General features: G+C 34.5%; 1 protein-coding gene across 1 annotated transcript; it reads right to left on the bottom strand.

Annotated features, from left to right (window-relative positions):
* Positions 1-17799: 17799 nt before the first annotated feature.
* Positions 17800-79007, bottom strand: LOC124635977 (helicostatins). The gene is made up of 4 exons (XM_047171937.1): positions 78919-79007; positions 19723-19968; positions 18925-19058; positions 17800-18759 (listed from the first exon to the last, which is right to left on the bottom strand). The coding sequence occupies exons 2-4, from the start codon at positions 19965-19967 to the stop codon at positions 18452-18454; spliced, it is 687 nt and encodes a 228-aa protein (XP_047027893.1). The 5' UTR covers position 19968; positions 78919-79007; the 3' UTR covers positions 17800-18451.
* Between the last annotated feature and the right edge of the window lie 28606 nt (positions 79008-107613).

Here is a 107613-nt window from a genome sequence, read left to right as displayed (position 1 = left end):
GCGGCGCCCGCGTTACTCACACGCCCGAGGATCGCGCACGCCTAATGTGGGGGAGGCCTAAGCCGGGACTCCACCGAAATGTTTGCATTAGTTCACGAATAGGCAAAATGTACGTATCTGTGACAGTCCACTTCATGTGTTCGTACTTGAAACCTGCAGTTTTGCCAAGATTTTCAGAATGTACGCTCGCAATTTGTCATTTCTTGGTGGAGCCAGCAAATCAAAAGAAACATAAATGTTGTATACTGTGCGTCACTACCGCACACCGGGAAAATTTCGCTCTTGCGGAGGACGTTTATATACCATATTTTGTGTCACACGTAAACAGGACGACAGTAAGTATCCACCGAAACACTTTCAAAGATCTGATGAACGAACAAATCAGACCTGACTTGGTCACCTGGGGCCAATCAGAGCTCTATGAAGCGATCATACGCTTTGGCTCCTACTGTTATTGTGGTTTCTGAAAATTTATTCACCTCATTCAACGATGAATGTAATTCTGATGGTACTATTAAGAACACTTGCTTAGCGCAGAAGCTGACGTTGGCAGGCCGACTCTTTTGACTTCTCGAATAGGATACCATTGGTTTTTGTGCAATGCACACCTGCAATGCATGCTGGATTAGGATAGGATATAGGTGGATAGGATTTGCAACAGAGAACAATTCTGCTTTTGTGATTGAATGACATCAAACGTAGTTTTATATAAAAGGTGTTTTTTTAGACTTGGCTCGGGTCTTACTGAGACTGTTCGTAATCGTGAACAGTGTATTTGCGATCAGAAGTTGAAAGTAAGCATGTCTCTGGTATGCGGCGCGTAATTTGTACGTTTTCAGATGCATAAAGCATTTCTTATCTGCACTTTGTATCTGGGCTTGTTTTTAAAGCTACAGAATCCTACATTACCTTCCTCACGCTTAGCAGCGCTTGCTAGAGATAGATCCTCATTTCTTCTAGGATTAAGTTTACATATTTTGCATCAGAAAAAATAATTAAGGTCTACTTAATACTACTCACTCAAAGTAATTTGTTTTAAGGCCACCACATTAGTGGAAGATAAGCTAAACTATGTTTATGAAAAAATCCTGATATGAACCCCATCTGTAACTTTAAATGATAATTAATTGTTCCACTAAAGTCATCATTTTTGACATAATGTTCAAAAAATAATTTAGATGGCACCGTTTTAAATTTGGCTGAGAACTATTAATTTTCTTTTCATCAAGGTAATAATTATAGTTGGATTTTGATGTGGCACGGCAAACTGACAAACACTATTGAAATGTCTATCGAAAAATTACACTACGTGTTAAAATATGGTGAATTACGGAAAATACACAACTCCATCTGTTGAAATAATAATCCTCTATAAAGAATGTATGGTAATATTGTCATTTACCACCTCGCTCCTTTGACAAAGTTGATGATTTTATTTACCATAGATGGAGCTACTTTAACCTTGGCTAAACATCATAACAATTTGTCATATTTTTTTTTCTTCCGAAGTTACTTATAAAGGTGTGATTTTCTGTGTTAAGATTAATAATAGGCCGATCAACTAATATAAGTACAACATTCAAATGTACAGTTTTGACAAATAGATTGCGTGTCGTAATATTTTACATCTTGAATTCACAAAATTAATCATATCTTTTGATAGAGTGAATCGATTTCGATGAAACAAAATCTAAGTAATACCCCAAGTTACGTAGATTTTTTGTATATAAGCATTGTCTGCATTTAATTCGTAGATTTTACGTGAATCCCGAACAAACAAACAGATAAACAGACAAACAGACAAAAATGACAAAAATGATGGAAATGGGTTCTGTTAGTTATCCTTTAACATGCTGGCTATTTTTTTTGTCAATTTCTTCAATGTACAAAAATTACTTTTCTACAGATTTATTATATGTATAGATTAAGAGGACGAATTGGAATTTTTGGCGCCAAGGATCTCATTTTTTCTCAGTAAATACAAAACGGGTCGAAATACAACTTGGTTACCCGGAAGTTCATGATATAAACCTTATTTTGTTAGACGTAGAAACATGATTAAGTAACTTTTATAACAGAGAAAAATATATCAAACATACCTCTTTTTAAAAAGAGATTCACATATTATGGGCAAACGGGACCGATTTAAGCCTCTTAACTTTTTTAGTAGTTGAGTATGTACATACTCTTTAAAATTGTAGAAGGAATTTTTATCAAATTATCATTTCTAAATAATAAAATTACAAAACCATTTTGTCGCTTACGACTTTTACTTATAAGCTAGCGCGCGTATTGTTATCCTCGCCCCGCTCAGACGCTCCGACCCCTTTTGGCGCCTTAGATGCGCGTGCCGGTTATGGAATTATTGTTGACCAATTCGTCGCCTTAAAATGCGAGTTTTATTGGTGATCATTTACTATTTTTGTCTGCTATTAGTTACTATATCTGCTGATCAGTTAAACATAAGCCAAAAAAATCTACTCAGTTATAAAAACGGCAAAAACCTAAGTTTTTATAACTAAGTAGCAACTTTTTTAATTTACGTATCGGTCACCAACAATAATTTATCTCAATACTAAAGGTCATTCTACACTATACGTTCACTAGACGTCCATCTGACTTCTGCAGTATAAGGTTGTCACAATATAAATTATAATCTATATGTATGAGTTTCCACGTGCGTTCGGGTTGAAGATTCGGCTTAAATATGTATATGTACATAGATGTTCAGTGTGAACGCAGCGTTATACAGATAAGGTGAATTACAATGAAAGCGTTACTATGGTTTTACTGGTTACCGATAAAGTGCCAGATATACGAGACCTGTGAAACAAAAAGTTTTAGTTTATCTGTCAGATAAGTTCGTGATAGGACTTCAGACGTTCAGAGACTTACCAGTAACCGTTGAAGCTGGCCATTATAGTCTTGTAGTGATCTTGTCATGACGAGTAACTCAGTATTCGGAGCGGCCGTCATTTGAACAACTTTGGCAGTCGTTATGGATGGTCAGAAGATGGTCAGAAGGCAGAAAGACTGGCAACCAGTCTAAGCAACCCGGGTCGGGTTAGAGGGTCATTCTCAAAACAAAGCGTGTCCGAAAACTAATTGGTCACCTAGTAACACTTTCTTAAAAAACGCACTCTAATTGCAACAAAATCTTTCAAAGAAAACTACTTCAAAACTAAAAACTGTTCGCAATAAAATAGTGTCACAGATGCAACAATTAGATGCACTTACCTGCAGCGTCCGAGGCTAATGCAATTTACTCTCGGGTTCCAGAACTAAGTCGTTTTACTGCACTTTAACAGCACCACTTGTTTCATAAAGAGTCTTATTTAGCTAGTCGAAATTAATGTTTTCTTCATTAAAATGGCTATTTTTAATTCGCTCTAGTTCAAACTATCTTGAGATTTAGGAAAGCTAAAAGTCATTTAGAATTTAATTACAATTTTGGGAAGTAAGATCTAATCATTATTTTATTTATTTTATTTTATTTTAAATTTTTGTACACACACATAATAAAGAAAGAAGACAGGCAAGAAAGAATTTACAAAGGTAGGCGGTAATGCTTATTTCTAAAGAAATCTCTTCCAGCATACCTGCGAAAGAAAAATGAAAGAAAAGAGACGTAGACAGTGTGTAAAGAGCAATGGAATACTGAAATATTATCTTTCCTCTAAGCTATCTATGTATCAAACATTTAAATCGGCTTAGTAGTTTTGGAGTGCTGGACGGACAGACAGAGCAACCTATTTATTGTACCGACATCACTATTAAACCAGAGATTATAAGGATTAAACCAGAAAGTGTAATACAATATTTCGATGTTTATTCAGACAAACCGTTGCTCCGTGTAAGCACTCAGGTAGGTATATTTATTCCTCTATTCTCAACTTCATCGAAATAAGCCCTGTAGGTTTTCTGATAATTCCTTTTTACCAGCAGAAAGAAAAGACGTAGGCGTAGGTATAATCTATACATATAATAAATCTGTAGAAAAGTAATTTTTGTACATTGAAGAAATTGACAAAAAAAATAGCCAGCATGTTAAAGGATAACTAACAGAACCCATTTCCATCATTTTTGTCATTTTTGTCTGTTTGTCTGTTTATCTGTTTGTTTGTTCGGGATTCACGTAAAATCTACGAATTAAATGCAGACAATGCTTATATACAAAAAATCTACGTAACTTGGGGTATTACTTAGATTTTGTTTCATCGAAATCGATTCACTCTATCAAAAGATATGATTAATTTTGTGAATTCAAGATGTAAAATATTACGACACGCAATCTATTTGTCAAAACTGTACATTTGAATGTTGTACTTATATTAGTTGATCGGCCTATTATTAATCTTAACACAGAAAATCACACCTTTATAAGTAACTTCGGAAGAAAAAAAAATATGACAAATTGTTATGATGTTTAGCCAAGGTTAAAGTAGCTCCATCTATGGTAAATAAAATCATCAACTTTGTCAAAGGAGCGAGGTGGTAAATGACAATATTACCATACATTCTTTATAGAGGATTATTATTTCAACAGATGGAGTTGTGTATTTTCCGTAATTCACCATATTTTAACACGTAGTGTAATTTTTCGATAGACATTTCAATAGTGTTTGTCAGTTTGCCGTGCCACATCAAAATCCAACTATAATTATTACCTTGATGAAAAGAAAATTAATAGTTCTCAGCCAAATTTAAAACGGTGCCATCTAAATTATTTTTTGAACATTATGTCAAAAATGATGACTTTAGTGGAACAATTAATTATCATTTAAAGTTACAGATGGGGTTCATATCAGGATTTTTTCATAAACATAGTTTAGCTTATCTTCCACTAATGTGGTGGCCTTAAAACAAATTACTTTGAGTGAGTAGTATTAAGTAGACCTTAATTATTTTTTCTGATGCAAAATATGTAAACTTAATCCTAGAAGAAATGAGGATCTATCTCTAGCAAGCGCTGCTAAGCGTGAGGAAGGTAATGTAGGATTCTGTAGCTTTAAAAACAAGCCCAGATACAAAGTGCAGATAAGAAATGCTTTATGCATCTGAAAACGTACAAATTACGCGCCGCATACCAGAGACATGCTTACTTTCAACTTCTGATCGCAAATACACTGTTCACGATTACGAACAGTCTCAGTAAGACCCGAGCCAAGTCTAAAAAAACACCTTTTATATAAAACTACGTTTGATGTCATTCAATCACAAAAGCAGAATTGTTCTCTGTTGCAAATCCTATCCACCTATATCCTATCCTAATCCAGCATGCATTGCAGGTGTGCATTGCACAAAAACCAATGGTATCCTATTCGAGAAGTCAAAAGAGTCGGCCTGCCAACGTCAGCTTCTGCGCTAAGCAAGTGTTCTTAATAGTACCATCAGAATTACATTCATCGTTGAATGAGGTGAATAAATTTTCAGAAACCACAATAACAGTAGGAGCCAAAGCGTATGATCGCTTCATAGAGCTCTGATTGGCCCCAGGTGACCAAGTCAGGTCTGATTTGTTCGTTCATCAGATCTTTGAAAGTGTTTCGGTGGATACTTACTGTCGTCCTGTTTACGTGTGACACAAAATATGGTATATAAACGTCCTCCGCAAGAGCGAAATTTTCCCGGTGTGCGGTAGTGACGCACAGTATACAACATTTATGTTTCTTTTGATTTGCTGGCTCCACCAAGAAATGACAAATTGCGAGCGTACATTCTGAAAATCTTGGCAAAACTGCAGGTTTCAAGTACGAACACATGAAGTGGACTGTCACAGATACGTACATTTTGCCTATTCGTGAACTAATGCAAACATTTCGGTGGAGTCCCGGCTTAGGCCTCCCCCACATTAGGCGTGCGCGATCCTCGGGCGTGTGAGTAACGCGGGCGCCGCACGTGCGTCGCGAGCGCGTTGCGTGAGCGTCACGTTTTGCTGCCCTGCGGCGGCGGCGCTGGCAGCGCGCTCGCGGCGCGCACGCGCCGCTCTCCTTGACGTTTAACTGCTAAGGCGTTTAGCGGGCGGCGGGGATAGCGGGCGAAGGGGTAAGAACGCAACTCGAGCGCCGCGTGCTCGCCGCGAGCGCGTCGCTTGCACTTTTCACACATGCCGCTGAGCAGCAAAACGCGACGTTCACGCAGCGCGCTCGCGACGCCCGCGCTACTCACACGCCCGAGGATCACGCACGCCTAATGTGGGGTCAGCCTTACCATGAGTAAGTGAAACTATCCTACCCTATGCGCCTGCTGATGATGATGACTCATTTTATCATCCATCCAGCTATTCCCCAACTATGTTGGTGTTGGCTTCCAGTCACCGAATCTGTTTGAGTACCAATATTTTGCTTGGAGCGACTACCTATCTACAATCCAGTCAACTACACAAGACGATATCCATATTATGGTAAGACTGACAGACTTTCTGGCTTCTGATTAGTCGCAGCAGCTGCAGAAAATGTACAAATGACAGCTTTGTCAGACTCAAAGCATGTAGACATAGATTATAGCTGTTTCCTGTGAAAATTACTTACGCACCATACGTAATAATTTTCCAAATTGGCTGAACAACGACACAAACTTTACTTCTTTTGTTTAGATAAATGGTCACATCCACAACACAACCTTGATCAATGAATCTATGCGACTGCTAAGTGCTAATCCTAATTATACTGTCACGTGAAAGAATGCACCTACGGGATAAGTAGTATTTTGACGATTCTATATTGCCCACGCAGACGAAGTTGCGGGCAACAGCTAGTATCGAATAAGAACAATACGAATTTATCAGTGTATTTTAAATTATTGTCGGAATATGAAATTGGTCCTTACACAATAAAATCTTGCTGAGACATAATGAAGTCTACTTAGTATGCAGGACCGAGGCCTTGTTTATTGCAAGTGTACATAACGTTTTAACATTTCAATAAGGAAAATATACCAGAGAAAAAATATGATTTATTTCGGTACAGGATTTAAAATTCTTACTAGTAACTCTGTGTCTGAAAAAGAAACACGGTCTATGGAAATTGCTGATGTTCTAATAGCAGATTATCAGTTACGGCGGCTGTTCTTATGTAAGGAGATTAACCAACTGTGCAGGACATATTATAGTGCACAAGCATTTGCGCAGACACAGGTGCACTCACTATTCCTTCGCTCTCATAACCCGATGAGACGGTAATCTGACACGACCGGTGAGGGATCTATCAAAATAAGGATGAAATGTTTATTCAGTACAATCAAATGAAATCTTAAAGTAAAATTTTGCTTTAAAAAATCTCAACAGTCCTTTTATTAAACCAATCAAAAATAAAGTTTAATTGAACACCAAACCTACACTAAACTAAACCGAACTCCTCCCGAATCATGTTTTTCAATCTCTTAAATGTTCGTTCAGTAAAATCTTGTTCGTTAAAGAGCTGTCCGATCTCCATACTGTAATTAAGTAGGTACATAGTCCTTTGACACGGCGGATGTACGGACCGGAGCCGGACCGGACCGACAACGGTACGAAACGCCCCTTTGTATCAAAGGATTAACGAGGTACTTTTCTTGATGACTGGTCTTTTGTGGCATTTTGAGTCATTATTGCAATGATTGGGAATTTCAAACCCGTTTTTCTGCAGTAATTGATGGAATGAGGGTATCATTGATATAATGGGAAAACAGATTAACGAATTTAAGCCATCCCTAAAAACAAAATGAAAGAAACGTAAGGCATACAAAAGTAAATCAGCGGCGTTCAAAACGGAGCTTTAAACGTCATAGAATCATATTTAAATCATAGATTGCAATGCGTAGACATCAACGGTGTCAAATCTTCAGGCCTACCAGTTCAATTAGGCGTGCCGCAGGGTTCTATTCTAGGTCCTTTCTTATTCTTAGTGTATATAAATGATTTACCATTCCATTTGAAAAATATATGTGATGTAGTATTATTTGCAGATGATACATCTCTCATTTTCAAAGTTGATAGGAATAGACAGCAATTTGATGACGTGAACAATGCACTCTCCTTAGTTACGCACTGGTTTACAGCAAATAATTTAGTTCTTAATGCTAAAAAAACCAAATGTGTTAAGTTCACCTTGCCTAATGTAAAACACTTAGGACCTAAGATTATCCTAAATAATGAAGTTCTTGAAACTGTGAAGTCAACAGTGTTTCTGGGAATAACAGTTGATGCAAAGCTACAGTGGGGCTCACATATATCTAGCCTCGCGGGTAGACTTAGTTCTGCTGCCTACGCCGTCAGAAAAGTAAGACAATTCACTGACGTAGACACAGCTCGACTAGTCTATTTTAGTTATTTTCATTGCGTTATGTCCTACGGTATTCTACTGTGGGGCAAAGCTGCAGATATAGAAAACATTTTCGTATTACAGAAACGAGCTGTTCGTGCAATATATAAGTTAGGTAGCAAGCATTCCTTAAGGGAACTTTTTAAAGAAATAGGTATCCTTACTGTGGCATCGCAATTCATCCTTGCTAACATATTATACATTAGGCAGAATATTCATCACTACACCAAGAAAAGTGATGTCCACAGTATCAACACTAGGAACAAGCATAAACTGTGCGTACCCATTCACAGGCTTCACAAGGTACATGGAACATTTATGGGGCTTGGTATTCGATTTTATAATAAACTTCCTCAGTCGTTTTTAGAATTGCCTTTTGATAAATTTAAAGTGCAGATCAAATCTATCCTGTCGAAGAAAGCTTATTATACAGTTAATGACTACATAAACGATAAAAATAGTTGGTCCTCATGTTAAACACTGGACAGCTTCAAAAGTTATCATTATGAGTTGATGTGATTTATATTATTTTATACGTGACATTTTTTTATTTTATGTATACTGACTAATTACCATCATCGTTCTGTTTTTACGATGAGTTGTTCCTTAATTTTGTAAATGGTCTACTAGCGACTGCGAATCTATTAGTATTAACTGTTTTCTTGTAGTGTAGCTGCAAGTCGTCATGCTCCCTTTGACGGTATTGCTTGCGGTAGCGTCGGTGGTCGGGTTGCCTCCCTCCCTCAAAAATGTGCGAGGGGGGCGATGGCTGATCCTCGCGTTATGCTCGTGAACGGGTGCTGCTTGTGGTACCAGGTCGTCTTGCTGACTACATATTTGTACACCCGTAATATACCTAATGTATATGATTTTGGTTTGAACGGTAGTCCTAGTTCACCGTTTTCATTGTTTATGTTGTTATTTTATTTTTTCATAAAAACTCTTTGACATGTCGGTGGGTGCACTCTAAACTATATCTATCTTCACTGAATGGAGGCTTTATATTTTTTTATATTTTTCACTCTTTTTTTAATAGATTTATTTTGTAACTGCTTGAGTAATAGGTATGGGTAAGGTGTGTACTAGCCAACATGATTAACTATTTGAATTGATTTTATATACAAATTTATGTACACAATGTTGTATAGTGATATTTAAATATTTGTATACGGTTCTTCAAACCATACAGACAGAATTGTGTTGCTGGGGAGTTTGTTCCACCACTTCTTCTTCCCAGCAAAAACACATAGGAAGTGGTGAAGGGCGGGCGTTTTGGGGGCTGTCTTTTGTATTGACGTTCGAAAAGTGCTGATTTTCAGCCTACTTTGAATAAATGACTTTTGATTTTGATTTTGATTTTGAAACGGTGTCTAAAATAAAATAAACATTAAAAATACAAACATCCAAATTGAGAACCTTCTTTTTGGGAAGGCGATGAAAACTTTCGGGATATCTTAATTCCACTAGTTACTTAGGGCTAATGCATATTCTACCTAAATTTTAACAATGCTGTTTTTGGCATCAAAATTAGGAAGCCGCCGTAAACACGAAAATAAAAACACCTCCGCAGCTAAAGCCTAACAAAAGACATAAAAAACAAGTAAAAAAACTAATTAAAAGTCAAGTTGCTCTGAAATTCAATTGAATCAGACTTTTATTTTTTATTTTCATTTGATTTGAAGTCGCCGTCTAATTGCTGGGTGTTCTGTACGTCTTCTACAGCCACAACTTTCATTATTAAATGCTAATTAATTAAAATAAAGAAGGAAATGTTTGCCTCATGGTGGGCCGTGGTACTATTTTGAAATAAGGTTGCAGTAAGGTCAAGATGTTGTGCTCTGAACTCTGAAAGCAAGAAATATTGTGAAATACCAGACCCCCACAAATATCGACAGATAAAAATGAAGATCGATTTAGTGCTATTACCGTCATAATTAGTATTTCTAGGAACAATGAAGTTGTTAAAATACGCCCAAGCGTCATATAAACCCATCTAAGTATGCCTAACCAGCCACTGAAACTGTTAGTTACGAAAATACGAAACTTACATCGGTCAATATTCATTTCCAGTACAACAATCGTAACTATGAAGTTTATATTCTGCATATTCCGGCACGAGTTCAAACATTATGAAAGTTATTCTTCTATAGAATAATTAAGTGCAAGAGTTTCTTTGTAGTCGTCATGTTATCCGCTGTTAGTTAACTCAGCTTATTTTAACATAGATTTTCTTACAACAACTACTTTTGCTGACTTATTTTTAGATAGTTCTGTAGTTCTATTGTTAGAATGTTGTAGTTTTAATTAGGTTAAGACCAACTATTCTGTAATATCTTTTCATAAGATTTTTCACTAATAGGTTGATTGTTACATCCTTTTAGGTAATAGTGACAGATGTTTTAAAATTAGCTTTGCCTTCCTTCGAAAAACTCATACTATGCTAACATACATAACATAACCATTCGTTTTCACAGCCTAGCAATATTGGTTTAACGTAAAAAAGACATAAAAATCTAGTGTTCCGATGTTCTCAATAGAGTTTGGTCTAAAATTTAATCTGTGCCAAAAATATCTGCCATGTAGGGTAAGGCCGTTTGTCACTGCTCTATGGCTCGAAATTTGAAAATAGAACGCGCCACGCATGTCAATTGCGTCAAAACTTAGGGTTCCGTAGGCGGCCGAGGTGTAAATATATTCAAATGCAGGTTCGTAGCTTGTCGGTGACATTTGAACATACGCTAATCTTGTTACTCAACAGTACTGAAACTCTAGTCGCAATTTAAGTTTCTTTGCGCCAATATTCTGTATTGTAAGCTTGGTTCTACTATAAGAAAAAACTTGTAACACTTATTTATGTATTTTTTTCACTTGTCAGTATTTATTTGGTCAGATGAACATACCAGGTTTACTATGAATATTTTTTTATTACATATTTTACTACTCAGCCTTAAGGGTATTGTGATCATAGACCACACCACAGTATAAAGTATCTACCTATATTTAAATAAAATGTATAACATGTTATGTAAATATGATAACGCCAAAACGCGTCACAATTTTGTCTCGTTAACGAGAGTGGAGGTGGCCACGATTAAATTAGAGTACTTTTTTACCCGTCCAAATAAACGCTGGCTATTTAATTTACCTTACACAAATTGACAGAAGTCAAATTCAATTTTTGTATGTACCCATGTGTGGGTGGTCACGATTTCAGTTAATTTTATGAGGAACACCCTTTTTTAGTAACTAAGTATTTTAGAATGCGGCTAAATTGATATGACATTTTGTAATATTGACGTTAAATAGCGCTAATCCAATTAGCCTACTTCAGTAAACAGTTTTGACTTTAACTTAACATACGCATTTGAGAAACTTCTTGTTAGGTATTTTTCCTGAGTATTTAGGCACTCACGAAAGAAAAACTGCGATCTACTTGTGATGATACATTTATTCCTTAACCCTATGACAAAATTAACTTATTATAACGTAAAGTCCCTATATTTATATGCTGTCTGTACTTAAAAATGTTTTGAACTCGGGATTTTTGTTAAGCAATTCTATTTTTCCCTTTGGTGTCGTCGGGAAGGGATTTGTGGAGCAAGTGAGAATAAGCCATTTATACAAATATACGGAACAATACTTAATAATTAAACCTATCCTTGCAGTTTGACATTCGCGTCATTTATGCAACAATGTTCGTTTGATTCGGGGGTCCTTTGTTTGATTCCCGAGTGAGACAACAAGTCGACCCTACACTATGAAATTAATGAATACTACAAGAAACTTGGCCAAACACTGCGAAGGCATTTTGATTTTGAAATTTAATTTTAAACAACTTTGACTTTGGTCTTGTTTAGAAACTAGATAACAATTAAGATGATTGTTTTGAAAGTTGGTCAATGAGAGATATTCTATTGTGCCAATTATTATTCCAATAGTTAAGTTTTAAGACTTCGTACTAAATAATTTACAGCAATAACAAAAATATTGTGTGGATCACATTCACTTTCAGAGTTACCGAAGTATGTAGTAAATAGGTAACACAAGCGATTACCTGACATTTAAGTTTTTTGAGCTTTCTGTACAATTTCACAATATTTTGGGGTTTTCAAGATCAATATTTTGGTAGATTTCAAAATCTTAAAACGGTTTGAACTTACAACTCAATAAGGTATTATTTCTAACTTGTAAGATAAAGTCAACAATAACTCCCACGCGTATATTTCTAAAATTATCTCAATTAAAACTGAACAAAGATTATTAAAAGTAAGTATATTTTATCAATTTGAATCGGAACATCGTTTTCATTTTATTGTTCATTTAACTTTTAATTGTATCCACAATCCTTTGACCCGAAGTGTCCGGAAACTTATTGAAAGGTCTATTCCGAACGGATTCTGGGTTTTTTCGATCAAGGATTAATTCTAAAACCCAAAGGAATGGTAGGTACCGTCTGATCGGTATAGTTTGTGGTTTATTGACAATGAATAAAGCCTAAACTGGCTTCAGGCAATAAAAGTTGTGTGGTCCCTTAATCGTATCACTGTAAATACCTCGTATACCTCAGATTTCTATAACGTATCTATTTATTTATTTATTGCAAAATATATACTGTTACAGACATGCATCCTTATTTAACTTGAAACTAGATAATTGACTAAATAATTATATATATGTTACAGCCGAAGTAAATCTGGATATTATATTCGCTTCAATCCCCTTCCTTCGCTCCGCTATCCCCCGCTTACCCATTGATATCTTAAATATACATTTCCGATTACTATTTAGGAAATGTGTCTAATGTAATATATTTCACACATTTCCGGGCAGTTTTAGGAATGACATAGATTTCCTAGGAATTGCATACAATGACGGATTACATACATTTCCGTACACATATATATTATTTATCCGTTGTAATGCGATTAAAGATTGCTGAATAACATGGCTCCATATACATTATGTCTTTGAATCTTAAATGGCAAAACGAAAAGATAGTTTATAGAATTCCACATAAAGACAACTATAGTAAAATAAATACATTTATTTTACCTAGATTTTACCGCTACTGTATTGTCTAGATTTTCTCAGAGCTAAACGTTAAAAGCATCCGTTCTAGCAAACATAAAAATAGTGTTTTCTAGTTACGCGGCAAGTCTTGTCACTACTCGCTGTGTCTGTATGTAATATTTACTAAGCTCAACAGTTGGTTTGTTTGTTGAGTGTCTTAAAAATAAAAAATTTGAATATTTTTTTTATTAGGGTGCGTCTACACGGTGCATGTAGCTGGAGCAAGTTAACACGCGCAAGTGACAAGAGCACGCGGGTGGGTATTTTGCTTTGGTACATGCGCGAGACGCTGGGCCCGCCCGTTTTTTTTAAATGCATGTACCTAACCTGCGCGTGTGCCTCAACATGCACAAGCTACTTGCTTGCACTGTGTAGATGCACCCTAAAATATAAAAACATGCGAATTGAGAACCTCGTTTTGAGAAGTCGGTAAAAAAAAACAATCAAAGCTCTTTAATCTGACTGCTTAAACGTTCAGAGACGTAACACAAGAGGATAGGAACTACAGGCAAGTGAAACAGCGAGAAAAATCTAGTGTTATAATGTACAGCAAAAGAAATATATTATTCAAAACGTAATGTGATAATCCCGGATTACTTCTTATACAGGGGGCGGCTAAGTAATCATACCAGGTGGAAACGTCAAAAATGTAAGCACTCATATTTTTGTATGTGCTCTCAAATATAATGAAACCGTGATTATGTAGTATTCGTATTAAAAAATGAGGTGAAAATCTCTTTTGGAGAGTGATAATTAAATATTTGAAAGGCTTCTAAGTTGCTAAGATTTCTTTGCCAAATTAATTTGTGTTATTACATTTCAGAATTTGGGTGTTTTTAACACCACTGTGTAAGTAGGTAAAGTTTGAACGAGTAGTACTATATTTAGTAAATTCTTTTATTTGGAATTCCTCAGAAGTACTTCAGAGCTTAGATTTGTACAGTGACGGCTGTAGTGAAAAAATAACTAGAAAAATAAAATTCTGCTTCAGCGGAAAGCGCACTTTTTCATTCAAGGAAAACTGTCGGAACTAAAATAAACTATTATTTTTTATAGTAAATGCTTTGTAAAACAAATAATACTCGTTTATGGTAATATGGCACAAAAAATGTGATATTTTAAGGAAGTGCCTCTCTTTGCACTTAGTGTACCCGTACACTGCAGACTAAACAGTCGGCCGATAGTTGAACCATCATCATCTCCCGAGCCTTTTTCCAACTATGTTGGGGTCGGCTTCCAGTCTAACCGGACGCAGCTGAGTACCAGTGTTTTACAAGGAGCGACTGCCTATCTGACCTCCTCAATCCGGGCGAACCCGGGCGACGGTTGAACCAAGGGTCGAGTATTTTTATTTAAACAAAAGCTTCATTCCAATACACCGATATTCCGATACAGCTAAATACCTGATAATTGTAATGTGCATAATAACATCCATCTGCATACTGATTTATGAGCCCAAACAAACTATCGGCCGACTAAAAGTTTGCAGTAAGTCTTTTACAGTAATGCCGCAAAAAATCGTAATATTTTAAGACAGTACTACTCTTTGCACTTAACCCGACAAAGTGCATGGTACTTTCAGGAAGGGCAAGAAATGTTTTTGCATTCACTATGATAAATGATACCCTTTTATTAGTGACAGGTTGTACCCTGTACATATTGTAAGTTAACATTGTGTGTAGGTAAGTTTTTTGCCGACATAAAAAATCCTCAAGGAAGTTTTCGAAAAATATTTTCAGTGCTATATTCAGGTTATTTATGCAACTGAATAAAACTATGTTCGGTAATTAAGTTTCGCCTAAAGTCCACCGTCATCGCACTTGCTATAGCTTAACTTTTGCATTTGTAATATTTAAAGGATAAATATGATGGACCCTATCCATTATATCTATTACTCTGCATTTAAATAAAACGTCCCCAATTAATAACAATTACCGTAATATACTGTTTTACATAATATCTTAATATCTGCCTGAAAACGAGCTTTCGAGTTATTTGCTGACCCTTTCTATTTTAAGCTACCTTAATATTCACCTTATTTAGAGTAATTATTTCCAAAAAGCCCAAAAAATAACGTTTGCGGTCCTCATACATATTTGCCTCCTTGGTCTAGTAAGCCTTGGGTTCGATTCCCGGGTCGGGCCGAAATCGCTTTGGTTTGAAACTTACACAAAGCGGTCTGGAATTTGGTGATTGATACGCCCGTGCATCGGAGAGCACGTTTTTGGTCCTGTACCTGATCTCTCTCCGGTCATGTCGGATTTCCGTCGGGCTATGAGAGTGAAGGAATAGAGTCCACTATAAGTTCTGCGCAGCTGGCTGATTTCTATAGAGAGAATATCCACAGTGGCTAACAGAGAAACTCACTTTTGTCTGACTGTAAGCCAGTTAATGTCGTTTACTGTTCATAAAAAATAAAATAAAAAACAACAATATTTATTTAAACCCACACATACGCAAATGAAAAGTTAAATACAAAGTGACCATTCGTTTTATATGGGCAATAATTCTTTATCAGTAGCGAACAGACCTCTCAGTTAAATAACTGCTTCACATATAGTTAAACCTTGAATATATCAAGTTAATTATGTAAAGGATTAACAGCTAAGCACTGAAATAATTAGTGTGTTTACTTGTTGGGGGTAATTTTATGAAATAATGTGCAATCTTTATAGATACATTCGCGGTTTATCGTAGTTTTATCCTTTTTATATGCTCTTATGTATTAAAACTGACATTATGTCCTTTTTTTCAGGTAAAGGTTATATTTCATCATATTAGTTCCACCATTTCTTATTTAGTGAAAGCGTTAAACATAAATGCACATTATCCTTACATAATTCAAATTGCGAAATAAACTGGCTGTATTTGACGCCAAAACTGCTAAATAGATCTGAATGTTTGGTACACAGAAAGTCTAGCACCTGATAAAGGATATACTTACCTACGCTACTTTTTATTCGGGCGGAGAAAGAAGCTTCTTCGCGTGGCGTGTGGAACCGCGGAGCACACCTAGCAAAGTGTAATCTTTATAGAGTTATAAGTCGTTTTATCGACGTTATGATCCAGAACTATTTGATGCACCCTGTTATGGATAAGAACTGTCATATTAAGACCTTCTCCAAAGTTAAATCGATCTAGTGATTCCTGAGATTAGCGCATTCAAACAAACAAACTCTTCAGCTTTTATAGAATAGATTGGACATCAATGTCTATTTATAGTTAAGTATGGAGTTTGTAGCTCGTTATTTCGCAAAGCAATGCAAAATCGTTTTGGAATGAGCAAATAAGTACCTACTAAGACATCAAACTTCAAATAATTGGCACGCTTTGACAATATTCAAATTCCATCCAAATTGTCTATTAAATTGTAAGAAATTCTTTGAATTGTAACGAATAACAATTGTAAATATTATTTCGATTTAGAATATTATTTGGTAAAGCTAATGCTATCCTAGCGATTGTTTAGATAAATATCAATTCATTGATTAGTTTAATTTTATACCTTCAATTTTTTAAGATATCTATTTTAGTTATAAGTATCTTCTTGAGTAGGTACTAGAAGGTAGAAATACCACTGTACCTATGCTTGGCCTATGTCTACGTTATTTGCTATGCCCTTACGATGATCTGTTTCATTTTATTCAGCCACAATATACTTATCAAGGTACTTATTAAGTACTTGCAGCAGCCGCTGTGTCGGATAGACGGATTCAAAAACTTTCTAGATATGTGGGCTATACCTAGTACTGAAAAAAAATCGAATGGCTCATTTGAGATTAGCGCATTCAAAAAACAAACAGCTTGCCTTTTAATATTAGTGTAGATTTTCCTTTTCATATTCAAATCTGCATACTCGTTTTTCGGTAGGCAATGAAATGAGAGCCAGGTTTCGAACCGGGTACTTTGGTTATTTTTGTGATAGAGGGTAAAATAAATAAACAATCGCAGATGCAATTTCTCTATTATTTGTATAATTTGATTTTAATTTGTATAATCCTTTATGGTTATATTCAAAACAACATTATGAAGTCTTACAATAATGTTTAATTACTTAATTTAATTAGTTTTATTTCTAACTGTAGAGCTACGATGCAAAAAGTAATAAAATTTGAATGATAATTATTTATTGACTAAATAGAAGTCTAAAAAAGTAATCTTAACTCAAAAGTTTTACAAAAAATATACATTTGGCAATCAGGAGAAAATTAGGACTAAATACGAAAGTAGAAAGATTTTTGCGAGACTAAATCATGAATATGTAAAATATATATTTACATATTAATGTGTTACTTTAGTAATTCCGTTTTACGCGTAAATAGGAATATTTTTCGGATGAATTACAGCAAAATTGTTCGTAAATAATTTCGAAAAATATACAAATTAAATAATTATGATTCAAAGGTCGTTCTCGAGGAAATTAAAACACTTTTAAGACTTCATTATTTATTTAACAACATAGATGCGAGTTTAAGCTTATACTATGTCTTACTTCGCGATCGTAACTCCACACTCTCTATAACATACAAAGAAAATAATGTTTTACACAAATTGCTATACTATACATATTATTCATAACAATAATAATTTACAAAAGAATAAGTAAATAAAAATAGTCTATAAACCAATATAAATGAATAAAACATCAATTAATACATAATTTTTTAAAAATAATTGAACTGTCCAAAAACATCATAAAAATACATTCTCTTTTCGAATCACACTTTCTAATACATTTTTATAATATTCGAAATGTCTAAATTATTTGAAGTATGCAGTCAAAAATCTTATTATTATTAATTAACTGTTTTTGTATGAAAATTTACGTGGAAATGTACAAATAAAGTTTAAAAGAGAAAAACCCACATAATAAAGTAAAAACATAACATCTTTGAGATTTCCTTGTGAAAACTGGCTGGATTTTTCACATGAAAATCTGCGAAAAGGTGAGGTAGTATTAATAACAATTATAAAATATTTATCTAGAGTCTAAAGAATAAATTAATCTTTGGTACAAGAAACATTGCTCCCACGCAAATTCCCAATAGCGATATCACTTAACCATAAAATAACAAAATTATTTAAACGTCAAAATAATTGTCGCTATCGTCGGCCGAAACGTCATCTCCCGACCGCTTGCCCAGGCCGAAACTGAAACGATGCATATCCCTCTCCCTCTTGCCCAGGCCGAAGTTGAATTTGCTGTATCGCTTGCCCAAGCCAAAGTTGTAGCTCCTAGCCCGCTTGCCCAGTCCGAAGTTGTACATGGGTAGTCGTTTTCCTAGGCCGAAGTCGTATGCCCGAGCTCGCTTCTCTTCGGAGGTTTCGTCGTCAGCGAAGCGTTTGCCGAGGCCGAAACTGTAGGGGCGTGCGCGCTTCTCTGGGTATGCTGTGAACAAAATGAATGGTATTAATATTTGGATAATTTCTTTAAATGTTTTGCACTTTCTATATGACCAAATTTCGTTCTTGTATCCTTTCTGATTCAAATCTTAATTCTTTGTCTCAAAAGTATATTTTATTGAATCATATATTATAAGTGTCCAAGTATTACCTGCGTCATCATACTGGTCGAACAGCTCAGCTAAGGCAGCCTGGTCGAGGTCGCTGGTGGTGAGTTGCTGTTCATCATTAGACTGGTCTTCGTCTACAGAGCGCTTGCCCAGGCCGAAGGAGTAGGGCCTAGACCTGTGGGAAGGATGAAAGGATAGACGGTTAGAAAAGGCGTTCCTGTTTTTAAATTTGCATGAAGTCAGAAACAGTAAAGATTGCAGTTGAGATGCAGTGTTTTATAAAAAGTAAATAATGTCGAAAAATGAAAAAAAAAAATTGAATTACATATTTAAGATATCGAGAACTGTTACAGCCTTTTTATCGTTCCACTGTTGGGCACAGGCGTTAAAAAAGTCGTGGTGGCCTAGTGGGCAAAGAACCAACCTCTCGAGTATGAGGGCGCGGGTTCGATTCCAGGTCAGGCAAGTACCAATGCAACTTTTCTAAGTTTGTATGTACTTTCTAAGTATATCTTAGACACCAATGACTGTGTTTCGGATGGCACGTTAAACTGTAGGTCCCGGCTGTCATTGAACATCCTTGGCAGTCGTTACGGGTAGTCAGAAGCTAGTAAGTCTGACACCAGTCTAACCAAGGGGTATCGAGTTGCCCGGGTAACTGGGTTGAGGAGGTCAGATAGGCAGTCGCTTCGTGTAAAGCACTGGTACTCAGCTGAATCCGGTTAGACTGGAAGCCGACCCCAACATAGTTTGGGAAAAGGCTCGGAGGATGATGATGATGTTGGGCACAGGCCTCTTCTCACACATATCAAGAACATAGTGTCAAAAACAAAGCTTACCTCTTGCCCAATCCGAAGTTATAAACCGGGAGTCGTTTGTACTCCGACACGTAGCTATAAGCGCGCTTGCCCAGCCCGAAGTCGTAGTGGGGTGATCTCTTCGCCAGGGGGGCTACGTGGTCACTGTGGGGCTCAGCCTCGTGGGGCTGCAGGTCGTGGGGTTCAGCCTCGTTTTGCATCCGCTCGGGGGCGCAGAGAGCCGCACCGAGCACGAGGAAGCAGACGGGTAGTGAGGAGTACAGCATTCTGTAACAAGGAGATTTTTTTTTTGAGAAATTGCTTGATGGTGGGGCATATTTTGTGCGTTAAGTGGGAATTTAGATCTAAGTAAAAGTTGTAATTAGGGATGGTAATGATGCTTATTATACTAGCACTTTTTAGCTACTTAGTTTTATGCCTAAAAAAGAAGTAGTGATAAGTAAATTGCCGAAGCAGTAATTAAACAGTAGAAAACTTCTTGCAAAAGAAAATACTTTAAAATTCACATTGATATTTTGTTTTCATGAAGTAAATCCGCATTAGGTATATAGTTCACACTGATATTTTGTTTAATTCGGCAATTAGTAAATCCACATTTTATAGTTTCGACAATCGGTTAACACTAGTCAAGAAAAAAAAAAACAGATTTATTAGTAAGTCATACTCAAGTTAGGCATACGGATTCTCAGAAAAAGGTTTTGCAAGTTCTATCAACTTTGCTTAAAACAACAAACTAATGATTGAGTTCAGTAAAAACTTGTGCTAAGTTTATTGCTAAACCATGTTCGGTAACAGAAGTAATTTATGACGTAACTTTCTTTAGTGCTTTTTGTATTGTGGCCAAGTTCAAAATAGCTAAGATTACCTGGTTTTATAAGAACAGTAGGCATGTGTTGGAGATAATTTAAAGTATAGAGGTAAATATACAAAATCTAAAATAAAGTATTTTTCTTGTTGTGTTAACGCTACTAAAATCTGTACTAATATTACAAAGCAGTATTTTTTTTGTTAGTTTGAACACGTTAATCTTAGAAACTGCTGTTTCAATTTGAAAAACTCTTTTGGTGTTAGCCCCTCGAGATTATCGAGGACGGCTATACCTACTATAGGGTACTTATAGGGATTACCCAAATGCGCGAAGTAGTTCCTTGAAGACGCGGGTGAAACCGCGAGTGGAAGCTAATTTGTGAATATATACGTACTTTTCTTACTAATTCCATCAAATTCCCGGTATCCATTTCCCAATCTTCTAACTTACAATGAACTCACTTAGTGACATACAACGGTAACTCTTGGACCAAAGTAAAAAGTGTAAGTCAATTGGTTAACTACAAACTTGTCTCGACGTTTACTGCAGAACATGCGAGAACTCTAATCTCTGACACGATACAAAATAATTGCAGAACTCTAACTGATAATATAGAAGATACTTGAATGCATGTTCATAATTTTTTGCTAAAAGTTCGCCTGTTCGAACTAAACAACCATCAAGGACGAGAAGAGCGAGGGAAACAGTTCAGGATCTGTAGCTTTACACTACCTGTTGGATTATGTAGATGACCGGTCAATTCATCATTTTATTTGTATTTGGCAGATACATGCGATAACATGACATAAGTGTTAAGCTGCTGTTGGCAAATAAAGTGTAGAATTTTTATTTGTAATCAAATAAAAATCATCAATATTTACCTAATGGGAAAGAAATCATGGATTAAGTTTTCCTTTAAACCCTAAGTAGAAATATTAAATTGGTTAAGATTATGAATCTATATACCTCATTTTTAATTGAATGTGAAGATTTTTTTTTGTTTGTATGTTTGTACCCTAAAGGCTCCGAAAGCACTGAACCTATTTGAATAATTTTGTTACTGTCAGAAAGCTTCACTCTTCCAGACTAACTGATCTGATTCTGATACATTTTATCCCGGTGCAGGCAGACTGTCGTCATGCTTTACTCTTCCCATAGGCTATATTTTATCCCAGTGCAGACAGTAGTTCTCACGGGACGTGAGAATTGGCGTAAGAGTTTCTAATTTGGTTGAAATTGCTAAATTCAGGAACTACTCGACCAATTTGCCAAAAAAAAAAAATATCGAGTAAGGCTATGAGTTGTTTTTTTAGGTTTTTAATCGGGCGAACCCACGGGCTGTATTAAGTTAGAAGTAAATGTAAAATTCTCTGAAAATTATTTTATCTTATAGAAGAAAACCTCTAAAGTCTGAAACCCAAGTTTACTGTCGCTTAATTTCATAGAACCGCAATAATTTAAACGTGTATTGAATGGAAAACTTTTAAGTGACTGACTCTTCGCGTTCTTTGTGATTTTAATTCAATTGTAGATATGTTTCTGAGAATATAATACACTAAATGTCAATGACTTAGGTTAAGTAGAAAACTGTGAAGAAACCCCTAGCTTAGGGTGAAGAAAAGGTGGTTTCTGAACCTTCGTGATTTGTACCTACATATAATTTTGTAAATAATAATCGGAACTTAACGCGATACTGTATATAGGCTGGCTTAGGATTGCTCGAAAGAGCTAGCCCTGGTACATAGAGAGAGGGCTTTAGAAGAAAGTAGATGGGCTTAAAAAAAAGTACATAAATTAAAAAAAAACACAAAAAAAAAATAATTCTTCTGTTTTCCTTGTACCTACAGGAAACTTGATAATTGAACTAAAGAAGACTGCACTAAGTGGAATATACCGGGCTTTCCTTCCTCGTTTGATCACTTTCTTTCTTTCCTTTTTTGCTCTTTTAATTCTATTTATAGGAAACCCCTGATAGTTTATTTGTAATGACACTTTTGGAGTAACTTATCGATTTATCGGCACGTAAACATGTTTTTATCGGTGAAAGCTTTTTGGGGAAATGGTTAAGTATGTATTTTCTGAGAATAAACACTTTAGATACTAAGTTATATGGTCTTACTACAAAAAAGTAAAACAGGCGTTCGTCCCGTGTTTAAGGAAAATCTCCATACTTTCCAACACGACACGAAGGCTTGTTTAACTTTTTTGTAGTAAGATCGATAATGTTTAGTTAAAAATCAGAATCAAAATACGTTTATTCTCAGGCTGCATTGTCCCATAGATAAATACCTTACAAACTAACATACATTATATTATAACTGCGTTAAAATATGTGTAAAATTGCCTCAGTGAAGAACTAAATATAGGTTTAGAGTATTTATATAAGTAGGTATGACAACAACCGAACCATTTTCAGTTGTCAAATCGCTGATTTGATCAAAAGGCGGCAATTTCACGGCTGATTATGTTTTGAATTTTACCCTTTACATTAAATCGTAGATGACAAAAGAGTCTTTAAAAAATACCATTGTATGTAATCCTAATTAAAACAGAGCAGAAACACACGAAATTTTCAAAATGACTAAAACCCGCACCCAAAGGGTCACTCCATTTTCCCTCCACATCGACATATGCAAATTATTTTTCTAATTAAAACAATCCGAACATGCAATGGTAAAGTGTTTCCGAAATTATGTATAAAAGTTATAGGTACAGAAATATTAAATAGGTCCGGTTTTGTCCTGAAAAAGGAACCTTCTGTGTATTGGAAGTATGTAACTTTTTATCCAAAATTTTGAAAAGGTAAACAAAATATTATCTTATCTTAATAGAAATGTATTTTCTGCTAGTTGATATTAGTGGGAGGGTCAATTAATTTTGGAAAGCTCGACATATTTATAGAAACCTAACTCTTAAAGGAATGCTAGAAAGTACTTATGGAATTTCAGATAGTAAACAATTATTTAAAAAATGTTATGATCATATTTATGGTCTTTGGGCAGCAATATACAATTATTTGATATTTATATAATTCCATAAGATTCCGGTGGTGTCGGATTGCCGTCCCGTCGGGCTATGAGAGTGAAGGAATAGTGAGTGCACCTGTGTCTGCGCAAATGCTTGTGAACTATAATATGTCCTGCGCAGTTGGATAATCTCCTTGCATGAGAACAGCCGTAGCGTAGCCGATAATCGATTCCTTAAAAGGCTATTACAAAGATTCGTAAAATTCAAATTCGAAACCGCATAATAATGAGAAGTTCTGTTTCTAAGTTTGGTTTGGTACCAGAAACATGCCTAAAAGCGATGAGGCATTTATTTGCAGAGGGTCAATAAAAAAGGTTTCAAGCTATTCCTTTTTTTTTTTTTTGACAGAAAAATCTTTTCATCACCTCCAAAATTGCAATTCCTTTTGTAACTTAGCAGAGACAATTATAAAACTTTCCCAAACAACAGTTAACAGGAGTCGTGTAACAGTAATCGTCAAGTTCAATTACTCAGTTAACACGCCATTTAATTGGGACAGTTTCAGTTAGTTTTAAACAGTTAACCTTTTAGCCTGTGCGCAGTTAAGGAATAGACTTAATTGGTTAATGTTAAATGTGTGACATAAATGTTTAAATAGTAGTAAAAGTCACCGGTAAGTAAACTGTTATCACTGACCTGAAGTAGACTGTACATATCTGTTGTTTATACACTACTGATTTTATAGCAACAATCACAGGCCTCGCAATTTCACAGATATATTGTTGTCGGCTTCTAGACCAACTTGATGCAACTGAGTACCGGTGTTTTATTACACGGAGCGACTGCCTATCGGACTTCCCCAACCCAGTTACCCGGGCAACCCGAAACTCTTAGTAAGACCGACTCATAATGGCCGTGGGTATGAATTTATGTCTAATTGTTTTCAATAGACTTTCTTTTCAAATGCCTATGATATGTTTCTGTCTCCACTTTGTAGAAAATAATTGTGATGGTATATTAAATGTTTATGTAAATAGTTGAAATACAACTAATACTATAAATCAATGTTGAACTCCTTACGGCCGAACATTCGCGGGATGCTAACTTCATAATCACTTACAGAGGCGAGGTCTTACGTCAAGCGGAGCGGAGAAGGACATAACATTTTATCAATATTTTAAGAGGCTTTATGGTTGGCTGTAAGAGAAACCCAATTCTGGGTTAAGCTCGCCGATGAACATCAACTGTCTTCTGTGTATATTAATTGTTAAGTGTGCAATAAAGAATAATAAAGATTTGATAACACAGTCAGAGAGAGAGAGTGAGAGAGAAATAAAATTCGAATATTATATGAACTATAAGTAAAACAATATTAAGAAATCTTTATAGAGCAATATACTACATGACGTCTCCTATCTCAATTAAAATATCCAATAGACAAGCCACAGTGTAACCATGAGACTTATTTAAAGCGTCAAAAGATTTTACTTCAAACCGACCTGCCAAAAAGTGGATGCCATGGACAAGAACCAGCATAAAACTCCATACTTAATACCCGCATTATTTCAAATCCGCTCCGCTCATGCCTCATCTCCGCTTCGCTTATAGTCGCGGCTGAGCTCAGCAGCCTTTGTCCAGTACAATTCAACAAGTTCAATGACGTATGGGATCCTCCTTTGGGGAAACTGTGCAGATGTTGAGACTATATTTATTTTACAGAAAAGAGCTGTTCGAGCCATTTATAATCTGGGTCCAAAAGTTTCTCTCAGAGAGAAATTCAAAGAAATAAATATTCTGACTGTTGCCTCTCAATATATTTTTGAAAATTTAATGTACGTTCGTAAAAACATTTCTAACTTTGTTCAAATGTCTGATGTTCATAGCATAAATACTAGGAATAAACATAATCTTGCTGTACATGCTACTCGCCTCCACAGAGTAAGCAACTCGTTCATGGGTCAATGTATACGCTTTTACAATAAACTTCCCAAAGCGGTTCGTGATTTACCTATTAAGAAATTTAAAAATCATATAAAATCCAAACTTTTGAAAAAAGGATATTACAAAATATCTGATTATTTAAATGATAAAGAAGCTTGGGAATGAGCTGCTCGCTTAGTGAGTGATATCTTTTCAAATGCCTGTGTATTGTTCTTTTGACATTTAAATATTATTATCATCAGATAACATTTTATTAATGACATTTTTTTTTGACATTTATATATTATAATTGTATTTATTTTTATTATTTATTATTATTGTGAATGTGAGTATCGTGTATGCGAGCAACATTATATATTCTTATAACATAAATACTGTCTGGCGGGTTTGAGTATTTTTGAATGGCCTACGCAAATTTTCTGCAGATCTGGTATCGTCGTGTGACAGGTCGTTGAGCTCCCTAAGATATGGTTGAGCTACACGACGACTGATACATGCGTGCCGTCTGTTGGGACTGGTCAGCTCCAGCCTGATGTGGCTCTTTCCTCAAAAGGCCATTCCAGACCGCGTACATGGTGACACTCACACCTAATATTATTTGATTTATAACATGTTTGGACTTTAAAAGAGACTATGACCCTTGAGTTTGTTTCGGCATTTCTTCTCAGGGATCAGTCATTAGGAAATGCCGACCTCAGCGTTCTTAAAAATGACGTGTAAAAGTGATTTTATGTCCAACTTGCAAAATAAACGATTTCATTTCATTTCATTTCATTTCATTTACAATTGAGTTCCAATTAGTTTGCCGACTTCCAAACTCGATTAGTATGTATTAAGTTCATGAATCAGACTGCGGTCAACTGAAGCTTATTTCGGTATGGGTTGTATTATTTACTAACTTCTGTCAGCGGTTTTACCCGTATCTCGTAAGTATCTGCTGTACGCAACCGGATGGATGACTTATAGGCTTCCTCAATAAATGAGCTATCTAACACTGAACTAATTTTGCAAAATGGTCCAGTGATTTCTAAGATAATCGGTTCAGTATTTTCAAAGATATAGAGAGAACTTCTCAAAATAACACATAATTAGGTGATACAATATATAATCTCCCGAAGCCCAGTAGAGTAATTACAATATCTTATACAGTCTGTCAGGTCTAGTGCTACATTTTTTCTTTTAGTTCAGTTTTATATATAGTAAAACCTAACCTACGCAATATAGACAAATATTGTGGAAACGTCGAAAACACCTGCAGAAATCCAACCTTTGGCTAGCCGATGTTAACGACAGACACTCGAAGGTACAACTATTTGTCTTGTCAAATCAAGTACAGAAGAAATAGGCCCACTATTTAAGAAAGCTCACACATACTTGGCCAGTCTTCAAAAGAAAATTCGTTGAATATTTTTTAAAAGGTACACAGGATATTCGACGGTTTCTGAAAATAGCTATTTAAGGTGCACAAGGTTTTGCGGGAAAAAAATATTTTTATATTTTATCCTTTTACGGGAATTGATCATTTAAGAAGAACTGGTTTTATGACTGCGACAACTGCTACAAAATTCATTATAATCTGTTAAGACAATTTACCAAGTCACTACATCGTAACAAAACGACAGTTTCGTATTTGGATGTAAGACATGCCAGAAAAGTTTCTGTGAAATAAGCTTTCCAACTCTTGACTAAAAATATTGAAAATACACAGAATAGTATATCTATAAAACCAATCCTGGCTTTAGAAAAAATAATCCTAACTAATATTATAAATGAGAAAGTAACTCTGTCTGTCTGTCTGTCTGTCTGTCTGTCTTTTCTTCACGCCTAAACTACTGAATCGATTTGTGTGAAATTTGGTACAGATATAGTTTGAAACTTGAGAAAGGACATAGGATAGTTTTTATTACAAAAAAATATAAAAATAAAATTTATTCCGGACATATAGCGCCACCTATTGGTCAAACCAAAAATCTACCGGAAGTTACTATTCCACGCGAAAGAAATCGCGGGCAAAAGCTAGTTTCTCTATAAAAATCAAGCCTCCTACATTCTTTTCACATACATATATATAAAAATGTAATTACATATATCCAAAAATAAACGAACCACATAAATTTTCAGACACACAATAGTCTGACCAGTTATCCAAAATGATCGTGTCTAGCCGGGAGAAAAATAATGAAACAGATAATATCTGTTAATAGGAACAATATATTTATTTGTCAGTATGCGAACAGTACAATTATTTTCACGCCACTCAAGCCTCAAGTAATTATGAGGATTTATTTCTGTATTTATTTACCTTTTCATATGTGTATTTTAAGGTAACTATCTACTAGGTTGTAACGGCCGAATGCACGCACTCACTCCACGGATTTTCCACTTTGTCAAATTCTTCATTAACTTTTTCAGAACGTGTAGAAGGAATGGAGTTCTTGTAAATGGACTTTGAATTAGTCGTATAAACAACTCCTTTTGACTAGATACCTAAAATGAGATGATTAAGACTGCGAATCTAGATGGATGTCACTTTCTGTAAACATTGGATTGGACCACCACTTTGAACCAAATCAAAGCAGTAAACGATATTAATGTTGTTACTGTTACGCTTTAGTCAATTCTCACCTTTACTCTAGCACTTGTACAAATATAATTTTGTGTATTAGGTAATAGTCTGGGTAATGATTTAGTATTCATTTTCATTGCTTGAATAGGCTAATATTAGGAACTGCTGATAACCTTTTATAAAATTCTTTCAGTGTTAGACCATCTATCGAGAAAGGTTATAGGCTATTTCTTGAACGAAGGTGCAACCTCTGGCGAAAGTCAGAATAAATATGCGTATTAACAAATAAATATGAGTTGTGTATGAGGCAAGAAAGTTAATAATTATTATTATGTACAATAAAAAAAAAAACTACTACTATACGTCGACAAAAGTTCATAAATAAGACAAAAAAAAATGCAAACATTATTAAAAATTAAAAATCCAACTTGCAGGAGTAAATCACAAAATTCTTCGGTGAAAATGCTGCAGATCCCATTAGAGAAATTAAATATTCCTTTTACGAGCTTAAAGAAACATCAAGTTAGTACCGAACGGCTTAAATACAAAATCACTTAATTCTTAATAGTCCCACTTATCTATACATATAGACCACCTACCTTTTGCCTTTGGTGTTAACCACCCAAATCTGAACTCTTTATAACCCTTTACTGCCAAGCTATAGAGTCTATTTTCCTTCAGCAGTTTTCACGCAGTTCTTTGGCGTATGGTTCAAAAGGAATGCAGCGCTCATTTAAAATTCAATCGTATCGTACGGGTAAGCACACAAACCGAGCTATTCTAAGAACTTATATTGGAATACTGTCTATGAAAAGTTTTGTAATACGATGTGATTTTTGAATTTTTATTTCCTTGTTTTTGTTTACACTTTGCAAAGGAAATTAACTTTTCCATGTGAAATGCAATTTTCAGTGTTGATCTTATTCACATTCGTAGTACTTAGATAGTTATTTTATGTCCACCCAACGAGGTTTCGAAAGAGCTTTCATAGGCTTATTTGAAATAAAAAAATTGCATTTATTTAGTTGACTTGAGATTTTCGGTCTTATTTTCAGTCTAGACGATTGACTGAATTTCTTTCTCTTTTGTGTGTTTTATAAAAAGCAAAATCTGACAATCAAAGTATTTTTTTACAACCTGCTTTACTTCCCAGCAAAAAATCCGAAAATCCCTAAAATGATTTCAGACCGATCCGGGAAAAGAACCTGAGATTCATAAGGCATTCAGCAGGTACGTTTGTCATAGATAATCACTTATAATACCACAAGAGCTTCAAAATTATAGGAAATGCCAGATAATTATGAAGCTCGTGTGGTATTCGGGAGATTATTTTTCCGTCCCAAATGTCGGCCACAACCTGTCAGTTTGACGTAGCAACGACCAGAGAAAATATTCAAAAAATTTTCAGTATAATACCATGTAGGTTGTACCACGTGACGTCGAATGGTGCAATTCTATTGGTCGATATTTGGGTCGGAAAAATAATCATAGGTTTTCAGGTATCTAAAATAGTTGTACTAATGTTAAAACTTTTTTTTTTTTTATAATACCTAAATATTTTTATTTACAAATAACTTTTTACAATAACTTAATAATAAATATATATACAACATACAACTAACTTATTACCTAATATATACACTTACTATTAATAAAAATATTTAAAAAATTGCATCAAAAAACTCCTCCTCATCGCTGCCCACCGGGAGTGTACCCAAGAGGCTGGCAGCATTGCCACGTTGGATGGCAATGCTTACTTTTTGGCCAAAATAAAAACCAGCCCTTGGGTCACCTGAAGTGTCAGCAAGTCGCTTAGCGATATCCTTATATAGGAGATGAGCACTTGGACCCCACGGCCCGAGGGTTTCAACCCCAAACGGCTCAAAGGTATAGTTACCCACCAGGGTACTATATGGTACTATATTTGCGCCGTTTGAGGTCCTCTGCAGCCGCAGCAGCGGAACCAGCACATCGCGCCGAGCTAGGAAGGTGAGATGGTGCAAGAGTATCGACACAGGTCGCGTCCCATACTAAAGACCTACCCATCTTCCACGGGAACAACGACATACCGTCTGGTCTCTTGCCATCATGTTAAAACTAAAAGATCAAAGTGTGTATTATTGAAGTGCGTTCATAAATCGCTCAAACAACTTCTAAAGATTAATCGCCTATTAACTTTATTGAAATGAAAACCGGGATTTATCGAGCGTTAGCGATTTCTAATTTTATTGAATACCGATCAAGTTTTATTCATACTTCGGCTAATGTGAATTTATGATATTATCGAGTGGTTTGAAGTTTAGTGCTAAATAGTTTGTGGAAAAATTAATCGATTATTTCCAACTCGGATGATAGCGCTGAATAAGGTTTAATCCATTTTAGATAAAAGTTTTATAAATATTTTTTTAAGAATAGTGAAGCCGTTTGGAAAAGTTCTGGGTAATTTACGTTTTCACCCGGTTTTATCTGCGTCCCGTCCCGTCCTGTACCCGGATAAAATGTATCCTATGTTGTCCCATGATGTTTTAGCTTCCGCTTGGCTTAACGACAGTTTAGGCTACAATGCGTAAACTAAATAAAGAGTTGAGCATATAATATTGCACTAAAATTATTTTGTATAATTTATTAATACATTTTTAGCTCAATTTGGATTGTATAACATTCTCAGGACTAGATAGAAAACTGTATGAAATACTTATGTGATTAATTTTATTTTCTTTTAAAAAGAGTGTCCATGGAGTGTCTTGCCGGTTCTTCTCCATGAGACCAACTCTTTGGAACCGTGCACCTAACTTTGACGTTTCGAAAGAGCTTTAATAGGCCTATTTGAAATAAAAAAAAAATGAATTTGAGTTTAATACCTAACAGAAAAAAAGTCTATATTGAATGAAAAGTTCTAGAAAAATCCATCGTCACTGTTTGGAAGCAAAGCTGACACTAGCGCGTCCCACTTCAGAGCAAAACGTTCCTTCACACGCAGACACAACTTGCTCCGTGAAACAATAGCCTGTATGTATTGTAACCAGTTTGTATGTTCGTCTGTTTACTATTGAGAACTTATCGAGATACGAAGTTCTGTAGGAATTTATTTAATAACTGGAAGAAATGTAGCGAAACAATGTAAGTGTTGTTGACTGTGAAAAGAAAGGATATGTGGTATTTGGACTTAAAAAAAGACATATGAAACGAAGATAGATCGCAAAACCCTGGGGAAAAAAGTTGAGTCATTTGTCCCGGGTAAAGCACCGGGTAGGTAATTCGGGAAGTTGATACAAGTTTTTTAGGTTCTAGAGTGAGACAAATAAATATACTACATGCACTCAGGAAATATAACTCTAGTTTTTTAGGGCAGTTGAGTAATCCATAGTCTACTTTTTAACCAAGTTCTTCCAGGTTCTTCTGGGATGCGAGTGAAACCACTAGTAGTAGCTAATAATGCGTAATAGTAATAATTTACTTCAAAATAATTGAGAGGGAAATGTTTTATCAATTGAATTTTTTGTATATTTCGGTAATAAAAGAAATCATGAAAAACAGAGTGCAATTTTATTAGTTAACTATCATGGATACCTAATATTTGGATGTAAATCAAAATGTTTTTTTACAGAGCATATTCAATATCAAGCTATAAGGAGGACGTAAGTAATAGGACTACCTACCTGTATCAGACAGAAATATATACGAGGCATGTTTGTTTGTTTCACCTATTTAAATGTTATGATTTTTTTTTGTTTTATGAATATACTTAGATACACCTATTTGTTTTATGAGTGCACTAGTAATTATATAGTAATTTCAGCCTGTTCTACGTATTTTTAGAAATGTATGATAGAACAATGAGTTTGAAGTTAATAGAAATAAGCCCTAATTATGTTTGGCTGTAATTTCCGTTGTGCTAGTTAAAAACAAAATTAAAAGTTAATGAATCATTAAGTATAATTAATGACGATGAAATCACTAAGTAGGTTTTATTATCAGCTGCGTTTTTGTTACTTAAACATGCTAAGCTGACAAATAGGTATAATCAAACGAACCTACTTAATATTTTATTAAGGTATTCGAATACTATTTCCCAAACCAAATTACTATTTTACAGGTCAGTTCTGTGAAAACGACTATCAACACATAGGGTCGGTCTGCCTAGTGCTACTTAGGGCCTCAGGTCACACTAAAGTGGGTATTCAAGGCAGAGAAGGGATAGGATAGGGGCAGAGGGGGGGGGGGATTTATTATGTATTTGTAGATACCTTTTTCTTACCAATGCGGTAAACTAAATAAAAGATGACGTATTTGAAACAGTATTTGTATGAGTAACGCTGCGTTCAAACCAAACTGACTGTCAGCCGCCGAAGGAAGCGTCTATGCATATTATGCATAACTTATCTTCGGTTAGATGTGAACGAAAAAGTGGCTATGTATGGAAATACAATAAACTGCGAAACTTTTGCTCATTTTCGGCGGCTGACAGTCAGTTCGAATTTTCATTATTTTTACAGTAGGTCTGATGCCAACTAAATATCTGATGGTTTCAATGTACCTATGTACATTACCATCCATGTCCATACTGGGTTATAAGACCGATAAAATTATGTACCGACTAAAGTTTCACAGTACTCTAAATGTTCTGTGCGTGTGATAGGTACAAGTAGTTTGCACCCAATATGTAGCATGTAGAATGTATGAATTAGTAAATGCGTACCACCAACCTAACACACACAATTTTCTCAGCCCTCTAAAAACACATAATTAGCTGCTCCTAATAAAATCTTCTATAATAACAAAACTCAGCGACAATCGCTTTAAATCACTTGAAGCGGACATCACGGTACTGACTTCGGTCATTTAATCTGAAATATACTTGCGCTAACCGCTCGTTATTATATTTTAGCTGCTAATAGAAAATTGACTGTCATGGCGGCCGTCAGACGAAATTGTAATTTTTTTATCTCGATATAAAATTGTTGGCTTTTGTTAAGTCTGTTTGGTTGGGATTTTTAATTAAAATGCAAGCGACAATACGAGGTGAAAGAGACTTTTTTTTGTATTGTTTGGAGAAAATGATGTTGATTTTTTTCGTTAATTGAGGCTGCACTGATACATATATTATTTCAATGATGGCTTTGTTCTAAATCTAGTCTGTGAATACATACTTCAGAAAGTGTAACAAAGTGACGGACATAGATTGTTTATTATTAATTTAAAACGTTATATAGAATCTGCTACGCGCATCCAGACAGACGTATTTTTTTAATCGGTTCCTAGAAATAAACATACAAAGAAACTCTTGATCAGCTATGTAAGTGCACCTTAAATATACGGCACTATCAACATACTTAATTTATAAAGCAAAAATCAATTCCCACAACAAGAGTAAAGTCGGCAAAATGGGAACAGCAGAGTTAAACAAACACTACATATTTTAAAGGGTAGATCGTATCTCTTAAGTTTAAAATAATTTTAAACTTTAAAATAGCTTCGCAACCGTTTGTTGTGTCAACAATGTAGAATTGAAATTTAAATTAATGCGAACTACACAATGGGGGAAGTCCCGGTTTGCATATTATGCTCGGTAATGAAATGTTACCAGTTTTTGTACGAGTAAGTACTTTGTTTAATATCAAGTTTATGTTGGTGTATTTTTATTTTATTTTGTTGGATAAAAGGGCTGGTTAAACAGTAGTTAGCTGTTTGAAGTTATAGAGTTTACGAACTAAAATTAAAAATATCAAATAACCTCAGTAACAATTGCATGCTTATTATTTTAAAGGTACTATGTACTAGTAGTTCTATGAAGCCCAACATAAAGGCAGTTATTTTTACAAACTTTACTAATATTATAAATGTAGCTCTGTATGTTTGTCATGCTTTCACGCAAATACTATTGAACCGATATAGTACCTACACATAAAGACTCGACATTCTAGACTATCAATATTTCTAGAGCCAAGGAAATGACGTGGGCCCTTTTTTATCTGAGTGCACGAAATAATTCCCTCAAGACGTGGGTAGATTCACCAGGCAACAGCAAGTTTAAAATATCGTCACGAAAAATATAACTTTAAAATTAATTTCAAAAATATTAAGTCTATAACAAGTTAAGTCCACAATTGGGTGTATCAGTAAGATCTGCCTGAAACATGCCTTATCTACGATCTTCAAGCGTCGAGACCAGGTGAAACGCCACTGAATTGGAAAATGGCGGCTTGTAAGAAAAGCGTAGCTTATTATTTTGTAATCAGATAATTAGTATAGCAAGGGAGAATTTAAAATGTCTATTTTAAAGTAAAATCTTTAATATTTTTTAAATTAATACCTAATAACGTTTTATATTGCCCTGTCTAATATTTTTGACGTAATGAAAGGTGCTCAGCCAAATTCTTGGTATGCAAAATATAATGTTTTCTTTTTCCTTTTTGGGTAAGTTGAAAATACTTTGCAAAAGGAAAGTTCTAAACAAAATATTAATCTCCGACACGAGAAAGCGCAGTATTTTTAATATTTTTGATGTTTGAAGGTCGTTGAACTTTGAAATACTGTTTTCAGTATTTATACTTTTGTGTTGATGTTATAATTATTATCAAAAAGTAAATAATTAATAGTTAACATTAAAGTTTAATTTTTAAATCATCCAATGTTCCAAAGAAGTACAAACAAAAACCAATATGAAACATTAACAACATAATATGAAAATGTATACTCATCATAACTTACAACGAAACCAAAAAGTCTAAACAGAACAAAAATCAGAAACATAAATGTATTCCAAAAATAAAAACATAGGACTGTTATTTGAAACAATTTCGCCCTACAAAGGACAGTCACGAACACAAGTTTCGATAGAATAACAAAGCGGTATAAAAATAACAGAAGTTAGAAGTATTTTGTTTTTAGACATCTGTGGATATGCGCCATCGGGATATATAATAATAATAATGGCGTCCAAGGCTGATTTCGGTCACGGCGGCTGTTCTCATATAAGGAGATCAGCCAGCTGCGCAGCACATATTATAGTGCTCAAGCATTTGCTTGGACACAGGTGCACTCACTATTCCTTCACTCTCATAACCCGATGGGACGGCAATCCGACACGACCGGAGAGAGACCAGGCGCAGGACATTTACGTGCTCTTCAATGCACGGGTGTATCAATCACCAACTTCCAGACTACAGGCTGCAACAAGTTTCTAAAACCCCACGATTTCGGCCCGCTCCGGGAATCGAATTGGAGACCTCGTGCATAGCAGTTTTGCCTGCGACCACTAAACCAACGAGTAGTTTTCCTTTAGTTTCTTATATTGTCTGTGTTAAATGAGCTAGTAACTTTTGGCTATTCTTCGAAATTATTTTTCTCGATGAAGAATTTTAATTTGATAAATATATTTGAATAAGATTAATGAATTGAAATAATCTTTTTACAAAATTATATTAAAATCACTGGACAGTAAATACAGTAAACAATAGATTAGTTAGACATTTAAAAAGTTTAAACGTGAAAGCCGGATTAATTTTAATTTAACTGTTCAATTCGATTTTAAGTTGTTTTGAAATCAATTAATTCTTAGTCAATACAGTTTGAAATTACGTGAAAGTTGTAAAAATAGCTTTTGGTTTCTGTATCTTTGGAGGATTACGTAAAATGAAACATTTGTGGTTGAAATTCACTCGCCTATCATGTGTAAAAAGTCAATTCTATTTAAAAACATGAAATATAAATCTTTTTGAGAATTAAACACTAAAATCCTCCTTTAAATATTTGTCGTATGACAGTGTGATAATATAAATCGATTTAAAAAACTCTTTACAAAAAAATTAAACAGACTTCACTGATATAAGTATTTAAAACCTCTTACGTTAACAAATACTACCTACGCTGAAAACAGCGTCAAAATTGGTTAAGCCAAACGTGAGATAATCACGCACAAACATACATACCTACATACATAGGTTCATTATAGGTAAAACTGTGAATTTCCTTTTTTTGAAAGTCGGTTAAAAAGTCAGTCTTCCTTTCTTCCTGCCTTTCCTTTCAATATCTAAGTTCAGTCAATAAATTCTAGCTTAACTAATTTCCTCTGTATGTTCAGTGCAACATTTCTATTAAGAGGTCCAATAGAAAGCAGACGGCGAGTGGCATCTTGCTCATGTCTCAGTAATTACTGCTGCGTGACTTATCTCAGGGCTGCAGAACAATCTAATACAAATCGTATGGTTTACGGAATTAACTGCGAACGAGTAAATATGTATCTCATTTCCTGGAATGAGAGCTTCTTTTGTTAAGAGCCAAGTTATAATTAAATAACTGGTTGTGTGCTAAAACATTGTGGACTTGATAAAAAATCACATGTAAATTAAAAAACTTGCCAAGTGCGAGTAGGAATCGCATGAAGGGTTCCATACCATTATTTCAAAAAAATCACGTTTGTTGTATGGGAACCCCCCAAAATATGTATTCTGGTTTTCAGTATTTGTTATTATAGCGGAAACAGAGATACATTATCTGTGAAAATTTCAACTCTCTAACTATTACGGTTCATGAGATACAGCCTGGTGACAGACGGACGGACGGACGGACAGAGGAGCGAAAAAAATAGGGTCCCGTTTTACCCTTTGGGTACGGAACCCTAAAAATGACATGTAAATTAAAAAAAAATACGCGGTAAGTGGCAAAATTTAATTACTTCTCCGGCTTCGCTTTTTATCTATTGTCGAAATATATTTCATGGTATCACATAAATAATAATAATATATTTTCATTCAATACGGTAAATTAATTTCACGTTTCTATGACGTATACGAACATATACAAATTAGAAAGTCTTTCTCAGAAATTGCGTGATATGTCTATTGTTAGGTTGTAAACGGATGAAACCACCCACTTTTTTTACACTTAAAGAGCAAAGGAATAACGTTAAAAGTATTTTTGAAATACTATTTACTGTAGGTATTCAATCTTTTATTTTTCAAGCTCCAAAATTTGGATAGTTGTAACTTAAAGAACTATCTTTAAATAGCAAATAAATAATACATATTTGCAACCGAAATCATAAATACTTTTTAAAAGCGATTCATGTAAGACGATATATATTTTTTATTTAATTGAGTATGTGATCCATTTTTGCCCGTCTCATCCAATTGTGACGTCAACGTTACCGATTAACATGCAAATGTCCTGTCTAAGACCAATCAGATGTCTGTGGGAAATTATGTTTAGGAGACTAAAGTTAACCATATTTATATGTGTGTCGGGTAGGCTTGTATTTGTTTTTCATGAACAAGAAAAAAAATATTTTGGTTTGAGAATTCACTACACAAAAGAAGAAAAATTGTTTGAGTAAATTACGAATAAATGGAACAAAATGGTTTAATAATAATTGGACCAGATTTTTTTTGTAGAAAAACATTTAACTTCTTAAATCATTCTTCTGCTTGATTCTTCTTTCTTATCTGAAACAGCTGAACTGATCCTTATATGTAAGTCTTTAATACTATCATAAGTAGTTTATTTTATTTAAATAGGAAGACTTACAACATTAACACCAACTTATTTTAGTCATCCAAAGTGGTACTCATAAAAATGTTTGTTGTAATTATATTTTCAAGGTTGGCAAAACCTTCGATTCACGCTTGTGTAGGTATATGTAATTATGTATATTAACCTATTGAACTTGAAAGGTCAAAGCTGTTGATAAAATTGTCATAATTAGCTAAAAACACTTTAAGTATTCACAGACAAATAAATAAAATTGAATATCTGTTTGGGGTTCAAGAATTAAGTCAATGTCACATAATATATTCGATTATATATGTATTGAAATAATTTTGTGTCTGTCTGTACGAAATAAAGTTGGGTTAAAATGTTTCGAAAATCACTTCGGCTGATCCTACCTAAGCTGTTATTTATTAAAATTGGAACGAAATGTCATTTCCACGAAAATTGTTTGTCAAACAAAATTTAAAGAAAATATCGAAAAAAACGTACAAAAATATTTTCACTATACGTAGTATTTCTATTTCGGTATTCAAGCATGGAGTGCATACTAATATTTAAGTTTTGGCTAAAAAATGCTTCATTCTTGTTTTATATGGGGTCGTTGCAGCATGTTCCTACTTCCAAAATCGTCTTAATCTTCATTTACGTGATAAAAAAACATAAAAATAATGAGCAAAATCGCAGACACAGCTTGTAGCTTTGAGCTGATAATGAATTAACAGCAATAAAACTTAGTATTCGGTTCACTCCTACAGGGAATATTAAAATGGCCGATACAATAAATGTAGACGACTTTTTTAATCAATTACAAGGACCTTGTGAAGTAAAGTGATAATATTTCTTTGTTTTGCTCTTTTATCTTTAAAGTACCTGTTACTGTTACTGTTACAGTCTTTTTATCGTCCCACTGCTGGGCACAGGCCTCCTCTCAACCACGCTTGCTCAATGCGGGTTGGTGATTTCAGACTATGTAGTCCAGGTTTCCTCAAGATGTTTTCCTTCACCTTTTTATCAGCCACAAACTTAGAAAAGTTGCATTGGTACTTGCTTGACCACATACATGCCATGTACACAATACATTCATACTCGAAATCCTTGAAATTTTTGTTGGTCATGTCAAACTATCGGCCCGGCTTAAAGTTTGCAGACCTGATACTGTCTTTCTGTACTTATCACAGGTGAAAAAAAAATCTCATAAGACATGAATATTTGTTCAGCTATTGTTTTGCTAAGGGACATTTAAGCACATTCTAAAATTCATGTTTGCGTGTTAGGTATGAACATGTTCTAAAAACGAGACCAATTAATAACAAAACAATAAACCAACAAAACAAAACGATATTTCTATTCAATTTTCAAAATAAATTACCCACGTGTTGTATATAATGCACTTTTCAAACAAACTAAATAACCTTTTAGTAATAAGCTAATGTATTTTTAATTAGTAAAACTTTTAGTTATTCCCGAATGTATTGCGACTGAACTTCGGTCACGTTTTATTTTAGTACTTTAGTTCTGTTGTTATTATATTAAGTTCAAATCTTCTTTTTATCATGCGACCCTAGTACTCACAGACCATTTATCATAGGTACGTGTTTTAAACAAAATAATTTATCAAGTCATTATTTACCCGTAAGAAATAAAACCCATTTTTATAAGTTTGTTCTAAATTGTATTAGTATCTTCTTCTCCCGATTTCACTCAAGAATGACATACCTAATGTACTCGGATTAAAACAACTCTATAACCTTTCCTAGAGGTTAGACTTTTTAATCAAACTATTCTCATATATACGTAAATGCTGATTCCCGGTGTAGTAATTAGTTGATCCTCCGAGCCTTTTTCCCAATCATGTTGGGGTCGGCTTCCAGTCTAACCGGATTCAGCTGAGTACCAGTGCTTTTCAAGAAGCGACTGCCTATCTGACCTCCTCAACCCAGTTACCCGAGCAACCCGATACCCCTTGGTTGGACTGGCGTCAGACTTACTGGCTTCCGACTACCCATAACGACTGCCAAGGATGTTCAATGACAGCTGGGACCTACAGTTTAACGTGCCATCCGAAATCCGTGTGGGAATTAGTTACTTCCCTCTAAAAGCGAGTGAAAACATTACGTATCAAAATAACCTTCAAGTTTAACAGTTCAACTAAAAATTTACTTTATCTAACAAAGACGAATCTTTACTATGCCTTTTCGAATTTATTATCGTCTTCGTTCACTCATTCGTCCACTTCATGTATTACACGTCGGTCATCACTTACAAAGTCACATCTGTTGGATTCTCTTTATTACACGTCAATACTATTTAGAGAGTGTCCTCAATTTCTAAGAAACTAGAATTTTGTTTAGATATTTATGAAATTGAAGCTGTTTCCCTGTTAGACTTGTCCTAAGGGATCTAATCTTACCCGGAATAAGCAATAGCTAGACACTATCGTTATAGCTAGCATGTTTAGAAAAAAAGCGCGTATTTATAATTATTTTTATTGTTTAACAGCCGAAGTCTATGAAGTAGGTACATTTTTCACAGAGTTAAGCTTTTTTTTTAAACATATTGTAATATTTTCTTGTCGGATCTTCCCAAAAAACATTTTAAAATTTCCTGTCAGTTCTTCTCACTAAGACTCCGTCCTTGGAATCGTGCATTGTCATGTTTTAAGGTATAAAGTCTTGCAATTTATCATTTGGAAACTTGTTTTTTTTCTTATTTCATACTATCTATATGTGCAAGTACCATAACTTATGACGTCAGTCATGATGTTTTCCGTATCCTTGTTCTCAATGCATGACCCTTTTTCAATTTTCCCTTCAAAGGCGAGGGAAACCAATAAAAATTATATTCATGGACACAAATATCCAGTATCAAATACTACACGATAATTTGAATATGAAATTGTTTCTTGCATTGAAAAGTTACCGGTCGTACCTAGACAGAGTGTTGGCTGTATTTTTGTCTACTTAGTAACATTTCTCTTGAGACTTTAAGACTAATCAAAAAGAAACTAAACTGAATACGACACAATTACTTTCATTAAAATAAATTAATAGTTTTTACTTTCTACTGAAACTTTTATTAAAACTATAAACTTTATGTAAGTCGTGGTGGCTTGGTGGGTAAAGAACCAACCTCTCGAGTATGAGGGCGCAGGTTCGATTCCAGTACAGACAAGTACCAATGCAACTTTTATAAGTTTGTATGTACTTTCTAAGTGTATCTTAGACACCAATGGCTGATAAAAAGGTGAAGGAAAACATCTTGAGGAAACCTGGACTAGGTATACATATAGTCTGCAATCACCAACCCGCATTGAGCAAGCGTAGTGATCAATGCTCAATCCTTCTCCGTGTGAGAGGAGGCCTGTGCCCAGCAGTGGGACGATAAAAAGGCTGTAACAGTAACAGTAAATTCTGTCAAACTAAATATACAAACTCACATTCGTATTTGGAAAATAACTTTTTCATACATTGGATTTTCAAACGGGACAACGCTTGGTTCGTACGGGCCGTGTCCCGCGGTTTTCCGTTCTCAGAATCCGAAAATGTGAAAAGGTTGTTACATAGAATTACTTATTATACGGAACCAACAGTAGATTATGTAAAGCCACACCAACCTATCTAAAAATACCAAAAAAATACTGTGACATATTATATACATAGGTAACCTACATGAAAGTATAATAATGTTTGACTGTTACTAATTAATAATAATTAAGGTAATTCCTACCTGAAAGGTATAGAGAGATAAAGCCTAGGTAAAGTTCGCACCTTCATATACTAGGCTATACAATCTTGGATACGCGACAATCTTGATATAGTTCCCGGCACGTAACTTGACAAGAATCATTAGCCGAAAAGGTCCTATTTTTTCCCCAGCAGACATAATTTCTTAAGTATTACAATCCTTTCACACTTAGCGCGAAAACGTTTACGTTTTGATTTATGTTCTTAATGAGCAAAAGGATAAGTAGCTAATGAAACGAATATATTACTTACTCTCTAAGTAGTTTGTTTGTTTTCTTGTTCATATCTGAAGTTATTCACTACTTTATTGTTAGGGCGTGACGGTCAACGACCTCTGTTGTAGTTAGTTTAACTATTCCATTAATTGAAGGGTTAACATAACTGTTATACTAACAGAAGGTGAGTTTATTTGAACTGAACAGAATGGGATGAAATCTTTCATGGAGATGTGGTAGGCTTTTTATTCGATACAGTCCGAAAAGTCAAATCAAATCAAAAAGCGTTTATTCAAAATAGCACTTTTAGAATGTCAGAAAACAAAAGACAGTCCCCAAAACGCCCACCCTTCACCACTTCCTATGTGTTATTACTGGGAAGAAGATGTGGCGCAACAAACTCCCCAGAAGTAATTCTAGTTAATACGGGTGTAACCGCGGGACTTAGTTTGTTTTATGAATATCAGTATTTTCTGGTTTGTCGTACAAAATGTAGTGGCAATCTATTCCCAATATCGCTTTACGTCAACTTCAGGCTCATTCAAATAAAATTTCGTACAAATGACGTTAAGTGTCTACTCGAATACCATTTTGTGACATTTATGACAGTAATGTGATATCAGAACTGAATTTCTGAATAGTTTTATTGGACTACTAGCTTTTGCCTCCGGTTTTACTCGCGTTCTGGGGAACTACTTCCGGTAAATGGATAAAAAGTAGCTTATATCCTTTCTCAGGCTTTAGACAAAAAGTGTAGCAAATGCTATTGAAATCAGTTCAGTAGTTTTTGGCGTGAAAGTACGACAGACAGACAGGATTACTTTCGCATTTACAATACTTGTAAGATATTCCTATATTTACATCGGAAAAAAACTTGAAAGAGATAAAAATTCCTTCGCATTTTAGTTCAACGAATACACGTTAGTGTGGTCTTAAAAAAGAACTTGTTCGCTTAAAAATTTGCATCCTTAACTCCGCTCTTATTTTCCTTTTAAAAGGGGAGAATTAATAAATTTCCTTTTCCATAACAATAAGGAAACACGACTCCAGAAACTTGTTAAATATCGTGACAAGCTTAAGATCGGGTTACTTTAAAATATTCTTAACTTCACCAGGCAGGCATAAAGCAGAAAAAATATGAGCGCCGAGGGGTGAAATTAAGGGTAAGGAGGTATATAAAACTTATTAAGATATCGGTTTCAGGCCATTGTTTTTCAGTATTTTTAGAGCTTTGTGAACTTTTCTTACATTGATGTAAAATTGGAGTTTTTCATTTTTGTAAAATTTTTGTTCCTACAACATTGTCCGGTGTCGAAGCAGCCATTTTATCGGTTTGTACTTCTAAACTAATGAAGAAGAATGCGGGTGAAATTGCGGGAAAACAGCAAATCTATACATATAATAAATCTGTAGAAAAGTAATTTTTGTACATTGAAGAAATTGACAAAAAAAATAGCCAGCATGTTAAAGGATAACTAACAGAACCCATTTCCATCATTTTTGTCATTTTTGTCTGTTTGTCTGTTTATCTGTTTGTTTGTTCGGGATTCACGTAAAATCTACGAATTAAATGCAGACAATGCTTATATACAAAAAATCTACGTAACTTGGGGTATTACTTAGTTTTTGTTTCATCGAAATCGATTCACTCTATCAAAAGGTATGATTAATTTTGTGAATTCAAGATGTAAAATATTACGACACGCAATCTATTTGTCAAAACTGTACATTTGAATGTTGTACTTATATTAGTTGATCGGCCTATTATTAATCTTAACACAGAAAATCACACCTTTATAAGTAACTTCGGAAGAAAAAAAAATATGACAAATTGTTATGATGTTTAGCCAAGGTTAAAGTAGCTCCATCTATGGTAAATAAAATACATCAACTTTGTCAAAGGAGCGAGGTGGTAAATGACAATATTACCATACATTCTTTATAGAGGATTATTATTTCAACAGATGGAGTTGTGTATTTTCCGTAATTCACCATATTTTAACACGTAGTGTAATTTTTCGATAGACATTTCAATAGTGTTTGTCAGTTTGCCGTGCCACATCAAAATCCAACTATAATTATTACCTTGATGAAAAGAAAATTAATAGTTCTCAGCCAAATTTAAAACGGTGCCATCTAAATTATTTTTTGAACATTATGTCAAAAATGATGACTATAGTGGAACAATTAATTATCATTTAAAGTTACAGATGGAGTTCATATCAGGATTTTTTCATAAACATAGTTTAGCTTATCTTCCACTAATGTGGTGGCCTTAAAACAAATTACTTTGAGTGAGTAGTATTAAGTAGACCTTAATTATTTTTTCTGATGCAAAATATGTAAACTTAATCCTAGAAGAAATGAGGATCTATCTCTAGCAAGCGCTGCTAAGCGTGAGGAAGGTAATGTAGGATTCTGTAGCTTTAAAAACAAGCCCAGATACAAAGTGCAGATAAGAAATGGGAGCTCTCTCTATTTAATACCATACACACGTAAAATGCTTTATGCATCTGAAAACGTACAAATTACGCGCCGCATACCAGAGACATGCTTACTTTCAACTTCTGATCGCAAATACACTGTTCACGATTACGAACAGTCTCAGTAAGACCCGAGCCAAGTCTAAAAAAACACCTTTTATATAAAACTACGTTTGATGTCATTCAATCACAAAGGCAGAATTGTTCTCTGTTGCAAATCCTATCCACCTATATCCTATCCTAATCCAGCATGCATTGCAGGTGTGCATTGCACAAAAACCAATGGTATCCTATTCGAGAAGTCAAAAGAGTCGGCCTGCCAACGTCAGCTTCTGCGCTAAGCAAGTGTTCTTAATAGTACCATCAGAATTACATTCATCGTTGAATGAGGTGAATAAATTTTCAGAAACCACAATAACAGTAGGAGCCAAAGCGTATGATCGCTTCATAGAGCTCTGATTGGCCCCAGGTGACCAAGTCAGGTCTGATTTGTTCGTTCATCAGATCTTTGAAAGTGTTTCGGTGGATACTTACTGTCGTCCTGTTTACGTGTGACACAAAATATGGTATATAAACGTCCTCCGCATGAGCGAAATTTTCCCGGTGTGCGGTAGTGACGCACAGTATACAACATTTATGTTTCTTTTGATTTGCTGGCTCCACCAAGAAATGACAAATTGCGAGCGTACATTCTGAAAATCTTGGCAAAACTGCAGGTTTCAAGTACGAACACATGAAGTGGACTGTCACAGATACGTACATTTTGCCTATTCGTGAACTAATGCAAACATTTCGGTGGAGTCCCGGCTTAGGCCTCCCCCACATTAGGCGTGCGCGATCCTCGGGCGTGTGAGTAGCGCGGGCGCCGCACGTGCGTCGCGAGCGCGTTGCGTGAGCGTCACGTTTTGCTGCCCTGCGGCGGCGGCGCTGGCAGCGCGCTCGCGGCGCGCACGCGCCGCTCTCCTTGACGTTTAACTGCTAAGGCGTTTAGCGGGCGGCGGGGATAGCGGGCGAAGGGGTAAGAACGCAACTCGAGCGCCGCGTGCTCGCAGCGAGCGCGTCGCTTGCACTTTTCACACATGCCGCAGAGCAGCAAAACGCGACGTTCACGCAGCGCGCTCGCGACGCCCGCGCTACTCACACGCCGAGGATCACGCACGCCTAATGTGGGGTCAGCCTTACCATGAGTAAGTGAAACTATCCTACCCTATGCGCCTGCTGATGATGATGACTCATTTTATCATCCATCCAGCTATTCCCCAACTATGTTGGTGTTGGCTTCCAGTCACCGAATCTGTTTGAGTACCAATATTTTGCTTGGAGCGACTACCTATCTACAATCCAGTCAACTACACAAGACGATATCCATATTATGGTAAGACTGACAGACTTTCTGGCTTCTGATTAGTCGCAGCAGCTGCAGAAAATGTACAAATGACAGCTTTGTCAGACTCAAAGCATGTAGACATAGATTATAGCTGTTTCCTGTGAAAATTACTTAAGTACGCACCATACGTAATAATTTTCCAAATTGGCTGAACAACGACACAAACTTTACTTCTTTTGTTTAGATAAATGGTCACATCCACAACACAACCTTGATCAATGAATCTATGCGACTGCTAAGTGCTAATCCTAATTATACTGTCACGTGAAAGAATGCACCTACGGGATAAGTAGTAGGTATTTTGACGATTCTATATTGCCCACGCAGACGAAGTTGCGGGCAACAGCTAGTGGAAAATAAAGACAAAAAACATGCAAGATACTTATGTAGAATTAACATTAAATTGTTATATTTTTGGTACCTATTTAAATATCCCGTTATATATAGCTATACTTTATGTAAAACCGGTTTCAATTTCACCCCTCCGCTAATTTATCCGTTTACACGATTTATAGAGATTATCCGTTATTTGTGTATCATCATTTATAACAGCTCTGATGACGTCACCCTGCAATTATAAATAACATTTAATTATTTAATGATTAATTCGAAGAAATTTCGGGTTTATTTCGTTTACAATGCATTGCAATTTTAACTTACTGCAAAGAAGAGCTCATGGCTATGTCAAAGCCCCGCTAATCGAACATAAAGTTAAACAGCACTTGACGCGGTCGGTACGTGGATGGGTAATCTGGTCATGACGGGTTCTTCCGTGTTTCGGAAGGAATAATAAACTGAGTTGTCCGGCAGTCGTTAGGGTAGTCAGAAAGTCTGACAATTAGTCTTACTAAGGGGTATTGGGTTGCCCAGGTAACTGGGTTGAGGAGGTCAGATAGGCAGTCGCTTCATGTAAAACACTGGTACTCAGGACTGGAAGCCGACGCCAACATAGTTGGGAAAAGGCTAGTCAGATGACGACGAAACAAAGAACGGTTATAATATTATTTTCATCAGAAAGTATTCCATACCACTCATAGTTTCTCTTTATGAGGAATTTTTCATATATCGCGAATCTGTTAATAAATGTACATTGTTAATTATTTTGTTATGGTTCAAAGACCGCAACCCGAATAGTTCGTTATTTGTTCCCTTACTCGTTTCTATAGTTATTTTATAATTGTTCATCGCTGTTTTACCCACATACCGAGATAACTTTTATCCGTAATAGGATAAAAGGTAGCTTATGTATTTTTTCAAGCTCCTAAATATAAGTGAACCTTCTCGGTTGAATAGTTTTGATGAGTCCTTACATAATTTCATAAAAAGGTACAGGCAGAAATATCATAGAAATATAATCTGTGCTTTTTCCCAACTATGTTAGGGTCGGCTTCCAGTCTAACCGGATGTAGCTGAGTACCAGTGCTTTACAAGGAGCGACTGCCCTATCTGACCTCCTCAACCCAGTTACCCGGGCAACCCAATACCCTTTTGGTTAGACTGGCGTCAGACTTACTGGCTTCTGGGACATATAAATTATTTTTAGAAGTATAAGTAGATACATGTATATTATTGCATTGTATGTTATCTATTGGATACAACTGACATTTTATTTATTTTTTGTATTAGTTTAGTTTTTATGGTTAATTAGGTATTAAGTTGTGTAAATGTTAAAATTTTGTTAGAGTTAGAAATCCTAACTAATATTATAAATGTGAAAGTAACTCTGTCTGTCTGTCTGTCTGTCTGTCTGTCTTTTCTTCACGCCTAAACTACTGAACCGATTTGTGTGAAATTTGGTACAGACATAGTTTGGAACTTGAGAAAGGACATAGAATAGTTTTTATTTAAAAAAAATATATATAAAAATAAAAAATAAAATTTATTCCGGACATATAGCGCCATCTATTGGTCAAACCAAAAATATGCAGGAAGTCACTATTGCATGCGAACGAAGTCGCGGGCAAAAGCTAGTAAGTAAATATAGAAGTAACTACGCTATTGTATTGAGTGGCACCTGTAAAAATAGTGTATGTTTGGTGGTGAAATAAATAAATAAAATCTTTTTATTAAATTGTGTAAGCACTGACATAAAAAAAAATACAAAAGTAGCTCGCAAGCTTACAGTTACAGCGATTTTATTGAATAGTGTTTAACGTTGAAGTTCTAAGTTACTGAGTCTATATTCGCGCCGGATAAAAATGGAGCGGCAAGCAGATTGTAGTTAGGAAAGTGCCGTCAATATCGACTTTTTATTAGAGCGTTTGAATGGGCTGGACTATTAACTAGTGTGGCTTTTTAATGTGGTCATTCTAGAATTTTACTCAATACTCAATTCTTTATTAACATTCCATATGTAATACAAGTGGTATATTTTATAGTTTAGAAACAATATGGACCCTATAAGGAACAGCTTACAGAAGTTGGAGAGTTTAACAGTAACTTGTTGCAAAATTTTAATTATATTTAACTACACGTAGTATAAGAACATCATATCTCTATAATTTCTATTAAAACTTGCATACGTTAAGACACAAAAATTCATTAGGCAGCTGCTAAAATATTCTACTACACAGAAAGTAACAAAAATTGTAAACAAAGATTGAAATGGTTCACGTATTCATCTTTGCAGTAATATTTGCAACAAGTAACAACTAGGTAACAACTGACATTCGTTACAAGATTAAATCGTAAAATTTTATGAGCTGCCGACATTTGCAGATCACCATACTGAAACGCCTTGAAAAATTAACAGTAATGGACATTTCGTTTCAAATGGCGGGTTTTTGGGAATATTTTTTTGAATATTTTAGTTTTATTGTGGTCTCTAGACGGTTGTTTGTTTTGAATAGTTTTATTTAATGTATATGTTACAGCCAAAGTAATAAATCTGCAAATTATATATATTTTCTAGCCATTATTTATAATGTCTTCTGAATTTAGATAAAGTGATAATTTACAGATAATTAATCACATTAACTAGCAATTTTATATAATATCTTCAAATACTTGGATAATGCAATAAAACAAGTAGGTAAAGATTATAATTTCATGCTAACTAAAAAGTCTGGTAGCCGACCTTAACATAATTCGAAAAAAGCTAGTTAGCTCAGTGCAGGGCACGCCACAACAGTGGCGAAGACCCCTCTTTGAGGTGTGGCTCCGGCCACTGTACGGACGGCCCGGAAGACACGGTGAACAACCACACAGTCCAGGTGTGCCCTGCCTGGAAAGGGCACCGCCGTGTCTTCGTGGAGGCAATCGGCAGCGGCGACTTCTCGTGCTCGGCCCTGGTTCAAGCCATGGTCCGGAGCGAGAGGTAATGGAATGCCGTCATCTCCTTTTGCGAAGCACACATGCTCGAGAAGTTCACACCTCTCATCCCAGCTGCTGCCATGGACGCAGAAGACGCCGGGTGTCGAGAGACGACTCTCAGCCACCGTTGGCGTGGGCCTGTGGGCGGTGAGTTACGGGTGGCTCATCGTCCTTCCGTCTCTTAGAAATCACGGGCCCGTCTCGGCAGCGCCTCCCTCACGCTGCTAATCCACAGCGGAAGGAGTCATTTGATGATTTATCATAAAAAAAGTCGGTAATAACTTTATGAATTAGTCAATTAGTCAGTAGTAAGTTGGTTATACCATATTTATTACTTTGGCTAACTTTGACTAGCTATGATGAATAATATCCAGATAAAGTGATTAATTTATCATATTGTCTAGTCAATTTGGGTATTATACGTAATGACTGGTCATTATACATAATATATATTTAATCACTATGGCTGTACCATATACGTTGATGATTTATTTATTAAGCTTCTGAGTATTTTATCTTTTCAGGTAAGCAGTTAGTAGACCGGTAGGTACTCAAAAAGTTTTTTTTTGAAAACCGTGAAAAGCGTTCCAAACAAAACCTTGACTCTGATTTAAACCACTAATGGGTTATTTGTATTGATTAAATTTTGGTTAAGATTATTCAGTCAATTAGTCCTAGTCCCAATACAAAATAAAAAAAATATGTAAGCATAAGGGATCGAACATGAACTAAACGGGTTGAAGCAATTTAAATTAAGTTAGTCTTCGTTATGAACTAAGTAAACTTTTTTATTTGAACTTACTTCTTTCAACGTCTGATTTTTGTCTCATTTTTCAGAATTTTTACGTGACAACAATTTATTTCAGTTTTATTATTTTAGACTTGATTTAGCACTAGACAAAGATTTTTTTATCTATTCTATTCTATTTTGTGAAGAGTAAAGTTCATTAACTTCTATTGACGAAGGTTTTTATCTATAAATGAAAGTACAAAAGCGTCATTTTACTGCCCACTAATTACTATAAATACAAGACTATCTATATCCCTGAGGTACCGTAATTTTTAACGATAAAAGTTTTTATTGGACATAATTATTTATGTTTACATGTGTACCGAATTTCATTAAAATCTAAAATCATGAATTTTATTATCAGTCTTTTTTTGTTACTGCTGGGCACAGGCCTCTTCTCATACAGAGAAGGAATGAGCGTTAATCACCACGCTTGCTCAATGCGAGTTGGTGATTTCGAGACTTAAAGGTCCAAGTTTCCTCAAGATGTTTTCCTTCAACTTTTGCTCAGTCATTGGTGTCCAAGATATATGTATTTAGAAATGTAACATTTATGAAAATTAAAATTACTTAATTTTCTTTGGTCAAAGGCTCTGCCATCCAATGTGAACGCTTGATTGCAAAGCTAACTGTATATTCAGCTCTCTGCAGGTTGACAAGAGACAAAAATATAATAACCCAAACTAATATTATAAATGCGAAAGTAACTCTGTCTGTCTGTCTGTCTGTCTGTCTTTTCTTCACGCCTAAACTACTGAACCGATTTGTGTGAAATTTGGTACAGACATAGTTTAAAACTTGAGAAAGGACATAGGATAGTTTTTATTACAAAAAAAAAAATTATTCCGGACATATAGCGCCATCTATTGGTCAAATCAAAAATCTGCTGGTAGTCACTATTCCACGCGAACGAAGTTGCGGGCAAAAGCTAGTATTTTAGGGCCTTACTACAAAAACTTTAAACCCTGTTTTACACTTGTCTAATAAAATTTTGGCTGCAAAATGAACCATATGTCAACGTCATAATTTGACATATTTTTAGACAAGGCATAAACTGACATTTAAAAGTTTTTGTGGTAAGACGGTTATAGTTTACCTTAACTTGTGTCGGTAAAAACACAATAAAGTACAACATTTTTTTACTGTTATGCTGTTTTTTTTTGGTGCAACAAGATATTGGATTTAATTTTATGCCATGGAACCACCAAAGGACTTACGATCGACTACTGTCTTATATATGTACATGCAATATAATTACGAAACTAACTTGTTACATTTTTTCCCGACTTCAAGAAAGGAGGCGTTTGTATTCATACTTTAAAGTTACTAAGCAGAGTATAATCTTTTCTATCAAGTCTTAAAATGAGTACAAGATAGCTCGTATCACCAAGTTTTATATGTAAACTTTCAATCTTCAATCTAGGACCATCTTTGAAAGTATAATGCGGTGTCTTATGAAGAATGTACCAAGTTCCTAAGGGGAGATTGAGTTTGTTGCATTTACCCGTAATCTTGTGAATGCGGTTATGAGTTAAACTGTAGTTTAAATCTCGAGTAAATATTAGTACAATATAGTTATTTTGTAGTAATGGTGAAAGATGCTAGAAATTTCGCGGTCGTTTAAGAAATGTTTGCAAGCAATTTGTTACTGTTTTACTAGAGTATGTAGACCACTTTTTAGTAACAAGTTGTAACGACTTCCCGCACTCGGATAAAAAGTGGCGTATGTCCTTTCTTGGGTCCTTGACTATCTATGCTACTTTAATTTTAGTTGACTTAGTACTTTTGAGATGGAAGTGCTTCAGACAGACAAAGAAACAGAGTTACTTTCATATTTTCAATATTAGTAAAATTTTACCCGATTCACGCAATAAAATATTAAGAGTAGATTTTATCGAATCGCCTGAGGTACCGAATATAAGACGTATCAATAGCAAAAGCACAAACAGACAGACGTTGTGCTGCATACAATGTCCCGATATTGCAATATATGTAGGGTGACCAGCGGTTTTGGAATAAGCCAGGACATAACGGCAATAATAAATGACTAGGAATTTACATCACATGAATTTAATTGTTGGATAAAATAAGATAAATATTGTAAAAAAATGACGATGGCAAAAATCCTATAAAAATACAAAAAAAACACGTTCGATATAGTCAAAAAATCGCATGACTAAATTACTATTACATTGGCAGAATGACGGACGGAAATAAGTCAGAAAAAAATATAGTATCTCACAATTGCGAAACATGGTCACCCTAACATGGTGATACCGTATGAAAAACTGTCTATTTACATCAAGTATGTCACTCAGAACTGAAAGGAATGTATATAAACATTCCTTTGATGACGCGTCTCCATATATCTTCAGAAATATTTGTGTCAAAAAGGCCTTTTGTATGAAAATTGATCGTTCACGATTTCCCTGTTTCTATCTTGACGTGATTATAATGAGTATTGCGTGCCAAACATTTGATCAAATGTTGGACAATATTTTTTAATGAATATTTTTATTTCACCATGTTGGGGTATGAAATAGAGTGGTTCTATTTCATACGCCAAAATAAGCAAAATGATTCGCGACTTATCTAGTTCTTTGTAAAGTCTATGCATAACTCAGCGTAGCCGCTACGAAAGTAGCTCGTAGCGATTACTACGCTTTTCGTAGTCTTAGCACTGTCAAAAGAAAATAGCTTTTTTATAGAGTACTAACTGTTTTCCCGCAGTTTCACGCGAATCCCGTCGTAATTAATACCCGTACCGGAATAAAATATACCCTATGTTACTCGGGAAGAGTGTACCTTTCCAACAGTGAAATAATTTTTCAATTTTTGTACCCTGAAGACTCCGAAACTACTGAACCATAGTTTCGGAGTCTTCGGGTACAAAAATATAAAACAAAAAAAATGATTCCTCTTTATTACACGTATAGAAGAATATGTCGTGTATAGCTTTGAACTGATTTAAAAATACACTTCCGCCTAACATGTCCAAAGCCACGTTTAATAGCACGTTAAACTATTAAATAATAGTTTCGCACAACATAATAGACAGGGTACCAACACAACATTGTTTAAAACTGTCAAACGCACACACAAAATTGATGCACGTTTAAAATCGTTCGACAGTTTCTATAATTTTGTTGATTACGTAGGTGCTGCTCATTTCAGAGGATTTGCATGTTTGACGGGCAGAATTCGATTTCAGGTAAATCGTGTTTGGACTGTATTTCATTATTTCTTGCGGCTTGCAATATTTGACCTTATTAATTTTGAGAAGTTTTAATGAGAGTGCAACTATAGGTAGCTATATGCACCTTGACTTTTTAAGCACCGGTAATAGGTCTGTATGAAACCGAAACCTTTGACTTTATAGGTAGGAATGGTTAGTAACAAAAGTCATTTGTAGAATGAAAATGACGAAATAACTGGATCCTAAAATCTCAGAAAGTTGTCAGAGAATAAAGGTCGCTTAATACGGCTGTTTAGTTAGAGTTTTTAATGTTAATGTTTTTTTAAATAAGCGTGTTACTGAATTTCGTCGCTGATTGTATACGAACTAGAAACAATAATCACCATAAAAATATCTGACCTTGGATTTTAAACTACTTTATCATACTTAGGGCCAAGTTCAATGACAACATACAGGTAAGTTTTCTTAAAACAACATTTAACTATGATTTTTTACTCTCACGTTTCAAAATTAAGAATGGTTTTAAGGAAAACGGAAGTTTAAATTATCAGTACAAGCCTTAGTAGCGGTACTTACTATCACTAACCTTGGGTAAAGATGAAACAATACACATGTATTGTATATTAATATTAATTTCTAGGCTATTGAGTTACGGATGATTGGAGTTTACGATTCACTTTATAGCTAAACGTTAGAATGATGGCGACGATATGGCGGTGTATACTCAAATACTATTAGAATTCACTTATATTGTAAATCTTATTGTAACTATATGTTTGTTTATTTGTTAGTATGGAAAAATAAATACTTAATTTCAGCAATCACAATCATAAACTTGAAAAGAGTTGTAGATGGCTGGACAAGTCAATATTTTTACTCTTTCAAGCTAAATCTACTCAAAGAATTTTGACGAAACGTGGCAGTAATATACAACATGTAACTTAATTAACGCACATCCTGAAATTAGTTTGTTCAGAATCGTTTACTGAATTGATTTATATCATTTTTAATATAGGTAATTTTTTATCCCAAAAATAATTAAAACTACGGAAATTATTGTCATACTAGCTGTTGCCCGCAACTTCGTCTGCGTGGGCAATATAGAATAGTCAAAATACTACTTATCCCGTAGGTGCATTCTTTCACGTGACAGTATAATTAGGATTAGCACTTAGCAGTCGCATAGATTCATTGATCAAGGTTGTGTTGTGGATGTGACCATTTATCTAAACAAAAGAAGTAAAGTTTGTGACGTTGTGAATATCTCTGGATCTAGTCAGCCAATTTGGAAAATTATTACGTATGGTGCTTAAGTAATTTTCAGGAAACAGTTATAATCTATGTCTATATGCTTTGAGTCTGACAAATCTGTCATTTGTACATTTTCTGCAGCTGCTGCGACTAATCAGAAGCCAGAAAGTCTGTCAGTTTCACCATGGATATCGTCTTGTGTAGTGAGACTGGATTGAAGATAGGTAGATAGGTAGTCGCTCCAAGCAAAATATTGGTACTCAAACAGATTCGGTGACTGGAAGGCAACACCAACATAGTTGGGGAATAGCTGGATGGATGATAAAATGAGTCATCATCATCAGCAGGCGCATAGGGTAGGATAGTTTCACTACTGGGGAGAAACACTTGTATGACGGGGATTTTTTGTGCACTTACTCACTATGGTAAGGCTGACCCCACATTAGACGTGCGCGATCTTCGGGCGTGTGAGTAGCGCGGGCGTCGCGAGCACGCTGCATGAACGTCGCGTTTTGCTGCCCTGCGGCATGTGTGAAGAGTCCAAGCGACGCGCTCGCAGCGAGCACGCGGCGCTCGAGTTGCGTTCTTACCCCTTCGCCCGCTATCCCCGCCGCCCGCTAAACGCCTTAGCAGTTAAACGTCAAGGAGAGCGGCGCGTGCGCGCCGCGAGCGCGCTGTAGGTAAATGCCGCAGGGCAGCAAAACGCGACGCTCACGCAGCGCGCTCGCGACGCACGCGCGGCGCCCGCGCTACTCACACGCCCGAGGATCGCGCACGCCTAATGTGGGGGAGGCCTAAGCCGGGACTCCACCGAAATGTTTGCATTAGTTCACGAATAGGCAAAATGTACGTATCTGTGAGAGTCCACTTCATGTGTTCGTACTTGAAACCTGCAGTTTTGCCAAGATTTTCAAAATGTACGCTTGCAATTTGTCATTTCTTGGTGGAGCCAGCAAATCGAAAGAAACATAAGTGTTATATTCTGTGCGTCACTACCGCACACCGGGAAAATTTCGCTCTTGCGGAGGACGTTTATATACCATATTTTGTGTCACACAGGACGACAGTAAGTATCCACCGAAACACTTTCAAAGATCTGATGAACGAACAAATCAGACCTGACTTGGTCACCTGGGGCCAATCAGAGCTCTATGAAGCGATCATATGCTTTGGCTCCTACTGTTATTGTGGTTTCTGAAAATTTATTCACCTCATTCAACGATGAATGTAATTCTGATGGTACTATTAAGAACACTTGCTTAGCGCAGAAGCTGACGTTGGCCGGTTGACTCTTTTGACTTCTCGAATAGGATACCATTGGTTTTTGTGCAATGCACACCTGCAATGCATGCTGGATTAGGATAGGATACAGGTGGATAGGATTTGCAACAGAAAACAATTCTGTCTTTGTGATTGAATGACATCAAACGTAGTTTTATATAAAAGGTGTTTTTTTAGACTTGGCTCGGGTCTTACTGAGACTGTTTGTAATCGTGACCAGTGTATTTGCGATCAGAAGTTGAAAGTAAGCATGTCTCTGGTATGCGACGCGCAATTTGTACGTTTTCAGACGCATAAAGCATTTTACGTGTGTATGGTATTAAATCGAGAAAGCTCCCATTTCTTATCTGCACTTTGTATCTGGGCTTGTTCTTAAAGCTACAGAATCCTACATTACCTACCTACCTCACGCTTAGCAGCGCTTGCGAGAGACAGATCCTCCTTTCTTCTAGGATTAAGTTTACATATTTTGCACATACAATGTTCAAAAACATTGACATAATGTTCAAAAAATAATTTAGATGGCACCGTTTTAAATTTGGCTGAGAACTATTAATTTTCCTTTCATCAAGGTAATAATTATAATTGGATTTTGATGTGGCTCGGCAAACTGACAAACACTATTGAAATGTCTATCGAAAAATTACACTACGTGTTAAAATATGGTGAATTACGGAAAATACACAACTCCATCTGTTGGAATAATAATCCTCTATAAAGAATGTATGGTAATTTATTGTCATTTACCACCTCGCTCCTTTGGCAAATTTTATGTATTTTATTTAACACAGATTACCACAGATGGAGCTACTTTAACCTTGGCTAAACAAAATTTTCATTTTTTTTTTCTTCCGAAGTTACTTATGAAGGTGTGATTTTCTGTGTAAAGGTTAATAATAGGCCGATCAACTAATATAAGTACAACATTCAAATGTACAGTTTTGACAAACAGATTGCGTGTCGTAATATTTTACGTCTTGAATTCACAAAATTAATCATATCTTTTGATAGAGTGAATCGATTTCGATAAAACAAAAACTAAGTAATACCCCAAGTTACGTAGAATTTTTGTATATAAGCATTGTCTGCATTGAATTCGTAGATTTTACGTGAATCCCGAACAAACAAACAGATAAACAGACAAACAGACAAACAGACAAACAGACAAAAATGACAAAAATGATGGAAATGGGTTCTGTTAGTTATCCTTTAACATGCTGGCTATTTTTTTTGTCAATTTCTTCAATGTACAAAAATTACTTTTCTACAGATTTATTATATGTATAGATTAACCCTGTACAGTCAAAACAAATTCAAATAGACCGTAACTCAAAGTAATAAGACTTCGTGTATTGTCGGCTTTTTCCGTAGTTTCGTTATGTTGTGTCGAGTCGAGCGGCGCGCGGCGCGATATTTGCGTGCGTAGTAGTATGACCAAAAAGTTCTCCAAGAATTATTATAATTAATTTAGTAAATAACAATGCATATACATGTTAAATTAAAAATTCAGTGTATGTATTATGATTACAACATAATATTCTAATTGGGGTGTTTGAGGGTGTGCGTTAATTACGTTACATGTTGTATACATACCCATATAGCTTGTACATTAGGATTATAATATTGGTTACTTATTTTTTTATTTATTTATTTATTTATTTTTATTTAGTTACTCCATACATATCTAAGCATGGGAAGTACTTCCTACAGGACGAGTTAACAATGTTTTTTTGTTGATTGAAAAAAAAATGAATATGTGTGATGCGACATGAGGTATTGGATACACATACGGAATATTTAAAAAATATAGTTTACAATTCAGCATAATCCACAGAGGGGTCGGAGATTAAAACCGTTAATCCAAATTATGCAACATTTTTTTTTGCCTGATCTTGTACATAAGTGGCTTAAATATCAAAATCTAGTATCTGGAAACCAAATCAACGGATAAATAGTTTATTAAAATCAGCAACTAACCAACAAATTCTAAACAAAAAACTTGACGACCTCTGTGGCGCAAAAGTCACCAAGCCGGACTGCCGAATTTGAGGTCCCGGGTTCGATTCCCGGTTCGGTCGACATTTGTGTGATGAGCATGCTTGTTGGCCGTGGTTTGGGTGTTATGATATGTATTTATAAATATGTATATATGTAGTTTATCAGTTGTGTTAGCACCCATAACACAAGTTAAAAAATAACTTACCATGGGGCTAACCGACCGTGTGTGAAAAGGTGTCCCGCAAAAAAAAAAAAAAAAAAAAGGTATCTACTGTTCAAAGGTTTTAAAAATAAACCCATTATCATTAATTCCATTGTCTAAAAACCCGCACACTGCAAACTTTTAATCGGCCTATACTTTGTTTGGGCTCATAGATAAGTATGAAGACGACTGGTGCACGGTAAAGATATGGCACATTAAAAAGATCAGGCATAGATCTGTAGTCGCTTACAGAAGCTACGAATTTAGTTAAGTATGTGTAGTTTATTCATTTGTGTTATTTTATTTTAGTTAGAAATAATAAGAACCTATCTGCTGCATTAGGCACGTCCTGTAATGGTAGATGTAAGGTTGTGTGCGTAAATAAATAATATCAAGTCAAGGTACTTAACTGGTATTAGGTGGACTGCAAACTTTGATTGGAATCAAGATTTTCTTTAAAAAAAAAAAAAACTGCCAGCCATCGTGTCAACTCTCGGCCGACTGTTTATTCTGTAGTGAGCTCTTACCTTTTGACTTCGAAAACGGTCAGTCCTAGTTAGCACGAATACTTCGTTCCAATGGAGTTAATTCTAGCGAATTTTTCCTATCGTAAAAGAACAAATGAATGTTGTTCCTTTTATAACGGGGAATTTAGACGTCCATTGTTTACAGGCTTGTAAATAATAATAAAGCTTTCAGTTTCAGTGTTCGTAGAAACGTTTTTATATGAGCTTGTGTTGTTTCTTTTTTGTGTATTTTTTTTTTGGTAGTTTAATCTGAATTTGTACAAGCATGTAATAATCAACTATATAAAACAAAACGAATAAAATATGTATTTTTAAGTTAACATATATGGCTCACATTAGTAATGTTTTTTTTTGCAATGCTTTACATGAATATTAAAAAATGGTCTGTTATGCATACATTCATAACAAAGAAAATTTTACTTTATGCAATAGGTAACCAGTTAGCTTTCAAATAAAATAAATCAAAACAAAAATCGGTAACGCGAAAAGTAAATCTGGGTGTTTTTAAGCCAATAAGGTAATACTTTCCGGTCGTTCCCATCAGAAGCAAATCTCATTGGCTCCAATATTAATACCCGTATATTTTGCCTAATAATGCAATTTCACATATAAGACTTTTGTAATATACCAGGTGGGTGTTAGAAAATCTAATGATACCGTAAAAGTTAATGTGGAGAAAAGAATGAAATCTTTCTTTTCTCATTTTTGTAATCTGATGTGAAAAAAACCTTATTTGCTTGAATATAGAAAATTCCAGATTTTTGACACGTTTTTAAAGGACGTGGGTTCGTTTCGGGGAAATGGAGATAATTGATTTGATTAACTGTTTTCCGCAGGTATTGATATTTTTTTTGCGGGATTGGCTACAGTTCCTGTTTTCATAGATGTTAACGTTTTTTATTGTCTTGAAAACACGGTTTCTAAAACATACAACTTATCATTAACTGATAATAAATCGCAAGCTCTTTACATTTTTTAGTCCATTAATTGAACAGCAATTATCACAAATAAATATGAATAAACACGAAAACTACAAACTTCAATAACAAAATTCGCAAAGCTATCTCGATGGACTAAGTCTAATAATCGAATCCCCAAATCGACCGCGGTATCACTAACTGAAAATCAGAGCCGTCACGACCAATTGAAGGAGCACGCAATTGGATTCCGAAACCAAAATCAAATGACACAGTACACATAATTTGTGCCAAAGGAGAATAACCCATACTTAATCATCTGCCTAAATTTTTTCCAACAATATTGCAATATTGGGATCGGCTGCCAGTCTAACCGGATGGAGCTACCAGAGCGACTGCCTATCTGACCTCCTCAACCCGTCCTCAGTCCCGGCTGTCATTAAACATCCTTGGCAGTCGTTACGGGTAGTCAGAAGCCAGTAAGTCTGACGCCAGTTTAACCAAGGGGTATTAGGTTGCCCGGGTAACTGGGTTGAGGAGGTCAGATAGGGCAGTCGCTCCTTGTAAAACACTGGTACTCAGCTACATCCGGTTAGACTGGAAGCCGACCCCAATATTGCAATATTGTTGGAAAAAAATTAATATTGGAAAAAATAGGCTCGTAGGATGATGATGAAATTATGTCTTTCAATGGGTTATTGTAATCTGCAGTTAGCCATGGCTTATCATCTATCCAATAACCCATTTAAATTAATATTCGATTAATACGAATACCGTTCATCAATAGATTGAATTAAAACAATATGTAAAGTATGATTTGTATTAAATCGAAGCGGATTGTTTTCTTTTTATTTGCGGGAAATTGAATTTGAATTTGATTGATGGCCTGAACTTTGTGATTCACTGAAAAGGTTGAGTTTGTGTTAGATAAATTAATAAATATTAAAAGTGATGATGTACTTATCACTGAATCGATGGCAGATTAAATTATGGAATCAGACGGTACTTTGTGGAAATCCATGACATTGAATATTTTGTTTTAATTTTAATTTTGTCATGTCATTTGAAGTTAATTAAAAGTTCCTAGTAAGTAGTTCTCTTGTTACTTTGCAAGCATGACGGAATTAGGACATCATATCTTCAAAGAGGCCGAAATGATTACGACAGTCAGGATATCATTGGATTCCTTTAAATTACCCAAACGTTCAATCAACATGGTAATGAAGACACGCCTTCAAAGCATTTTTCTTTGTTTTCTGCTATACTAGTATTTAATAAAAACTTCGCTAATACATGTATCGTGAACTTTCAACTTACGTCGGAACTCCGCTACGTACAAGAGGTTGTTCAGAAGTAAAAGGGCGTATGTTGATTGCCACCGAAGAGAGGCCTATTACACCCTCAACCTCTTTCTACCCTCGGGTTTTATGTACTCCCATTGTGATCAACCCTTCAGTTGGTTTTATTTACTTTTAAACCGATCTCGTGTCGCTTATTTGTAAGTGAAATGAGGTGATCCTGGTCATTGGAGGTCGAAATGTTATTTTTTGGAATCGATTTTAACTGATGTAGCTTAACTTTCAAATAAGTTGCACTTGACTGAATTTATTATTATTTTTTATAACATTTGATTGTAAACTTTGTTTGATTGATGTACAAGTTACATTTTACAGTACCTAACTACACAATTTTTGGCAAAGTACATAACTAAGAGATTTCTTATGAAATAAGCTGCGTCTTAGTATTATTTTTGTTCAATTTTTTCTTCGTTTCTGTGTTCTGTGTACATAAACTATTAAATACATAAATGTGAAAATCATGACCGATCCTTCAAGCATTCATTTAAAATTGAAGCATTCGGAGCAACAAGGGCGTTCTGTACCCAAAGCCCGTTTTCATGTTATCACATCAAAACATGCATAGCACCATCTAGTTTCGAATCCCAAAAACTCGTTTCGATCAACCGCTTCTAGATCGCGGTAAAATAATTAATATCGAAGGTGGCGTTACGCCCTTGTTGCATAGATAACAAAAGTGCGTTTAAATTCAAACACGTAACGACCTATCTGCGGTTAAAAAATACTTTTTAATGTAAAAAATGACTGAAACGAGTGATTCAAGTGACTATAGATTAGATGTTAACCAGAGTGAACTAGACTTTAGTCCTGAAGGAGTGATAACGACCTCAAGATTTTATGCATCTCCGGATCTAAATTTTACATTTAAAAAGAATGTTTTGCCAGTAAACAAACATGATTTGAATTTGCGGCAGGTGGAAAAACCTGGAGTAAAAGACGTAAAGATTAAAGACGTTTTATCCTTGACACCATTCATGAAACCTGAAAAGTTGAAACACTGACTTTCCAGTCAGGACCTGTTTCAACCACTCTGCATTTTGTCTGTCTGGAAAGACAGGCCAGGAAGATCAGGCTGGACCGTCCAGAAGGCCAGTTGCTGCTGATTCAGAAGATTCCCTTGAGTCTAGTGAATATTTTGATGAATCTGATTAAAAACACGAATATAAAAAAATATATATTAAGAAAGTTGAATATTTGAACGGTGATTGTAATAAATACACATGTTTAACTTACATTTTAATTAAAAGTAATTACACAAGTATTCAGATTGTTATTTATTTTCCTTTAAATTCAATAGTAAAATTAACGTCCTGTCTGTTTTACCAGTTGGATGCAACAAGGGCGGATAACACAAGTTAAAAAATATATATTTTACGGTGTTTCTGATTTCTTAAAAATAGTTGCAATGTCTTATTATTTTTGCTAAATCATGGCACTAATAAAGTAAATGTAAGTCAAGTAATAAGTATTAAGATAATATAAGACATTAAAACTTTCATTGTAATTTTTCTCGAAACTCCATTTTACAACATACGCCCTTGTTGCACCCAACGCTTCAATTGGTTCTATAACAAAAAGAAATCTACATCTACATAAAAAAAATAGAAGGCAAATGCAGTGGGTAGAATTGTAAGCGGATATCGGAATCTCGGAGGAACGTCTAAAGGAAGCGACGCAAGCATCCTGGGTGCTCGTCGTGGCCTTGGCAAACTGTTGCACGTGGGCGTTGCTCTGTGTTCACTGTCAGGCTGGGGTTCATTATTAAAATCAAAGTAGACTTTTGACGCATTCTAGAGTTAAGCTAGTTTTTAGGTGGTTTTCAGCTTAATTATTAAGTAATTAGTGTATTGAAAGTAGGCCAATTAAATTAGCACTTTTTCACATACCTACATAATTACAAATAGACAGCACCTCCAAAGCTTTTCACCCCTTTCACCCCTTCTTAGAATCATGGTTAGTGAAATACTCATAGTTACTCCGTTTTAATGTAACAAGTTGTCTAAAACCAACTGTGTTATTTTGTTTTGAATTTTGAAACCCCTGAAAAGATGTCCAAAATTACGTAATTGTTGCATTAAATTGTTTTCAAGAATGTTCCTTATACCTACCTAATATTGAAATCACTCAAAATTTTAATTGTGATTTTCATAAGAAAGACTGAGATTTGTATTTCAAATAAAACGTATTACAGGTTGTCACAGTTCAAAATCTCTTGGAGAATGACCGCCAAGAAACTCCATGGTCAAGGTAACACTTCAAATATTCTGCTAGTGAAACCTGATCATGAACCTCTGGTCGCTCTTACCGGAGTCACAATACAAACTATTCTATACAAACAAATAGTTAAACTGATATATTTCGGAACTCACATAGTTGTGTACTCTTGTAACCGACCCGACTCTAAGCTTTCAAGTTAACTTAATCAAGGAGTTAGACACATTTTCCGATACCCATTGTCTTGTAGTTAAGGTAGTATCAATTTACAGCCACTTAAAATAGCGTGGTATGGTATGTTCCTAATATATTTGGACGTTTTCCTCTTGTAAGGGCAAAATATCTCAATTAAGACAAGATCTTCATTATTATTAAGCTGTTAATTTTAATTAATTATGCCGGTGGGACTTATATAACTATTTTGGATTATATTCAATGAATAGTTACTATATAAGACGATTCTAGAAATACCTACAATGTGCTATGCAGATTATTTTCCAATGATCATAAAAAAATATTTTTGGTATTTCAATCATACCTACAAACTATTGTTCTAAAAATCACGTTCACACTTTGCCTATGCCATGCCATGAATCATGTGTGACAAATGGTGATTGCTTGACTTATAGTTTTTGCATCGCGGCCATAGAATCGTTTAAGCTGTTAACCCCAGCTGTTGTGTAGGTTTTTGACAGTCGTTATAGGTCAAAAAAAAGTAGGGGCAAAATTTAACCGCCGTGCATTCTATTGATACTATCTATTTTTCACCCCTAAGGAAATATTTCCCGTGCCTGGGTAAAATATTGCATTCATTAAAAATGTGTTAAATTAAATATTCTTTATTGTCTGGTAATTAAAAACTAATAGAAACATCATGACTTAAACTATGATAAACTTTGAAAATAAATAAAATAACAATAATAAAAAACTTAACCTAAATGGAACTAAAAATTCTAGAAGTCTTTCATATCTCTTTTAAGAAGGATGTTATGATTAATTAGGGATATGGTTGCAATCCAATAGCGAGATTTTCCTGAATCGGTTCAGTAGTTTTTGACTTTATTCGTCACCCAAACATACACATTTTCTCTTTATAATAATAGTGTAGAATGGCACTATAATTTTAAGGAAAAACTTGGTAGAATTGAATAATAGTGTAGAATGTCACTATAATATTAAGAAAAAACCTGGTAGAATTCACCTTTGAGTCCAAACCACTTGAACGCATTATCTCATACTTATAGTTTTTTTTTTATTTCTTACGTGTTACGTATTACCTTTACAAATAACGCTTTTAGTGAGCACAAACGTAAACGTAAAAACCTTTTTACGTAACGTTTTTACAAGTTTGTCGACGTGATTCTATATCCGTGGTTTGAGAGATGTTTTTTTAAAAGTACCTATGTTTTTTTTCTTTCGTGAATTCAATTGAGTGGGACGTGAGGGCTGAGTGTCATAAGTGTACCTTGTTCGTGTTGCCTGTATAAAAAATAAATGAATTTAATTTTTAAAATGGGTTTATGAGTTTTTTTTTCAATGGTGTGTGTAGGAGGTAACTGTATGTCAATGTGTGAGTATTAAGGGAGGTCTGATATGTTCGATTCCCGGCTTGATAAATTGTTAATGAATTTTAGAAGTTCATAAATTGAAAACACGGTATAAGGTACAAGTATGAGTATAAGATCTGGTCTTTTCTTATTTTCGACGGGTATTTATAAACATTAATACGTATTAATTAACATGTGTATATGCCTAGGTATGTAACTTCATACTAGTGACAACTAGTAAGTAACTGGTGACTCAAATGTTTTTTTCTGATTTAAGAACTCGCTTTAGCAAACTAACAAAATGCGTGCGAACTTTTTTGAAAATAATGTCCGCGATATTGAATGTATGAATGAACAAAAATATCAATACAAATATGTGTATGTAAATTACTTCACGTCATCAAAAAATAAAAGAAAAATACAAATAAATATTTTAGTTTTTCGGGGCAGATTGCTCTGAAACTGACAATATCTAAATATAGCAACAACTATTCCGGCATATGTACATTCAAAATTGAAATAAATAAATAAAACTACCGTACATACGTAGAATTGTTTAGCCATCACAAAGTGGTTATAGCAAACACAATGTATGGCAAAATGGACGAACAAAGCGATATTTTTCGACGCAATCTGCATATAGACGCCGTTACAATTTGTTACTATTGTTTAGATTCAGTTTAACTAATGTACCGTGCAAATGCCCACACGTTGCGTGGTTGTATAGGTACTTAGGGTGCGTCTCCACGGTTCATGTAGCTGGAGCAAGTTAACAAGCGCGAGTGACAAGAGCACCCGGGTGGGTATCTTGCTATGGTACATGCGCGAGTCGCTGAACCCGCACGTTTTTAAAATGCATATAACTTGCGCATGTACCTCAGTATGCGCAAACTACTTGCACCGTGTAGACGCACCTTTACTTATGTTATGACGTCACATAACCTATGTACATAATTGAACAATAGCATCATCGGACGATATAGTGACCAATTGACGTATCCCATGGGGAACTGCTTCGCGCACCCGGTTAAAAACCCTACTCAGTACCCTTTCAAATCGGCCCAGCAGTTCCTGAGGTACGTAACCAAACCTTATGCTTTATGATATAATTACCTTCCACTTCAGTGGAAAATACTTCACGGACAAGAATAGGTACATAGATAGGTAAGTAGCCTATAGCCTCCCTCAATAAATAGGTAGGCTATCTAACATTGAAAATTTTTTTTTTTCAAATCCGACCAGTACTTCCTGAGATTAGCGTATTCAAGCAAACAAACAACCTCGTCAGCTAAATTCTAATATAGTATAAGAAAAACGTCTGCTTATCGTTTTTGTAATAACACTATTAATGTTCAAACATTTATATCCTAATGCTCAAGTCCTGTTTATGTAGATCAAAGCTTCAGGGTGTTGTAATTAAATACACTTTGGGAAGTTAACGCTAATTATTTCACACAATTGAATACAATTATATGGTGTTGGAGTTTCATATGATAATTGAACATGCTGTATGTTAGGGATTTGGAATAATATTTGTGAAGGCAAGTCTAACTAAAGGATTGTTTTATGTGGGGGCTCCAGTTTGATTCTCGAGACGGGTAAAGTGTAATGTGGTTTTCTAAGAAAACTTTACGCTTATTACTGCGCGTTGATTTAGATAATCGAAGTGGTTTGGACCTTACACATACAAATTATGGTTAAAAATATCAACTAAATGATAAACTTATAATAGGTCGGGAGGCACCTTCATAGAAACATTGAGCTCTTTACCTAAGCCAGAAGGCAGTTCAGGACAGTTCTCTATCTTCTTTTTAGTCTAGGTACTTACATTTCGTAGTCTAGGTTTTAAATCCTAGACGCATACCTTCACATTTTAGCTCTATACCTATACTTAATGACCTGATTATTATGATTCAGTACCTAACTACTGACATGGTAAATAATATTAACGGCTTAATAATACGTCTGTGTAAACAAATCATTATAATATTTTATCGATAATGACATCACTCAGGTTATGCCTACGTATGAAACCAACAAATAACAAATACAAAACTATGATAATAAGCTACAGGATTTTAGTTGTCATATTCTAATGTATTCATATTTTTTACTTCAGTTGTACTAACTGAAGTAAAAAACCTGGGTAACCTGATGTCAGACTTTCTGGCTTCTGACTACCCATATCCACCAATTTAACTTGCCTTCCAAAACTCTGAGGATCTTGTTATAACTTAGATGAACACCATGACCACCCATCCACGGAGCGACCGCACCAAACGTTGCTTAAACTTATATGATCAATTGACACGTGCTGTTGTAACAGCCACGAGCATTTTGAAAATCATTCAAATTCTAATCCTTTATTTCAGACTTATTTTGCCCATATTTTGTTATACCTAATATCTAGCATTATACTTAATACAAAGTTAGTAAAAGTTATTGCATCTTTCACCAATAATTCTGCAATAATCAGAGTCCAAAAAATTGCCACCCATCCTAAAACTAACCCAGTCAAGCTTATCTCAAAGATTATTCGATTAACCTAACGCCCCTCTATTAAGGTTAACTACCATTTCAGCTAGTTGTCAATTAACCAAGTGTAAACAAAGGAAGTTAATGAGAAAGCCTTTTAAGGTAAACACATAATGAGCTTAAAACTATGAGGGTGTCTCTTAAAAGACAGCCCGTCTGTCCATATGGGACATATATTTTGCAATTTTAGGAGACCCGTGGGGTGTGTGAAGTATTTTTATTGCTTGTCTAGTTAATTAAAATGGAGTCGAAAATTAGTAACTTTTTACTACCTGATTTGTTGATAGATGGAATCTGTCTAACTTAAGTTATGTCGACAGTTAAGTAAAATGCTTACTTAGGTAAGTTGAAGTACCTACTTGAAAAAACCTATCTAAGTTTTAGGTAAGTACATACTTTTTATGTGTGGTTGTTTCCAAAAACTACTACTTAGATGAATTTGCATCTTATATACTCAGATATACCTTATATACTTACATACCTATAAACATATTATTTAAAAATTATATAGCACATAATTCTATTCATGTTCAATTACCAATTCAGGCAACTTTTTATCTAAAATCACGCTGATCTTCCCGTAACATAACATAAAACCGCGAGAAGCAGTATAGCTCTTATCCAATGTGTTACCGGATATTTGTTTATCACAATAATATTTCTTATTTACTCTAAACAATAACACAAACCAGTAATATCTTCTTCTTACATAAGTTCTCACATCACGTACACTATCCTAAGAGGTCACATCTGTTTAATATGAACTGGCAGCGCCACATTTCGTCAATTACTATGTAAAACGTAATCCCATGTGATATTGGGCGGATTTATTGTTATCTCTCACGTATGGCTCTAGACTAAGACAAGAGAAAATATCTATTTCAAAAATATATGTAGTTACTTATATTACAACTTCCATCAGCGGTTCAACCAGCTTCCCGAGCGAAATAGATATTTTTTTTTCAATTGTATAAAAAAAGTATATTATTCTGATATGTGTAAGCTAAGTTTCATCATCATCCAGTAGTTTTAGGATTACAATAGTTTTACGCTGAATTTCAACAACCGATCTATACATTTAACACACAGCTCCATATAAAATCAATCTCTAATCGCAAAACAAAAAAAAATCCACTGTTAATTGTTTAGCCAGTAGTGGACATGAAAACCAAGCTAAAAAAATAAATAAAAAATATACCTATGTCCGCATTTTGTAACCACAAGGCAAGAACTAATCTTCCATGAACAAGTAATATAAAGTACTGCCTACACAGCATGATGTAAAGTTCACCAAAAAGAGAGCCCAGGTATTAACTTCACTTCCCGACCTCATATTGTGCAGATGAAATGTTAAGGTAGTGCTACACTGCCGGTTACAAACGCTGCGACCAACGTACCAAGTAGCTAACTGTGGTTGGTTGTGAATGAATGATGGTCAAGTATGTATGTATCTTCATAAAGGAAATAAATGTCAAACAATGTATTCTAACGTTCACATTTGAAGTGACTTCAACTCAAAAACTTGCTCAAAAAAGTGTCTTCAACTCCAAAAAATTGCTGTGATGCCATTACACAGCTGCAAAATTATTTTAAACAAAAAATCTTTACTTCAGTACACCAAAAACTGTGCTTTGAAATAAGTTCATCTCTTCGCGATTACGCATTCAAGCAACACAACACAAGATTAAAATTGGCATTCTGAACAAATTGCACAAAGAACGCAGCGTTGGAAATATGATTGTGTGAAGAGCCTTTACAGCGTCCGCGTAATGAGACCGCCCGTATCGCGCGTATTAAGTTCTGCACAAATAATAACCAAAGTTACAAAGAAAATAACTTTCCTTCATTAGTTGAGCTAATATTTTAAGTTTTAACACTACACTAGTTGTTTTCCGCGGTTATTTCTGGTTTCTGAGACTGACTATGGATTAACAGTGACTTTACAATTACTGTCACTGTCACTTTTTTTATTAGCCTATGCTGTCACACTACTGGGCAAATGCCTGCCCCATAGCCTTCCACTTTTCTCTATCCATCGCTGTTCCATAGGCCAGTCCGAGAGGAAGCTGTCCAAGTCTTCTCTCCAGCGTTTCCTTGGTCTCTCTCTCGGTCGCCTTTCATCGTCACTCTCACTCTACTCTATGTTATTTTTAAAATGTGTGAAAAATTGCAATGTTTACTATAAACAATTGAAAGCACTCTTAATTAATTTACAAATGAACAAAACTTACGTATGCTGTTTGTCAAGTACTCAAAAACTGCTTAAAAAACCGGATTACAAAAAAATATATATAAAATAAACCCTGTTTCAAATAAGCTAGATTTAATTCGGGTACGGGAAGTACGGGTACTTGGGATAGCTCATACCATAATATTTATTAAACTAACCAATTTAAGATCATCAATATTAATAGCACATCTTTAAGGTACAAATTTTTAAATTGACGAATTATCTGCCCTATAACGTTTCATCTAAATTGGTGACATTAAAATATTTAACTTTCATCTTTGGAAAGCCTCTTTAAGCGTTGAAGCCAATTTGAAGTAAAAACATTCAAACAAATTGAGCGGAAAGTAAATGTGTCCAACTTAAGTGAAAATGCCATTTAAGTATAAGGATTTTTTGACTTTATTATTGATACTTGAGATATAGATGACCTTTGCTATTTATAAAACTTCATCCACCTTTTTATAGTACTGGTCTTAAAGAAGTACCAGCTCAAGTACTAGATTTAAACTACCATTCCGAACAAAATTAATAGACTAAACCTAGTACCATAGCCGGTACTTTTTACAACCATGTTTTCAAATAAAATGGCGTGTGTTTTTTAGAAGTATACGTTTTTTTTTTCAGTGAGTATTGACTATGTTTTTTTTTTCATAATATCATGAAAAAAAAAACCGAGTCATGCAATGATTTCCGTGAAATTCGGAAAATCGTTATTTCATATTAAAACTGGCATATCCACATTATTCATCTAGTTCGTCTATCAAACAAATCCATGTTTGTCTATCATGATACACGAAAGCACAATTATTTTTACACCAATTGACATAAATACGCTAAGTGTAAACGGTTGTCGTTTTTTTTTTCGATTACCTAGAATTAGTTGTATTATCATTTCAAGTGGACACACCATAGCACTTCGTAGTTATCAAGTGTTCCCGAAATAGTTGCCAATCATAGTGGCATAGTAACGATTAAAAACTATTGAGAATTAATTCCGTGCTCGGATAAAAAGTAGCCTATATGTTGTTCGGATAATAAGCTATACTTCTGCCAAGTTTTATTAAAATTAGGTAGTTTTCGCATGAATAAGGAACAAACATTTCAGGCATACAGCATACAAACAAGCTTTTGCGTTCATATTTTCAGTAAGTTTTTTTTTATTTTACAATTTCATCATTTTTACCCGGAAAAAATGCATTTTTTAAACATTTGCTCTTGTATACCACTTTACATTTGAAACCCGAAGGTGTATAAAATTCAAAGAAAATGTAAAAAAAAAATTACAAACAGCGTATTTTGCTTCGTTTTAGGGGACATTTTACCCTAAAATAAAAAACAGGTGATACTTTTTTATTTTCAGATTTAGAATAAAAAATTTCAAAGGGTGTCATGTTGTTACACGGAACTGGGGTTGACGAGAAAATTCTACGTAAAAAAATGGTCCTTTACTGCATTCGGTTATTCTGAAAGCTGATTCTAACATACTTGGGAAGAGGCTAACCAGATGTTTATAGACTTAATAGTGTAAAACCCATAAAATGAGTAATTTTTCCTTCCTTTTTGAAGTTAAAAAGTACCTATCAATACTTTACGCATTACAAATTATTCGGTGTAAATTACATACGGAATTTGTGGTCAGTTTTAATGAATATGTTTTAAACTAAAATGTGTAAATCACAGATTAAAAGCAGGTGACGTTAATCTAGTTAATTCAGCATTCATGGCTAATTAGCAGATTAACATATTTATCTTTAGTACTGTAACTATCATTGTAAATATGTGGTTCGTGTCGGTTGAATTCATTGAACTGTGTGAACTTCTTAAGCTGTGCCGTGCTGTGTTATAGGGTCCATATTGTCACTAATCGTAATGTGCCTCCTGTATAACATGTGGAATGCTAATAAAGAATTGAGTATTGTAGATTTTTTTTTTGTAATTTAAAAGATACCTAGAGTCTACGGTAGTTCTGCAATTAGTGGAAATATAATTCACGAACTTACCATCCTTAAGCCATTGGGCTATTTATTACCAGAGAGAAATTATTAGAAGATAAAACATATGCTGATGATCTCAATTTGTAGGTATTTGTTCACATTATTTATTTTATTTATTTGTTTACATGGCTACGGAACTTATAGCACCTCAAAAATTAAAAATATCTTTGTATATTTTAGAAGCGATTTTTTCTTTATATCCCCGACTATGAAAGAGTTAAAAATACCTCTAGTGTGCGTTACAAAAAGTGTCAAAGTTTGGCCGTTAGAAGCCTTTGTAACTTAATAGTTTTAAAAAGTGATAAAAGATAAAACTTGTCTAGTTCGGATAGTGATACCTTTACTTTATACTAGCATTCATTCGCAGTTTTGCCTGCGTCCCATGGCTCACACACACAACACCCCGTAAACCTGGATAAAAAACCTTCCCCTTTAAATGGGGGTATCTAATACCGAGAGAACTTTTCTTTATTGGACTAGTAGTTCCCGAGATAAGCAGTTCAAACCAACAAACAGAATCTTCAGCATCATAATATAAAGTTAAAAATAGAACGTAACAAAGTCTATTAATGAAATACGTAAAAGTTTAATCTGACTCCCAAACAACAGCAACATAACTTTGTTTAAGCATATTAATGAAGTTTATTCTATAATTGAGATCCGATGGTAAACTGACAGAACCGTTTAGGCCTAGTTTACTTAACTAAGTAACAAACAAAAACCGGCCAAGTGCGAGTGAACTTGCGTATAAGGGTTTCGTACATGTCATGTCAATAAAACAGTCAAAAGAAAGTGTCTGTTTTAATCTAAATATTTATTTTTAAGTTTGAATTTTTTTTTAATCATATTTTTGCATGCCTAAGTTAATGTAGAATGTACAAGGATCTTCAATTGCATTTTTGTAACATCTGTATTTATATTGTACAGCTACATTCCGTTGCAAATAGACTTTATTCTATTCTATTCACAATAGTAGATAATATGAGCAAAAAGTCACGTGTTTTTTGTAGGGGAGTAGAGTATCTATTCTATCTATTGTAGTTTTCAACCGTATAGCGCAAACTAGAGGGAAGTTTTTGTTTTGCAGAAACTTTATTTCCGCTAGAAAAAAAAAATCCCAAAAAAAAACTTATGTTGATTTTAATAATGATAATTTAGGTACCAGAAGAACCTCGATAGTCAGGGGTTCAGTAACAATAAACTGGTTCAACTTGAACTGAATTCGAGTTAACCCGGGTTTCAACGATCTGAACGCAATTTGGATCTCGAAGCTTCATTAGAATTAAGAGCGATTAGTTTCACTGAGGGGACTTAGGTGACATGCAAACACTTTCTTCTTTCTTTCTTTCTAAAAGTTAGTATGTTCTTCTTAATTAGTTCACTAGCAATGTGGGTTACATGTTCTAGTAGACTTGCTACTTGCTTATACACTGAGGAGATCAGCCAGCTGCGCAAGACATATTATAGTGCACAAGCATTTGCGCAGACACAGGTGCACTGTCGAAAAGAATGCGACACGACCGGTGAGAGATCAGACGCTGGACCGATATTTTCATGCTCTCTGATGCACGGGTGTATCAATAACGAACTTACAGGATCCTGACTACTTAAAAATCTCAATATGACTTCTCGCGAATCGAACCCTAGGACTACTAGATCAAGTACTAGTACTGTTTTACTAGAAATTGGATTGCCCGGGTAACTGGGTTGAGGAGGTCAGGTAGGTAGTCGGTCCTTGTAAAACACCGGTACTCAGCTGCAGCCAGTCAGACTGGAAGGCGAATGATGAATTGTTTGAAAATTTCAAGTCTTGTCAACTTCGTGTGACTGAATCACCCATATTTTTATCCATTCGTCACCAGATTTGTTGTTGTTCTATTAAATATCTATCATGAGCTTAACAGTGAGTAGTTCGGATTCATCAATCATTTGCGTGTTATCTGTCAGATAAGATAAATGTACAGATTGCTGAGGTTTCTGATAAATAGTTACGACACTAACTTGGGAAAATGAAGTGTGGCCCGTTTTTGATGTTTTTTTTTATTATTATTATTGTTTAGCTTATAGCTTTTAGGTGGTTATATTTCCATTGAACAGGTATATTGGTGTTATGTGTTTGGCCATAGAAAATAATTATTTCACTATTAAGTTACAGCACTTTGTGCAGTTTTTTTTCGGAGAAAGATGCAAACATTCAATAATTGCTGATAGTAGATTTAAATCGGCATTGAATTAATATAAAACAATATTTAGTATTTAATTTAAGTTTAAATAATGTACATCATTGTAGAACATGGTTTTAGAAAATACTGGGTTTAGAACTATAGTTACAACTTTTTCAAGACGTTGGTTAATCTAAATCTGATACTTTTTTGAATCAAGTATTAAAAGGAGGTGTAAAATATTTAAAATTAGGTAACACTCATGCATTACCGTCCTTTTACTCTCATATACTCTGTGTTGTTTGTATGTACAATTTTGCCCTGTGTATTTCAGTCCGACTTACTTATTTCGTAGTTCTTCTATGTCCGGTTAATGGCAGTTCCCTATATGGACCTAAATGGAGATGTGCACTTTTGTTTTTTTCCCTACATATGTATGAATGTATGAAGGATTTTAACGGAATAAGTACGGTATGTATGTAGCTCGAACTAGGTGATTCTCGTGGTTTGGCTCACTTTGAAGGATCGACTTAGTTTATTATTTGGTTTAAAATATTCTGACTTTGTAAATGATCGTATTCTGTTTATATAGTGTGATTCGTGATTATAATCGATAAGACGATCGACGATAATATAATCTTTTAAGAGGTCTTAGTTATTTCATATTTGCAACATTTTTATATGTAAAATATACTTTAGGTTTATTTTATAAGTTCTAGAGAATCACTTATACACTAAAAGTAAACCAAAAAGTGGCTGTGATTTAACTTTTCAACGGTACTCAGATCAATTCTAATTTAATTCTAACATGAACTGACTAACAACATACAACGGAAAACAAGATTTTTTTTCGCTAGAAAAATTAATAAAACTTCCACATAACAGTATATTGCATACATTAAAAGTTGTACCTAATTCTAAACATTGTTCCACCCAGTATCTTCTACAGGGGAATTACTTGAGAATAAATTAAAAAAATAAATAACTTTAACTCTTTTCTTTTCTCAAGTTATTCTGAGACACTGCTTGATAACTAAGTTTAGAAAGTCTTAATGGATTGTATTTACAGATATTTATTTGTATTGTAAACAGGTAGAAGTTTGTTTCTTTAAAGAGGTAAGATAATGGCTACTGAATTTATTTCAGTAAGTAACATTTCAAGCGTTTAATTAATAACGGAAGAGTACCATTTATTTAACAATTTATTAATGTCTATTATATGATATTTAACATTTTATTATTTGTTACTAACGTGTTTTTTTTTTTCACTTTTAAATATTATTTTATACTTTAGTTAACTGAATTTTGAAGCTTTTATTTTTCATTTTTTTAAGTTTACAATTTATGTAATTGGCTGTTAGAGCCGTGTAAGTCGAATAATAAATAAAATAAAACGACGAAGCACACTTTAATGTATTTTATGCTGGAAAATTATCAAATGCTTTCTAAAACAAAAAAGTCAAGCTAATTGTATTATATGTAATATGCTGCTCTTTTTTTAAGAACGAAATTATATACGACATTATTCAACAAAACACTGAAACAAACAAACATTACCTATCTAAAGAGAACCTTTCCCAACAGTGTCATACGGCTTTCCATTTTCCTACCTGCCGTGAAAATTTCCCTTTGTACTGGAAACGCAGATATCACCTATGTAATGGAATGCATTGATACCACGTGGGTCAAAGTAGGTAAGTAGCTATTTTGTAATTGAAAAGCTTGGTTTGTCTAGTCGGTTAGACTAGAAGCCGACCCCAACATGGTTGGGAAAAGGCTCGGCAGATGATGGAAATAGACGTTTTATGTTCTCGCCGACATTTCGATATTTAGGTTTGCTCAGTTTTTACTGAACGAAAACAAAAAAATCTGAGATATTCTTAAAAAAAAATCTAAATTAATTATCTAGTCCAAGAATGATCATCAGTACACCTGTTATTAGATATAGATATCTAAAACTTGAGCTTCTTATACAGCTATGGAATTCCAAATAAATATTTCCGCAGTATCACTTCGTTGCTCAAAATACAAAAGGATCGTTCAATTTCATATACTTAATCACTTTGATTGGCGGAGATGAAATAAAGTTAAAACTGAAGTCTACAGATATTGTCTCTCTTTAAGCTTTACGATTCCCAAGAATTTCATATTAATGTAGTTAAAATTACAGGATATCTCAACAAGTCGCTCTACGGTTCTACGTGCTGAAAGATATTCTATTACTGTATTTGTGATATACTATGTCATTGAACATCATTGGCAGTCGTTATGGTTAGTTAGAAGTCAGAGAGTCTGACATCTAACCAAGGGGTATTGGGTTGCCCGGGTAACTGGGTTGAGGAGGTCAGATAGGCAGTCGCTTTTTGTAAAAATACTGGAAGTCGACCCCAACATAGTTGGGAACAAGGCTCGGAAGATTATGATGTGATGATACTAGGTATACTCTTCTTATTTTTTGTCTTTGTTTAACTCCGCAAGTTCTTTCAATTGAGAAACTGTTTATTTATAAGATACTTGTAGCTGTGAAGGATAACTTTCTAATTAGACAAATAAGGCGAGAAGTGAAATGTGCTCGAATATTTATTAAAATAAATAATAAATTACAGATTGAGTGCTTTAGAAGTTTCAATGGAAGATTAGTTAAAGACTGTTTTAGTCATATTTTTACAGGTAAATATTTTCATATATAAACGAGATAAAAACTGTACATCTATAGATGATAGGAATTAAAATTTTGCGTTAAAAGTTGTATTGTCCTAGAAGTTTCTAGACATTTTAGTTTTAAGATCCATAGAAAAGGAATTCCTAAACAATTTTTCAGTCTAAAACTGCAGAAGAACAAATTACCACTTTATTTAGGTATTCAGGATAGCTTTTGCAAAAAGTAAGAAAATTAATTGGTATCAGACAGACTAAGGTAAATCTCAAAATATCCACATTGCTTTTTGTTCTGTATCGTAAGTAAAGTCGACGGGTACAAAAAAACAAAGACCTATATCCTCGTTTAACTCACAGAAGACTTCACCATTATCAGCTTTATCATTCATTATCAGTGGATTGGTAAAGACCAGTCCTCTACTAGATGTTATCCTTTTCGCATTCATTAGTGTAATTTTGTTTTGAATTAGCGACCCGTCTTGGCTTCGCACGCGTGCAATGATGATACTAAATACACTACATATACGTAATATAAACCTTCCTCCTTAATCACTCTATCTTTTAAATAAAACCGCATCAAAATCCGTTGCGTAGTTTTAAAGTCTTAAGCATACATAGGAATATAGAGATAGAGAAAGCTACTTTGTTTCATACTACGTAGGAAAGTCATGCATGTACTAGACTGATTGGAAATCGAATCTGCACACTCATACGTGAGTGGCTGGTGCCAAGACCACTGCCGTCAAGACCTTTTTATCATGGTTATTTCTTTTCTTACTGAATTTTTACAATAGTAACTTTTCGTGAATTCTTATTACTTTCCATTAAACAATTTGAAGTGATATTTGAAATCTAAAGAATTTCATTGTTTTAAGAGTTCCGTCACACTGCAGACTAAATAGTCGGCCGACGGTTGACACGATGGTTGGCAAAATAAAAACAAAAAGAAATCTTGATCTCAATTACAGTTTTGTTCCGGTCTGATACCGGCTAAATACAAGTGACCTTGCAAATGCTCGTGCACTATAATATGTCCTGCGCAGCTGGCTGATTTCCTTAAGTGAGAACAGCCGCCGTGGCCGAAATCGGCCGTGGACGCCATTATTATTATTATTACCAGTGACCTTACTTAAACATCTGTTGAACACTTGTCTAAAAAAAGTGTGGCTGCAAAACGGACCACATTTCAACGTCATAATCTGAGATTTTTTTAAACAGGTGTTCAACAGACGTTTAAAAGTTTTTGTTGTACGACGCGACGGTAAGTCTTTGTAATGTGCGCTACTGCCATTTATTCCCATACTGATTTATGAGCCCAAACAAACTATCGGCCGACTAAAAGTTTACAGTGTGCTCTTATAGTTTATTTTAAGTATTACGCCTACTATCTGCTAATTTAAAACTTGGTATCGAATTATGATGACTGATTGTTTTTCTAGGATCCTTTTTGTCATTGAAGTTATTTCGGCTTTTGTAATTTATTTAGAACTTCGGTGTATTAGTTTTCAGTGAAATAACTAGACTGATTTTGGAAAGAGAAAACATGCTGCGCCGACACCAAATAAAATTAGGATAAGGGCAGGAGGATGATGATGATGAACTAGACTGATTTTTCCTTATAACAAGTTTAGAGTATACTTGCCAACTTTTGTTCACTGATAACCGTATATCTAAGTCATTTCAATAATTGTAAAATTATTTTTTTTTTGTTAAAATTATATTATTTGGAGCAGTGTCTTCGAAACAATGTTTATTAGTTTTTTATTTCTAAAAGAACTAGCCGGTTTCCTGCGGTTTCCGGTGCCGAGATAAAATAAAAGCTTATGTTGCTTGGGAAGAGTGTAGCTTCCGAACAGTCAAAGAATTTTGCAAATCGGTTCAATAGTTTCCTTTTTATTATATTGACTAGTTTTTTGATTATTTTGTTGAGTATTCACTCTCTTCGTAAATCATTTTTTTTACAAAATATTTACAGCATATTTTTTAAAAATAAATGTGAAAACTTTTGCTGTTGGAATTCAATGCATTGAATGCAATGCAATGGGAAGCCGGCTGTGATATACCATATTAATGAAATACATCATGGCATCCAGTGCTTTTCGCACTCATGAAGCTACATGATATACGTGATCAATAAACTCTTTGATTATATTATTTTTTATCAGTAAGTTATAAAAAAAAATATTAGTCTTGATGATGATATAAACTTTAAATAACTATGTAAATGTGAAATACACCAGTAGTGGTTTTATTGAAAAATGAGTAAAGAAAATTTTGATTTCTCGATCGCTCGGAATCTAATAGAGGTATTGTTTTTAGCAGTACCTTAGTCGTAAGTCGGTTAAAAGTGTACTGTTAATTATTGTAGTTTTTCATAGGATTTGGTCCAAGCCAAAAACAGCAAGACCCAAGGATATTATCAAGACGACCAACACCTTAGTCTACCCGTGATCATGGATGCTGTAAAGGATCCGAAACGTCGGGATTAAATAATATTAATATAACCGCGATAAAATCCGTAAAAGTAGTTTTATTTAAATGTCTCAAATTCGCGTAAGTGTTAGAAATAAACAAAGTGGTTATCCCTTAAGTGTAAAAAGTGGTAAAATTAATGATCGTTACTGCAGATAGGCTTTCAGATGTCGAAGTATTATTCCGTATATTATTATTTGTCATACAAAAATCCTATGATGTTTCCCATTGTTGAAGTCTATGTCGGGTAAATTGTTGGAAGGCAGTAAGTCTTGTAATATCATTAATACGTAATACTTCAATGTATCTTAGCACATTGTTGAACAAACATACGGTTGTTATCTTAACATTTGTGGTGTTAATACAATTTACGTTTTCGTTGGTCTTTGTAGGCTAAATACGTGTTCATAGGATTTACATAATATAATTTGTAATATTGTCTTTATGTGAGTGTTAAGTAGTTAAATAGATGTATTTAATTTTACTTATATACTTAAAACATATTTTACTGGCATCAAAATATTATTTTTGATTGCAAAAAATGCAAAATAATATTTCAATCCCCGATATTTCGGTTTTAATATGATTGCTTGCGAAAGCTGAAAAATAATAATTTAAGTGCGGTATGGTTTTAAAAAACCTTATTATGCTTCTTTTTTTTTACTTTGAGTGGATTGCGATATGTAAATTGGTATATTAGTTTCTTGTATCTTTATATGCAAATAAAGTTTTTCGTTTAAATATAGTTTTTTACTTTATTTATCTTTATTAAATATGAAAAAAACTCGCATATATCCTAATGCAAAACCGTTATTGAAATAAATACCTCCTGTGTATACCGCTAAATATAGTCTTACATTTTATAATTTTCGGATCTCCTAAAAAGTTTTCAAAAATAAATTCCCTACACAAAAAACCCCTACATTACTTTCCTATAATTTTACATTACAAAAAAAAGTAACTTCAAAACTTACCTGAATATGTTTTCGGAGCTTCGTAAGTGTTCACAGACACGGTTCAATGCGGCATGTCCTTACCGACACCGCGTCAAACTGTGAGTCGAGCGTAACTCGAGCGCTTTTATAAGCGACGGGAACCAATGAAAGTTGGGCGGGCGGGCGGAATTATACCTATAGGAAGGCTGGTCAAGTGGGTTTGAAGTTCCTCTCTTTTCTAAGTTCGCGTCATGTGTTTAGTTTGGTGTTTAAAGGTTAAGATAGTTATTTTTTGCATAAGTTCTTAATCAGTGTTCATAGGATAAATAAATTCTTTATATATTTTATTTTCTTTCTGGCAATGTATAAGTTACATTAATGATTCGTGTGCATACAGTTTACCTAAGTGATTGTAACACTATATCCTAATTTGTGGCTTGTTTCATTTGTTTTATATCAGTGTATGCAATTGTTGATGAACCAAAATAATTAAAACAAAAAAGGTAGTAAAGAATTTAAATGCATAGAAAGTATTTTTTTTAATTGTCATGTCATGTTGGATGACCCAGTGACTGCAACTTTTAAACTGAAAATTATTCGTTTATAAATGGATTAACAATAATAAGATGATTTCGTTAATAGAATTATTACGTTACGTTTTAAATTCGCGAAAGGCGTGTTTTGGGTATGTCTTATGTAATTTTGACGTTTTTGAAGTGCAATTTTTCTATTTCATTTTTTATATATATTATTATTTTTGATTTGAATATAATATACCTAATGGTTACAATCTCTATAAAAAAGAATAAAGCTTTAAAATATTTGTCCGCATCGCTGTCAATTGATACCGTGCCCAAAAGCTTGCTTTGCCAAGTAAGATAGATAGTTATGCAAATTATTCTATTGCATGCATTTTTATTTTCTCAAACTTTCTTACGAGTTTTGAGAAAACATGTTTAAGAAATATTTAAATTATTTTTGGGTATTTTTCACGTCATAACTAATACATATTTCTCTCGTAGTTTTTACAGTTAATTTAATTCTTTCTATGGTAGTTTAATAACTCTAAGAAAATAATTGAATCTTAGACGGCCGAATGCAAATACAGGTAATTAATCAAAATTGCAAATTAATATTGTTAATTAAAAAATGCATTTTTTGAACATTTATATAATGTCAAAATCGCTTCAAAGGCTTTGCAATAGAATTCTGTTCTTTGGATATAAACTGTCTCCTTAGATACCGGCTAACCACCTAGGTCGGGAAACAGATCATCATCATCATTTCCCGAGACTTTTCCCAACTATGTTGGGGTTGGATTTCAGGCCAGGGCAGAACCTATATGTAATCTGTATGTCATTAAAAACATATTATTAAATACCGACCTCTATTTTAAAATTAAAACTATAAAACAATACTCCCAACATTTGTAAGTAAATAAAAATAAATTGTACGAGTATTATCTTTTGTTGAATTAGTTTTCAAAAGTAGTAGGCGTTATTATAGCCCTCCTACACTGGACTACAGTATGGTGGACAGTTAAGGAAAGTAAAGATACCTACCACCAAGTATTCTAAGAGGGTATTGTGTTTAGAATAACATGCATTGTTTGGAAAGTCCAAGGTATATTATAAACGGTAAAGGTTATATATCTAGGTAATAAAATTAGAAAACTGAACTATGAAAGCCATGTTCTTTAATCGACAACAAAACTATGAGTTTTTCAATTTGATTGTTCAGTAAGCGTATAAAGTAAGTCTTTACGCGGTCACCACCGTGCACGGCGTCCCAGGTTTGAGTAAGGCTGAATAGCTTTGTAATTTTTCAAAAAACTTTCACAAGGAAGCCCAGAGTCAGACGTTGGTGACGTTACATCTCAGTGACTTGGTCACGTAAAACAGGCGTTCCCAAATGCTACTCAGTAACAGTCGTTGTTAAAAATTCCACGTCAGAGGACGTCAGGTGAATTTAAGAAAATTCTAACAGTTTAGTTTGTCAGATCATTGAATCTGCAGCTTACTACTAAGAAAAAGAATTTATCATATCGGAGAATAATAAACTTACATTAAAAAAAAAGGATTTTTGTTTAGGTACCTATACCCAAAAATATTAAACAGATTTGAAAAATTCTTTCTCTGTTGGGAAGCCACCCAAGTCCCGGGTAACATAGGTTATATTTCAGCCAGGTACGTTTGAAAGTTCCCCCGGGAAGACTGAAACCGCGAGAAACAGCCAGTTTATTAATAGTGTAGCCTCCACCTAGATATGGCAACTGACACTATTAAGTATCGGTCTCAAGATTTTTGATAACTGATCTGTCGTCTAAGATATCAGGGGTTGAACTAAATCCAGCCGGTTGCCATAGCAACCAGGTAATTTTCAAATAACTGCTTCAAATTATTATACTGATCATCCAATATAACGATCTGAGCTTAAAATATTTTCGTACAGACAAGAAAATAGGTGAATTACTAAAGGTTGTGTACCTCATCACGGGTTCCTATAAAAATAGTATTTTTGCTTACCGAAGCTAGTTTTTTGACATTATGACTTATAGAACAAACGTTGTCGTTTAACACCCTATTCGAAAATGTCTTGATAAAATCCGTGGAAACGTTTTTGAGTTTAGCGCGAATAGACAGACGCGGGTATACCTAGGCTTTGTTTGTGAACAATGTGAAGTCTTTAAAAAAAGGCCTACGTAGTTTCTTACCGGTTTTTCTCCATGAAATTAACTGTTTTTAATCGTGCAACTACCTTGACGTTGTAAAAGAGCTCTATTAAGTCTTTTACAATCTATACTTATAATAAATCTGTGGAGAGGTAAATTCTGTACATTGAATATATTTCCAAAATAACTATTAGGGGGTGATTAGTGATCGATACTGATGCCAAAAATGCAATCAGTAAAATTTTTGTCTGTCTGTCTGTATGTTCGTTATAGAAACAAAAACTACTCGACGGATTTCAACGAAACTTGGTACAATTATTCTTCATACTCCTGGGCAGGTTATAGGATACTTTTCATTACGCTAAGATCGATAGGAGCAGAGCAGTGAAGGAAAATGTTGGGAAAACGAAACGACAAAAAAAAAAAAACTTCTCGTTTCTCTATTTTTTAAGCTTCCGTCGCATGGAATCCCTAATAGTTAAAGCTACACAGAAACCATGTATGACGGAAATGTTCTCCTTAAAATTATGTAAAAAATATCTCACGACAGCATATGTCTATCTTTTATGGTTGACTCACAATAACACATGTAAGTCTCGATAGCTTAGCAGTTCGGAGCTTTCTGATTATATTTGTCTACTCTTGCGTTCATAACACTCTCACTTATCCCTAATTTAAAAATGTTAACATTATTGCCTATTCAATAAAAAAAGAATCATATAAATCGGTAAAGAAATACCTAAGTTATACATGAAATACCATAATAAGCCATTGCGCGTGAATACTTATTTTTGTGTAACATCGTCGCGCTCGATACGGCTCGCGAAGCGGCGACTGCGGGATCTTCATACATTCGGCTGTTGATGCGAATAGACGTTCAGAGTGTTCGACAATATTGATTTGATGACTTTAAGTCTTTAAATATTTTTTTTGTCGTTATTTTATAAAATATGTAAATATTAGTTATTTTGGTATTGTTTAAATATTCGTTCAAATTATCAATTATTAATAGTTTACATTTTATATCTTTCTAAGTGAATTAGTAATAGGTATGCATAGATTTAGATAAGTTGGTGGGCTGGTGTTTATTATTTCTTCCTCTCTTTCTACAAAGTCCGAATCTATCGCGGACGAAGTCGCTGGCAGAAGCTAGTTGAAAATAAAAATTGGACCTTGAGTAAATAATATGGAATCATATATTATCAAATAGGCAGATTTCAATTTCTTAGACAAAATGAAATAATTTATAATCGTTACCTTAAAACCGCCATCAAACATGCGAGCGTGTTACATTTATTAATTGTTACGCACGATAGTAAATTACTTGACATTATTTTAGAGGTTTAAGTTAAATGTCTTGTACTTTGAGTGACAAGTCAAAAGAGAAAATAGATTCTCTCATACGTACTTAACGAAAACTCTGGATGGGATTTTTATTTTTTAAATAATTTTTAACGTTGATGAATATCATTGTTTCGTCGCCTTTTTGCGTCCCGATGTATCCACTTCCCGAACCTGGACAGAAAGCCACTTACGTAAGTCCACATAGTTTTTGTGTGAAAAAGTTACAAACATTCAAGGGAAGAAAAATCTGTAGTTCTAAACCGATTTTGCATTTTTGATAAATAAAAATCGATTAATCCATCTAATTAGGTTATCATACAGTTTTTCATTTCAGAGAAAAGGTTTTTCATTTGACCATTGAATTAGATAGCAACAAAAAAATAATTGAAAATGCTGTAGGTACTAATCTTGTCACTTGCATATTGAACCTTTCGAAGACTGCTCACATTTCATTAGTACTAAGTTCCTATATTTTGAATACACTTGAAGTTAGTGTGTACTCACCGATATTTGCTGTCAGACATCTCGCAGGCAACTTATAGAGCCATGGACTTTTAACTGCTGGATACGAAACTTCAACTGTTAGAAATTACAAAGTTTTTTTTGAGAAACTTTTCATTTGGCCATATATTAATGCTTTTTCGTGTTTAATGTATTTGATTACCTACTATTCAAACTTTGATAATTTTCTAGTGTTGTATCGTTTCGCAACCATGTTGGGGTTAGCTTCGGGTTTATCCAGAAGTAACCCCCTCAATCCTGTTAACTCCCTTGTATATCCCTTGGTAAGACTTTCTTGCTACTGACTACCTGTCAAGAATACCAAAGATGTACCAATATTCATGATATTACAATCATTGTGCTAGACATAACTTAACATCAGCGTGGCCCAGCAGGACCAAGGCCAGCCGGGGCTGCGGGGTAGTTCGAAAGAGTTACCGCGGCCCTGGTACATAAAAGGCGAAGGGCTACACGATGGGCTTCATTCAGTAAGAGTCTGACACTGCCTCACGCTGCTAACCCACAGCGGGAGGAGTCATTTGATGATTTCCCATCAAAGAAAAGCTACAGGTAACTAAACATAGGTGAGGGAAACAACGGTGAGGGAGTGTCAGACTCTTACTGACTAAAAACCGTCGTAGGCCTTTTACGAGTATGTACCAGGGCCACGGTAACTCTTTCGAACAATCCCACAGCCCAACTAAACATAGCTTAGAGCAAGATATAAATGTAAAAACAAAGTTGTCATATCCAGTTTAATAATTCCATGTTGCATAATAAATCAGATCAAAGGCTTCCAAGCTTGATGAAGTCAAATTAATTGGTGCACAACTATTTGCATTTAATTAATATCTTTTGGAATACTGAAAAAATATTTGGTTCTTTTAATTAAGAAAGGAATTTATGAAATCAATTTTTTATGCACTATGCACTTTAAGTTAGATAAGAAAGTTAAAGTTTTGATTTTAAAACAGCTATGTTTTATATAGAATTAGGTTTCATTGAAATAGTGCCTATTACTTCCATTGTAAAAATAACCATACTTGTATCAGAATTTATTTAGGAAAATAATTTGATTGGGGTTTGAGTGTGATGAGAGTTGATTTTTTGAACTTACTTGCATATCGTGTCTTTGCCTTCATTTATAACCTTTCAAAAAATAGACACCGACTTTTCCTTCATTTATTTAAGTTTCTGGGGAGTTTTTTTTAGCAAAAACACATAGAAAGCGGTGAAGCGTCGGCGTTTTGGGGACTGTCTTTTGTTTTTGACATTCTAAAGGTGCTATTTTGCTGCCAACTTTAGATAGATAAAGGATTTTGAATACGAATTTGATCTAATATTGATTTAAACCGTATTTTAAGCCAAATCAATAACGTGCAATTTTTACCCAACCAGAGTTGATATAGAAAAATTTAAATAAAGTTGCAAGGTTCCCTGAAAGTCACACTTGAGTTACTCCTACGTTTGGCCCACTCTCCTGATATGGTTAAGCTTGAGTTCGTGCTCGTCCCCCAACCCAACGAGGCGTGAAGATAAAGAATGAGTAAGTTAGCAATCTGAAAAAAGTTTTCCCAAGATTTTTCTGTTTTGACAACTGATTTTGATATTGCCTTTTTGTAAAAGTGCATTTAAAGTAACTAACTGGGCTACAATTCGATTAGCTTTTAAGCAATTGTCTGGATGCGGTTTTAAATCAGTATACCAGGTGGTCCTAAAATATGCACGGGGTACCTCCTCGTTAAGCATGAGGAATGTTAATTGAGTCTTGACATCACCTTTTGGACCACTCGATATAGCCGAAGAATTGGTTTGTTTGCTTCAATGCCCTATCTGAAACAATCGGTCTGATTTGAAAACATCGTTCAGTATGTAGTATGCCCCATTAATCAAAGAAGACTATTACTATTATTCTTGTCCGGTTACGCGAAGTAGAACTTGGAAACACTTGGAATTTTGAAATTAAATTTCTGTTGTGTAAAATATACTTGTTGCTATTTGAAGTAAACCATATTAAAAATCAGGTAGGTATTTACCCTTGAGAATAGCAAAGACGTTATTGTACTATCGCAACATATTCAATGATTCATTATTTACGCAAAAATACATATTCCGCAGTAATAGTAACGTAATAATATATAATGATAGGGGAAAATCACCAATCGGAAATCGTATAGTAAGAAAATTGATTTGGAAAGCCCTTGAGGCGTAAAAACCGTAACATTCCTACCCATAATACTTGTACCTGTATTTCAATTCGGTGTAAAAGGCAAGTACCTTTTAAAGGAGCTCGTGGCTAAGTTACAGTAACGTATGTACAATAACAATTACTAATTGAGCTGTTGAAAATGTAATATTATTGAATCATAAAAATGATTATAAACGTGAAAGTAACTCTATCTGTCTGTCTTTTTTCACGCCTAAACTACTGAAACGATTTGTGTGAAATTTGGTACAGACATAGTTTGCATTACAAAGAAATATAAAAATTAAAAATAAAATTTATTCCGTACATATAGCGCCATCTACTGGTCAAACCAAAAATCTGCCGGAAGTCACTATTCCACGCGAACGAAGTGTAAGACAGCTTTTTAGTGTAAGACAGCTGTGGCTGATACACATATGATATTCAGATAGGCAGTCGCTTCTTGTAAAGCACTGGTACTCAGCTGAATCCGGTTAGACTGGAAGCCGACCCCAACATAGTTGGGAAAAAGGCTCGGAGGATGATGAGCTGTGGCTGGGAAGCTGTGCATATGGGTTGCTGATGATTCACTTTCACTTTGATCTTCACTTTCTTTCGACCTTGGGGGAGGCCTATGTCCAGCAGTGGATGTCTTTCCGCTGACATGACGAGACGCTGTTGCTGGAAAGTTTGTTTTTCCCAGCAATATCACTGGCAAGTGGTAAAAAGGGGCGCTTTTGGGCTGCAATGTGCTAATTTAATTATCCTAGTCTCAATAAATGATTTTGACTTTGAATCATTATTGTCAACGGCAGTTAATTTAATATCTATTTGTGTAAAAAGTCATATTGTTTACCTTTACTCAAACAGTTACCTACTCAAATGGAGTACAGCTATTTTAAGAGGAGGTCTTTGACCCACAGACCCAAATACAAACAAAAGATACGTAATTACGTAAGTAGGACAGTCAAATGACCCCAATTTTCAAAAGGCTTTTAGTCTATTTGAAAGAAACAATGTTACTTTAAGAGAAATAGTTCCCGTACTTATGGGGCCCATGGGAAATCCCTCAACTGAGACGCACCAAGCCCCCATTTGCGCGAACCATCATTTGTTTGTTTGTAATTTTATTTTTCTAGACCATTTTATTGGGTATGTTGATGATTGAAAGGAATTCATTGAATATTGACTTATAAATATTGTATCTGGGTGTATATGTAGGTAATAATTATCTAGAGGAGGTTACTTTATCTGAGGCCCTGATGGCTAGAATTCAGACCTACCCTCTGCGCGATTGTTCGAAAGATTTACCGCGGCCCTGGTAGGTAGGTGCATAAGAACCTACAAAGGAGCACGGTGGATTTTTAGTCAGTAAAAGTCTGACACTCCCTCACGCTGCTAATCCACAGCGGGAGGAGTCATTTGATGGTTTCCAAAAAGAAAAAAGGCTTTGATGGCCGGAATTCAGACCCTGTACCCTAAATTGGAGACCACCTGTTGTTACTGTCTATCTGTATCTAATTTTTTTACCATTACTATGTGAAATATTATATCTTATTTTTTATGAAATAAAAGCAGTCGTTATTGAAATGCATGTTCAATGCAAATTTTCAATCATTTGTCATTTAATGTGCTTTTCCGATTTTTTCCTTCAATATGCGTTAGTTATGTCTACTTTTAAGTACCTAAGTAGTCAAATAATTGTGTGAATGATACCTAACAGTACCTATACTATAAGGCTACGTGGTACATACTCCGAGCCTTTTTCCCAATCATGTTGGGGTCGGCTTCCAGTCTAACCGGATTCAGCTGAGTACCAGTGCTTTACAAGAAGCGACTGCCTATCTGACCTCCTCAACCCAGTTACCCGGGCAACCCGATACCCCTTGGTTAGACTGGTGTCAGACTTACTGGTTTCTGACTACCCGTAACGACTGCCAAGGATGTTCAATGACAGCCGGGACCTACAGTTTAACGTGCCATCCGAAACACAGTCAATGGTGTCTAAGATATACTTAGAAAGTACATACAAACTTAGAAAAGTTGCATTGGTGCTTGCCTGACTTGGGATCGAACCCGCGCCCTCATACTTGAGAGGTGGGTCCTTTACCCACTAGGCCACCACGACATATAAGGCTACGTGGTACAAAAAACCTTAATCATCAGTACCACTTGAAATTGCAGCCACGAAACATAATTCCATCTTCCATAAAATACGTATTATCTGATAAAAAATCTTTTAAATTTCCATACAGGTTCGATAAAAGCCTATGATGTCATGATTTTTCAGATTTGCCAATAGATAGAGTATTTATTGCTAATATTTATCAGTGCACTCGATTCTGACATGACATTTCCATACAGCTGATCGAAGTACTAGGAAGGATGATATCAGCATTTCTTTGTATAAATACTTGAATCGATCTTTTTTGGAGTTCCGTAGGTGTCGTTGAAAATCCATGCATGAGCTTGAGAACAGCTTTATTTTGGGTAAAAAAATATTATTAAATATTTTATTTGATGTTTAAATTTTTTAGGTACCCAATATTTGATTCATAAAACGATTAGTTTTGTAAAAAATGGTTTCGTTTCCTTTTCAGTGATTTACTTTGCTTTTCTATTTTTAACATGTTACCTATCTTCAACTTAAAATATGTTCCGTTGTTTATAGAGGCCAATCTATACCGTACTTAACGTCTGTGTTTGATCCCCTAACACTAAAAAAAATTTTTTTTTTTAAGTGAAGTAGGAATGAAGGTCAAGAAAATGAGAAGTATAAATAATCGAACATTTATGTTTATAAAAATAAAATATACTTTTTATTCTAAGATTAAACCATATCTTGAAAATCCGGCTTCGAAACTGATGTTCATGTAAACGAATTACGAAGTGTTAGATTTAATATTTAATATTTACTGCCAAGTTCGATACTATGGGAATGCTTCGCCTATAAAAGAAGTGAGATCTGAATAAGTACCGAGTTCCATACACATACCTCAGTTAAAAATAGTTACTTTTTAATGATGTCACTTGGCAAGTTTTCACACACCTTGTTATAAACCTACTAAACGCAATGAATCAAGTATTTAATTTTCTATTAAAACTTCACACTCTTTCACATTTTTGTTTTGGGTGGGATTTCATTTATTTTTGTAAGGTTGTTTATTTTATTTTTTTCTTATGATTAAGTTAGTTAAGGAAATGCCTCATTTATACTATCTTTCAGATTTTTGAATATGCGCTATGCTTCTTACAAAGAAATGAACTAGATTAACTAAATGGACTAGATTTACCAACTGACTGACATGACATGTTATCATATATTATGTTCGTGGATCAAAGTTACACATTCGTTATTTTCGAAAGTGACTCACACTTGGCCGTTTTCAGATTTTTACTTTACTTTGACTAAATACAAACCTTTGTAACGAATTTCAGATAGGTACGACCATTCGAATCGAAGATATATTATATAAATATAGATTTTAGTTCGTTTTAGTTCCTTAGGGGTATAAATTTACACCGGGTATAAATTTACACCTTCATTATTTTGAAACCGACTCACACTTGGCCATTTTCAGATTTTTCCCTTTACCTTGACATAAAGACCTAACTCCATGCCAAATTTCAAGTCAATACGACCATTGGAAGTGGTCTAGGTTTTTGATGAGTGAGTCAGTCAGTCAGTGAGTGTATAGTAAAAATAGCGATTTTCTGACGTCAATATCTCAAGACCTACAATAGGTATATTAATGAAATTTTGTATTTTAGATAAGTGAGGGGGTCTCAACAGATACTAGAAATTTGATATGCGTAAATAAAATAGATTTTGAGTTATAGGGGGGGTCGAATTTGGCCCGAAATGGTTCGTGTAATATAACCCACGGCCGGTGTGTCGCTTTTTTTGGTCGAACTTGGCGGACACACTGCCGTGTGTCTAGATATTTTTTTTTTGCAGAGTAACAAAAGTAATTTAATGCAATATTAAGCAAAAATTAACATCACACCTAAAAAAAATCAATATAAAATTCTACGGAACCCCAGTCCCACATTTCACTGTATTTCGCAATTTCCCAAGTCTTGGTATAAGGCAGATACCATCAGCCAATAGGGTGCGAAGCGTGGGTCGGCGTTGGTGACGTCACGACTCTATGACGCCATAAGCTTGCACTGTCTAACGTTTGTAGCTGTGGTATCTCGTAGGCGAAGTTTTTAATGAAATGGGGCATTTTTCTTAGAAATTTTATAGGCTTTTTTGATTGAAAATGTGAAGTTATCGTTTGTGGAAGGAGTGTATCAAGTATATTAGAAGATGCTGCCCAAGAGTGGGGTCTTAAAGACCTTATTATCTAAAACGTATGTTTTTACAAAGAAAAGAAAATTATTAATGTTAATTTTTAAAAGTGTGCCGAAATATTAGAAAGCTTTGCATTATATTTTCCCAAAAAAAAAGTTAGTTTAAAGCTCATTTTACCTGTTCTCAGTTAACATATAGACACACAATTTATCTAAATCTAGCAGGTACGTAGTTAAAAGTCTGCGTTGAATAAACATTATCCTTTACAATGAGATCATGTTCCAAAATCTATTATTTTTTATCACAAAAAAAAGCTAAACCATTTTGTCAATGGAAAATCAATTGCGTAGGCTGAATCTCTTATCTCTGCTTCAAGAGTCCGCCTCCCTTCATCGTCATACTGTTGTTAGCCAATCGCGAATGAGTATTTAAGTAGCCACCTACGCAAAATAAAAGAGCTGATCTAAGGACAATCATTTAAGCTGGATACTTTATAATAGTGGTAATGGATAAGTTACGTAGGACACCTTCTTCTCAAGTGAGAAAGTCATATATTCAAGAACGAACATTTATCGGGAGTGTCGTACCTAATCAAATTGAATTAAATACGTTAATATGTACTGGTTAATATGTCGATTAGCACAAAGAAAAAAATAAAATACGAAAAACAAAGTAGATAGAATAAAAATGTGCGAGAATTAGAACACCATATAAGAGTCAGTCATTACAAACAACGGAAATTCTCCTTTGAAAACTGACAGCTGTCAACTGGTCAAAACATTCGATACTCCTAACTTTATCTCTGCTTTAAAAAAAGTCTTCTGCTTGAACAATGACTCCTGTGTATAAACCACTGAATGGATTTTTTTTACAGAATAGCATAAAATATATGTGAAAGGATTTAATGTGATTAGGACGACACATCCGATAAATATGTATGTATCTGAATGCTCACAACAAAGAAAAAAACAATAATGTAAAATTAAAGAAAAAGTTTACACCTAAGTTTAGGCCTATTTGAAAAAAAATTACTTTGACTTTGATTCTAAATCTAGCCTCATTCTAAACACAACACAATCTTGATGGGTCAACCTGTGCGGCTGATAAGTAGTAATCCGCTAGTTCCGCAATAGATTTCATATTTATTATAATGCCATGTGAAATAATATACCTACAGTATGTATAGTATTTTGGCAATTCTACATTATATTGCCCATTAAAATAATTCAAATACGGTGGGAGTGAGGCGTAACCTGTTTGCACCATGTGCGTTTAAAAACGTGGGTTGTAGCTCGTTATTGGCTTTTCTTCTACATTAAAAGGTTGGCGTTATGTACCCGCCTTTTAGTACAGCATTTCGACATTTTCCCCCCAAAAAGGCCGACGTTATAGAGGGGTAGATACAACCTAAAAGCTTTTACAATGCAGGGTTTAAATTTTTTTCAAACCAAGCTTCTTGCTTATTTCGTAACGCAAGCCCACCTAATCGGTCAATAAGTTAATAACAACAGTTTAATTTTTGAGCAATCAAAGAAGCCTTATTTCAATACTAAGAAATTCAAGGGTAAAAACCATTTTGATTTCTTAACCTTTGATTTCTACTGAAGTTGAAAAATATTATTTGTGGATATAAACACAAGTGGTCGTTTTTTTGCAACAAAGTTTATTTCTCCCCTCGTTTTGAAACCCTAATTAATGCGGTTAGATCGACTGCGCAATCTAGAAAATAGTAATTACTTACTCGTATACTTTTCCGAAGTTTTAATTTACCAATAAGAAATACTCGGGAGCTTGTTTATTTTAATTATTGTGCAATTGCTTAATCTCAAGAGAATCAAAATTATATTTTGTTTTATAAAAAAATATGCTTCCTATTCAAAGTCAAAGTCAAAAATGTTTATTTCAAAAAGGGCTTATCGTAGCTCTTTTGAAGCGTCAAGCTATTTGCACGGTTCCAAAGAGTGAGTCTCATGTAGATGATACCCGATGACCCGACAATAAACTCCATAGACACTTTCTTTTTCAAAAAAACGGTAACCCATTAATGGACCAAAAAGGTTCAAACTTTTTTCAACTGAAACAGTATACGACCTTTCAGGCGCTTCCAGTTTAAATCCAATTTTAAAAATCAGAAACAATAATATTTTTCCAAAAATCACACCCACATAAATGATTTCCTGTGTAAAAACTCAAAGGGCAAATTGGTTTGTGTGAATATCCATTATTTTGGAAATAAACTTATTAGGCAAATGTAAGAACGACTGCGAGGGTTCAAATAAAATGTGTTCTGTTATATCTCTACCTTATGTATTTGGTTTCCTTACGTAACATAATAACTGGGTTGAGGTAGTCAGATAGGCAGTCGCTCCTTGTAAAGCACTAGTACTCAGCTACATCCGGTTAGACCCCAACATAGTTGGGAAAAAGGCTCGGAAGATGATGACGTAACATACGAGTACAGTTACCGGCACGGATGTCGGGCTCTCGGCGGAAGAGTGGGGATCGCTTTGCGCACCCGTACGCATAAGGCAATAAGGCAGTAAATCGCTTGTGCGCAGGTGAAGGTCAGGGCCCGACATCCGTGCCGGTAACTGTACCTATGTCTTCGGGTTGTCCAAAGAAGTAATCTATACTATATAATAAACTATCTTCTATACTGACATCAAAAGCGTTTTTTTTAAGTTTTTTTGTTCCCTTAAAAATCTTAAACATCTTAACTAAACCTGGACATAAAAGTCTGAATTTGCCAATGCACCTTGATTTAGCTAGAGTGTGGTGATTAACGCTCATTCATTCTCTGCATGTACCTATACTTAGATAGAGAGTAAAAAGGATGATGATGATGATGATGAAAAATAAACACAAGACTTTAAAATATATGAGACGTTTGTATCTTCGTATGATCAACCAAATTGACAAGGGGGATTATACTAAAGTCCTAACGAGAGATCAAAGTTGAAGACCAGTTATTATAATTGACTTGACAAAAGTTTTGATTTGTGGCTTCAATTTTATTAAGTGTGCGACATTTTTCTTGAAAGAATAGATCATTCGTCTTTTTATTTTTCTGAAAAATTATGATGTGAAGATGTTTGACTGTTTGACTTTTGGTTTGTTATTTTTAAGGATTCATACTAATCAAAATAACTATGTAAAAGGCAGAAAAAATAGTTAAACTATAAGGTTTAGTAACATTTTTTTCAATCCGAGCAACTTTAATTTGATTAGGGTGGTTTGCAACATTTAACTAAAACCGAATCTTAACCATTACCTAACCACTCCAACTTACCGCGGCGAAATATTGTCTTTTTTTAAAAAAAGAGCTTACTTCTTCATTCTGTTCAAAATCACGGAAATAAAAATGAAAAAATAGTTAAGTAAGTAGGTATATTAAAACCACAATAACGTAAGTCATCATCATCATCATCATCATCATCTCAGCCATAGGACGTCCACTGCTGAACATAGGCCTCCCCCTTTGATCTCCACAGATACCTGTTGGAAGCGACCTGCATCCAGCGTCTTCCGGCGACCTTGATAAGGTCGTCTGTCCACCTCGTTGGTGGACGTCCTACGCTGCGCTTGCTAGTCCGTGGTCTCCACTCCAGCACTTTAAGAAGAATAACGTAAGTACTAAGAACAATTGCAAACTTGATAAACTGCACTTGGTAAGATTCAATAACAATAATATCTAAACTATGGATCTTGAACCAACAGTTATTGCAATATATTTGATATCGGTATTAAATGTAAGAACAAGGCTAACTTGATAGGACTTCAGTACTTTTATAAGATTTCTAGTGCAAGCAGACAGAAATAACTGCATCAGATAGTTTTTAAAAAGAGCTCGTGGTATGTAACAGTCGCCCCTCGATCAATTTTATTATAAGTTAAGCAATGTTTGAAGCTTGGCGCAGTCGACCTGTGGATTGGTGACTATCTCGTCATGAAGAGTTTTTCCTTATTTTGGAAGACACGTTGTATTGGTGGGTCTTGGCTCTCATTTGAAATATTTTTTGGCAGTCGTTTTGGGTAGTCAGAAGCCAGAAAGTCTGACAACTAGTGTCACTAAGGGGTATCGGGTTGCCCGGGTTACTGGGTTGAGGAGGTCAGATAAGTGGTCGCTCCGTGTAAAGCACTGGTTCTTAGCTACATTCGGTAAGACTGTAAGCCAACCCCAACATATTTACATACTTAAAGGTATATAGGTAACCCATTTTTGGTTTATCATATGAATTAAACTTCAAACTATAGTAGTGAGTTTCGGCTTCTAAACCAAAGAAGCTATGTATATTTCATTAATCAGTATCGTTTATTATTTGCCACTGGTAAAAAGTACTTGTTCGTCTGCTTATACCTATTAGAAGAGCATACTTTTAATATCAGGGGTCGTAGATTCATTATGTCAGATTTTGTGGGCACAACAGTGCAGTAATAAGCCACTCCATACAGCTTTGAGCGTCACACACTGCTCTCAAGAATAACTATCAAATTACTAGTCCACTGGGAAATTCCCAGTTCCAAGTTTAAATTACTAGTTTGTTTTTATGCATTTTCCTAGACGACGTTTTTGTTATGAGTTTTAAGTGTTACTTAATTGTATTAAGTTGGGAATTGCAGTTTTCTTGAGTTTTTATAGACTTGTGCTTGGGACAGAGTATATAATAATATACTTCGACTGTAGCATATTAACTTCATAACCGAGCAACATGTTGAAATTACAATGTTATTGTAACTAATCTGTATCTAAAGGGAAAACAAAAAACATTGAAAATAGGTGAATTAATACGCCATGATTAAAAACTTTACTTTTATATTTTTTATCATTGAGCAAATCTAGCACTTAACATGAACTATTAGGTAATTCAACAATGTTATAAAACTACACAATCATGAAACATTTTAAAAGGTCATTATTGTAAAGGAGAATCTTTGTCCAACACATTGAATACAAGAACTACTGTGAAAAAAAAAAACAGTTCACATAGATGTAGTTGGTCATCTGTGCTGTCCGTATGTCACTCAGTTGAAACAATACAAGACTTCAGCTTGCATACACACTGGACAACGCTAGCGACGCGTAAATACCAAGTAACGTTGGCAGGTAAACTTTTATTTCTATTTTTTTATTTTGTTAAAAGGTAAAAGAGGCAATACGATTGCCAAGTGTCTCTAGGTAACTGTATGTACGATAAATGTAACTTATATGTCAATCTGATTTACATAATAAGCTACTTATATTCCTGCCAAGTTTTATCAAAATTCATTCCATAGTACCTACAAAACTTACATCTATACACACCAACATTCTTAAAAACATTCCCGTTAATAATATTATTCTGATAGTACGAAAGTTTCCATAAAAAAATCTACCTAATAGTTTCCATAAACTTTTTCCTGCCTAGTTTAGAAATAAAAGAAAAGTTATCCAAAATGTCGGACGCTTAACGGTAATACAAAATGGCGGATCTAAATGTCATGTCACAACGATAACTTAAAAAGTATGGTAATTTGAAACGGAGATTATTCATTCAGCTCATGCTTATGAATCTAAAATAACTTCAAGTTTCTTACAACTTTTACATTAATGAACGTAATTGCAGTTTCATAGGAATTTATATTAATTTTTTTAAAGTTTGTAGTCGGTAATCGTATTTTCATACTGGCTAGAAGAGAGATTAGTAAGTATTAGGTATTTGAGAAGGAAAGTCTTGTTCTCATCTTGGTAGGGATTTTCATACTATTTAGCGATTTTGAAACAATCTTAATTTTTTTTTTAGTGTTCAAATCAAATCAAAATTTATTTATTTATGTTTGTACATAATATCTTAATTAGGTCTTACATTTTAATTATTCTAGGTCAATAACATTTCGGTGCCTGTATACGAGGGCTGCCTTTTAAGTTGTGTCGTTTGAAATAAGTATAGATAATCCAATAGGTTATTACCGTTTATTTTTTTTTTAAGAATACTTAGCGATATTTAATGCACTTTTGCATGCATTCAAATCAGTTTTTAAATATTTATTCCATTCCAAAGTGGGGGTAGTCAAAACGGCCGATTTGTATACGTCAACAGCTTCTTCAGGTGTGCTGAAAGGTAGTCCACGAAGAATTTTCTTAATTTTGGTTAATGTATTAAAATCATTAGTGCTTAAGTTACAGCTGTAAGGTGGATGATCCAATATTACAACATTTTGGGAACTCAAAAACATCGGTGTTTGGCGGGCGGTGCGCGAACTTGCATTGTCATGGTGCAGTATCATTCGAAGTCTTGGATAGTTTTTTCTAAATTCGGTGATGACTTTTGGCAAACAAACAATGGTATACGAGTCAGCGGTAACCATGTCGCGATATTTTAGTACAATAGTGGCGACACGATCACCCTTTGCCAAAAACGAGACAACCATTTTTTTTTTAAGTGCTTTGCGAGCGTACGACTTTGGTCGGTTTTGGCTCGTCTTGGAAGACCTAGACAGCTGACTGCTGCTTAGAATCCGGATCATAAGCGTATATCCAGGACTTGTTATCACTAACTATATCATAGACCTGCTTTGACTCTCCTCGGTCGAATCGCTGCAGAGTTTGACGTCACCAACTTACTAGGGCTGTTTCTTGGTCGTCGCTAAGAAAATGTGGTATCCATGGAGAGATCATCTATCTTACGCCAAGTTCTTCGTGTAGGATATTTTTGACTGTGGTCCCTGAAATGCCCACGGATGCCTCTATTTCACCATATGCTACATGTCCGTCTGCGAGGATTAGCTGCCGCACAGCCTCGATATAAACTTGCATCATGGCGGTTTTTGGACGACCTTCACGAGGCTTGTCACTGAAGCTAGAGTGCCCAGGTTGAAATTCTAAATATCAGCGTTCTGCGGTCCTAAGGAATGGTGCTACATCACTAAATACAGAATTAATCTCTTTCTAGTACTGAAGTCGCGACAATCCCCTTTTAAAGTTGTAGAAAATTATCGCACTCAAATTTTCCTTACACATTTCCATTTTTGCAACCGACCTGTCACCTTTGAATGGACGATACAATAAAACTATTCGACCTATTTAAAAACATTCTTTTGTTTTCGAATTCTAAATTCAAAAAGATTCAAATAGCATATATATATATTTTTTAAAATCGCGGGAGGTTACCAAACGACAGAACTTAAAAGGCAGCCTTACGTAGAAATGAATCTGTACCACAGGCGTTTTTATTCTTTAACAAGACGCGTCCCGAGAAAACTACTTCCCTCCCTCGCCTCTGGTAAAAAGTAGCCCGTCTCAAGCTCTACTAGACTATCTGCACCAAATTTTAATTAACTGTTCAGTACTTTTGTCGTCAAAACATAAATATTTCGCATTTACAGTATTAGTAAATGTTACATAACACTGTATATAACTTGTAACTTTGATCATAACGTACCACAGAACTAATATTAGTTCGCCCTACATAAACTTGCTCCTAATTTGTTATTAATGCACCCCCGATTTAGTAGAAATGAATGGGTTATATATAGTAAATCTGACGTTGAATGAAACGGATTTAGCAAATCACAGACAAAACAGTAGACCGCCAGTCAGCCCAATTGTACTCATTCCGGAAAAACTATCGGCCGACTAAAAGTTTGAAGTGTGTTAGGGCTGCAAGATCCTATGACAGCAATAGACTGAGACTATATAGTTTACAAATGGCATAGACAGTGAGATGTTGATTCACACTAAATGTTGCCCACATAAATATATTTTTTTATCCTTTTCTGCTACTCCTACCGTGGTATTAACAACAGCTACCTCAGCATTGTAACCGACATTATTATGAGTCCTACGCACATCGGTGCTTCGCCCATATTTTTAACTTTTTCCAATACACGTCACCGTATTTTTAGATCTCTTTTTGTAAACAATTTGTATGACCACAGTGGGCATAGTGTTCCTATGTTTTGCATTTGCTTTGCGTGCTGGTTCTAGTTTTTTTTTTGTCATAATTTATGGTATTTGTATGTTCTCTCTGTATTTAGTTACGTACCTAGTTGCTTTAATAATATTTGGATGTCTGTGTAAAACCAAGCATTAAAATTCGCCCTTTCAAACTATGTTGGGGATTTATTCCAGTATAAAGAAATGCAGCTGAGCACCGATGTGCCACATGGAGTGAATGCCTGTTTGACCTCCTCAACCCATAATGGGTACCAAGTCAACCTGATCCTTGGTAAGACTAATTGACCTGTAATGATTGTCACAGATGGTCAAATAGCAGCCGAATTCAACACGCTTTTCTCAACACGAAGAAATTCATCCTGACCCCATCACCTATTCACGGACGGACCGAATTTGCTCAGGATGTTACGAGCTCAGATAGCCATGAGCAACTCCAATTTAGACTGGGGTTATCAACCCTCAAAAATATCAAAAGTATTCCAAAACGAGAAATAATGTCTAATGTATAAAAGCCTTCCAGTTATTTGCCAATGAAACTGGATATAGCCATTATTTCTCAAGTATTTCTCTGTGAGCTGACATTTGATATTGAATGGCAATTTTAAAGGCTTCGAGACTTTTGTACTCATAGTTTCTTTTACCGTCAACTAGAAGTTATTTTATTTGTCATTTTCCACAAGGTTCATTGTGGAACTAACATTTTTATAACTCTTGACAATAGACTTGTTGAATAATGAACTAGCTATCTGTTTGTGTAAATTAAAATTGTCATGTTATTTGTTTGCATTTTTTTTTCGGAATCCTGTTTACGGAACTGTTTACTGTTACAGCATTTTTATCATCCCACTGCTGGGCACGGGCCTCCTCAATGCGGGTTAGTGATTTCAGACTGTAAGGAACTGGCTTTGATTAAATGTTTGGTTACAATTAATATACTGGCCAATTATTTTCATGTCCAAATTGCAGGCTTTGGAGCGAAAAGTGTCTATGTTCTATCTCAGATTCAAGACTAGCTGTGTAGTTCTCCCGTACTTAATAAGGCGATAGACAGACAGAATTACTTTCGCATCTATAATATTAGTAGAATTAATAAAAAAATCATACAAATGCATACATAACATCATTGTAAATAGTTTAAACAAAGGATCCCTTGTTTCAACAGTTAACATTTCCGACATCAGTTCTGATGATTGTGGAACATGAGTATGTAAAATATTCATGAATAATATTCAATGAATAATGCATGGCGATAAGCATTCATCTGAGAATTGAGAGTAATGCACTCAATGATCAGTTGTACGTACAATTTATCGGTAAATGGTAAGGTGTGAAGTTTTACTCTACTGATTTCAATATGCGATGACGTGTGGCGATTTTTAGTGATTATTGTAATTTTTTATAATCTTTGTAATCCTTCTGCCCTTACCCAATTTTGTTTTAGATTACATCATATCCTCTTCTTCTATAGGACTACTTCTTTATTTGTTACCTTCTAGCTGTTTCCTCGCGGTTTCACGCGCGTCCCGTGGGAACTACTGCCGGTACCAGGAAAAAATATAGCCTATGTATGTTACTCGGAAAGAGTGTAGCTTTCCAACAGTGAAAGAATTTTTCAAATCGGTTCTGTTGTTTCGGAGCCATTAGGGTACAAGTAACTATTATATAATCTGTAGTACAAGTGCAAACTAACAAAAAAGTTTTCACTTTATGATATTAGTATAGATTTAACTTCTCTGGTTATAATAACTTATTTTTCCAAAACAAAGTTTTATCAAAGTTCTTCCAATAAATTGATACGATACCACAACAATTATATTTGACAGATTTCGCACAGTCCAAAACATTTTTGTATCTGGCTTAGACGCTTGACGTGCATAACGTGGTAACTGACAAAAAGGATATTAATATAATTTGTAACCTTTTGTGAGAAGAAATAAAATCACCATCTGTCACTGTCTACTGGGCAGGTGTTATGGAAACTTTTTAACGAGAATTTCTTGACAATTCATCACTTTTAAAAGGATACAAAGCTCCCCCAATGTTTCTTAGAAAGAAGCCTTCTTACGTGCAGTAGTTGCTAAACTTAATGGGAGGCCTGAGAGTCAAGGTTCGTTATCTGAGTTAAATAGAATTTTTGTTATTATTATTTTTATAAATTAGTGCTATGTAACTGATTGCCTTTATAAAGATAGGATCAAAAAAGTAGAATCGATTTTTTTTGAAATTATTACTGAGTACTTTTTGACCATTACATTTCTGTTGAAAAAGTAAAAAGCACAAATATAAAAAATACATGTATTTCAGAAAAAATATTTACAAAACATGTCAATAAATCACAGTGAGAGTATTTACAATAATATTAATTACGAAATACTTATGCTAACTTATAAAAATCGTTAATTTTAATTTAATAGTAATTATAAAGTACAAAAGTTTAATTTTATCAATAATTTATATGTACGTTAGAAATACGTACAAAAGTACAAAATTATAGAGATTAAATTATTTGAAGAAATGTTATGAAGAGAAATTCGAAAAAAAATCATTATGAAAAACTTCAGCACATAATTAATATTTTATTTTTATACTTGTACGACTATGATAGGTACTAAAAATTAAATGGTAACTAATTTTACATTTGTCACATTTTTTTAACCAAAAAAAAAAAAACATTCGATGTTATCATGACATAAAAGCATTACTTTTATTCAAACAATATATTTATTAAGTCTTATTAATTATACAAACGTTATTAAAATATATAAAAAATATTTATAAATAATGAAATTATAATAAAAGTTGGCGTATTTATTGCGTGCAGAAAATTGTTAAAAGAATAGCAGCATAAGCCTTTTGTATTAGCTTCCATATAAATATTATCTAAGAAGTATAAAAAAAAGCTAAAATCTTAATATTTTACCTCAATTTTGTATTTATAACAAAAACTGGAGTGCAATAGGTAATTTTAATTTTTATCAACATATAAATAGCTGAACTGTTGCGGAATGGTTTTTTTTTCAATGGATAGAGAAACCTAAAAAAAAAATGGTTCATTCATAGCATTTTCTGACAAAACAACTTGTTGATCGTGCAGAAAAAATAATAACAGGAACCCGTATTTTTCCGAAAATAATTATTAAAATGCATGTCTTTATTTGTTCGGTAAGTACTTAATTTTAGTTGTTACTGATTAAAAAAGCAAATTTTTTGAGAGAAGATACAAAATGTAGAATGAACTTCTCTGAAAACTACCCCATAATTTTCGGAAGTTTAATTCTTTGGAAAAAGTTTTTGTATTTATAAAGAACAAACTAGAAATATAGCCTAAACTGTAGCTTAGGCGATAAGTTTGCTTTCAATTTTTAATAGCAATGAAAATGAGTTAACTGGCTATATAAACTAGGTAAGGATTTTTGTAGTAGCCTTTCAGCTATCATACTTAAATATTCTCAGAAATAAATAGCTGCAAAATATTATATAAAAATTTTATAAATATGAAAAAAAGAAGACACAGCTTACTCTCTTATGCAGCAAAGGAAATAAATATACAATATCATAATGATACTAATAACTGATTGCACGCGACTCTTTTTCCTGTATTTCAAGCATTTCAAAATATTTTTGAGCAATTTAAAATGATTTCAAACTAGTTTTTCTCAACTGTTTTAAGTTTTACTATTTAATGTAAACTTTTAGTTTTAAGGCCGGCCATACACGAGTATTTAAAGACTTTTGGATCGAAGAATGCAACTCAAGCGGATATAATTTCGTAGAAATAGTTTTTTTTCTATGCACTAGATATAGCACTTCAAACTGTCAGTGCATATCCAGCCTAAAACCTATTGCAGTTATAAACCTCATTTTAAAGACAGAATTCAAAAAACTATCTGTTGAATTGCCCCCCCACACGGGCTATTAAAATCTAGCAAGCGAATCACCAGATAGACTGAAATCCGCAGATAGAAAACGATCTATCCATAGTACTGGGGTCCGTGGTAATATTGGTCTGCTCTGCGGTCTATTAGGACCAGATTGGCAGTCTTTGGGGGATGGCCGTGATGATAGATCCACTTCTTCCCTGCATCCGCCCCTTCTTTCTTTTTATGCGATGCTCCGTGCTTCGAGTGGCCATCGTGTCCAACAGCGGCTTTATGTCCCTGGAAGAATTTAATATATTTTTTAAATAAGCTGTGGTTAGGTATGTTCGAAGGTGTTGGTATTAGATTTCACCTGTAATTCATCGGCACGGAATAAACTGCTTTGGGTGTAGCTCAAAATGGCATTCGTAAAAAAAACATAATGATAGCTTAACACTCTATAAATACCATAACATTTTACCATAAAACGGTTTAAAAAAATCCTCCCTTTCTGAACCGTGCTATTTTTAAATTTCCAATTTCCTAAAACTTTACCAATGAGAACCCTATCAGTTTGTTCATCTTCTACGATTCCCAAAAAAAATCAAACTAATAATCAACCTTCTGCAGTTAGATATAAGAGTGATATTACCTTAGACACGAGCAAGTGGCCTCCTTTGGCGAAGTGGCCGGAGTCACCCTTGGCATGCTCCTGGTGACCAGTCTGGTAATTCCCGTTCTTAAAATGTCCCCCCTAAGGAAATAAAAACAAACATTTAAAAAATATATATGTAGTTCAATTGAGCACGTCCTCCTTTTTTTTCGAAGTCGGTTAAAAAAAATACAAAGAAGGCTCCGTGAATTCATCATCATACTCTTGCCTTAAAACGTTTTTATTTGACCGGCACAGCATGTCTGCGTCCATATTTTTCTTTCTGTCCTCTTCTCACAAGATATTTCCCACTCATATCGTCTTTCACAAAATCAGTTCATCGTTTATTTAGCTTCACTTACTTACATTAAAAATATTGATATGCCAATTGTTGGTCATGTGTGCAGAAGGACTAATAAATTGTTTGTTACTGGTCTTTGCACCACGTTCAGTACAAAAGGGAATTTAATCATTTGATGATTTCTCATCCGTGACTTTTTTGGCAGGGTGGGAAATCATCGAATGACCCTTCCCCTTGTGGGTGCAGCGGGAGGGCGTGATAGACTTTCTTGGACTGAAAGCGATCATGTTCTTTCTAAAGACCTTGGTGTGCCAGGGTCTCGGTAACTTTTTCGAACAATCCCACAGCCACGGCAGGCTTTGGTTCTGAATCATGCTAACATGAGTAATCTTATTTACATCACCCCCAAAGCGTTGAGCTATTTAACTTCCAAGATAAAAGTAAGACTTTGTACACAAGTACATTGTTATGACATTTCTATTAACCTGAGACTAGTTACAACTCGTACAAAGTTTTACAACTCGTCACTGTTTGAGATCCATCTTCAACTTATTATAGAAATCCTGGAATTTCTCGGATATATGTGTGATCTCAACCACTTTGTACGTAGTTCAGGAAAGTGAGTATGTGAATTAGAATATGTTACTAGTTTCTTGTGGTTTCCGCGTTTGAGATGAAGTTTAACTTCATCATTCTTCATTCTAGGTGTGGAAGGAGTCCCGATAATATGTATATTATTTACCATATATGTATTTGTCTATCATATGTTTCGTTCAAAAATTCAAAGCAGCTCAAAATGTGTCATCATTGAATATAGTGCGAGCGTACTTCTCGATTCTAGAAAATCGTCAGCGATAGACACAAACAATATGTCTGTGTGCGTAGCGCAGCCAGTTTTCAGTTTCCATAAAGTAAAAGTAGATAATTGTAATTTGAGATCTAATAAGTATTCCTGTCAAAGACTTTCTGAAATAACTGGACCGATTTTTGTTAGTATTCATACGATGAAGGAATTCGCTCTTCCTACAAAATATTTGCTTGTAATTTTCGTACCCTAATTCCTACTTCATTTGAAGTCTGCACAGCGTATTCTTACATATTTCTCTATCTGACATCATCTCACAAGTAACATTCATTCTGGCCATATCGACTGTCATACAACCCATCCATTGTTTTTTAAATCGTTGATCTTCCCTCTAAGTTATTCTTCAATACCTTCCTTAGAATATTTACAAAGAATTCTTCAATCTGGATACTACCCTGACCTGTAACATGCTTCGTAAAAATAAACTAACTCCCTTCCTAACTTTCGTAAATGTTAAGAAGTTCTAGGAAAACACTGTAAGCGCGTTACAAGGGGTTTTCAATTTATAAAATTGTAACTTATTTTAAAAAACATACAAGTGTAAAGGTTGCTTTATCTATATCTATATATATAAAAATGAAACCCGCTTTCCGTTGTCACGACATAATGTGAAAACGGCTTGACCGATTTGGCTCAAAATTAGAGGGGACCCGGGAGAAGGTTTTAACCGCGGGCGAAAGCTAGTATTAAAATAAAAAACAGAAAAAAATAAAACCAAGATGGCTGCCCACATTTCATATAAAGACTCTTCGTTTATTCCTACAGCGATAACTAGAAGGTGAAATAAAAGTTAACGCAAGTAAGATTAAAGTTAGTAACTTCCCTTGCTTAACCTAAGCTTGAATGCAGTTAACTTTACGACTGTTAGTAATTAAAACTGGTTCATAATTACTGTTTATGTTTGTTAATTAAGTTAACATTATGTTTACTTTGTGTTCATGTTTCTTCTTTTATGAAGGGTTTTGAGTTAATCTGTGTATATTAAAAAATCTTTGATTAAAAGTGTGTGAAATTTTGAAAAAATAAATAGGTATCTGAATCGGTAATATTCAGCTTGTTGTTTATAGAAAGTGACTTAGGCAGCGTATCCATCGAAGTTGTTTGGACACTACTAATTTATCACAATTAAAGTATGCTAAATTAGTTTAGAATATCAATTTGTCAATCACTCAGATAAAAATCAGGACAGGAACCATTAATAAAAAAATAGCTAACTTACAATTTACATACCTACTTAATTTTTCGAAATTGAAAAGTATGTACGTAATGTATTTCTGTCAACATAATTTGGCCTCTATTAAGTTACTTTCAACAGAAAAGCGTGTTTACAGAAATTACTTAAAATAAATTAATCCCAAATCAAATAACCACTTGTAAATAAACAAATTACCTAAAAATTACACAAACTAAAACCTTGAATTTCAAACTATAGAAAATATTTTACTATAATGAATCGTGACTATAAATTTTCCGCAACATCTATTCAAATTATTTATCAAAGGTCAAACATTGCGACAGTTAATAAACTTCAGAATAAATTAACGGTCACTAACTGTCACTTTTCCTGACCGGAACATTGAACCTTGGACATTTAAGCCGACTTAAAAACTCAACCTTGAACTGTCACGAAGAACTGAAAAAAAGCTCGAAAAAAGTTGCAAATACCACGATCTAGACTGAGTTCTAGACACTTTTGAAACCTAGACTTTTGAAATGTTAGCACGATTCACCTAGAAGCAATTTGGTCTGAAAATTGCCAAACATTGGCTTTGCAGGTCAATGCACCGATTTTTACTAAAATAGGAAGGAGCACGAATTATTTGTTAATGATGAAATTAAAAATTTAATCATCCTTTTAAAATGACGTTGTCGAAATCATGTTCTGTTGTTTTTCGGTAAAAGTTGAGAAATACGGACCTACATTTCTTTATAAAGGAACCTACTAACTCTTCTGATCTCGTTTGACCATTTTATATTATTTTATATAGACAATTTTATTAAACATGCTAATTGCTATGCGGTGGCTGATGACATCGATATATTTAACTGTACACCACTGACCTCTATATTTACCACTGGACAGGCTGTTGTCAACGTGCTTTTGTGCCCGTTTGATAATCGCCATTTTGGCGCTGTTAGACGTAGCGAGTGTCCGTGGTACAAAAATTATTTTACAGTGAACCAATGAACAAACACTTCTCTCACAGCCATTTGAAATTATACGTCAAAATTAGTTCTGTGGACACAAAAAAATTGCTGTCAAACGTACGGAACAGCCGGTCCAGTGGTAATGGCTGATTTACATTGAGTCAGTAACTGACGTCAGTCCACTGACAAGTCAGTGCTGACCCAGCACTGCCATCGTGTAAATTGATTTGAAGTCAGTACAGTACTACTGACGAAACACTGACACTACACTGACTTCGTGTAAATAGCACGCGTCAGTTTTCGGCGCCTACACTGACGTCAGTTACTGACTCAATGTAAATCAGCCTTAAATATAGAGGTCAGTGCTGTACACTAAGCGAGTTTACAAGGGCTACTTACTGTGTAGTTTACCAAAACATATCTACATTCTAACATATAGTTAGGAAACATGTTTTTAAGGTACTATATCGAATTAGGATAAGTTATATCTGTAATGGCTAAGTAAATACGTAATCTGATACATAAGTAAGTAATTTTTAACAGTACGAATTAGATTAAAGTTAACCTAATGTTGCCATTTAACTATTTTCACTACTATTAACTACACATTTTAACTGCTAATAAGGATTAATTTTAGTAATGAAATTCATTGAAAAAAAAGAAGTCGCCTTTTGGTGAGCTGAAGCCCTTATTTAAAAGTTAAGCGTGGAAAAAATGTTTTAAAGGCTTATAAAGAATTGTGAAAAGTATTATTACTTTGTGTTACTAATTTTCAAGTTCATAATCGTCATTTTTTTCAGTAACCAGTTTACCATGTCTATATTTTATTCTATAATATCAAAATAAATACAATCCTTTTCACTATTTTGGTAATACTAAAAAAAATCTGGCAAATAGTTTTTTTTATATAATATAATATTCTATTTTTTACGAAACAGTTCATAACCTCTAATAAATCAAATTAAACTTTAACTATACAAGTCATATTTACACGTTAAATCCATTTAACTTCACGCTACAAATACACTAATTAAATACTTACTACATACAAAAGCTTACTTATTAAAGTAAATCGGTTGCCAAACGAAGCCTTGAGATCACGAAACTATTGGCCAACCCTAATTTGCAAGTTCACAAGGAAACCTCATTTTACACTTAATAAATTATTAGAGGTAATTAAGGGTTTATAATTGATGTTTGTTGGCGTTGGTGACAACATCTTAGTACGTACTTGCGTTTAATATGAGCGTTAATATGTATATGTGTTATTTTTAAGGCAAAACATTATATATGGCCTTACTACAAAAACTTAAACATCCGTTTTACACTTGTATAAAAAATTGTGGCTGCAAAATGAACCATATGTCAACGTCATAATCTGACATTATATAGACAAGTCTTAAACTGACGTTTAAAAGTTTTTGTGGTAAGACGGATATTTTTTTTTATAAGATTCAAACTGACAGCCTTGCTAGAAAAACTTAAACATCTGTTGAATACTCGTCTAAAAAAAGTGTGGCTGCAAAATGGACCTTATTTCAACGTCCTAGTTTGTAATTTTTTTAGACATGTGTTCGATTGACGTTTAAAAGTTTTTGTGGTACGACGGTGAGTGCTTAAAGAACTTATCTAAGTTGACTCATATTATAAGGAGAACAGTTTATTCGTTGGCTTGTACATGCTAATGTTAGGACAAAGAACAGATTTGTTAAGTTCTCTAGTGTTAGATAGTCCGTTCATAGGAGCTAGACTGACCTCAATTCAGTTATCTGGACAACCTGATATCCATTCGTAAGACTTGTGTCATCTGGAAGTACTTGTACCGACTGTGAAAGATCTTTACATGACAGCCTAATATGCCTTCCGATACACGAATTCTATATAATATGACATCGATGGTCATCCATCCAGAGTCCGACCGCGCCAGGCGTTGCTTAACCTCATGACCGATCGAGCTTTTAATACCTACTCTATAGGTCA

The sequence above is a fragment of the Helicoverpa zea genome, chromosome 13, assembly GCF_022581195.2.
Source record: "Helicoverpa zea isolate HzStark_Cry1AcR chromosome 13, ilHelZeax1.1, whole genome shotgun sequence".
NCBI classification, from domain to species: domain Eukaryota; kingdom Metazoa; phylum Arthropoda; class Insecta; order Lepidoptera; family Noctuidae; genus Helicoverpa; species Helicoverpa zea.
The sequence above is the reverse complement of the archived record's forward strand: the minus strand, read 5'-3'. Positions and strand labels throughout refer to the sequence as shown.

Coding starts and splice junctions, on each gene's coding strand:
- LOC124635977 (XM_047171937.1), bottom strand. CDS start 19,967: ATGCTGTACTCCTCACTACCCGTCTGCTTCCTCGTGCTCGGTGCGGCT. Junction 19,059..19,722: donor AACTTCGGATTGGGCAAGAG/GTAAGCTTTGTT, acceptor TCCTTCCCACAG/GTCTAGGCCCTACTCCTTCG. Junction 18,760..18,924: donor CGACCAGTATGATGACGCAG/GTAATACTTGGA, acceptor TTTTGTTCACAG/CATACCCAGAGAAGCGCGCA.